This window comes from Dermacentor albipictus, unplaced genomic scaffold (genome assembly GCF_038994185.2).
Source record: "Dermacentor albipictus isolate Rhodes 1998 colony unplaced genomic scaffold, USDA_Dalb.pri_finalv2 scaffold_28, whole genome shotgun sequence".
NCBI lineage: Eukaryota > Metazoa > Arthropoda > Arachnida > Ixodida > Ixodidae > Dermacentor > Dermacentor albipictus.
In genome coordinates, this window is record NW_027225582.1 from 3,526,425 (window position 1) to 3,670,603 (window position 144,179).

General features: G+C 46.9%; 1 protein-coding gene across 1 annotated transcript; it reads right to left on the bottom strand.

The window, feature by feature from the left end:
• Window positions 1-28,016: 28,016 nt before the first annotated feature.
• LOC139052626 (Na(+)/citrate cotransporter-like) lies at window positions 28,017-97,938 on the bottom strand. The gene is made up of 8 exons (XM_070529699.1): window positions 97,828-97,938; window positions 91,389-91,538; window positions 66,475-66,590; window positions 37,996-38,162; window positions 36,142-36,220; window positions 35,189-35,377; window positions 34,827-34,949; window positions 28,017-28,059 (listed from the first exon to the last, which is right to left on the bottom strand). Exons 1-8 carry the CDS (start codon window positions 97,936-97,938, stop codon window positions 28,017-28,019), a joined length of 978 nt encoding a protein of 325 aa, XP_070385800.1.
• Window positions 97,939-144,179: the final 46,241 nt, after the last annotated feature.

Sequence of the window (144,179 nt, forward strand, 5' to 3'; positions counted from 1 at the left end):
GACAGTGCTTCGCCGCCCCGTCCGCGCCGTGCTGACCAAGAAAAGTGCGACAGCAGCGCCACGAGATGCGAGCATCGGTGGTGGTTTCACGCAGTCACAGGAGTTTGAAAACTGAAACTGGTCTAGTAACGTTGGAGAAGGGTGACCGCAGCTCGGCTCCAAGGCCTGATATTCATTGGTGATCACAACGCCGCGCTTGATGGTTCAACAAGTAGAGTGGCTTCGCGTAATACCGCGAACGCATTTGTCTTCCCGCCGGAACGTTGGACTCTATTGACAGAGGTGTTTTCCATCCTCATTTATTAGTAATGACAATCTGCTGAGTGAGTGGAAACGTTTAGTAGGGCAAGTTTAGCAGAATCCAAACGGCAACACTCCACCGGTGTGACTAGTGGACGAGTGTGGGATGTATTTGTTGGATTGGACGCATCCTAACTTTCTTTTTTCTCTCGACTATAATTCACTGCTCATGATGTTGTTCATTTCTCCTGGTAGTGCCAGCGATACGCGCTCACGCCAGATTTACCACTGTGGCATGCTTAGCTACTACCCATGTTGTTACGATCGGCCTGCAGGGGTACTGCTCTTCAGACCTATCTCAGTCGGCTGCAGTTGTTTCGATTGATCCTCGGGAGTGGCGACATTCAGAGAACCGGCGACGCCGGCAACGCTAACCGACCATGCACTTCATTCGGAGAACTGGGGACCACAGCTAAGTTAATCAACCATGCACCTCCTTCGTCGAGTTGACGGCGCCTGCGAGTCAAGCTACGTCTGGCGGACCGTGTATTGCTGCCAGGTTCGCTGTCGCCTTCATGGTCTATTTGCTGCAAGAGAGCTTCTCGGAAAAGAGCATTTTGCGGTGCTTTTCATCACAGTCTGCTGACAGTCGTGGCGTCTACCAGAGAAGTCAGCCCTGGAATTAAGACACGCCTGCTGGGGAGAAGCGTGACAACTTGGCTACGAGGACCCGCTCAACTCGGTGGGTTCTGGGAATCCAAAGTGTGTACGTGAGTGTATGATCCCTCCCCCTCAAAGGCAGGTCGACTACGCTTCCAACGACTGTGGACGGTCTGAGTGGACGAAGGTTGGACAGCAGTTTTTCCTCCCCTAGGGAACTAGGGAGGACAAAGTGTTTTTAAGCACAAAGTGTTTTTAAGACCACACGAGTGGTCATGCGCTGTGTGCTTCGGGCTTGGTGCTTCGTCTTTCGGGCTCCATTTGGGAGTCATGCTACACTATTGAAATGTACCGCCTGTTTTAATGTAAATATTGTAATTAAATACTGTACTACTTGTTCCCGACGAAGAGATTGGTCCTCCCTACAACCCGAACCACAAACCTGACAACGGTAATAGATTCGGATGGAAGTATTTCTCCGTTGCCTTTGCAACGAAAAATGCACTTGCTGCTTTCAGCCGCCTCCTCCACTTTGGGGACCGCTAACCCGAACACGTGAGCCTTACACACGGGAAAAGAAATATAAACGTAAAATTTGATCGACGGCGTCCCCGTCGCGTTCCAAATAAAAGGTTGGTCTCTCAGACATAGGTGCTCTAGCGATTCGCACTGCACGGCAGAGAGAGGGGGGGTTCTAAGCCCGTGAAGATATGATACAATACACAAAGGCATGCAGAAGTACACGGCAACCCAAAACGAAAACATTAAGTGCCACCTAAAGCCTTAGCTGACCATGGTGGCAAGACGGTCAACGACTGCAAAACTATGGCGGCTAGAGGCCCCAAGGCATTCTGGTGGAAAAGCGCGGATTGCACCCTCCGACTCTTTCAGTGATGTCTACAACGCTGACGCGGTGTTCAGAATGGAGAAACTGATTTCTGTCAGGATGTCGAATTCTTGCACCTCAGCAAAGATGGGTGACCTCACTAACACACTGGAAACAAGAGAGAGAGAGAGAGAGAGAGAGAGAGAGAGAGAAACAACTTTATTGAGCCGAGCTCGACATCTTCTTAGACGCCGTCGATGGAAGTGGTTCCCTCTTCACGGGACCCATATGCTTCCCTAGCCGCCTGGCCCCTGGAGATCAGGACGAGCTGGTCTTCCAGGGCGGTGCTGGTTAGCAAGGTCTCCCATCGCTCGGTAAGGGTGGATGAGGCATGGGGTAGGGTAGTGGGGCAGTTAAGAGGTGGGGGGATCGCCTTGATGAAATTGCATACTCCAATGACGTGTTGGAGCGTGCCTAAATGAGTTTTGCAGAAGGTACAATCCTTCTCGTACCTTTCCGGGTACATCTTGTTTTGAAGGTAAGGGTGCGGGAAGGATCCTGCCTGTAATTGCCTGTAGATCACTTGCTGTTCTCTGCTAAGCGATTTGTGAGGATCGGGGTAACGGCGCCTCTCCGTCTTATAATGGTTCGTAATGTCTCTGTAAGTAAATATGGACTGTGGCTCATCTTCCTCAACCCGGTGTTCCATCTCTCGGGCGAACTGGTGGGCAAGTTCGTTGCCCTCCAGCCCAGAGTGAGCCGGTGTCCATATTAACTCAACTTTCCTTTCAGGTACGTCGCGTTTACTTTGGAGAATATCTAGTGCCGCAAGAGACACCCACCCCTTCCTGTAGTTGTTATACGCCTTTTGCGAGTCGGTGACAATTCTTCCCACCTTGGGCTGCGCGAGTGCTAGCGCTATAGCGGCCTCTTCTGCCACCTCTGGAAAAGACGTCTTGATGGAGGCGCAGGTTACGAGCACATCCCGCGTCGTAACTGCCAGCGTTGCTTTCGATGAATACTTGGGTAACGAAGCGTCTGTGAAGAGAGTGACCCCCTCTTCCTCTTCTACTATTTGACCCAAAGTCTCCGTCAAGGCCGCTATACGAGCTGCTCTGCGGCCGTCGTTACGACCCGACCTCATGTTTCTAGGCAGTGGCTTACTGTGGATTTTATGCACCCACAACCTGGGTAACGGCCCCGTTTCCTTCCGCTCTGCCTCTTGCCAGCCCAGCTTGGCAAGAACGCGACGTCCCGCCGACGTCTGACTGAGCCGAACTCTTTGATTAGATAGATGAGCTTCTATTAGCTCTTCGACGACGTTGTGCTTGGCCATGCCGAGAAGCTTGTCGGTCGAAGAATGCTTCGGAATGCCCAGCGCCATCTTGGTTGCCTTTCGTATAATGACGTTCAACTGGTCCCTGTCTTTTTTCAGCAACTTGAGGTACGGCGCCGCGTAAACGATGCGCGACGTCAAGAAGGCCTGGACGAGCGTCAGTAAATCGTCCTCCTTCAATCCCCTTTGTCTGTTTGTGACTCTTCTGATCATGTTCGAAATTTGTTCCGTTGAAACTTTGATTTTGTCGATCGACGCTCCCGCCTTGCCATTGTTCTGGAAGATGACACCCAGGATACGTGCTTGCGTGGTTGGTGTTATGGTCGTCCCGTCGATGGTGATGCGTACGTTCTCTTGGTCTCCTTTCTTTCTTCTTGGCTTGATGACGAGTAACTCGGACTTCTGTGGCGAGCAACTGAGGCCGCACGATTTAGCGAACTCGTGCACGGTCTTTTCCACTCTCTGAAGGGTCTCCTCCATCCAACTCTCCGACCCTGCCCTCGACGTCCACACAGTGATATCGTCTGCATAGAGAGCGTGATCTATGCCCTCTATGTCTTGAAGCAAAGTCGGGAGAGGGAGGAGTGCCAGGTTGAAGAGAAGCGGCGAAAGAACCGATCCTTGCGGAGTGCCTCTGTCTCCCAGGTGGAAACAAGACACGGTGTATTAACCCGTACAAAAGTGAGTGTTGATTAACCATTGATATATTGTTGGGGAATTGTTGAAACAACGGACGTCAACAAATTTTCAAAAGCAATTGAGTTCACTCAATTTTTGCACAACAATATTACCATTGAGTGTTCTCAATAAACAATTTATTGGGTAATTTGTGTTGATTTTTCTAGTTGTTCTTTTGTTGTGTAGCAGTTGAGTACGGTATACAATAATTAGAAATCGCATATGAAGACATTCCAAACATGTTTTGCGATGCGTTCCAACCTCATTCCTGTCACTTTGCGGCAGGTAGGTTTTTCTTTCGCCTCGATTTCATTAATAGAAAATTATGTGTGACCGATGGGGTGGAATCGAACGTCGGCCGTCGAGCCCGGTACTCTAACCAATAGGCCACGAGCGCGCGCATACTCCTCTCATTCGAAATCCAGCAAGCTCTGAAATGCTTGGCGTGTGCGCCGCGTGCCACTTCCTGGTGCTGTCGCTACAGCTGGCGCTTTGAAGCGCCTATCTCCGGGACCGCCCCACTTTGTAGCCATTTTCGCTACGTAAAAACTGCAACATTAGACTAGATTCATGACCGCCCAAGTTCATAACGATTTATTTCTTCGCCGGTGTACAAATGCCATCGTCGTTTTAACATACAATAGATGACATAACCATTGGTACGATCCGAAATGAGCACCTTTCGGGGAGCAGAAGAATGCGAAATTCACTTGCAAGCACGGTGACTACGCGCATGTGGAGTTCCCCAAAAGTAGACACGGCGGCAGCGCGACCGGTGATAAGACAGGTGCCGACAGGCGACGATGCTACCTTCGAGCATCGGACGCACTGTGGGAACCGTAGGATGCAAGCGCGCACACGCTACAAACATACACGGGTGAGGTCTTCGAGTTTCCTGCGACGTACCCTCTGTCCGTAAAGCAAATATAGTTTTTTGTCCAATGTCCGTGGTACTAGAGATCAAAGAATGAACGCGCTTTGAGATTGAAGCGCGCAGCCGCTATAGCCATTGACTTCAAAGAGCTTCAGATTCAGCAACAGCCGCAACAGTATCACACCTAATCGCTGTATCTGCGGCTGCTCCCGTTTCGCGCCTTGCAAGAAGCACGCGATTTATTTGAGCCTCGCCGAACTGTCGTCCAGTCATGTTCCAAGCCTGCAGGTCTCGTATGTTCAGTTAAGCACACAAAGGGAAATGAAAGAAATACAGGTAACGGATTCTTAGTGCAGCTTACTTGTCACCTCGTTATCTGCAAAGGTGCTGCAAACTATTTTAGAAGCTTTATTTTTGTAAAAATAGAAAAACTAGTAGTAATTTTTTTTTCTAGGTGGCGCGACAAACGTTAAGGTAGCGTTCGGGTGTGTATGTGTGCGCGCAAACGGGCGCAACCGAGCTTCGTTTTGCGCACACTTTTGCAACAGTACCCAAGGTTACCGCTCGTTTCGTAGTCGCATTTTTTGGTCGTAGTATTTATTGTTTACGCTATAAATTAGGTAGTTCTTAAAAATTTATGAAGTTTAGGTGATGAAAAATTATTGATAATCAATTAGTGGTTCTTAAGTGCCGTTATTTTGTGTTTGAAAGGTTTTTATAACTGAATACGATAGTGAAGCCATGTGAAGCTGTGAACGGCATTCGGACTCAGTTATTCGGTTGCAGTTGTGCGGTGGTTCACGCCTCGTGCTTCTTGATGAAAGTATTTTCTTTTCGGACATCATGACGCACATTTTAGTGAAATGCTTTAAAGACGATAAGTGGGACGTTTATCCGGTGAAGTGGTTGGCTCACCCAACAACAAGTCTTCTACTGATGTGCGAGCCTGACGGTTTTGATGAGTTGCGCGGCAGTGGCCATGATGCCTCTTGGAGAGAAGGCACCCCGAAACAGTCGCAGCCGCACTTCTGAGGATAGGTAAGTAATCTAGTTTTCTTGGGCACGTAGCCTTCTTTTCTATTTTGACATTGACGAGCGTGACATGTTAAGCACACCATTCACTTTCTTGAAGCAAACCGCATGCCCCGGAGCAAATGCGCGCCATATTGTAGCCATTTAACTTCTGTAGCCAGAAGAATATGCGCGCCATATTAACTCTCGCTGCCGCCGTCACTTCGTTTGAAACAATGGTAGGCGAAGAGGCAGCGGCGCCCCATGTGCGTAAAATTGCATTGCTTCATTTGTTCCTGTCTAATAACGTTTCCTTCATTTGTATGAGAGAACACAATTGGAACATAAGGATCGGCTTCTCTGCGCAGTGATAATTTTCTACAGTGGCCACGTCATCTTTCATGGGGGCTCACGTATGCCGTCTAAGCGCTTGTTATCGCGTTCCAATACGTGAAAAGCGCGCTGCCTTTCAAGGTATTTAGGCAGGCACTACGATTTAAAAGAGAACCGCGACAAATAGTCGTGCAGCAGGTGTGCAGCTGTGCTACGCTTGTACCACACTCGTACCGGAAGTATAAACTTTTTTAAACAGGGTTGAAGTACCTCAGACAGGCTGGCCAACGTTTCGATAGGTGGACCTATCTTCGTCAAAGGCGGCCTCGTCATGCTCGGCGTGTTAGTTTTAAAGGGTTAGTGCAGTGACGTCACGTGCGGGTGTTGTCGCTGGCGGCTGGTTTTAAAGAGAGAGATTACAAGAGGGAACAGGCGCTGCAGTCCGACGTCTGTGAGCCTCATTCTCAAGACGAAGGGACAAGAGCGTGAGAGTGGGCACGCGGGGAGGAAAGAAAAGAAATAGAAGCAGAAAAAAGGGGAAAAGAAGGGAAAAAAAAAGCAGCGTGGTGCCAGGGCCGTACCAAGACACAACAAAGGGGGGGGGGTGAAAGAAAAAGAAAGAGAAAAATGAAATCTTTAACAAATACGGGGGCTTGGGAGCGTGTTAAGATGCGAAAGGTTAGGAGGTAATCCGGGGGAGTCGTTGGCGGCATGTTTTTGAGGCATTAGAACGGCCGGTCAAGCAATAGGTCGAGTAATTTTGAAATAGTTAAGGTGGCGACGGGGAGTCTGCGGTGCAATGGTGGGGTGACTGAAAGGCAGCGGCATGGTCTTTCAAGGGGCACTGCCCCACGCGCTTAACGTAGGTGTCGTTACGGCGGCATCCGGAAGGCGATGGTTGAGGCGCCGAAAAAGGCATATTGACTTCGGAATGTGTTGTCGAGGGGGTTTCAAAAAAAAAGACTAAAAAAGGGGTAAGGGGGAAGGGGGGGCGAAATCGGTATAGCAAACAGGAGGGCGACGCGTGCAGAAGCGGGCGCGGGCAAGTGTACATGGAAGAAGGGGATCGTAGTACACTTGGTATAGACGTAAAATCCTGAAAGAGTACATTAAATTGAGTAGTAGGCAGGAAATTTTTTTTTCCTTTTTCCCTTCCTCCTCTCTCCCCCTCTCCCCCTTTTTTCCTCCGAAATGAAAGAGTAGGTGAGGTTAAGAATTAAAGTTGGCTGGTGGCCTAATGTGTTTTGTGTATTGGTTGATGATATGAGAGTTTCAGATTTAAGTTACAGCTTTTAAAGATTGTAAGTTGCCGCGTGCCAAATTAATTCCTGTCGGGTGTAGGCAATTAAACTTGTGTATGAGGTATGATTCCGTGTACTTCCTTTCGCGAGGGGAACGGAAATTTGTTTGTAGTATATAGAGCCTTGCTTTGTCAAGCATATGTCCCTGTTCATTAAAGTGGCTGGCTACTGCTTTGGGTAAATTGTGTTTTGTGTCCGCGCGGTGACCATTGAGTCTTGTATTGATTTGTTGTCCGGTCTCACCTATGTATTGTTTGCTACAAGCGGCGCATTCTAGACAGTAGACTACATTGCTTGATGTGCAGGTGAAAGCCGAAGTTACTTTGTGTGTGTAATTCGACGCTGTACTTTTTACTGTAGTAGTGGATTGAATGTGTTTGCATGTAGAGCACCTGGGGCGACCACAGGGATTGGTTCCCAACTTCTTCTTTTTCTGTAGTTTGGCGTGCACAAGAACATCTTTAAAATTAGTGTTGCGTCTGTAGGCTACTCTGGGAGGGTCGGGAAAAATCTTCTTAAGTTTCTGGTTGCTGGTGAGAATCGGGTAGTATTTACTTAGGATGTTATTCACGTTTGGGAGTGCGTTTGAGAATTTAGTAGTAAGAAGAGGCGTTGTTGTTCTTGTGATCTTCGGGCGGGGCTTGAGGACCTCGGCTCGATCAAGTTTGGTTGCAGCGATGTAAGCTGTTTGAAGGTCACTGTTTGGGTGGTTCCTGTTTGATAGCGTTTCTTTAAGGTGATCGAGTCTATCTATGTAGTCTTGGTTTTCAACGCAAATGCGACGTAGTCGTGTGGCTTGGCCTTTAAAGATGCCTTGTTTGCAATGTCTGGGATGGTGGCTGGTATATTCTAGGTACTGTTGTTTGTCGAAAGGTTTCCTATACAGCGTTGTCTTTAGTTCACCATTGTCAATGTATATTGTTGTGTCCAGAAAGTTTATGCGCTCAGTTGAGGATTCTGATGTGAATTTTATTGTTGGGTGAACAGAATTTAGAAAGGATACATATTTATCTAGACTGTCTTGGCCCTGTCCCCAGATTATGAGTATGTCGTCCATGTATCGTAGGTATGTGTGGGGCTTGGTAGTGCAGCGCGATAGGAAATCTGTTTCTAGAATCCCCATAAATATGTTCGCGTAGGTTGGTGCAAAAGGCGTACCCATGCTTGTACCATGTATCTGTAGGTAGTAACTCTCTTCAAATTCGAAGTAGTTATGTGTGAGAACTAATTCAAGGAGAGACAGGTAAACTTCAGTAGAGTGTTGTGCACTGTGTTTAGACAGCGTTTGTTTTATCGAAGATAAACCATCAGGGATTGGAATGTTGGTGTACAGCGCCGTGACGTCTAGTGTTGCGAGAATTGTGTTGTGGGGTAGTGTGCCTTTAGTATTAATGTCTTCTATAATTCTCAGCAGGTGGGGCGTATCTTGTACAAATGACGGAAGTGTTTTCGGCAAGTTACCAAGGTAGTGGTTAAGGAATGTGGAGATGTTCTCTGTCGGGGTGTTGTTGTTTGATACTATCGGACGGCCTGGGATAATAGCAGTGTATAGTTCAGCGGATGGAATTTTATGAATTTTCGGAAGGAGGTAAAAACGTCCGGCAGTTTTGTTGCTTGGTTTAAGAAATTTGTATTCTGATGGTGTTATCAATTCATCAGCCAAAAGTGATTTCAGCCTGTTGGTAATTGTCACTGTATAGGACAATGTCGGATCGTTATCTAGTTTGCGGTAATGTTCTGGGTTGTTTAGTTGTCTGTAAGCCTCGTGCTTGTATTTTTCTATTGGCCAAATAACTATACTTCCACCCTTATCTGCTTCCTTAATAACAATGTCATTCCGGCAGCTCAGATTTGAAATGATATGACTCTCCGACGCAGTTATGTTTTTAGGTCGCTTAGATGTCTTGGATTGGCTTATGATTTCTTTAGTGATAGTTTTAAGGTATATGTCAAGTTCTATGGCTTGTTCTGGTTCGGGAGTCCAAGTGGATTGGGCTCTAAGTGGTGTCGTCCCGGTGTCTGGTGTGTCTGCAAAAAAGTGTCGGATACGCATTCGTCGGGAGAATTCTGAGAGGTCCTTGTGAAGCTCGAATTCATTTATTGTGTTGTTCGTGGGGCAAAAGTTTAAGCCCTTGCTGAGTACGGCTATTTCTTTTTGACTTAATGTTTTAGAAATGTCTATAACATTGGAGCGGTTTAGTTCTGTGGAAATTTCCTTTCTGTCTGGTCCTTCTAAGCTCGAGGTCCCTCTTGTCTGGGTGTGGTGGCTGTTTGGCTGGAAGGTTGTTTTTTGATTAAAATTTGCTTTTTTCCTTTGTTTTTGAACCAATTTTCTAGATTGTTTTTCGCCGTAATGCTCTAAATCTCTCTTCTCATCTGGTGTCAGGGTTATGTTCCTAAGTCTGTGGTTAAAAGTTTCGATTTGCTCTTCGCAGTGTTCTTTGAGGATATTCAAAAGTGAAAGTGAGGCATTATGTAATGTTGTTTGCCAGTTTGCGCGATGGTGTGGTGGGAGTGTTCCTAGAGCTGGTACAGCCTTGAGTGTTAGGCCTTTAGGAATTATATTTTTCTCGGTGCAGCTTGTGTAGGTTTTCAGATGGGAGGTGTAGCTCACATGTTTTTTGGTAAGTTTTCTAGCCTGTAGGAATTCGGTGCTTCGTGGCATTGAGGAATTATTGATTTGCGATGTCTGTCATTTACTTGTCTTCTTGCGGGCAGATTTGCGTGGGGTGTTTTTCCGTTCGGCCGGTTTATTATCGTATGCCTGGCTTAATTCGATCTCGGTCTCTGTTTGAGTTTGTGTGTGTGCAGGCAGGCGTGTGGGGGTCTGTGTGTAGACTTCGGTGGTGGGTTTTCTGTTGTCTGTTGCCATTGTGTCTGTTTGCATGGTGGTTGATGTCATTTTTGGTGGTGTGTGTGCCTTCTGGTTCTTTTCACATTCCACTGTCTGTGTTCCAACTGTTCTTGTGTTGACTGTTTCACTTGTGCAGTGGCTTGCTTCACATTCCACTGTCTGTATTCCCTGTGTCCTCGAAGTGACTGTCACAGTCGTGTTGTTCGCGGTTGCACGTTCCGCAGAGTTGGTGGAGGTGGTATTTGAGGTGGAATTTAAAAGAGTTTTTCTGTACTTGTCCTTAATAAAGGACTTGATGTATTGGGAAACTAGCTCTATTCCACTGCGGTTCAAGTGGAAGCCATCCCAAGCTAGGTGTTCGTGTGGTGCTTCGTGTATTTCCGCGTGGTGCATGGTGTCAACATTGTTATGGACGTTTTCTAAGTTGAAAATTAGTGAGTTTAGCTTGTTAATCTCCTCATTGTGTTTCATGAGTGCATTAGTTTGGTAGAATAGTGGGCGGTGTTTGTTTTGTAGGCGGGGAGCGACAGTCGTTATGGTTATGTGTGCGTTCGGGCGAGCGGCTTGAATGGTTCTTATTACGTCGCTCATGGACTCTATCGTGTCCGCGGCGCTTTGTGTTCTCAGGTTGTTTGTGCCTACATTGATAATAAAGTGTGTGGTGTCAATTGGCGCATCACATACTAGCGGTAGAATATCTGATGTTTGTGCCCCACTAAGGTGTTTTATGTATGGCGCGTGTGGGCCTGGTGGAAAATGTTCCTTCAGGTATCTGTACTGGCTATCTCCAAGGATTGCTACATGGGCAAAGGATAACAAGGGGCACTTACCCTGTTCCGTCATCGTCAGCTGTCATGGAAGTCCAAAAACAAGAAAGGGGCTGGCAGATGGAATGGCACACTGTGGTATAAACTTTTTTAAACAGGGTTGAAGTACTTCAGACAGGCTGGCCAACGTTTCGATAGGTGGACCTATCTTCGTCAAAGGCGTCCTCGTCATCCTCGGCGTGTTAGTTTTAAAGGGTTAGTGCAGTGACGTCACGTGCGGGTGTTGTCGCTGGCGGCTGGTTTTAAAGAGAGAGATTACAAGAGGGAACAGGCGCTGCCGTCCGACGTCTGTGAGCCTCATTCTCAAGACGAAGGGACAAGAGCGTGAGAGTGGGCACGCGGGGAGGAAAGAAAAGAAATAGAAGCAGAAAAAAGGGGAAAAGAAGGGGAAAAAAAAGCAGGGGGGTGCCAGGGCCGTACCAAGACACAACAAAGGGGGGGGGTGAAAGAAAAAGAAAGAGAAAAATGAAATCTTTAACAAATACGGGGGCTTGGGAGCGTGTTAAGATGCGAAAGGTTAGGAGGTAATCCGGGGGAGTCGTTGGCGGCATGTTTTTGAGGCATTAGAACGGCCGGTCAAGCAATAGGTCGAGTAATTTTGAAATAGTTAAGGTGGCGACGGGGAGTCTGCGGTGCAATGGTGGGGTGACTGAAAAGTTTATACCACAGTGTGCCATTCCATCTGCCAGCGCCTTTCTTGTTTTTGGACTTCCATGACAGCTGACGATGACGGAACAGGGTAAGTGCCCCTTGTTATCCTTTGCCCATGTAGCAATCCTTGGAGATAGCCAGTACAGATACCTGAAGGAACATTTTCCACCAGGCCCACACGCGCCATACATAAAACACCTTAGTGGGGCACAAACATCAGATATTCTACCGCTAGTATGTGATGCGCCAATTGACACCACACACTTTATTATCAATGTAGGCACAAACAACCTGAGAACACAAAGCGCCGCGGACACGATAGAGTCCATGAGCGACGTAATAAGAACCATTCAAGCCGCTCGCCCGAACGCACACATAACCATAACGACTGTCGCTCCCCGCCTACAAAACAAACACCGCCCACTATTCTACCAAACTAATGCACTCATGAAACACAATGAGGAGATTAACAAGCTAAACTCACTAATTTTCAACTTAGAAAACGTCCATAACAATGTTGACACCATGCACCACGCGGAAATACACGAAGCACCACACGAACACCTAGCTTGGGATGGCTTCCACTTGAACCGCAGTGGAATAGAGCTAGTTTCCCAATACATCAAGTCCTTTATTAAGGACAAGTACAGAAAAACTCTTTTAAATTCCACCTCAAATACCACCTCCACCAACTCTGCGGAACGTGCAACCGCGAACAACACGACTGTGACAGTCACTTCGAGGACACAGGGAATACAGACAGTGGAATGTGAAGCAAGCCACTGCACAAGTGAAACAGTCAACACAAGAACAGTTGGAACACAGACAGTGGAATGTGAAAAGAACCAGAAGGCACACACACCACCAAAAATGACATCAACCACCATGCAAACAGACACAATGGCAACAGACAACAGAAAACCCACCACCGAAGTCTACACACAGACCCCCACACGCCTGCCTGCACACACACAAACTCAAACAGAGACCGAGATCGAATTAAGCCAGGCATACGATAATAAACCGGCCGAACGGAAAAACACCCCACGCAAATCTGCCCGCAAGAAGACAAGTAAATGACAGACATCGCAAATCAATAATTCCTCAATGCCACGAAGCACCGAATTCCTACAGGCTAGAAAACTTACCAAAAAACATGTGAGCTACACCTCCCATCTGAAAACCTACACAAGCTGCACCGAGAAAAATATAATTCCTAAAGGCCTAACACTCAAGGCTGTACCAGCTCTAGGAACACTCCCACCACACCATCGCGCAAACTGGCAAACAACATTACATAATGCCTCACTTTCACTTTTGAATATCCTCAAAGAACACTGCGAAGAGCAAATCGAAACTTTTAACCACAGACTTAGGAACATAACCCTGACACCAGATGAGAAGAGAGATTTAGAACATTACGGCGAAAAACAATCTAGAAAATTGGTTCAAAAACAAAGGAAAAAAGCAAATTTTAATCAAAAAACAACCTTCCAGCCAAACAGCCACCACACCCAGACAAGAGGGACCTCGAGCTTAGAAGGACCAGACAGAAAGGAAATTTCCACAGAACTAAACCGCTCCAATGTTATAGACATTTCTAAAACATTAAGTCAAAAAGAAATAGCCGTACTCAGCAAGGGCTTAAACTTTTGCCCCACGAACAACACAATAAATGAATTCGAGCTTCACAAGGACCTCTCAGAATTCTCCCGACGAATGCGTATCCGACACTTTTTTGCAGACACACCAGACACCGGGACGACACCACTTAGAGCCCAATCCACTTGGACTCCCGAACCAGAACAAGCCATAGAACTTGACATATACCTTAAAACTATCACTAAAGAAATCATAAGCCAATCCAAGACATCTAAGCGACCTAAAAACATAACTGCGTCGGAGAGTCATATCATTTCAAATCTGAGCTGCCGGAATGACATTGTTATTAAGGAAGCAGATAAGGGTGGAAGTATAGTTATTTGGCCAATAGAAAAATACAAGCACGAGGCTTACAGACAACTAAACAACCCAGAACATTACCGCAAACTAGATAACGATCCGACATTGTCCTATACAGTGACAATTACCAACAGGCTGAAATCACTTTTGGCTGATGAATTGATAACACCATCAGAATACAAATTTCTTAAACCAAGCAACAAAACTGCCGGACGTTTTTACCTCCTTCCGAAAATTCATAAAATTCCATCCGCTGAACTATACACTGCTATTATCCCAGGCCGTCCGATAGTATCAAACAACAACACCCCGACAGAGAACATCTCCACATTCCTTAACCACTACCTTGGTAACTTGCCGAAAACACTTCCGTCATTTGTACAAGATACGCCCCACCTGCTGAGAATTATAGAAGACATTAATACTAAAGGCACACTACCCCACAACACAATTCTCGCAACACTAGACGTCACGGCGCTGTACACCAACATTCCAATCCCTGATGGTTTATCTTCGATAAAACAAACGCTGTCTAAACACAGTGCACAACACTCTACTGAAGCTTACCTGTCTCTCCTTGAATTAGTTCTCACACATAACTACTTCGAATTTGAAGAGAGTTACTACCTACAGATACATGGTACAAGCATGGGTACGCCTTTTGCACCAACCTACGCGAACATATTTATGGGGATTCTAGAAACAGATTTCCTATCGCGCTGCACTACCAAGCCCCACACATACCTACGATACATAGACGACATACTCATAATCTGGGGACAGGGCCAAGACAGTCTAGATAAATATGTATCCTTTCTAAATTCTGTTCACCCAACAATAAAATTCACATCAGAATCCTCAACTGAGCGCATAAACTTTCTGGACACAACAATATACATTGACAATGGTGAACTAAAGACAACGCTGTATAGGAAACTTTTCGACAAACAACAGTACCTAGAATATACCAGCCACCATCCCAGACATTGCAAACAAGGCATCTTTAAAGGCCAAGCCACACGACTACGTCGCATTTGCGTTGAAAACCAAGACTACATAGATAGACTCGATCACCTTAAAGAAACGCTATCAAACAGGAACCACCCAAACAGTGACCTTCAAACAGCTTACATCGCTGCAACCAAACTTGATCGAGCCGAGGTCCTCAAGCCCCGCCCGAAGATCACAAGAACAACAACGCCTCTTCTTACTACTAAATTCTCAAACGCACTCCCAAACGTGAATAACATCCTAAGTAAATACTACCCGATTCTCACCAGCAACCAGAAACTTAAGAAGATTTTTCCTGACCCTCCCAGAGTAGCCTACAGACGCAACACTAATTTTAAAGATGTTCTTGTGCACGCCAAACTACAGAAAAAGAAGAAGTTGGGAACCAATCCCTGTGGTCGCCCCAGGTGCTCTACATGCAAACACATTCAATCCACTACTACAGTAAAAAGTACAGCGTCGAATTACACACACAAAGTAACTTCGGCTTTCACCTGCACATCAAGCAATGTAGTCTACTGTCTAGAATGCGCCGCTTGTAGCAAACAATACATAGGTGAGACCGGACAACAAATCAATACAAGACTCAATGGTCACCGCGCGGACACAAAACACAATTTACCCAAAGCAGTAGCCAGCCACTTTAATGAACAGGGACATATGTTTGACAAAGCAAGGCTCTATATACTACAAACAAATTTCCGTTCCCCTCGCGAAAGGAAGTTCACGGAATCATACCTCATACACAAGTTTAATTGCCTACACCCGACAGGAATTAATTTGGCACGCGGCAACTTAGAATCTTTAAAAGCTGTAACTTAAATCTGAAACTCTCATATCATCAACCAATACACAAAACACATTAGGCCACCAGCCAACTTTAATTCTTAACCTCACCTACTCTTTCATTTCGGAGGAAAAAAGGGGGAGAGGGGGAGAGAGGAGGAAGGGAAAAAGGAAAAAAAAATTTCCTGCCTACTACTCAATTTAATGTACTCTTTCAGGATTTTACGTCTATACCAAGTGTACTACGATCCCCTTCTTCCATGTACACTTGCCCGCGCCCGCTTCTGCACGCGTCGCCCTCCTGTTTGCTATACCGATTTCGCCCCCCCCCCTTCCCCCTTACCCCTTTTTTAGTCTTTTTTTTTTTGAAACCCCCTCGACAACACATTCCGAAGTCAATATGCCTTTTTCGGCGCCTCAACCATCGCCTTCCGGATGCCGCCGTAACGACACCTACGTTAAGCGCGTGGGGCAGTGCCCCTTGAAAGACCATGCCGCTGCCTTTCAGTCACCCCACCATTGCACCGCAGACTCCCCGTCGCCACCTTAACTATTTCAAAATTACTCGACCTATTGCTTGACCGGCCGTTCTAATGCCTCAAAAACATGCCGCCAACGACTCCCCCGGATTACCTCCTAACCTTTCGCATCTTAACACGCTCCCAAGCCCCCGTATTCGTTAAAGATTTCATTTTTCTCTTTCTTTTTCTTTCACCCCCCCCCTTTGTTGTGTCTTGGTACGGCCCTGGCACCCCCCTGCTTTTTTTTTCCCTTCTTTTCCCCTTTTTTCTGCTTCTATTTCTTTTCTTTCCTCCCCGCGTGCCCACTCTCACGCTCTTGTCCCTTCGTCTTGAGAATGAGGCTCACAGACGTCGGACGGCAGCGCCTGTTCCCTCTTGTAATCTCTCTCTTTAAAACCAGCCGCCAGCGACAACACCCGCACGTGACGTCACTGCACTAACCCTTTAAAACTAACACGCCGAGGATGACGAGGCCGCCTTTGACGAAGATAGGTCCACCTATCGAAACGTTGGCCAGCCTGTCTGAGGTACTTCAACCCTGTTTAAAAAAGTTTATACCACAGTGTGCCATTCCATCTGCCAGCCCCTTTCTTGTTTTTGGACTCGTACCGGAAGGCAGTGTTGCACTTCACGCTTACGCATTTCGTAACTATGGCGGCCTCCGTGGCAATTTGGGGCTCGAGGTAGTGGATACGATCCCTGCAGTGGCCGCATTCCAACGGAGCGGAATGCAAAAACGCTCGTGCATTGTGCATTGTATGCACGTAAATATTTCCAGGAAGTCAAAATTAATACGGAGTCCCCAACTACGACGTGCCTCATAATCAGATCGTTGGTTTGGCACGTGGAACATCAGAATTATTATTTTTCCGTAGTGGCTCATCGTATACCATACGGTTAGTGTGATCACCTTTTGTGCCGTAGCAGTTAAGCGCGCCTCGATTTAGGTTGCGGCTAATGATGCGGCGCACCGCGTTCGCCTCTCTGGGATTTGCGAAGAACGGCCAACCGATTAGTCACAGCCTCCGTGCGGTGACTGTACACGGATACACAGCGCAAATGAACAGAGGTGTGGTGACGTGGTCAAAGAACACAGCCGCCGACGGGCTCACCTTATCGTCTATCACCGCCCAAACTACCGCAGTAAGCATCTTTATCTAGAGCGGCGGGTTGCCGTTGAAGGCGTACTGTACAATTTTAATAAGCGATAACCGAAACATGTCACCGTTCTCTGCTGCCTCTTTGAGTTGGACCGATCCAAATGTGCGTTGTTTCCAGAAGCGAAAGGAGCGCCAATCGGCGCGTTGTCGCCTCGAGCTAAGCGTCGCACTCGAGCACCGTATGCGCCGTGAAGAATGACGCGTGCATGAAGTTAGCTCACTGCGCGGACGCTACCGCGCAAAACGCGCAAGGGCGTGTACGCGACGTTCTGCACACAAATCGCGCGGGATGATCGGAGCCGCGCCGGAGCGGCTAGCTTCAAAGAAGCGGTACATGTTCTCACTCGTACAGGCACGCTCACGCTCGCATCGCTCTCGGCGTATGTTTAGGTCATTCCTTCTACTGGACTTCTGCCCAAAGATTCGATATCTGTTTGGTATGGGCTATGCACTGTCGCGTGGTCTTTGGTTCTGTGAGAGAGCTGGGAATATTTTCCCCACTGTGAAACATCGCTGTGCGTGTTTTAGCTAACATTTACCGTAGCAACCCATTCCTTCCTTTTCTCGACGGCACTGGTAAAGAGTCGCAAATTTTTACTTGCCTGTATAGTGTGTACTTCTATTTCGTGCGTAGTTATGGGCAGTGTGTGGCAGATTCTTAATCCACGCAATCTCATTTTCTGTCCACATTCCCTTCTCACAGGTTACGTATGCAGTAAATTCCCAGATGCTAAAGTGTAAGTGTTCTACGCCAAAAGCACCTTGGCGTCGTGCAAGAGACACCCGTTCATATGTGGCTGATTCACTAGCAAGCTCGCATCTCTTTTGCCACTCTCCATCAAGTGGGATTTTCAACTATTTTTTGTGTTGCTCTGTGGTGTATACTAGCTGCCGCATGGACGCTGTGAACGCTTACTTTCGATTTGCTCTGGCGTTTAGTAGTAAAGGCTGGGCTACCTATTGAGGGGAGGTATTTACTTTTGTCTGTGAGAATGTTTGCCAGCCTAACCAAGCGATACGTGGGTACTGTAAACAGCAGCACGAACAGAGGCGGGCGACGAAATAGGTAGGAGCACACACGAGCGCAAGCTCTACTAAAAGTTTGCTTTTGATGACAAAGGTATTAAACACACTGGTCAACTTGGCAAAGGTAAAAATCCGTGCATGCGTGGCAGAAACAGCCACGTGCGACAAGAAAAAAATATGAAGCCATGTCATGTAGAATAAACGTGCATGAAAAACGAGAACTATCGGTCAAATCTATTGAAAAAGCGAGATTTGTCCGATAAGTGATACTACCAAACGAGAAATACTCTTTTGAGAACAACTTTTTCCCACTAAGGGCAACAGATAACTTGGTTATGCAATTGTTTCGTTTGTGATCAATAAATATTGCTTCTGGAACTCCTCTGGTGTTGCGGTATAGAGCAGAAAGACCGATTGTTTTCATCACAAAGACCAGAACACAAGAGGACTTATGGAAGCATTATTTATTGATCACGAAGAAATATTCATAAGCAAGATTTCTGTGACCCTTAGTGGGAAAGAGTTGCTGCAGTACTTCTCGTTAATATCACTTACAGGAGGAAACCTTTCAGTTTGCATGTTTTTGTTAGTTTTTGACGCACATGTTTATTCTACAGGACGTATTTCGGTCCTTTTTTGTTGTGCCGGGCTGCGTATGCTGCGCATCCATGGCTTTTTCTTTGTGAAGTTGGCCAGTGTGTTTAAAATCTTCGTCTTCACGAATAAACTTCTACTTGAGTCAGCGTTCATGTGTGTTCCTACCTTAATTCATCCTTCTCGTCTCTGTTTGGGTGGCTGTGAAATATAAATGTACGCCGAATTGGCGAAGTGTCCATAGAATTGATACATGAAGGTATTTGCGCTGTTTATTTCAGGAAGAACGCTATAGGGTCTTATCTTCTCTTTGTTTTTGACACTGAGTACATTTTTCTAGTTCAATTTCAAAGAGTCCCCTGAGAAAGCCAGTAAGAGTGATGGTAACTTCCTTTGTGTGTAAGATTAATGAATTTCATCCATTCAAAGCATGACATGGCACATGTCTGATTGTAGGTTGCAAGCATTCGTAGTAAGATCTACTTTTCGGTTCTCATGACGCTTCTTTGTACTGCGCTGCATTCTCCAGGTACATGAACCTTTTTATGCTCTAAGTGCATGCGTTCTTTTTCTATATGTTGGAGCGAAAATTGTAAACCTAAATATGCATATATATCATTTTCCTTGTAATCTTTTTAAACATGGGTGCTGTAGCTCCCTCTGTCTTTCAGTTACTGCTTTGTCCCAATTTTTATGCAACCTTTATGTGTTTTATGCAGCAAAATTCTGGTGCTATTTTAATAACATTTTATCTGCGAAATTGAGGTAATTGGTGTTTCGTATATGCATTTATTGGCGTTTTTCACTGTCTCAGCAATCTGGCTGTCGTGTCATTGGAACCTTTTCTCATACTTTATGACTATTTCTGGGATGCTTGATACTGAAAGTGCAGGTGACCATTTATTTGGCTGTTTGGAATTGTGTTAGCCATGTGTTACTACCAATTTTCGGTGCTAAATAATTATTTTTTCTCTTCTCGTTCAAGGTATTAGCCTTTCCTTATCTCTTTATTGACTGAGGCAGCACTTAGTTGCTGGGTATAGGAAAAAAGGCCCCAAAAAGTGCTTTAATTAGCTTTGTGCAAGTCCAGAAAGATTACCTGAAAATGAGCTCACCAAATTAAGGAAATGCCACTAACGAACTCTTCTGTACCCCAAATTAACATAATCAAATGGCGTACTGTTTGTTCTTAACTTGTGCCAGGGAGATAAGCTGCTTTCATTACACAAAAGCTCTACAAGTTTATTTCTGAAGAAAGCAATCCTGGCTTGTCAGAAACACGATTCAGGTGTTCATCATGCCCGACAACTTTCTAAATGATGTCTCGTCAAATAATAGCTAAGTTGAGTGATGTTATTTTATAAAATAATTGGGCAACATGAAAATATATATATCTCGAAGACAAAGCTCAGGCACGTCTACTTTGGTATTTCATTAAATTTTAATCGTGGTGAAAGACGTGTGCTAAAGGTTGTATATATTTACGTGAAGTCATTTGTTTCAAGTTGGTTATTTTGCCTTGTCACAGTCAGCCATAGCTCTTCCTGTGTTCATTTGCGCAACATTTTAATGTAACATATTCAGATGCCGTTTGTGTATTAACATGCAAGCAGCTCCAAGTGTTCATGTGTTCAAAGTTGGTTGTTACAAGGGCATGCTTAAGCCCTGCCTTTTGAGTCGCTTTGCCTTCTAGTCATAAACATAAGTCGAAAGTGAAGAGCACAATGATCGTTTTGATTAGATTCATATGTATAGGTTTTTTCAGATGTTTTTACACTGCTAGAGTGCTGTAGGTACTAGCCTATGTCTCCAGGTTCGATGTAGTGGTGCCTTATGTACTGTAATAATGTTTCACGTGCACGCATCTTTAGTGTAAATAAAGGTACTTCAAGTTGATCAGTCTCACCTTTGATTTTGTTTGTGTTTGGGAAAGTTACGAGGAGGCACCCGGGCATGCAAGTGTGAACAGCGAAGCAATTTCAATATATGAATAAAAATACACTAGCCCAACTAAACGTCAATCATATTTCAATGGCGACTTCTAAAATCTCAATGGCATCTCAACTGTGCCACAATATGCTTTTCAATGCTGTGGCGATAATAACTCAACAACAGGTCAACAGAACTACCACAACGGTAGTTTAACGCAGAATCAATGGTAACTCAACAACCATTCAACAAAACAAACACAACAGGCCGTCTAAGCACAATGGACTTTCAATGGTAACTTAACAATTATTCAACATTGAGGTACCCAATGGTGTTTCAATTTGATTTCAGTAGCCAATATTCAAGAGTGCTCAACACTCAACCGAACAATTCTCCAACATACTCTCAATAATTCCTCAATAAAAACTCAACATTGACCAAAAATATTTCAATGCCTTCTCAATATTTTTTTCTGTACGGGTTGAATGGTATGAAACCCAGTAATTCAATTTTATAATGTAGATAGATCCAATGTAAAAGCAAAATTAGCCCATTCAGTGCTCAAAAACACTAATACAGAGATCAAGGGCCCAACACTAGCGATGTCCGTCCTGTCCATCTCCTCAGTTTACCAGTAATTGCCGGTATATTCATGCGGCTGACGGCACTTTCGTTTAAACGCATGGGCAGAAATCATGAGCTTCAAGGAAGAAAGCTTGTGCTTAAAAAAAAGCGAGGGCCTCCTCCATGCTTTCTTTTCGGTGAACGCTGTGGCGTAACACGACAGTCCACATTTCCACGTGACCGCCTGCTGTGCTTCGGCTGCACGCGGACTGCCGCACATGCTCTCTGATTGGAACGCTTCTCTCGCAGAAGTTGCTCACTATAACACAGCAGGCCACGGGCGCCTATAGTCGTCTGGGTCAAAGCGAAGTGCTCGACCGCGGTTGGTATATTCATGGGCGGCAACGAGAATTGCCGGCACTCTGCCTTTACAGTTTTGAGTTGTTCACTTCCAGCGCCAAGCGCAAATTTCTGACACTGTCGCAGCTTACCAAGCGGTCAGATCAACATTGTAACCTGCTAAAAAGCACCGACAGCGAACGTGTTCGCCACTTGTCTGTTTGGTTGCCACTTTTACGGAAGTTTTGATGCGAGAGCATCAAATCGCCCATTTTGAGGGAAAGATGGGTCTGGACAAGCGAAAAACGGCATTGAAGTTCCCATTGGCTGTGACGCCACGTCTCGAGCGCACCTTGACGGAGCAGAGCGGGCGAAAGCGTACACCTGCTGCGCAATAGAGCGCCAGGTGTTAAGTGAGTGGAGAGGGCATCACCGCGACGCCTCGTCACCCTCGCTCTTCCTCTCGGAAGCCTGTGTTATCCATGCGTTCCTTTTCAGCGCAAGATCTCGCCTACGCCCTCGTTGGGCCTCGATTAGGCCTAATGAAAACCCGCCAAGTCAGCGTCTCCTAGATACCTGGCCTGTGCACTCTGCTTTATAACGTCATGCCACTTTGACCAATGTTTCCGTAATCAAGCCCGGCGTGTCGAAAGCGGTGATGTCAAAATCACCATGGCTTACACGAGAGTGTCCCCTTTACATTCTATGGCCGTCGGGCAAGGTAGCATGGCCGTCACGGATCGAAGTGTACCGACCTTGTGCCACCTTGGAGGCATTGTTCAAGTATCCCAACGCACCCGCGTGCCCGCAAGACGATCAATAAACCAAGGATGATTCAGCGCCGTTCACTTGCATGTTAATGTTTTTGCATTCGTAACTCATAAGAAGTTCTTAGATGTCCTCGTTTTCTTTTCTTTTCTTTTTCTTTTTTTTGCTCTCTTGTCTTCTGTGCTCACGAGGAGCCGGTAGGCATTCTGAGCTCTCCACGTGTCTCATCCTTATCCTTGGAAACCAACTCAGGAAAATACTAAGGTTACAAAAAAAACGCAATAAAAAAATAAATAAATAAAAAGCGAAATCACTCGGTCGTTCAACATGACACGGACGTTAAGTCATTCGATCAAATTCTTTTAGAACTCCTACCCATGCGGAAAACGAAGGACAGTCTCTTTGTATTAAATATTTATAGCAGTTCAAAGTGCAGACACCATAAATTTCGATCGCTCTTTAAAAAAACCCTAGCCATAGCGGACAACCGAGCGATAGTGATTGGAGGCGATTTTAACGCCCAACACGCGGCATGGGGTTACAAAACCGAAACTCAAGAAGGCACGAAACTATGGCTAGACGCGCAACAGGAAGGCCTGACCCTCGTGACCGACCCATCGGTTCCCACGAGAATAGTACCAGCGTTTGCACGGATACTACGCCAGATTTAACATTCCCCAAGAACATACGGGACACGCAGTGGACAAATACGCAACACGACATTGGGAGCGATCACAATATACTAGAAATAACGGTAAGGGCAGGACCACGCAAGACAAAGGGTAGACCACTTAAGATTGTCGACTGGGACCAATTCAGGAAAATAAGGGAGGAGGCCGACGACACGACACAAGGTATTGAGGAATGGACCGAAAAACTAAAGGGAGATGTGGCGGCAGCTACGAAAATGGTCCCGCCGGAGGGGCATTTAAAGAACGCAGACAGTAAGCTTCTACACATGTGGGAAGCTAAGGCAGGGTTGCAACGGCGATGGAAAAAACAAAAACACAAGCGGACGCTTCGTAGAAAGATAGCCAAATTGAACAGGGACATAGAACAGTAGGCCCAGCAGCTATGCAAACAACAGTGCGAGGAAAAATGCAGCAACATGGACAGTCAGATAGGAATGCCAAAAACGTGGAACATTCTTCGATATATGTAAGACCCGGACGGGACAAAGTCGGCACATAGGCAAAATATAAATCGGGTAATACAAACGTACTGAGGGACAGAGCAGGACTTCCTCAAGGAAATAGAGAAAAGATGCATCTCGCAAGCGCTGCCCGTCATACACCCTGACTACGCAGGGAAGGTAAATGACGAATCAGACAGCAAAATCGGCGAGCCAGAGGTCAGGGAAGCCCTACAGAAACTCAATACCAAGTCGGCACCCGGACTAGACGGTGTAACGAATAAAACGCTAAGGAACTTGGACGATGAGTCTATAGCTAAGTTAACCGAATATATTAACGAATGCTGGGAAGCAGGGCAGATTCCGCAGCAATGGAAGACGGCACAAATCGTGTTAATACCTAAACCGGGCAAGTGACTGAAAATTGAGAACTAGAGGCCCATATCTCTCATTTCTTGCGTGGGAAACTCATGGAGCATGTGGTCCTAACGAGGATAACAACCTACCTCCAAGACTGCGACACGCCCCCGCCCACGATGATAGGATTCAGGAGAAACCTCACAGCGCCGGACGCTCTGTCACAACTAAAACATCTGATCATAGACGATTCGGGCAGATCCACAAAGGCAATTCTTGGGTTTGACCTAAAAAAGGCCTTCGATAACGTAACACATCCAACGATACTACATAGAGTAGGCGAACTAGGACTGGGAAAATGCACGTACGATTATGTACGCAATTTTCTAACGGGCAGAAAGGCAAAGATCACGATAGCGGATCTAGTTTCGGAGGGGATCGAGATAGGCAGTGCAGGTATGCCACAGGGCGGGTCTTATCACCAATGCCATTCAGTCTGGCGCTAATCGGGCTGCCAGCAAAGCTACAAGAAATCGAGGGTCTAAATCATACCTTATACGCTGACGATATCACCCTATGGGCGAGAAACGGAAGTGATGGGCAGATAGAACAAACGCTTCAAACAGCGGTTGAAACAGCCGGAAAATAGCTAGAGGGGACAGGGTTAACATGCTGGGCAGAGACATCGGAGGTGTTGTTGTACAGACCGACTCGTAGAGGTCGCAAACCAGGCAACCACAGGGAAGATCTCACCCTTAGAGAGAAGGTAGTTAAAGACGGCCGATGGAAAACCCATACCCAAGGTCGATAGGATCAAGGTATTGGGGCTCCTCGTTGAAGCCAAAGGCAACAACGGAGAAACCCTCAGAAGACTGGAGGGAACTGTAGCGCAAATCATGAGGTTAATCAGAAGTATAACAAATAAACATAGAGGGATGAAAGAGGAAAACACGATCAGGTTATTATAAGCCTTCGTAATAAGTAGAATAGTGTACGTAGCGCCGTACTTTAAATGGCAGGTCGCGGAAAAGATCAAACTAGAATGCCTCATTCGGAAAATATCCAAACTAGCCATAGGACTACCGATCAGCACCAGCATGGACAAGTTGCTGCAATTAGGCCTACACAACACGATAGACGAGCTCATTGAAGCGTAATATACGGCACAATGTGAACGTCTCTCTAAGACTAGAGCAGGCAGACACATCCTAGAGAGATTCCACATAGGTTGCCACACACAGCACGGTGTCAAGGTGGACATCCCGAGAGAGACGAAGGAAAGATTGGTAATACCTGCCATACCAAAAAACATGCACCCAGAACACAATAAGGACAGAAGAGAGAAGAGAGCGAAGCAAATATAGAAGAAATTCGGCAGTGACGAGGACGCAGGGTTCGTAGACGCGGCTCGATACAGTCGCAGACGGGGGTTTACGGCAGCCGTAATCGATAGGTAGAAACGGTGCAAGACGTGCGCGACGGTACGCACCACAAGTAACGATACAGCGGAAGAAGTAGCCATAGCGCTCGCAGTAGCTCAGACAAACGCAGCCGTGATAGTCAGTGACTCTGGGACGGCAATAAGAAACTTTGCCAACGGCCGCATCTCCCCGGAGGCACTACGCATTCTTCTTGCATTCTTCGTACCAAAACCGCTGCAGTGTTGGAAGTGCATGAAGTTTGGGCATGTGAGTAGTGTGTGCAAGAACACTACCGTCTGTTCTCGCTGCACTGGGCCCCACACCACTAACACGTGCGAAGCCAGTGTGCATAAGTGCACAAACTGCAGCGGCCCTCATGATGCCTCCTCGAAGGAATGCCCTTTGATTCGTAAGGAATGGGCAATATTGAGGAAAATGGCTAGAAACCACTCGTCTCACCAAGAAGCAGCAACATCTATTAGGCGGTGACGATCACGTCGCCGACGTCGATCACGAACCTCCAAAGCCTCTGCAGAGCGCCAGCCACGTACACTGCCACCCACTCTTCCGCCCAGGCCAAACGCAGTCAGCTCAAAGGACAAAGATGCAACGAACAGCCCTGCTGCTGACGCGTGGCCTGCACTCCCGAGGCTACATGCTCCTACTGAGCGAAATCAAACCTCTACAGCAAGGGACACTTCGACTGTTCCTGATAAACTGACGGACCAAGATCAACAAATTGTTGCCATGATCAGCTCTCTGGTGAGTGCTATTTGTGTTCTTCTGGACGAGATACAGACACCAACAGCTCGAAGGGCGTTGCAAGTGCTGGATGCCATCAATCCGGTTCTAGCGAGCCTTCAGAAGTCCAGTGCTTGAGAACTTCTACAGCAGAACCATGCCTCATCGACAGCAACAGGGATCGTTCCGGGATGATGTCAGAAGGGCCTCCATATTCCAATGGAATGCGAGAGGCCTAAGGTCACGTATTTCGGATTTTCGACAGTTCGTGTTTGACTACCATTTTCCTATACTGGTGATCTGTGAACCGAACTTATCAGCCTCCATAAGACTATGAGGATATGAACCTTTTGTTTCAACAACGTGTGTCCGTAGTAGTAAGGTTCTGGTTTACATTCGCAAGGACCTAACGTATTTTTCGCAACCCGCAGTGCTACACGACGGTAACCAATACGTCTGTGTTAGTGTGAAAAAGAAGAGGCTGTCTTTTACTACTATTGGCGTGTACCTATCCCCAACAAGTCAGTTTGATAGAAAAAGACTGGAATATATTATGGCTGCTACTCCCGGTCCTTGGATAATAACAGGGGACTTCAACGCTCACCACCATATATGGGGAAGCTCCAGGATAGATTCGAGGGGCAGGTCACTAGTATCCTTTGCGTCAGGCCACAACCTGTGTCTTCTAAATGACGGAAGCCCGACATTTCTGCGAGGAACTGCGTACAGTAGCTGCCTTGACTTGACTTTGGTGTCGCGTTGCCTGACTTTGAGCGTGCAGTGGTTCACTGATATTGAAACCCATGGAAGTGATCATATTCCGACCTATGTGAGAATCGATGGTCTAGACGCCGCACTATACCGGATGTATCTCGTCAAATCGATTGGTAAGTCTTTCAAGATCGAGTAGAACACACCTGCAAGAAACATATCGCACTCAGATTAGAAGACATCATTGCAGACGCAATGCAAGATTGCACGCGTTGCTTCACACATTCAAAAAAGCGCACAGAAAATGACATTGAATTGGAAAGGCTTCGTACAATACGTCGCCGTGCTGAAAGGAGATACAGGCGCACAAAGTCAATTCTTTACCTCAGAGAAGCTCGGCGCATGCAAAAGAGGATAAGACGCCGAATGGACAAGCTAGCGGATCAAAGATGGAAATGCTTTTGCGAGTCACTAGACCCCCGCAAGCCATTGTCCCGTGTGTGGCGTACCCTACGGGGTCTTTGCTCAAGACCCCAGCAACGACACCCTTTCAACGCACTCGCTCTCTATCCAAACCGCCGTGAGATAGACGTTGCGGAAGACTTTTGTGTGAAAGTCGTCGGCGGCACAGTTTTCGCCCATGACATGGCTTTAGGCAACATTCCCGGTCCACGAGATACCAGTATGGAGGCTCCATTCTCTATGCAAGAGTTAGAAGCTGCTATGGCGCTCTGTAGGTGCTCGTCTTCACCAGGGCCCGATGGCATAACATATACTGCTTTGCGCCACCTAGGCCGAGAAGCACGAAGAGAACTCCTCAGACTTTTTAATAGTTCGTGGCAAGATGGTGTCGTCCCACAGGAGTGGAAACGCAGACGCCCGGTACCGCTACTAAAAGCAGGAATGTCGCCGCTCGAACTGGCATCGTATCGGCCTATAGCACTTGCCAGCTGCGTCGGGAAACTCATGGAACGCATGATCCTCATGCGTCTCGAATGGTACCTTGAGCACCACAAAATTTACGCTGATTCTATGGCGGGATTTCAACGAGGCCGTTCATCGATTGACAGTGTCATCGATTTAGTGTCATCTGTAGAACAGCAAAAATCTTGGAAACGATTATCAGTAGCGCTCTTTCTGGACGTGAAAGGCGCTTACGATAATGTTTCCCATCAACCCATTCTAGACGCACTTTTGACAATTGAACTAGGAGGGCGAGTATATCGATGGATCAGAAACTACTTGACACAAAGGTCCTTGTTCGTACGTACGGAAGATGCTCCGACTACCGGCCACTACATATGCCGAGGAGTTCCCCAAGGTGGGGTTCTAAGCCCTATTCTTTTCAACCTCGCGCTTCTTGGGCTGGCCGAATCTCTACCGGAAACTGTAAGTGTCTCAATCTACGCCGACGACATCTGCATCTGGTCATCAGTGGTCACTCGTCTGCAGGTTCGCGCAAGGCTGCAGAAAGCAGCAACACAGGCATCTCACTATCTTCCCACACAAGGCCTTACCATCTCACCAGAAAAGTGTGCGTTAGTCGCTTTTACACGAAAACCAATGTCTCGTTATCCAGTATGCAATAATGGCCAGCCTATCTCCTACAAGAGAAATCATCGGTTTATGGGTGTCATTGTGGACCGGGACCTCTCTTGGAGCCCTCATGTTGGCCACATGAAGAAGAAGCTCACATCTATTTTTCATGTCTTCAAGTTTATCGCCGGGAAAACATGGGGATCGTCAGTGGGCTCCATGCTACAGTTATATCGAGCACTTTTTATCGGATTGCTGCGTTATAGTTCTCCCGTGCTTGCTAAAACATGCAAGTCAAATCTTCAAGAACTACAGAGCGTGCAAGCACAGGCACTACGTGTTTGCCTAGGACTTCCGCGGAGCGCCTCAACAGCAGGAACCATTATAATGGCTCATGATAATTCGATCACGACTTCCATTAGCATCGACACGCTTAGGACCCATGTTCGTCATGTTTCACGCATGCAATCAAGATCTCTTGCCTGCCTGCCTGAACGACGACCACAGGCGTCCTTCTCCAACGAGGTCAGCCTCCATCGTGCCTGTCAACCATCGGGCTTCACACCCTCAGCATGTTCAACCTCAGTTTTGTGGTAATTAGAACAACCTCATGTGCGTCTCATGGTTCCAGAGATAAGAAAGAAGACCGACCTGCCTACCTTGTCCCTGAAGCAAGCAGCTCTGGATTGTTTAAACACTTTCTACTTTGATCGAATACACATATATACGGATGGCTCTTCCACTCAGACCAGCTCCACCGACGCAGTTGTTATACCATCACGATCGATTAGCGTCCAATACAAGATTTCTCACATGACAACATCGACCGGATCGGAGCTCGTTGCCCTCCGAGGTGCCGTTGATTACATTAACAACCAACCCGCTAATTGGTGGGCAATATTCTGCGATTCGAAGGCGGCCTCACAATGTCTTCTGTCATCTCTTCGTCGCGGGTCGTGTGAACAACTAGTGTCGGAGATACGAGAAATGCACCATCGTATGATAGCGAAAGTACACGACGCCGTGTTTCAGTGGCTTCCTGGCCATTGCGGTATCTCTGGCAACGACCTCGCTGACAAAGCTACTAAGAAAGCACACGAAGGAGCAACCGTTGTTTCTGTACCTTTATCGCGGACCGACGCAGCCCAACACCTAAGCAAGGTAGCCCGCCGTATGACATTAGAGAAGTGGCACACACCTGATTTCACCCAAGAACGATTGCATTCCCTCGACCCCTCTATGCAACTGCGGCTGTTACCAGGACTTCTGCGAAATGAGGAAACAATGCTGTGCCGAATACGCTTGGGCCTCGCATTCACCAATGCACATACGTTTTTGATTGGAATGACTGATAGCGCCGACTGTAATGCCTGCGGTGCCGAGGAAACTATAGAACATCTGCTATGCTAATGCCTATCTTTTCAAAACGAAAGACATTACCGCTCCACAGCTCTCAATCAGCTAGATAGAACACCGTTAACCTTGAAGAAGATCTTGGGACCATGGCTTCGCATATCGCAGCTACAAAATGCCACAAAAGCTCTGCTGAGATACTTGAAGGCTACTGGATTGAGTCAGCGTCTGTGATCCGGACTGAGTGACCGAACGATATACCCAGTAGACTTTCTCTTCTTCTTTTACTCTTTCCGTCCCCTTTTCCTTTTCCCCAGTGTAGGGTAGCCAACCGGGCGCAGTCCTGGTTAACTTCCCTACCTTTCCTTTATCATTTGCTCTCTCTCTCTTGCAGGAGGCCAAAATTACAAAAAAAAGGTATACATCACCTGGAGATCCGCTCACACCCTCGCGGAGGATGGCAACAACGAAGCGGCACACGACGGGGCTCGAGGACTTACGGACCAAGCCGCAGTCGTAAGTGACGCCCCGACACCCTCCGGACGTGACGGTGCGGTAAATGAGTGGGAGTGGGAGGAGAAAATGAGAACATAGAATGACACTACGAAACATTATAGGTTACAGAGGCGCATATTCCCGCGACCTCACGCAAAATTGACAAAAAAGTAGTCTGTCCCATGGCGGCGGTTACAAACTAGGACGTATCCGAATCCTGGGCTCTCGCACATCATATATCCGGATGTATATCCTACGGACAAATGCAAAACATGTGAATCCGGAGCCACTCTGGAGCATATATTATGGGAATGTCGAGGGATAAATACCAATAAGGAAAACGTGGCCTCTAGCAGCAGCCTTCGCACGCGCTGGGAAGCCGCGCTGCTCAGCCGCACCCTCAAGGATCAACTATGGGCCGTCCAGCGGGCCGAGGATGCCACCAGGACCCACGAACTCCTGGCCGTCACTTAGGCGGGGCCTTTGGCCCTCCCCACCAACTCGCAGGGCACACAATAAAGTTCTTTCCTCCTCCTCCTCCTCCTCCTCCGCTTCTTTACGTGCTTTGCATATGTAGAGTGCGCTAACCCTAAGGGTTGGCTAATTGGCGCGAGCAACGGAATGATTTGTCAAAATCAAATTTCCCGCCATGTGAACAACGCTGTCACATTTTAATCTCAAGGGACTAGAGGTACGCATTCTACGTTTGTGTAAGGTTCCCCGCATTACTTATGTGCATAGGCGCACACGGAGATTAACGATGTACACTTGTGCGCACAGAGGTATACACCCGGTTATAGAGCGGCATTAAATGAGTACTGGCACAAAATTTCGAAGTCTAGTTAACGTGTGAGATTGATTTATGTGGGCACACACACATCGTCTGCAAAAAAATTAGCGGTGAATATAGCTTAAAACAAAAGTAAAATCACGTTCGTGCAGCCAACCGCAATACGCAGTATCTCACGACATCGAAATCAAAAAAGGATTGTAAATAACCGGGAAAACGCTACGTCACGAGTTTGCACTGTCGTCGGGGCGGGTCCTGCGAACAAGTTGTTCGCCACTCCGATCGCCCTTCTATTTTTTTTTACCGCTGATGGCAGCCCAAAAAATTAGCTAAAATTTGTTTCTGACACGAAATAACTCGTGCAGTCAAGTAAGCTCAACTGTGTGCATGTCATAAAACGTTGCGCGAAATAGTAAATCGTTGGCGTGATTCTTGACTCCCAAGCGGTCGTCACAGCCACCGCTGCAATCGTCTCTGCGAAGCGGTAAGCCTGGCTAACGTGTTTTCTCATCGCTACCAACGGCGCCGGGAAAACTAATTGTATGGTCACTTACGAGTGACATAAGTGTGCGTATAATGTAATTATGTTGACCAAAATACGTGCGTTATTACGAGCTGCGGACGGATCGCAAGGGCCATCGGCCTCGCATCCGACGTTCAGCAAGTTAGGCCTATACAGTTTGCCAGCGATCGCCAGCACACCTGCCTTGCTCGTTCGCTACCGTCGGCGTCGATGAGCGGCAGACGTGGTCCAAGTTCGTGCGCGCCGCTGGACGCTTAGAATGGATCCCGCTGAAGAGCAGTTAGATTTGCTCGTTTCTCTTCGAGCATGCCTGGTATACAGAAAACCCGTCGAGCTTAGAGCAGTCCGATGGTCTTCCACGAAGACTACGTACCCCCAATCCTAATACTGTTCCGACTTTTGCCCCGCCTCGTGTCCTGTTCCGGTATATGCTTCATTTCCAAAGCGCCATCGACGATAGGTTGATACGACGTGTATCAGTGCGTAAGCATATTGATAGCTGTGACTGGCCGCATTTTCCGAGTCGCTGCTGTGTAGTGGATCCGATCAAAAGTGGTTGGACACGTCTATATATACGGCGGCGACTCCCGCCTGCAGAAAACAGTCGCCGCTGGAGGACGAAAACGAGGACGACGATGATGGCGAGGACCTCGCAAAGCACGTGCAGACGTAGCAGACGAGCTAGCAACACGAAAATCGCGCGCTGGCTTGCGCACGTCACAGTTTTGTGCGATCACGTGCCCAGCTGTGTTTACATTCCTTCTTTGGCCAATCTGTTTGCTCTCTGAAACGGAAACCTGGACTGGTCGCTACAAACAAGATTCCAAATAATTGGCAGTGGCGCTCTGGAGCAAATGACGTTTCGTGCCGTGATCACTGGGCCATTAGCTACTTAATGCAGCAGAAAAAACAAGATCAACAATTTTTGGGTCAGTACTCCTTCGAATTTGTTTGGAGTGGTGAGGTATTCCTCCAAGATGCTATACTCGTTTATTTGGTCGAATCAAGTTGTTTTGCTAGCGGCGAAAATTACCCTGATGTACAAAGTCACCTTCTTTTCGTTTCTGCACCTGTGACACGGCTCCTTACATCAGTGTAATGTCACGTACTTCAAGCAGCAATGTTTCCACCAAAAAATTACTTTTGGCATCTTTCAGCTACTATAAGAACGATAGCTTAGTACATAAATTTGTCTAATCTTCGTGCTTGTGTCTTCAAGCGTTCTTTAGAAGTTATTATTTTACGCTTCCTCTTTTAAAAGTGCCAAGCACTTATAGTTTTCTACGCACAACATGGTTATGAGTGTCCATACACATACGTATTCATTGCAAGTTGTTGCGTATAGAAATCAGTATTTTGTTGAAAATGGTCAAGTTGCGAAGTCACAAAGCCTATTGAAGCCTTAAAGACCAAGTCCATGCCAATCTATGTACTCTGCATCATTCAAAAGCTCACTCAACCGTCATACTCCTGCTCCCTTCGACATCAGCAAGAGTTCTTTATAACATTTTTTGTGGTGAGCTTTTTCCCGTTTATTGGGGTAGGGACTGACTTTGGCGCGAAACCAGTTTTCAAAAACATGCGTGGTTGTTTCCTCGGCTGGGTTACAAATTACAAGGGCAAACCAGAAGGCCTTTGCTTCTATTTTTGTTAGCCAAACTACGGCTGTAAATACGATGTCAATGTGTCCATTTCTAGCGATGAACCTTTTTTGGATCGCCCCGACCTTATCTGCCGGTAGCTCCGCTCACGGTGCTGGTGTCAGTTGCTGAAGATGGCGATCATGCTTCACACGTCGACGGCGTACGAGCAACGAAGTGTGATTCGTTTTCGGTGGATCAAAGGGACGAACGGCCATCGAAAGCTACAGGGAAGTGCAGCACACCTATGGGGAATGGTGTCTCGCTTTGAGGAGTGTGAGGTGTTGGTGTTGGGAGTTCACAAAAGGCCGTGAAGGCTTGCATGACAATGCGTGTTTGGTTCCACAGTCAGCCGGATGAATTCTACCTCAGGGCCATCTCAACTTTAGTGCTGCGATGGGACGAATGCCTGAACCGATGTGGGGGCTACGTGGAAATATAGTGTAAGGTGCGTGAATAGTGCGTATAATTGTAATTACCTGTATGTACGTTATTTTGGCTAAAAGAGATAGGGGCAAATACTTTCTGATTCACCCTCGTATAATGCCATGAAATTTTCTTTTGTTTATCGACTAGTCCCGATTTATTCGCTCTCAAAATTCATGACGCCATGGGAGCTAGTGCGTTAAATTAAGTGCAATAACTTAACCGGTCTTTTGTTCTTGAAATTTTTTCTAGCTTTCCAAGCATTCACTGCAATTGAGATTGACCTTTTTGTCATGTTGTAAGCATAATTAACATGTAGTACCTAACTTAACAGTTGACTTTTTACTTTTTACTGTTTTACTCGCAAGAAAATTTCTTGTATCGTGTAGTCTACACAGCTGTCTACCATCTGTTCGAAATCGTAAAGAGCTAAAATTTTCTATTTAACCAAACAAAGCCCGATGTATCATTTTTCATACTGTGGTATTGACATCAAGGCTTGATTTCGACACGAGAAACTTAATATCAAGCCCATAGTAGCGTATTTGATAGGCTGGACCAAAGTTTTCCCACTTCTGCGTAGCCCAGCAAACCAGTTAACCCTCCACAGTGGAGCGTTGGCTATGGCGTTTTCCTGCTGAACATCAGGTCAAGTTCGATTCCCAGCAGCGGCTTCGGCATATATCGACGGCGGCGAAATGCAAAAATTACTGCGGCAATTCCCCAGTGGGACTTGTCAGACAGTGCGCAAGCATCATTTCGAGTCTCTCATTTTACATTCTCGATGGAAGTAGCCCCAGAATGCTTGCGCATTAAAACGCTTATATACTTAGAAGCACGTTCAAGAACCCCATAGACAGTGCCAATATTTACTGAGAGCCCTCCCCTACGTCGACTCGTGGCTTCATTGGTACTTTAGAACGTGAATCCCTGTGTAAAAACCAATGAAAAAAATAATCACAAGATATTTCTAACTCTAATACCATTTTCTTTTCAGGAATGGACTCTCTATGGCCAGAATCAAAGCTGAACAAACTGCTCTAATATCCCTTGATGTGGAATGGTGTATGGGCTTTCTGGGGTTAAAGCACGTTGTATATTTGTCAGCAGCAAACTGGTGAAGGGATTTCAGGAGAACATAAATGCAATGGTCAGAAATTACGTAAACGATACAGTATTCCTAAGGTTGAATATGGCGAAAAGAACCTGTAATGGTACAGCGTTGCATAATATCCTCGATTTGCCTGATTCAGTTGTAAATAAAAGAAATCAGTCTATTAACCAATGTACTAGCCTTAGAAACTAGACTATAGATATTCAGATTGCCCAACACAATCACAATTCCCCAAATTGCTCTCCCGTAGAACATTGGCTATCGCTTTCGTTTCGCGTTTGTTCTACGGGGATAAGACATTCATGTATAGTTATTACAAACAAGAAAGAAGCTTGCCTCTTGCATCGAAAGAATGCGGGTACCACTGCGAGAAAAATGAGGCCAGTTCCGATGAGTGCGGTTGGCAGGGCAAAAAACATCCACAGCGCATAGTCCACAGGCGCCCGGTTTCCGTACAAGCTGAAGAAAGAAAGAAGAAAAAATAATACAGCAGTGGGCGCGTACCCTGTCTTCGTGTGCGTCCATACTAGGGATATACTAAAACCACGTAATTCTTTTCCCAACAGGCAAACACTTTTGTCATTACGTGCTACCCAACTACTTCATTATTCGGAAAGCCGGCAGCAGAGTGTAACCTTCAATACCTCATTATCCGGCGTATCAACATCTAACTTTGGGAATTCACTATTGCCACTCACTCCTCGATAACAAATTTGAAGACAATGTTCGAAGCACCGCTCGTTATGGTCGCTATGGTGCCAGTGTTGGCGCCGTACAAAACGCTGAGGTAGAGTAGCGCACGGATGCGGTGCTCGGCAGTCCTGTCCAGCGCAGCATGCCGGTTGCGCGCCTTCATCGGCACAACCACACCGGGCTCCTCTTTATCCCTGTCGAAGAGCGAAAGAATTCGCCCTCATGAGTTCATCCATTCCTCTAATGGTTCGTCACACTACATATATATTGTGAAAGGGGACCAAGCAGCAATGCCATCAACATAACAACAATACAAGCGAAAGTGTTTTCTGTAAGCATTAAAGTGAACTAAAACGAAGAAAACACCGAACATGCATTGAACTTCGTATAAGTAACATACAATGGTGAATATTGAATCGCATTAAAAACCTCACAAGATGAGCCCGGGACGAAGCGAATACGTGATAGATTGGTATTTTATAAAAGGTAAATATTGACTCGTTGAGCAACGTCAAGAGGGAGGTGGTTCGAGGAATAAATATATGCATGCTCTATTACATTACTTAGCAACGCTGTTCTTAATTATTGTTCGATCGAACACAGTGGTACTAATTAGCAACACTGTGTCCAATCCAGCTTCTTTCTTTTTATTTTACATTACTTAACTTTCCATTTAGCTGTCCGTTTTAGGTAGAAACCTAAAATGGACAGTAATAGCATAAAGCAGATGAATTCAGTTATAGTGTATAAGGTTCGGGATACGACTAGTCTACGCAGGCTCGGGATGCGAAAGCACAAGCAATGGCGGGACGTCCTGCAGCTCACACCTATTTTCCATCATCTCTTGGCCTCACTGAATGCGACAAAGTTAATTCACGGAGACAGTGTTATTACGTTAACAATAGACTTATTGCTTAGACTTCAACAATTATTATTATAGTAATTGATGCTTACGCACCCATCCTGGCGTGACAGGAGCTTGGTGCTCCCATTACTGGCAGCAGCAGCAGCAGCTTTCGCGACACGTTCTCTCAATTCTTCTTGCAGGCCACGGTAGCCGGAACAGCAGGGAAAGGGAAGGGGTGGGCAGAAACAGGCAAACCAGGATTGAACATTTCACACGCGTCCTTAGGTACCGTGAATGAAGTCCAAACTAAACGTTCAACCAGCATCCAAAAAACATTTTAGCATCTTGGTCATCGTGGCCGGTAGCAAATTTTCTGTACGCAATGAGGGGGCGTGCACAGTTACATTGGACTTTTTTAATTAACCTTAAAGAATTCGCAGTGCTTAACATTACCTACCTCCTCATGCGGCGAAAATTTGTGCGCCACAAGATGTTTCAACATGCAGAGTGTTCAGAAATGCCTTCAAAATTTTTCAAATATAAAGAAGACGCTATAATTCGGCAAGTTCTTCGGGTCTGCTTATACCACAGAAGCGTATATTTTGAAATGACTTGTGTAATCAATTTAAAAAATAACTGTGAAAATTAAAGTTTTATGCACTGAACATGACGATTGCGCATAATGCAAGACATGAAGCGCGTCATCCGAGGAGTTCTTGACAAGTTCCAAACAATATAAAAGGTGACATTGGTAACTACTGCTGCATATTAGATTTGGAAATCTTGGCCTGATAAGGACGCTCACTTCCTGCTTGAGAACAAAAGCTAAACCGGCACATGGTCCTCATGTGTGCACTATTTGAGGCAGGTGGCGGCCACGATGAAATGAGTAATTGCTTAAAATTAACTGACAGAGCATGAAATGGTATTACCACTTTTAAAGTGCAATCGTTTAAGTGTTAAAGTGTAGTCAAATATTTGTGACAAATATTCAACAGCGCCATCTGGGTGTCAAGCTCAAATTGCGCTCAAAGCCAAAGTACGAAGATCAAACAAATCCATGTTCTATTGTGAGCAATATGAGCGGGAACAGAGGAGTGTGTGTCAGCCTCGAACCCTGCTATGGGCGATAGCGGCGGCCGCCGTCGGAAATAAAGTGGAAAGGAGGGCGCTCTTCTAATAACTGTTGACGCTCCCGCCATGCGTCTCTTTATGCAAAGTACGGAACTTAGCATCGCTAGCGCAGATTGGTGAAACTGTTTGATATTGCAATTACTGATAACATTTTGCACCGAAGCGTGGCCAATAGCAGCGCTGTTTTGCAGCGTAAAGCTTCGAGAGCTACTTCTCCGGGAAAAATCTCTGTCTGTCTCGAATACGGGACACGATTCGCTCCAAAAGATATGCATGAGGTCCTATCCGGGTATATATGAAAATACATTAGGCTAAACGCAGGCACGGGCGGCTAAGAGCTGCGCTCTTAAAAGAAAAAGACATGACTGAAAAATTGACAAAGTTACTGCGCACGTTTGCACGTAACCGTGATTTCGAAAAATCTGATTACGTGGTCTCCAAGACAGGCAAGTGCAGGAAGACAGCGTGCATGAAGCCACCAGCAATCCCGGTTGCCCTTAGCTTTGCACCCGCCGCACAATAGCTTTATGATACGCCGCCCTGGCAGTGAAAGCACTCAGCCGCGCGGACAGCCATGCGTAGCCATGGCCCAGCTAGATAAAGATACGTCCCTCGTAGCGCCCGCTTAATATAGGGAAGACGATGCGCAATAAGCCATCCTTCTCGGCTCACGTTCGCACGCACTCCATCGCGCCCAAAGTGTACGGCGCATGGGGAGCAATCGGATCTTATAACACTTGTACTTTATACACAACATCAGGGCGACTATGACGGTGAAACTTCGCCTGGAGCACCATTATAATTACTACTGCAATGAAACCATCGTCTTACCCGCGATTCCTTCGACGTCAGTATCTCCTCTCGAAAGGCTCCTACGCCGTTCTTGAAGCAGCTCGTGCGCAAGTGAGTTTACGACGGGCATCATCATGGCGGTGATGGCCACGTTGTTGATCCAGATGGAGAGGAACATGGAGATGAACATCAAGCCGAAAGCTAGCCTGCACCACCCACAGACAGAGAACGCAATATCAGACGTCCATATTCAACGAGGCTACAATTTATACTATACGCGTATACTTGCGCCTAATCGCAGTGTGCTATGAGCCTCCGCGACACTGTCGAGCCTTCGCATCTCTTCATTCTGAATACTTGTTCTAACACATAATTATCATTAATGCAAAGTAACATAAAACAAGTAGGGGAATAAAATTTCTTTTGTGCTGCTCACAAAGACGGAGCCATCATATCCCAGGGATGTCTGTTCCTGTTGGAAAAAGTAGCGGTTTCTCCCGAATAGTGAAGCACTGATTGCGATGGAAAATTATTAGACACTTGCGCTAATTATCAATAATATTAGTTTTATCAGACGTATAAGCTGCTGCTAACACTCGCTAACTGACTAAATTGAGAAGCGTGGTGTGACCTTTGCAAAGGCAAAGATCAACACATCTCACTTGATGACCGCAGACACTTGCCATCGGGACGCTGACGTGAGGAAGCGCGGCAGCAGCGCCGAGCAAATTGCCCTTCCTGCTGCCTCTCGCTTCGGCACGAGAACACAGAGCACACGAAGCCATCTGCTACCTCGGGTTACCCCCTCTTTGCCCCCTCTGCAGATTACCTCCAATTTAGTGCGCGCTCGACCACCCTCAGCCGCGCCATGCGTTGCTGCGGCCGGAGTAAAAAAGTAGGAGTGCACTAACCTGGCCCCTCCTCCCTCCCCTGCCGGCAAGAAAGCGAGATCGACAGGCGACCATTCTCCTCGGCTTACCCTCTCACGCTTTCACTCGCACCCACTGGATGTACGGAACGCGGCCGCGATCTTATTGCACTTAGACTTCATACAGGACACCACGCCGGCGGCGTAAATTCGCCTTGAGTGTCCGTTTAATTTCTATGGTAATAATAAAGTCCTAGTCACGAGTGTCACTATATTTTAACATTGCCGTGATTCGTTTATATTCTATCTAGTGTTCAAAATTCTTGATTGTAAGGGTTAACGAACCGAAAACCAAAGGTCGAATTTTTTTTTCGGAATTCGGCTTTAACCGAAAAATACAGGACTATACTAGCCGAAAAATACAGGACTATCACTCGACTGAGGGTGGGAGACAAGGAGTTCCAAGCCAACGCGGACAACTCGGCTCCGGAGGATACATCTAAGGGAGTGAGAAGAGGAGTCACGGACGAGGTGTCTCCTAGAGAAATAGTGGAGATGCTTGTAACACCAAGGAATCCGACGGTCCTCATGGCCAAAAGGATGGGAAACACCGCGAACGTCATCATCCTTTTCGACGGGCATCACGTCCCAAACTACGGAGTGGGCTCGGTCGCACCGTGAAGGACGCCATGAAAAACAACATTCTTCTTCTTGTACAGACGCTGCTCGGACTGACCGGGACCACTCGGAACTGCGACCGGTCTTCGATTGTTCGACACCATGATTCCGGAACGCTGGCTATCCTGCATCATCATGAGCAGCACCCCACTGGGCTATCAACACGGCTGACAACGCCAATCTTGCCGCACGTGGATCAAGCATCCAGCACGATTGCAACGCCGCACCTGCGCCGTCCCTTCGGCCAATCAGTGACAACAGCGACATCGGACGAAGCGTACAAAAAGCCGCAGCAAGCGCAGGCCCTCTTCAGTGGGCTTGGTGGCACCGTGAAGGACGCCATGAAAAACCGCTTTCTTCTTCTTGTACAGGTTAGAAAGAAATGTGCTTTTTCTATGTGTTACAAAAGTGATGCTATTTGTTTTGTGGTGCTACCAGGCCCTGAGTGTATATTGTGTTGTGTTTGCGAGTGCTTCCACATTGTTCGTTCGCTGTTGCTGCTTAGTGGTGACATCGAGGAAAATCCAGGCCCAAATACGCTCGATGAGATCTTAACAAGGGTTACTGAAATTCAAACCTCGCAGCACACTTTAGAAGAAGGATTGCAAGGCGTTCAATCTAGATTGACAGAAATTGAATTTACTCTTACATCGCTCAAACAATATCGTGAAGAGCTGGAGCAGTGCGAACAACACGTCACCGCACGAGCAAATATATCCAGAGCCTGAGCAAAAAAATACACGTCATGGAAAACAGAAGCTATGGGAATAACATTATTATTTATGGGTTGGAAGAAAAAAGCGATGAAACTAGTAAAGATCTGGAACAAGCGGTAGTCAACGGTGTATTCAAAGGCGAACTCGGTGTAGAAACGAGATCAGTCGAGCGTGTACACCGTATCAGGAAAAAGCAGGAGAAGAGCACAAGGCCTGTAATTATAAGGTTTTACAATTTCACACAAAAAATGACTGTTCTTCGTAACTGCGAAAAGCTGAAAAATTGCTCGATATCCATACCGGAAGACTTCTCGGCCTCAGTACGTGACCATACGCAGGAAACTTTGGCAGTCCTCCAAAGCAGAACGTGACGCTGGTGATAAGGTAACACTTCTTTTCGATAAACTTAAAGTGAACGATCAACTATATATATGGAATGAACTACAGAAATGCAGGCTACCTTTGAACAGCCTACGTCGCGACGACGCCGGGAAGTCCAGTGCTGACAACGCATGACGAGCAGGAGTTGTAAGTTCACTTTCTTTAGTATGTTTTAACACAAGCAGCTTTTGTTAATAAAACTGAAAAATTAAAAGACATTTTGGTAATTTACTCTCCTGACATTGTCGTCATAACGGAAACATGGCTGCACGCTGATATTCATAATTCAGGAATAGTTCCTCGCTCTTATTTTCTTCGCTCCGGCCGCGACAGTCGCGGGGGCGGAGTCGCTATAGCAGTACGGCAGGGCTTATCTTTTCGCAAAGAGCAAGGTATTCCAGATCATGGAAGTGTGTGGTGCACTGTATATGTCCACGATTCACCTGTGCTCATAGGCGGTATTTATAGGAAACCAAACGCGTCCGATGACTACATAATGAAAATTTACGACTTCCTTTGTGGCAGGTTGAAAGATCGTACTAAGTTAATTCTTGCTGGTGATTTTACTCTAGCCACTATTGGTTGGAGTATGTTGACAGCCGGCAGCAGAGATGTTAGTTGTTCTGAACTGCTTTTGAACATGGCATTTAGTTTTTCGTTATCTCAGCTTGTCACAGAGCCAACGCGCATTCAAGGGCAAACATTTTCAATACTAGACCTTGCATTTGTCTCTAATCATCTAACAGACAACATCACACTCGAAGAGGGCATATCAGATCATAAACTGCTGCTGCTAACAGTTACTATCGGCGCTAGCGGACCAGTTCCAGAATCACGTGTAGCTGTAGAGCTGACGACGTCAGCATCATCGACTACCTTGAAGTAGCGTTGGAAACCTTTTCCATTGAAAATTATGTTACAGTGAATAATCCATGGCTTAATAAAGGGAAGCTGAAAGGTTTTCCAGAAAAAATGAGTGAACATCTGTACATAATGGTTTTTGACCCTCCAAATTCGAATATCGTATCGAAATTGAGCGAAAGAAAGCGCAAATATATTTTATTTCGACGAAAACTGCAGCAGCGGACACGCCCAGCTCGCGCGTCTCGTTTCCGCCTGTGATTGGTCGGGCGCCTCGTGACGTCAACTCTAGTAACCGACCGCTGCCGCTACACATGAAGCACGGTGCCAGGTAGTTTGGTGCGGTTTTTCTGAAACGGTAATGGAAAATTTAGAGAGACTGCGTTTTTCTGAGGAGTTCGGCGTTACTCCCTACATGTACGAGCCGATTGCGAAGCGCCGGCCTCTCGAAGAAGCAAACGATGCTGGTGCGAGCAGTGCTTTCGACGCGAACGAAAGCAAAGTCTTGGGATCTCCTCGTGTTGGAAATGCTCTTTGGTGAGTATGTTTTTTGCAAAGCGATCTAGTGATCTCGCCGATCTTTCGCCGATCTAGTGAGCTCGTTTCCGGTCAAACAACTGTAGTGTTGTGTTCCTGCATGCCTCCTCGTGGAACGTAAGCGGGGAACGTTGGCATTTGTGCGCTGTCCAAAGCGGTCGGCAATCTACAAAGACGGTTTAAACGCGTGAAGAGCTTCCCGGTTCATGCAGTACGTGTAGTGACCTTCATCTATTGACTACCACTCACGTTGACTACCACTCACGTTGATTACCACTCACGTTGACTGCCACGCACGTTGACTGCCACTCTACATACACGCAGACGCACCAACAAAGGAATGCAGGGTCGATCGAAGCAGATTAAGATGGCACGCACGCAGCAACAAGCGCGGCCAGGCACGGTCGCGGACGCTGCGAAGGGACGAAACACTAGAGTTGACGTCAAAACACCGCGGTTTCCGGTCTCCGCTCCGCTCGCTCACTCAACGGGGGGCGGAGCTACAGCGCAATTTCAACCGACAATTACGTCGCTCCTAATTGAAAAAAGCCCCGCAAATTTTACCTACATGCTTTATAAGGTTCCCGCATCCGTATATGAGCGTCTTATTGAATTCCACAGACTCTTCAGCTTAAGACGTAATAACACATTGTGAGGAAACGTTCGTTCCCACGCGACTGAAACGTACAAAACGCAGAAACCCATGGATTACGCGTAGTGTGATCCACCTAAAAAGAAAACTGCAAAGGATGCGGAAAAAAAAAACGTAATCCTGAAGATATTCGACGACTTTTTGGTGAGCTAAAAACTGCTTTACGGAAGGCAAGGGATGTCTTTTTTTTCAACAACGCTAATAAATTTTATGACACAGCATCCACAAAAGTTTTGGCGCTACTTATCCAGGCCCGAGAACCAAGTGACTCAAATCGATGTAAATGGAATCATAACTGATGAAGCTCACACTGTCGCCAACACATTCAACAGATACTTTCAGTCCGTTTTTACCCGCACCCCTGCACTTATAGAAAGCGAAACTTTGACGGTTATCAATGTCTGAAGTAGTCATAACCGAAGAAGAAATAATTTATTGCTTCAGATTGATGTTAAAAAAATTTCAGGTCCTGATAATCTCTCCAATGCTTTTCTGCGGCGTTACGCAGGACAGATAACTCCTTTCTTGCATGCAATTTTCGTAGCATCACTTCAAAAAGCCACCCTGCCGATGGATTGGCTCCGTGCCAAGGTCCTTCCGATTCACAAAGGAGGCAATAAGTTACTGGTAAACACTTACAGGCCGATTTCACTCACTAGTTCTTGTTGTAAAATGATGGAGCATATTAATAGCAAAGCAATTACCACCTACTTAGAAGATAACAATCTACTGTACCCCAAACAACACGGATTTCGCAAAGGTCTTTCTACCGTCTCTCAACACCTCGAAATAACGCATGACTTTGCTACAGTAATTAACTAGAGACTTCAAGTTGATGCAATGTTCATAGACTTTTCCAAAGCATTTGACAGGGTACCCCATCCAAAATTAATTGACAGACTTAAGAATATTGGGAATGACACTAACATAGTACACTGGATGACCGCCTGTCTCTCTAACCGCAGCCAGTACGTTAAAATAAATGGCACTGAATCTGAAGAGTTAGATGTCTACTCCGGTGTTCCACAGGGGTCTGTGCTGGGTCCGATTCTTTTTCTAATTTTTGTTACTGACATTTATTCTCAAGTTGAACCTGACGTAACAGTAAGGCTATTTGCACATGACTGCGTCATCTACACCACAGTACGGACGATTAATGACCAGATTCCGCTTAATTCCTCCTTAACTAACATTGCCAGATGGTGTCAAGAATGGGGAATGGAAATTAACGTAGCAAAAACTTCATCCATGTATATAACTCGAAAAAAGGTACCCTTAAAATTTGCATAGCATCTAATGGGATTACATGTAACCGAAGCCGACACAGTTAAATACGTGGGTGTTACCATCACAAACACATTAAAATGGGACGTTCACATTAAACAGACGCGCACAAAAGCATATAGACAGCTGGGATACCTTCGCAGGATACTTGAACTGGCACCTTCCAAAGTTAGGGCTAGCAAGTTAAAAGGCCCTTGTAAGGCCAATCCTTGAATACGGCAGTATTATCTGGAATCCGCACCAAATCTACCGTCTTAATCAACTGGAGGGATTTCAAAATAAAGCTCTCCGGTTTTTGTATTCGCAGTATTCACGTGACGTCAGCATAACCGCACTACGCAACCGGGCAAACATTCAAACATTGGCAATTCGCAGACGCGTTGCTGCCTTAAAGTTTCTCTACCTTCTTTACCATGACAGCATTAATATAAGCAAACACGAGTACCTAAAACAACCTTACCAGTGCTCAGCCAGAACAAACCATGACTAGAGTATCAGGCCACATATCTCCCGCTGTAATACATTCAAGTATTCCTTCTTTCCGTCAGTAATAGAATTATGGAATAAACTGCCACACGACATTGTGTCCTCGGAATCTGTTATCACATTTTCTGTGAAGATTAAATTTTTTTCATCAGCAGGTTGTGCCGTTGTATAAAAAATAAGGGGCTGCGCACGGAGTGTATATTTCATGTTGATGCTGACCGCAGCTCTTGTAGTGTATGCTTTTACTGTGTGCGCCGCTAGCAGTTATTCCGAAATTAGTGTATAACGCGCACCCTTTCCTGTGCTGTTTAGTACAGGAACAGTCTGTACTGTTTTAGGACTTTCGTTTCTTTCATTTCTTATTTACGGATCTTTTTTTTTTCTATTGCTGGCAATCTGTACTTTTCGTTGTTGTTTTTCTTTGTTGTTCCCCACTCCTGTGAGAGCCTGTCAAGGCTCTTACAGGAGTGGGAACAATAAAGGAGGCTCTTAAAGGAGTGGGAATTAATAAAATAAATAATAAAATAAATACGGAAGGGCACTGGTCAAGTGCACACTATACCAGAAGCAAATAGACATATGCTTCCAGTGCGGACGTCTCAGACACAAATCCGATGTCTGCCCGAACCAGAACAGCAGGATATGCAAAGGCTGCGGGATGGACAACCCGCCACAGGACCCCGAGTGCGAAGCGAAGTGCCAGCTCTGCGGCAAAGACCACCCTATGGCGGATCGCCGATGTAATGCCAGATACAAGTTACCGTACTTGGTAAAGAGGCACCGCTGGGAGCGAGTCAGACGAGAGGAAGAAGAAGCGATGTACCACGAAAGGGAAGCTGAAAGACTGTACAGGCCAGGACGGGAAGACAGGAGACAGCGGTCGGAAGATCGGACAAGGGACGGATCTGGACTAGAAGATTTCCCCAAGCTCCAGGCAAGGGAAAGGGGCCGCTCGACGTCGAACAGAACCAGGTCGAGATCGCGGTCCAGATCGAGATCCAGGCCCAAGACCAGTAATACCGAATCTCCCAGAGCACAGGGTGCAGGAGGATCCCAGAGCCCAAAAGGAAAGAGCAACATCAACGGCACCGGGGCACCCTTACAGGTGAGCTGGGTGGACGCGCTTCCGGGGCGCGTGCGGAGGCAGAGGCTGCTTTTCAAAATAGAGTAAAGACGCCAGAGAAAGAATAGGCGCAGATCAGGCAGAGCAATGTTGCGTTTATGGATGAAATTAAAAAACTCAGGGAAGAGAACGACCATTTGAGGAGCGGGAAAGTGCCACGAAATGAGGAAACCTCGCGAGTTATTAGGGAGGAAAAAGAGACAGCAGTGGAAGACGACGTAGCCCTCCCCGCCATTTAAGGTAAAACCTAGAACGCTCCGATTGAAACCAGAGTAAGGAAACCCAAGCCAGCCACGACGCTCCAAGGAAGACAGGATGAATTTGAACAGAAAATTGAAACCAGCATCAAACAGAACGAAACCAAATTTGAAACTCAACTAGAACAACTGGAAGTGAAGCTTGAGGCAAAGATAGAGGCAAAGATAGAGGCGCTAGGAAAGGCGATACTACAGCAAGTACAACAAATGATGGCTGACTTCGAAGCGAAACTAGCAACATGGGGACCGCAAACAAGTAGGGTGGGATCGGTTAAGACGGCCATTAAGCCGTACATTAGGCTCCCGGTACCGGCCGAGGGATTGGAGCACCTGTAACGCCGCCATGGACAGACGAAACAGATACACGATTTGGCAATGGAATTGTAGAAGATACGATCGAAAACGATAGATTTTCCAACAACACCTTAAAGACAAAGAAAACCCGGATATTATAATGATGCAGGAAACAAATGGGCTGGCAAAATTGTCGAGTTACAAGTCCTTTGGTACTGCCGAAGGGGAGACGAAGGCGCTAACGACGTTGGCAAAGCTATATCACTCGGTCGTTCAACATGAGACGGAAGTTAAGTCAACCGATCACATTCTTTTAGAACTCATACCCATGCGGAAAACGAAGGACAGTCTCTTTGTATTAAATATTTACAGCAGTCCAAAGTGCAGGCACCATATATTTCGATCGCTCTTTGAAAAAACCCTAGCCATAGCGGACAACCGAGCGATAGTGATCGCAGGCGATTTTAACGCCCAACACGCGGCATGGGGTTACAAAATCTAAACTCAAAAAGGCAGGAACCTATGGCTAGACGCTCAACAGGAAGGCCTGACCCTCGTGACAAACCCATCGGTTCCCACGAGAATAGTACCAGCGTTTGCGCGGATACTACGCCAGATTTAACATTCACCAAGAGCATACGGGACACGCAGTGGACAAATACGCAACACGACTTTGGGAGCGATCACAATATACTAGAAATAACGGTAAGGGCAGGACCACGCAAGACAAAGGGTAGACCACTTAAGGTTGTCGACTGGGACAAATTCAGGAAAATAAGGGAGGAGGCCGACGACACGACACAAGGTATTGAGGAATGGACCAAAAAACTAAAGGGAGATGTGGCGGCAGCTACGAAAACGGTCCCGCAGGAGGGGCATTTAGAGAACGCAGACAGTAAGCTTCTACACATGTGGGAAGCTAAGGCAGGGTTGCAACGGTGATGGAAAAAACAAAAACACAACCATACGCTTCGTAGAAAGATAGCCAAATTGAACAGGGACATAGAACAGTAGGCCCAGCAGCTATGCAAACAACAGTGCGAGGAAAAATGCAGCAACATGGACAGTCAGATAGGAATGCCAAAAACGTGGAACATTCTTCGATATATGTTAGACCCGGACGGGACAAAGTCGGCACATAGGCAAAATATAAATCGGGTAATACAAACGTACTGAGGGACAGAGCAGGACTTCCTCAAGGAAATAGAGAAAAGATGCATCTCGCAAGCGCTGCCCGTCATACACCCTGACTACGCAGGGCAGGTAAATGACGAATCAGACAGCAAAATCGGCGAGTCAGAGGTGAGGGCAGCCCTACAGAAACTCAATACCAAGTCGGCACCCGGACTAGACGGTGTAACGAATAAAACGCTAAGGAACTTGGACGATGAGTCTATAGCTAAGTTAACCGAATATATTAACGAATGCTGGGAGGCAGGGCAGATTCCGCAGCAATGGAAGACGGCACAAATAGTGTTAATACCTAAACCGGGCAAGCGACTGCAAATTGAGAACTTGAGGCCCATATCTCTCATTTCTTGCGTGGGAAACTCATGGAGCATGTGGTCCTAACGAGGATAACAACCTACCTCCAAGACTGCGACACGCCCCCGCCCACGATGATAGGATTCAGGAGAAACCTCACAGCGCCGGACGCTCTGTCACAACTAAAACATCTGATCATAGACGATTCGGGCAGATCCACAAAGGCAATTCTCGGGTTTGACCTAAAAAAGGCCTTCGATAACGTAACACATCCAACGATACTACATAGAGTAGGCGAACTAGGACTCGGAAAACGCACGTACGATTATGTCCGCAATTTTCTAACGGGCAGAAAGACAAAGATCACGATAGCGGATCTAGTTTCGGAGGGGATAGAGATAGGCAGTGCAGGTATGCCACAGGGCGGGTCTTATCACCGATGCTATTCAATCTGGCGCTAATCGGGCTGCCAGCAAAGCTACAAGAAATCGAGGGTCTAAATCATACCTTATACGCTGACGATATCACCCTATGGGCGAGAAACGGAAGTGACGGGCAGATAGAACAAACGCTTCAAACAGCGGTTGAAACAACCGTAAAATATCTAGAGGGGACAGGGTTAACATGCTCGGCAGAGAAATCAGAGCTGTTGTTGTAGAGACCGACTCGTAGAGGTCGCAAACCAGGCAACTACAGGGGAGATCTCACCCATAGAGAGAAGATACAGTTAAAGACGGCCGATGGAAAACCCATACCCAAGGTCGATAGAATCAATGTATTGGGGCTCCTCATTGAAGCCAAGGGCAACAACGGAGAAACCCTCAGAAGACTGGAGAGAACTGTAGCGGAAATCATGAGGTTAATCAGAAGTATAACAAATAAGCATAGCGGGATGAAAGAGGAAAACACGATCAGGTTATTGCAGACCTTCGTAATAAGTAGAATAGTATACGTAGCGCCGTACTTAAAATGGCAGGTCGCGGAAAAGATCAAACTTTAATGCCTCATTCCGAAAATATCCAAATTAGCCATAGGACTACCGATCAGCACCAGCACGGACAAGTTGCTGCAATTAGGCCTACACAACACGATAGACGAGCTCATTGAAGCGCAATGTACGGCACAATGTGAACGCCTCTGTAAGACTAGAGCAGGCAGACACATCCTAGAGAGATTCCGCATAGGTTGCCACACACAGCCCGGTGTCAAGGTGGACATCCCGAGAGAGACGAAGGAAAGATTGGTAATACCTCTCATACCAAAGAACTTGCACCCAGAACACAATAAGGACAGAAGAGAGAACAGAACGAAGCAAATACAGAAGAAATTCGGCAGCGACAAGGACGCAGTGTTCGTAGACGCGGCTCGATTCAGTCACAGACGGGGGTTTACGGCAGCCGTAATCGATAGGGAGAAACGGTGCAAGACGTGCGCGACGATACGCGCCACAAGTAACGAGACAGCGGAAGAAGTAGCCATAGCGCTCGCAGTAGCTCAGAGAAACGCAGCCGTGATAGTCAGCGACTCTCAGACGGCAATAAGAAACATTGCCAATGGCCGAATCTCCCCGGAGGCACTACGCATTCTTCTTGCAGGAGGCCAAAATTACAAAAGAAAGATATACATCACCTGGACACCCACTCACACCCTCGCGGAGGACGGCAACAATGAGGCGGCACACGACGCGGCTCGAGGGCTTACAGACGGAGCCGCAGTCGCAAGTGACGCCCTGACACCCTCCGGACGTGACGGTGCGGCAAATGAGTGGGAGAGGGAGGACCGAATGAGAACATAGAATGACATTACGAAACATTATAGGTTACAGAGGCGCATATTCCCGCGACCTCACGCAAAATTGACAAGAAAGAAGTCTGTCCCATGGCGGCAGTCACAAACTAGGACGTATCCGAATCGTGCGCTCTCGCACAGCATATATCCCGATGTATATCCTACGGACAAATGCAAAGCATTTGAATCCAGAGCCACTCTAGAGCATATATTATGGGAATGCCGAGGGACAAATAACAATAAAGAAAACACGGCCTCTTGCAGCAGCCTTCGCACGGGCTGGAAAGCCGCGCTGCTCAGTCCCGCCCTCGAGGATCCACTATGGGCCGTCCACCGGGCCGAGGATGACGCCAGGACCCACGAACTCCTGGCCGTCACATAGGCGGGACCTTTGGCCCTCCCCAACAACTCGCAGGGCAGACAATAAAGTTCTTTCCTCCTCCTCGGCTTTAACCGAAAAGGGTCAGTGAAACCCAAATTACCGAAGAGCTAAAACGGCGAGTGGGTGGCAGCGGCGTGTATATATTCACTTAGACGCAATAGGCTAACTTAGCTGGCAAGGTCCAGACCATGCGTCAGCCGGACGACGAAGCAATCTTCATTTAATACAGCGAAGATGTCTGTGGCTAGGATCCCGGGATTTGTTCGTGACGTAACGTTGACAGAAAGCTATCGTCATCGACTGCTCGTCTAGGTTCCGTAGCATTTTATTGGTTACCGAAATCACCAATCTTTTCAATATCCACTGGAAAGAGGGAACTATATCCACCTGCTGGAAACCTGCAAACGTGATTTTCATACCCAAACCAGGCAAGAGGCTGGAGCTGTAGAATTTCCGCCCTATCTCCTTAACCTCTTGCTTGGGGAAGGTTATGGAACATGTCATTCTTAACAGGCTAAATGAGTACACTGAATACAATAGACTGCTGCCCCGTACGGTGATAGGCTTCAGATCAAATCTGTCCACTCAAGACATTATGAGGCAAATTCAACAAGATATCCTACACCCGGGCCCTAAAAGAGCCGCCCGTACAATTGTAGGGCTGGACGTGAGTAAAGCGCTTGACAATGTGTCCCATGCTTTAATACTCACAAATATAGCCCAAATGAATGTCGGGAAACGCACTTATAGCTATATTACAAGCTTTCTCAAGAGTCGCACTTCAGAAGTAGATTTTGGGGACATTAAAAGCGGACAATTTCAATTAGGTACAAGGGGCACCCCTCAGGGTGCGGTCCTTTCCCCCTTCCTTTTCAATGTGACCATGTGAAGCCTGCCTTCATTACTGGAAATGATCCCGCATATCAATCACTCCATCTATGCCGATGATATCACCACCTGGACCAATAGCGGTTCCGATGGAGAAATCACGGACGCATTACAAGCGGCCGCGGATACCGTACAAAATTTTGTGCGTCAGAATGGTCTAGCGTGCTCGCCGACAAAACCGGTGCTTCTCGTCACCGTAGATAAATCGACCAAACACGCCACCGAAAGGGATGCCACCTCACCTGTAGGAGTGGGTTTGGAAGACGGCCCAGTTGCACCCATACTGATTATACGAGTCCTGGGCGTGATAATTCAACATAACACCCATAATTCTGAGGCGATTGTCCGATTACAGACGACAGCCCGCCAAATATGTGGCCTGATCAGACGAGCAGCCACACGACACCGCGGTATGAAGGAGGCCGATATCTGCCATCTGACGCAGGCTTTTCTGATCAGTCGCATCGTGTATTCCTTCCCTTACTACCACCTACGCCTGCCTGACAAGGAAAAGGTTAACAGCGTCATTCGCACAGCCCATAAAGCAGCCCTTGATCTCCCGAGGTATGCGAACACTGAAAGATTACTTGAGCTAGGTATATACAGTACCCTAGACGAACTTGTGGAGGCCTATGAAACAGCCCAACGTGATCGACTCTCCAGCACCGCGACTAGCAGGGTCGTTCTAAGTAAACTCGGGCTGAATCCCGTTATGAATTCAGCAGGAAGAACAACATTACTCGGTGCGGTCAAACGCCATTTGGTTATAAAACCGTTACCCAAGAACATGCTCCCTGGGAGACACGACAAGAGGCGGTCTGCCAGAAGCAAGGCCCTTCGAGAAAAGTACCAAAGCAACCAGCACACCGCTTATGACGATGCAGCAAAGCGAAATCACGAAACTTACGTAGTGAGCGTCATGGCCGGAGAGGCAAGTATCCTCAATGCCACGACCACAAAAACAGCGTCCACCGTGGAAGCGGAAGAGACTGCCATTGCTTTGGCCATCATGAATCCCTCCGTGCAAACTATCATAAGCGAATCCAAAAGTCAATCATAAACTTTTCGAAAGGCAGCATACGCGTCTGTACAGCGCGAGTACAACGGGACTTTACAAATTAGAAACTGTTGAACTCGTATGGGTCCCTGCCTATTTGGGGAATCAAGGCAATGAGGAAGCGCACTGGGTAGCCCGATGTCTAATGAACCGGAATGTGTGCCCCTCAGACTCGGATGCCATGGCAGAGGCACCGACGACATACCGCGAGATAACAAACTACTACAAGCAAAAAGGGCGAATCTACCCAGCCTCCAAACGGAAGCGTCACGCGAGCACAAGCCTCGATCCTGCGTTGAAACCAAACTAAGTCATTCCCGAGCCTACATTGGCTGGCCATAATTACCTACGGGCGATGGGACCCAATATGTCAAAACTGTACAAATTAAACATTGGCTACCCAAACTCACATTCTTTGGGAGTGCGAGGGCTTACGAGGGCTTTGGGAGTGTCAGGTTGCTCCTGCCAGCTCCCTCACAACAGACGTGGGAGGACCTCCTCAGAAAACCAGATCAAAAACTACAAAAAGCTCTCGTTGCCTGGGCCGAAATGGTCGCTCCTCTGAGCGGCCATCCTAGGACTCGGGCCTGCCAAATCACAACTGAGCACAATCTCAATAAAGTTGTTAACACCGCCACCTATCGTCATCGATGACTCATACCCCCCGATACCCACGTAGGGCAGCGGCTACAAGCACTCAGCAAACGGAAACCAACCGGGCATACATTCTTTGTTATCACGCATACGACATACAGAACAGCACACGTTTCAATAAAAAAGAAGCTCAAAACAATATCCGAACCACATAATTGAATTGAATCCCAATTCAGTTTTTACTATCAATACGTATGTTCAAGTCGACGCTTTAAGGATGAGCATCAGGCACTCCGCCCGACTTCCATCGCATCGCTCGACCTCGTTCAGCCTTTAGCAGGATTATTGCCGCCAACTATGGAACTTTACCGTCAAACTTCATACCTGCAGCATGACCATCTCTACGCTGTGATGCCTTCATCCATTCCAGGCCGTTCTTGTCATTCCTGGCATCAAAAAGAAAGCGGAGATGTCATCTTTCGCACTCAAACAAACCGTGCTTTCATTCCTACATGACAAGCACAAATAACGGACCCACATTTACGCGGACGGTTCTGTCTCCTTTAAAAGTTTAGCTGGAGCAACGGTAATTCCCGCCAAATCTGTCGCCATCAAATTTAAGACGCCTCACGTTACATCATCGACGGCTGCAGAACTCGCAACTATCCGTGCTGCTCTGAAGTTTATTAGTCACAAATAACTACATTCATGGTCCATCTTTTGTGACTCGAAGGCACCTCTCCAGTGTTTGCTGTCCCCTATCAACCAGGGACCTAATGTGCAATTAGTTGCAGACATCCGACTACTCCACCATCACGCAATTAACAAGGAACACAACATCATTTACCAGTGGTTACCGCATCACTTCGTAATTTCGGTAAAGCAGAGTGCAGATGACGCTGCCCGATTGGCCCATGATGATGCCCATATTATACCGATACCAGTCAAGAGCAGATGCAGCCACAAGTCTTCGCTCCTTCGCATGTGAGCTTGCGCAGACTCTGTGGAACACCAGTGAATTCACGAGCTCACGTCTTCACAGATTGGTCTGCAACTCCGTCTTGCTACCAGGGTTACCATGAGCTGAAGCAACACATCTGTGCCGCCAATAGCTCGGCGTGGCATTCAACAACTCATATTCTTTCTGCATTGGAATGGCCAACATCCCTACTTGCGACACCTGCGGCTGCGACGAGATGATCGGACACCTCCTATGTAACTGTCCCCATTACAATGTGCCAAGAAAAGTGCTCGTGACCGCACTCGAAAAATTGGACAATTTCCCCTTCACAGAAGAAAAAGTTCCAGGACACTGGTCCAGATGGGATTAGGCACTAAAGACCTCAAGGACTTTGCTGAAGTATTTAAGGACATGCCAATTGTGCGACCGCCTTTGGCGGTTGTAGCGCATAACATAGCGTTACAGTGTGAATTTTTCGGTTCATTTTTTTTCTTTGTCCTTTTATTCCATTCACCCTTTTCCCCACCACAGGGTAGCCAGCCGGTACTTACACTGGCTAACCACCCTCTCCCTGCTCCTATTTTGTATCTCTTTTGTGAAGCAAAAACATTGATTGGTTGATTGATTGACTGACTGACTGACTGACTGACTGACTGACTGATTGATTGATTGATTGATTGATGTTCTCCTGCGCTTACACGTATAGTGCTTTCCGCATACGTTTCCTGGTAAGCATTACTGTTGCGTAAGCTGCCGCGGCAACGGCAGCTTGACTGTAACACACGAATCAGGGAGTGACGCAACTACACTTTCGTACGTAAAAGAAAAACCCGCCTCGCTACTGACCTGTGACAATGCTACGGGAATGCCATGTTTAGTGTGGACTCTTGAAGGTCAGCGTGCATACGAGGTGCGACGAATTTCTTATATCTCTGGTCAAATCTTTCTGGTGCACGAAGTAGCGGTGCAAGTCGAGTTGCAGGCCGTCAAACGTCTTAAGCTAATAATTAGGTAAAGTGCACGCGAACGTCGCCAGGTGAATAATTTCACCCTATACATCGCGATGGGTAATCGTTTTCGATGTCGTTTAAGGCTTTGCTGTCCAACCACCTTGCATGTATACGACGCAAATGAGAAGTGGCAAGGGGAGGGAGTACGCAGATGGGGGGGGGGCACTGAGTAGCCCCGGCCTGCGTCCCTGCAGTCTTCGCGCTGCGGCCACTTGCGAACTGTGATATGGGTGAGTTCACTGACGGTAGTGGGGGACTGTATATATCTAGGCATTTCTTTCCGTATTATTTTGGCCGCTCGGGATTGAAATACCGTAAGGCTAACACATTCTGTTTCTATTGAATTTCGGCCGCTGGCCGTCCACGATTGGTAAAAAAAGTTTTACGCCACCCCAATTTGCCTTGCCGTCAAGCGACGTAACGAAAACCGCGAAAACTCCCCTTATGATGTGACGTGTGCACACTGATCATGCAGAATGAGGCCGATCGAAAGCACAATCTTTCATTCCGATTGTACGCCAATTTTGCCATTGGCCCTCTGGTATTGGGTCAAATTTTTCCCGGTGCGCCCACTTCGCCCACTTCGCCTGTCCGTCACGTGACGCAAAAAAAAACTGACATGCACTAAAGGTGCAGTGCACTAAACATGCATTATTTGTGAAACAATTACAATTTTTCTTTCATTTGCCGGACACTGCCCCGTTCCAAGAGGAATGAAACGTGCCTGCCCGTCGAGCGCTCTGGCACTGGCTAATCGGGGCGGCCGGGGAGAATTAATTTCGCTGCGCGTAACAGGAATTTTCACGTGAAACTATTACTTTGTCGAGCTTTTTCGGCACATATACGACGTCGCTCTGTCAATTCTTCTTAATTGAGGATCCCTTTTTGCAGCATTCTCAACCATCCGTTACACGCCGCTGCGATTTTCGACCAGCTACCGCAAAGTCATCGAGGAAAAGTGGTTCCATCGCACATGCTGGTACTACCCTCCTGATCAGGTTATCCACTTTCAGTGCAGTAGCTCGGGGCCCACCGAAACCCTCGCCACTTCTGCGCGCTCCTCACTTCTTGTCAGTCACTCAGATAAAGCCACCTTCACGTATTACCTCTAGGACCAACTATGAACGAGGCGAGTGTTTGATTGTGTAGTTCAAAGAACCCTTCGGGTCACCGCCCGATGCGTGCGTCGGAGGTTACGTAAGTTTGACGCCAGGAGATCGGAATGAAATCATAGGCGCTATAGCGTGAAACTACTCCAATATGTTTTTATTCCAATCTCCTGACGTCAAATTTACGTAAGCACCCACGCAAGCATTGGGCGGTTACCCGCGACGTTAACTGAACAGCCCAGTCAAATCCTCTCCTCGTTTATAGGAGGTAAGTTTTGTTTCCTTTCAAAACGAATAACATTGCCTACATTGAGCGGTTTTTCTTATGTAATTGGCTAACAAGTGGCGAGGAGTACACACAAGTGGAGATGGCTTCGATGGGGCCGTAGCAGCCCATTGAAAAGAGATAACCGGATGAAGAGGGTGATGCCGGCGTCGGCGATTGGTCCGCTTTCCCTTACTTACTTTGTAATGGCTTGTCTAAAATTACGGTGGCGTGCAACGGAGAGTTTAAAATGCCGCTGAAACGGATCCTCAGCAAAGAAGAGAAGAGCACTGTCTTATGCGCGCCGAAAGGCCTCGAAAGGCCTCGATAACGTTACACTGCCGCGTTAATGGTTTATAATGCGAAAATAAAGCCATGCTCTCCGGCAGGTGCGAGTAGGCAGTGCCTGAGCGAATGGTGGCAGCCATCTTCTATTCCTTTCGGAACGGGGCAGTCTCCGGCTACTCAGGAAAAGTTCAGTTTTGTTCGGCATATTAATGCATCTTTAACGCGTACGCGTCACTTTGACGCGATGAGTTTTCACAGTTTTGTGACGTCGAGTGACGTTGAGTGACAGGCAGGTGAGGTGGGTTTGACCAATAGCAGAAGGTTAAAGGCCAAAAAGGCGTTGAATCTGAAATAATTATATCTCTTTTGCTTGCTCGAATCATGCATAATCAGTGTGTACACGTAATGCCAGATTGGAAGCTATCATGGTTTCGTAACGTGGCATGACAGACAGGCGACGTGGAGGTGGTCCAAAAATGTTTTTGACCCGTCGCCGAGGGCGGATTGCAGAATCGAAACAGCTTTACGTTATAGTACCCTACAATGAAATAGGTTTATGTTACATGGCCCCAGCATAAAGTTAAGAATAATGTCGTCTTCTATTGGCGTTTGCATATAAATGCACTCACTTCTAATTCCTGCACGGTGACACCACCGTATGGCGTTTTGCCCTCGCTACACTGCTTCTTGAAAACTGTTATACTGTGTATTGGTTACAACTGGCAGCGCTGGAGCGCATATTCGACCGAGATATAGCTCGTTTCACCGTGAGTAATTTTTTTGCGCCAGATATTCACACACAAAAAAGAAATAACAGCTCGAAGTGAAAAATTACGCAGCCAATAAAAGACAGTGACAGTTCATTCAGAAATACGTATTCACTTATGAAATATGTATATGTATTCATTTAGAAATATGAATACAACAATCAAACCCTGGCCATCAGTCCCCAACAGCTGCTACGCTACTTACCACGGCGGCGGTCAGACCAGTGACGCAGCAGAGGGGGCTAAGAATCTCTGGCTCCGGAAAGGCCGCCATTGGAATTCGAACCTGGCAACGTTTAACGCTAGAGCGTTACCTAGTGAGGCGAGTCTAGCACTTCTATTGGAAGAATTAGCGGGCAGTAAATGGGAGAAGATAGGGCTCAGTGAGGTTAGGAATACAAAAGAAGCATATGCAGTGCTGCAAAGCGGGCACGTCCTGTGCTACCGCGGCATAGCGGAGAGATGAGAACTAGGAGTCGGATTCCTGATTAATAAGGATGTAGCTGGTAACATATCGGAATTCAATAGCATTAACGAGAGGGTGGCAGGTCTTGTTGTGAAACTTAATAACAGGTACGAATTGAACGTCGTACAGGCCCACGCCCCTACATCAAGTCATGATGACCAGGAAGCCGAAAGCTTCTACGAGCACGTAGAATCGGCGATGGGTAAAGTCAAAACAAAATAGAGTATACTGATGGGCTACTTCAACGCCAGGGAAGGCACGAAGTAGGCTGAAGACAAGTCAGTAGGGGAATATGGCAAAGCTTTTAGGAATAGCAGGGGAGAGTTATTACTAGAGTTTGCAGAACGGAATTATACACGGATAATGAATACATTCTTCCGCAATCGGGATAACCGAAAGTGCAAGTGGAGGAGCCCGAATGGCGAGACTAGAAATGAAATAAACTTTATACTCCACGCTAACCCTGGCATCATACAAGATGTGGATGTGCTCGGCAAGGTGCGCTGTAGTGACCATAGGATCATAGGATGGTAAGAACTCCAATTAGCCTAGACTTGAGGAGGGAACGGAAGAAACTGCTACATAAGACGCCGATCAATGAGTTAGCGGTAAGAGGGAAAATAGAAGAATTCCGGATCAAGCTACAGAACAGGTATTCGACTTTAACTCAGGAAGAGGACCTTAGTGTTGAAGCAATTAAGGGGTGTGCAATAGAAGTCGCTGGTAACTTCGTTAAACAGGATACCAATAAGCTATCGCAGGAGATGAAATACCTCATCAAGAAACGCCAATGTATGAAAGCCTTTAACTCTACAGCTAGAACAGAACTGGCAGAGCTTTCGAAGTTAATCAACAAGTGTAAGACAGTTGACATAAGGAAGTATAATATGGATAGAACTGAACATGCTCTCAGGAACGGAGGAAGCCTAAAAGCAGTGAAGAAGAAACTATGAATAGGCAAGAATCAGATGTATGCGTTAAGAGACAAAGCCGGCAGAATCATTACTAAATTCAAGCGGCTGAGGAGTTCTGTAGAGATTTATGCAGCGCCAGTGACAACCCCAACGATAATGGAAGAGATAATGGTCTAGAGGAATTTGATATCCCACAATTAACGCGGGAAGAAGTAAAGAAAGCCTTCGGAGCTATGCAAAGGGGGAAGACAGCTGGGGACGATCAGGTAACAGCATATTTGTTGAAGGATGGTGGGCAGATTGTTCTAGAAAAACTGGCCATCCTGTATACGCAATGCTTCGTGACCTCGAGCGTACCGGAATCTTGGATGAACGCGAACATAATCTTTATCCATAAGAAAGGGAACGACAGAGACGTGAAGAATTATAGACCGATCAGCTTACTGTCCATTGCCTACAAAGTATTTACTAAGGTAATCGCAAATAGAATCCCGAACACATTAGCCTTCTGTCAACTATAGGACAAGGCAGGATTTTGTAAAGGCTACCGAACAATAGGCCAAATTCACACTATCAATCAGGTGATAGAGAAATGTGCGGAATATAACCAACCCTTATATATAGCCTTCATTGATTACGAGAAAGCATTTGATTCTGTCGAAACCTCAGCAGTCATGGAGGCATTACGGAATCAGAGTGTAGACGAGCCGTATGTATAAATACTGAAAGATATCTATAGCGGTTCCACAGCCACCGTGCTCCTCCATAAAGAAAGCAAAAAAATCTCAATAAGCAAAGGCGTCAGGCAGGGAGATACAATCTCTGTAATGCTATTCACAGCGTGTTTACAGGTGGTATTCAGAGACCTGGATTGCGAAGAATTGGGGATAAGGGGTAATGGAGAATACCTTAGTAACTTGCGATTCGCTGATGATATTGCCTTGCTTAGTAACTTAGGAGATCAACTGCAATGCATGCTCACCGACCTGGGCAGGCAAAGCAGAAGGGTCGGTGTAAACATCATTCTTTAGAATACTAAAATAATGCTTAACAGTATCGGAAGGGAACAGCAGTTTACGATAGGTAGCGAAGCACTGGAAGTGGTAAGGGAATACATCTACTTCGGGCAGGTACTGACCACGGATCTGGATCATGAGACTGAAATAATCAGAAGAATAAGGATGGGCTGGAGTGTGTTTGGCAAGCTTTCTCAGACCATGAACATTATCATGGTTTGAGACTGTTGGTCTGGTTGTCATTATCCCTCAAGAGAAAAGTGTATGATAGCTGTGTCTTACCAGTACTCACCTACGGGGCAGAAACCTGGAGGCTTACGAAAAGGGTTCTACCCAAATTGAGGACGACGCAACGAGCTATGGAAAGAAGAATGATGGGTGTAACGTTAAGGGATAAGAACAGAACAGATTGGGTGAAGCAACAAACGCGAGGTAATGACAACTTAGTTGAAATCAAGAAAAATAAATGGGCACGGTCAGGACATGTAATGAGGAGGGAAGATAACTGATGGTCATTAAGGGTTACGGACTGGATTCCAAGGGAAGGGAAGCGTAGCAGGTGGCGCAGAAAGGTCGGTGGGTGGATGAGCCTAAGACGTTTTTAGGGACAACATGGCAACAATTAGCACATGACCGGGGTAGTTGGAGAAGTATGGGAGAGACATTTGCCCTGCAGTGGGCGTAGCAAGCTGATGATTATGATGATGATGATCATGATGATGATCATTCACTAAAAAACTAACTTTAAAGAAGAAAAAACTTTAATAAAGAATAGTCCGGTAGTTCTTGCTGTGGTGGCCTCTGGTGACGGCTCGAAGTCCTTAGACTCGAGCGGTCACCCGCCGTGGTAGCTCAGTGGCTATGGTGTTGGGCTGCTGAGCACGAGGTCGCGGGATCGAATCCCGGCCACGGCGGCCGCATTTCGATGGGGGCGAAATGCGAAAACACCCGTGTGCTTAGATTTAGGTGCACGTTAAAGAACCCCAGGTGGTCAAAATTTCCGGAGTCCTCCACTACGGCGTGCCTCATAATCAGAAAGTGGTTTTGGCACGTAAAACCCCAAATATTATTATTAGACTCGAGCGGCATCTTCGGCTTGCCGGACGGCCCAGAGCTGGTCTGCCAGCTCTGAACTTCTGATAGCCACCTCCCAGCGGAGGTGACGCCTACGGAGAAGGTCCCCGGCGGCTCCCGCATCCGGGGCGGCATCGGGAAGAAGCAAGCTCGAGCCTTCTCCTACTGTGGCAACGGCCGCGAATATGGACGCGTCCCGAACGGAGCTGGTTTGATTACCGTTGTTGCCGGCACACTCCCAGAGCATGTGTCGCAGCGTTGCTCTCTGTCCGCATGCTGTATAAGCGTCTGTTGGATATAAACGTGGATAGCAGTCATGTAAGATAGCGGGGCTAGGGTAGGTGTGTGTCTGGAGCAAGCGTAAAGTTACGGCATCGTTCCTGTTCAATTTATCGTGCGGTGGCGGGAATGTGCGTCTTTCGAGTCTGTAGTGTTTGGTGAGGTCTCTGAACGTGGTTTGGCGATCGTCCCACGCCCAGTGTGTTTCTTGTTCCTGTGTTTCTGTTGTATTGTCCTGATCCGGCAGATCCGATGCCCCGCTCTCGGGGGCGGAAGCGGCCACATAATCAGCGGCGGCTCACCTCGAGCCGTGGCGTGGGCCGCCTCGTTGCCCGCGAGCGGAACATCGGTGTGTGCCGGGGTCCATAGGAGGAAGACCGTAGAGTTTGGGGCTTGCGAGGGCGATGACGAGTCACCGTCGTCAGAAATTTAGAGTATGCGGGCCGCTTCCCGCGAGACACGACCACGCGCGAAGCAACTAACTTTAAGGTGGAAATAGAAGCAGAATAAGGTTGCGCCAAATCCCCCCCCCCCCCCCCCCCGCCCAAGAAAGCTCGAAAGCACCCAACCATAGTTATCCAGAAGTGTGGCATTTTACGCCACACTTTACCAAAAAGAAATTGAAAGTGCGATTCACGTCAAATGTTATCCGTCTGGTAATCAGTACTGCGAGTTTAATAGCATTTGAAGTTTCCTGAACACGCAAAGCAGCCGCCGGGATTGTTCACCGAATACGGATATCGGCAACGAACACTGTGTCAGAAGTGCTCAATGAATTTTGCTGGCTGGCTGGCTGGCTGGATGGATGGATGGATGGATGGATGGATGTTGTAAGTGTCCTCTTTGTTTTGGAACGGGGCGGTGGATTGCGCCATCAAGCTCTTGTTATTTTATAGCCTAATCTCCTACGTATGGTAAAAAAGAAAAAAAAAAGAAAAGGAAAGAAAAAAATACGACCAACTCCCATAACTAAAGTTTCTATTTATTATTGCATTTATTACAGCGTTTTACATGACAAAACACCTTTCTTATTATGAGGCACGCTGTAGTGGGCGACTCCCAAAATTTGGACCACCTGGGGTGCGTTAACGTGTGCCTAAATTTAAGTACACGGGTGTTTCAGCATCTCGCCCCCATTGAAATTCTGCCTCGGTGTCTGGGATCCAATCAACCAAAGTTTCTGAAGACCTATTGTGAATTTCGTCTTTGGACGCCTCCGTTGTTTGTCGTTTCCCTACTTTTCTTCACCAATCTTCCCAACGCCGCGCACTAATCTCTACAGCTTACATGTTTACTTTGCTTCTACTGTCGCTGAACACAAGGGCTTCAAGGAGGCCAGTGGTGCCTAACTCGACAGCTGGGCAGATATCTTCACATTCTAATAAAACATCCTCCATCGATTCCCTAGCTTTACCACAGCAACCGAATGCTGCTTCCTTCTTATATCTCGTTTTATAAGTGCGTGTTCTAAGACAGCCTGACCTCACTTCGAAAAGTAGTCAGCTTCCCTTTGAGTAATGAAACATTTTTTCTTTCTTGATTTCGTTTTTTCCTCTTTCGTTGTTACTCATAGCAGCTTTTTTTTTCATTGCCGCAACCCATGAGATTCTCTCAGCCTCTCTGACTTTCCGCTTGACGTTTATTGCTGCTGTGTGCTCACCATAGAGGCCACATACTTTCTGGTAAGCTTTCCAGTTCTTTTCCTATACTGTGACTCAATGGTTTTCTTGTACAAATACCTGAAAACGCTCCCAGCCCATTTACTTTCTTCCAAATTCCTCAGTAGCTCTTCATAATTAATTTTGCTCTAAGCTTCCCTCACTTAAAAATTTGTCCAGCCCATATCAACCTGCATAGCTTCATTTGTATTCTTTCCGTAATCCCGAATGAGAGGCGTCCCACTGACCTTTGGTTCCCATGGAGTCCGGATTGTACCCCTGATTTAAAGCAAACAACCGCATATCCAAAAGTAAGTGCTGGAATCATTACACCTTTCTACACACCCCGGAGTACCTCGTACCTATTATATTCCCGTAACACTGTGTGCTTTATTATGGCTGCATTTCTCTTCCCCTTTATTGGTACTGTTTTTTCCTGTGTTTCCGTATCTCTATTGACTTCATTTATTAATTTACCAAGGTATTTATGTTCTTTTACCCGAGGTATTTCCTGGCTCTGTATTGTTACTGTCTGTTCACTGTTTTCATTGACGCGTACTTTGACGCGTGAATACCATAACACCTGATTTTATAGCACAAAATTTCTAACTTAAATTCTCCCCTTCCTGTCCACAGATATTAGCCAGACGTTGCAAATCACTTTGCTTGTTAGCTAGCAACACAATGTCGTCCACATAAAATAAACCTGGAGGCTGCAGCCCCACTACTGAACTCATCTATTTGTATTCAAGATTAAACCCGATATTACTTCTTTGTAGCACCCTCTCCATCCTGACCATGTACATTATAAACAACAGTGGGGATAAAGAGCACCCCTGCTGAGTCCTTTGTTGGTATCAACTTTCTCCTCGCTCCTCATTCCTTCTCATTCGACGCAAACGATATTTTCTTGGTAAATATATCTGAAAAGCTGTAGAAAATCGTCGTCTAAGCGTTCCCTTTCCAGAATGTCGCACAAAGTGCTACGGTCTGTGTTTTCATACGATCCTGTACTAACTAAAAAGGCCACCTATAGCGGTGTCTTTCCAACTCTTGATATTTTAATATACTGAGTACGGACAAATGAGTTATTATCCAAACATCTACCTTTTGTGGAGTCATTCTGAAGTACTCCCAAAATGCCATTATTCCCTGTCCATGCTTGCAGCTTTAACTTGATTGCTAACCTGTATATTACCGAGGAAATGGTAAACTGTCTATACGAGTGAATTTTATCTTTCTCCCCCTTACCTTTATTAATTAATTCATTCTACTTTGTCACCAACTGTCTGGTATTGGTCTATCTTTCAAAGTTTTTTCCACTGCTTTCACAAGAGCTTCCTTACTTTTTGGTCCTAGTTCATTAATCAGCCTAACGGGAACCTCGTGTAGCCCTGTGGCTGTGTGCTTAGGAATTTTCTCTTCTGCTTTCTTCCAGTTGAAATTTGTCAGCAGCAGCTCCTTTTTCATTTGATTGTCTTTCATGCGCTTTTTTTCCCTCAACTACAACCTCATCATTGCCTTGGAAAGGTTCAGCTGCTAATTTCCGGATGTAATTTAATGCCGCGTTCCCTTCTAGTTTGTTTCCATCATGGTCTAGGATATGAAGTTGTCTTGTTCTTGACTTCCTGCCTAACAATTTTATGTGGTTCCAAAATATTCTAGGTGAGGCCTTTTTTTTTTCTCACGTATTTCTGACAACCGGCGTCCACTTTCACTTTTTATCTTTGCTTGCGCCGGTAATTGAACAATGGAATTTTCCTCGCGGTATATTTCCCATTTACTGGCTACTTCATCCTGTGGCAACTGCGCCTTCATTGCCATTTGTTGGGCGTGTTGGTTGTCGTTGTCGTCTCCCTTCCGTCCTTGTTTGCTGGCGCTAAATGTGCGCCTTCATTGCCTGCCTGTGCTCTCGAGATGATTTCAGTCGTTCGGCAATCGCTTCTCGTATCTCCCTGTTCCACCAGCTTTTCAGTTTCTTTTTTCCGTTCCAATGAACATGCTGTTTCTCTTTCCGTATTTCTGTCGTTATAACACTTAGAAGCTAACTATATTTCCGCTCTTTACTTGGCCTTTTGCAAAGTTATTCCTCAACTCTTGTGACTATATTTGTTATTTGTTCAGCGTCCAAATTTGGACTGTGTTTTTTGCGCTCCTTGCTCTCTTTCCCAAGTACATATCCCATTTTCAAAATGATGCGTTTATGGTCACTTCCTATATTGCTATGCCCTTCCTTATCAATGACAATTTCTTTCAACTTATCATGAAATGCTTCTGTCATCAGACAGTAATCAATGGTCCATTGCCGGTTTCCCACTTCCCACATGATCTGCCCTTCACACTTAGGCCCTGCGTTCACGATAACGAGGTTATGTTGCTCACAAAGGTCTAGCATTGACGTCCCGTTGTTGTCGGTATAGCTATCTAAATCCTGTATGTGGACATTTATGTCACCGTACAGGATAATTTTGGCATCATTTCCGAAACCATTAATATCAGCACTTAGACATTCCACTAACTCTTGATTCTTCTCTACGCAATTATTTCCAGTTAACAAATACGTTACGCCCACCCAAGTTTTTTTTTTCACTCATTGTAACCGATACCAAATATTCTCTTGACATTTTGAAGGTACTCTTTTTCATTCGGTCCCCCGATGGATGAGCATTCCGACTCCCTCTCCCTTTCTTTCCGAGTTAGTTCTGTTGCCCCTTCCCAAACATAATGCTCAATCACTGGCGGCTCTTCCGAGTCTCTTAGGTGCGTTTCTGTAACTGCATACACCTCTATTTGTTCTCTGTTTAACAGATCCTCAATTTCCACCCACTTTTTTTTTCTTCTGTCGTCCTGCATGTTTATGTAGCATATTATATGGTGAGCTATCCAGCTATCCTTCAGACGGGCGAAACAAGAATCACACAGACAAGGGTTAAAAAATTGTGTTTCTGGGGCTTAACTTGCCAAAACCACGATATGATTATGAGGCATGCCGTAGTGAGGGACCTCGGATTAATTTAGACCACCTGGGGTTCCTTAACGTGCACCCAATGCACGCTACACGGACGTTTTCGCCACCATTGAAATCCGGCCGCCACGGACGGAAATTTGACCACTGCACTTTTAAATTGACTTCTGGGGTTTTACGTGCAAAAAACTCATGATTTCTTTATGAGGTAAACGATAGTAGGGGATTTCAATAACACTTCATTTGGGCCTAGTTGGTACATAACTCTGAACTAAACGTAACAGCGCTAACACCTAAGACGACCCACACAAAGAAAGCAGCGCCAGTGTGTGTCGTGTCTTTCTTTTTGTGGCCCGTCTTAGGTGTTTGCGCTGTTACGTTTATTTCAAGATAGTAGGGGACTCCGAATTAATTTTGACCACAAGGGGAACCTTAACATAACCCCCAATGCACGAGACTAAGGCATTATTGCATTTCGCCCTCATCCAAATGCGGCCGGCGCAGCCGGAACTTGATCCCGCGACCTCGTTCTTAGCAGAGCTATACCATAGCAGCTAAGGCGCTTTTGTGCTTACCAGCGCAACCCCCTGGCCACTACGCCACTGTGACGGGTACCAAAGCGTGTCATTGTGCTCAATCTCGCGTTATGCCGTCTGATAGAACTGTCTTTTTACAGCGAAGCTGCAATGGCTAGCTGATTCGTCCATCCGTCCGTCTGTCAGTCTCCTGTACGCCGAAAACTCTTCCGGCACAACCCCATGCGCATGCGCAGAAGAAAGATAGGAGAAAGAAAGGCGCGCGATTAGCCAACATCGCCCATGGCACAAGGCCTCTTTAGATCCATGACATCACGCCACCTGGCCTGAAATTTCCTTTGACAAGGCTGGCGTGATGAAAACGGCAATGTCGAGATCACTGTCGCCTACTTGGGAGCATCCCCATTAGATTATGTGGCAGTGAGGCCAGGTAACATGATCTCATGGATCGGAGTGAAAAGGCATTGCGCGATCTAGGTGGTGTTGGATTAGCTGCGGTAGTATTGATGTGGTTGCTCCTCGTCATAGCCGAGCACGCGCGCAGCAGTTTCTTTCCGTTTCCGAAATGAGTAGGTGATGCGTCATACATATTGCTCAGGATCAGGTAGCTTTCGATCAGCAATGCCGCGAGCAAAACTGGGAACGAGCTCGCCTAAGCCATGCTTTATGCTGCAGCCCGGGCACAAGAACAATTATGAACCAACTAGGCCGTCAGTCAATTCCTCGCGTATTGTGCTTCCTGTCGACTTTTATCTTTGCCCTCCGGGTCCCACTTCTAATGCTTTCAGTTCCAACCAGGTTTTTCTTTTTTTTTCTAGGCCGTTTCTCTCTCTTTTTTCTCGGGTATAGTGTATCTGATCAGTAAGTAAGCCTACTGACATCTTGATGCCGGTGCCCAGCAGACACAACATCTTGAGGGCAATCCTTTGATGCAAGTGCGAATGTTCAATGGCGACGGCCATAACCAGGGTGCCCAGGAACATGAGGTTAATGTCCTGAAACAGAAATGAGAGTCTGTAAGCTTCTAGATAATGGCAGTGGCGTTTTGTGAGCTGTAGAAAACCGCCAATTCAATACTGAACGAAGCCCATGCATGTTATGCATGGGCCTCGTCATAACATGATCACGCATGTACGCTCGTAGATGGTCTAACTATAAAAATCTTTGAAGCTAGATGCGCGAAAATACGAAGTTTTTAAAATCCCTTAATTCCTCATTTAGAAACACTGTGCGAGTTTAACGTCCCCGTATATGTAACACTGTATAAAGTGTTGCAATAACTTAGTTATTACACCTTTATAAATAGTAGTGCCGCCATTGAATATTGTGCAGTCCTATGTTAATTAATAGGTCTGTGGGCTTTAGAGGTGCCTAAAATCAAACAATATGCAGGTATTGTGAAAGGGAAAATGGTCGTTCATCCGAGTGTCGCGCGAAGCTAAAAAAAAAGAAACCCATACGGGTTTCTAAAAATAATGCTTCGCAGTTGAAGAAAAATTCTTCCTGATCGAGGGATCGAACCCGAGGCCAAGGCGTTTCGGAGTCGACCGCACTACAGCATCTGAGCTAACCAAGAAGCTAGCAGACTTCTGTGCGGGGGTGAATCAATCGACAAGTCGAAGCGCGGGGACACTAAATATGGTAAGTTAATGGTACGGAAGTCTCTAACGTGAACGCAAGTTCATTAAAGGCAAAAATGCCATTCACCCGGCTATATCATGAAGCTACAAAGGACTAGAATCAATTTGTCTTGAACTGCGAAGCTTTTTTTTCTCATAAGCCTCTATGGGTTTCCTTTGTAGCATCTTCTTACTGTCGGGCCGATTTAAATAAATAAATAAATTCTGATGTTTTCCGAAACCACAATCTGATGATGAGGCACGCCGTAGTGGGAGACCCTGGATTAATTTTGCCCACCCATGGCGTTTTTTCACCGTGCACTTAAATCTAAGTACACGTGTACACGTACACGTGTACCGTGCACTTAAATCTAAGTACACACCTAAATGCCGCCGCCTCGGTCCAGGATCAAACCCTCGACCTTGTACTTCTCAGCACAACTCCCCAGCCACCTCATCCCTTCGGAGGATAGCCGAGTGGATGACAATTTTCTGTTTAGAGAACCTTCCTGCACCTTCCGGGATTCCGCAGGACTGGTCTGCTATACATGTATTCTTTCTTGCTTTCTTGCCTCGTTGCGAAGAGACGTGCGCACGCTCCCCACTGACACTGATTTGTGGGTTACAATGACGTGCTATATAAGCGCGTTCGCTAGAGTTAGCAGTGCACCACGAGAAATGTTTGTACGCTGACGTTTTTGACTGTCTGTTGTACAGTGTATACCGTGGATACGAAGCAGACGATGCAAGTGCTCGCCTCACGTGGAAAAAGAAGCCGCCCAAAGGCTGGGCGTGCTTTCGAACTGGTGAAAGGCAATGCACACGTTGTTGAACATGCGTGGCAGAATATCCATTGTTTTCTGTCAGCCTCTTGCACCACCGTTCTTTAGGTGAGCCACCAAGATGATCGCATCTCACTGGACTACATGAATACGAATATAAAAATTCGCCCATGCCGTTCTTGTGAGTTCTAGCGGCATCGTTGTTTTCCACCAAAAGAAGCTTTCATGAAAGAGGCTGAATAATATAATTTGTTAATCTATCCTGCCTAAGCGGCTGCAGATGCGTAATTTCAAGAGTTGTAGTAAACTTTCGTGAGGGATGATTACTTCTTTCTTGAACTGGCGATGTTCAGTACATCTAACATAGCGATGCCTTTAGCAGGTTTTGCAGGAAGACAAGGCCAATACAGAAATCACAATGATTCTTACGACTGTACATTATAATCGCTCTATAGTTTCACGCTGCGCGCACCGACAGTCTCAATCCAGACAGACACTGTGCTCGGCATTAAAGTGGAGGCGCGGAACTAGGTCGAGCGTAGATCACGTTGGAAATTCAAACTCGCATATCTCCCTTAAAACAAAAACAGACACGATATTGCCACGACCTCGACACAGCTGACAGCCACTCGGTACAATTCGGTGCCACGTGCTAGGCATGTTGGGTGGCTCCCAGAAGACGACAACGACGAAGCTGCCAGGACAGCGATATATAGAAGTTCTAAAGCGTTGACCGAAGTCTTTTGTGGCTTTGTCTGGGACAAACTGGTGGAGGTGTGGGGTACGCGTCTATGTACTCTGACCCCCAGAAACTGTAAGCGGACAACCTACACAAAAGCCGACGGCTTCAAAGACTGCCTCCGGAATACGGCCTGCAAGATCTGCCGAGGATGTCTACCACAACCGCAAGCCAGGCACAGGAGACATATGGTACGGGACAGCCTCCTGCGTCGCTGGTTCTCCACACCCCGCCGTGGCCGCGGCCGTTCCATGGTGAACCTTTTGAGGACGTGGAAGACTGGCTCGATGACTTCTATCGTGTGGCTGACGTCAATTATTGGGACGAGCAGCAAAAGTTAAGGAACGTGTACTTCGCCCTAGAGGACTCTGCCCGAATATGGTTCACTAACCACGAGCCATCCATCACCACCTGTCAAGAATTTCAATGGCAGATACGCGATACATACAGCAGACCTGCAAGAAAAGAGTGCGCAGAGGAAGCCCTTAAGAATTGGGTTCAAAGGCCGAACAAAAGCGTAGCCATGCTCGTAGAGGAGATGTCGCGGCTTTTCAAGCGGGCTGACGCTGGCATGACAGAAGCGAAGAAAGTACGCCTGCTGATGCGCGCAGTCAAAGAGCAGCTGTTTGCTGGACTGATGGGAAGGCCTCCAGCTACAGTGGCTGAGTTCGTCAATGAGGCGACAACAATGGAGCGAGCCCTTCAGCAACGCTCCTCGGTCTGCGCTCGCCAAATAAGCCTGGGGTCAGCATCTTCTCTCCCATTGCCCTATGACACCGATGCGCTTCGAGAGCTTGTGCGTAGCGTCGTGCGTGAGGAGCTCGATCGACTACAGGGAGTGCGATTTCAACCGACCGCAACATCCCTCCCAGATATCGTCCGCGAAGAAGTCCGCCAGGCGGCACAGCCATTCGTGCAAACCAGACCTGAAGCCGCCCCCGTACTGACTTAGGCGCAAGCAGTGAGGCTATCTGCGCAACCCGGGATCCACCGTAGCCCGCCTTCTTCTGAAGAACCACTGTGCCACTTGCAGGGCCAAGCTTCACGTACAAATATGTACGGGTCCATGAGCCCCCGAATCAATACGCGAAAGTCAGACGTGTGGCGCCCACCTGGCTATCAGCCACCCTGCTTCCACTGTGGCGAAGCGGGCCACTTGTACCGTGCCTGCTACCACCGAAGAATAGGACTCCAGGGCTATCACCCCGGCGCTCGTCGCCCACGTGAGGGAGAGCACCCGAGAGAAATCCAGCAATATCTGGCCAGTCAACCTTCGTCGCCGTACGCTCAGTTCCCAACGGTTGAACAGTCCCTGCCAATGACCCGATCTCCGTCTCCGCAGAGGCGCCAGTCACGATCAGGACCTCCTCGACGATTGGCGTCACCTAGCTGCTACACTACGTTCTCCGCTTCCGTGGGCAACCAGCCCACGAGCCCAAGTCGGAGAAACTAATAACAGCGACCTCCGGAGGTGGGGCCGCTGTCCAACGCACTTCGAAAGATCCTCCGCTCCGACACTCCGGCGACGGCGTCGACAACGACGACGACAACGACGACTGCGTACCTTCGACACCTTCCTTCCAAAACCGTGAACCTGTTTCAGCCGACATACTCGTTTCCGTAGATAAACACCCGGTAACCGCTCCTGTCGATACGGGTGCCGATTATTCTGTCATGAGCGGATAACTGGTTACTGCACTTCGGAAGGTAATGACACCGTGGCAAGGGCTTAAGCTCCCTACAGCGGCGGTCATCTTCTCACGCCGATCGGCAAATGCACTGCGAGGGTACAAATTCGTGAGGTCACATTTGTCGGTTCATTTATTATACTGGCATAGTGCTCTAGACAAGTCATACTCGGCATGGACTTTCTTCGGGAGTACGGCGCAATCAAACCTTCGCGATTCACTTTCTTTAGCGAACGCGCAACTCATTCGGACGGCTACCACCCTCAGCCCACGGCGATACGCGTTTCGGGTGACTGTGCTACTTTACCACCCCAGAGCTTTGCGTTGATCACCGTAGAAACAGACGATGATCGTCCCAACTCGGAATCGCTGAAGGCAATCTGTCAGTCTTGTTGGCTCGACAGGTTTGCGTAGCCCGCGGCATCTTGCAGCTGTTGTCACGGACTGATCAGATTTTAGTGACGAATTTCAGTCGTGAATACCAGCACTTCGCCCCACGAACTGCCATTGCCTATTTGGAGCCAGTCAGTGACTTTCCCGCTTGTTTAAGTGTAGGACACAATGATGGATATTCTAACTGTGAGGTACCAGCCAACAGCAATATTGATGTGAATTCTAAATTATCAGGTGAACAACAAGCTAGCATTCGAAGCCTTTTGCAGTCTTTTGCGGACTGTTTCGCTTCAACGTCGAAGATCAACCAAATGCCTTTTGCGAAACAGAATTGCTACAAATCCCAATGGAAGACCCGTGCGCCAACGTGCCTACCGTGTTTCTCGTTAATAGAAAGACGCCATCTGAAATCAAGTCCAAAAAATGCTTACCGACGATATCATACAGCCCTCCACCAGTCCATGTGCGTCATCTGTGGTTCTGGTGAAAAAGAAAGACGGCACACTGCGTTCATGCGTTGACTATCGCAAGCTTAACAACGTTACGAAGAAGGACGTTTATCACCTTCCCTACATCGACGACTCTTTGGACCGCCTTCGACATGCTCGATACTTCTCATCGATGGACCTTCGCAGTGGCTGCTGGCAAATAGAGGTTGATGAGCATGACTATGAGAAAACCGCATTTATTACGCCTGACGGACTCTACGAATTCAAGGTCCTTCCTTTCGGATTGTGCTCGGCGCCTGCTACTTTTCAGCGCATGATGGACACGGTTCTATCAGGTCTCAAGGGGCAGTCATTCCTTGTCTATGTAGATGATATCGTTGTGTTTTCAGAAACCTTTGAGCAGCACCTCTAGCGCTTACAAGCAGTTCATGACGCAATTCGTACTGCTGGCCTGTCTTTAAAGCCTGAAAAATGCCCTTTCGGGTATGACGAACTCAAATTTTTAGGCGATGCCGTCAGCTACGAGGGCACTTGCCAAGACCCTGACAAAACCATTGCTGTTGCTTCGTTTCCAACACCGTCGAACAAACACGAACTCCACCGTTTTCTAGGGCTTTGCGCATATTATCGACGCTTCGTGGCTAACTTTTCACGGATAGCCGAATCTTTGCAACGGTTGACTAAGGATAATGTTCCGTTTGTCTGAGGCCAACAAGAGGCCTTCCGTGAACTCCAGAAACGTCTGCACACACCTCCTGTTCTAGGACACTTTGTCGAAGACAGTGACACCGAGTTGCACACGGATGCCAGCAACGTTGGCTTTGGTGCCGTCCTCGTACAGTGGCAAGATGGAGCCGAGCGCGTCATTGCGTACGCAAGCCGCACTTTGTCTCCAGCTGAAAGGAATTATTCCACTACGGAGAAGGAATGCTTGGCCGTTGTGTGGACAATTGCTAAGTTCCGACCCTATTTGTACGGCCGATCGCTTCGAGTTGTGACAGATTAACATTCAGTGTGCCGGCTCGCCAATGTGAAGGATCCATCTGGCCGTCTTGCACGCTGGAGTCTTCGCTTGCAAGAATACGAATAATATAGTCCGGGCGTAAACACGCCGACGCCGACTGCCTGTCACGTGCTCCCCTTCAACCGTCGCCATACGACTTTGATGAACAGGACGCATTTCTGTCCATTATTACAGTGTCAGACACCAGCAAGCAAAGCGCGATGATTCAGAACTCCAGCCTCTCATCGACTACCTTGAGAACCGTCTACCAGAGCCGCCTCGTATGTTCATCCGCAAGTTATCCTCGTTTTTTCTCCGCAATGGCTTTCCCTACAAATTGGGTTTTCACTCGACCGCAACCGCCTGCCTCCTTGTAGTGACGTCTTCACTACGTGACGACATCCTGCGGGCCTCTCACGACGAGCCATCTTCAGGCATACGCATACGCCAAAAGTACTCCTGTCCTAACCTTCGCCGTGACGTAAAGCAATACTTGAAGACATGCAGCGACTGCCAGAGACGCAAGACACCACCCGTGCGTCCCACTGGACTTCTCCATCCCGTGGATCCTCCGCCGATACCTTTTCAGCAGGGTGGCATAGATTTTCTTGGACTATTCCCCACGTTGAGGACAGGTAGCCGTTGGATTGCTGTTGCCACCGACTACCTTACACGTTACATTGAAACCCGAGCTTTCCTACGAGGCACTGCTAATGATATTGCGACCTTCTTTATACATGGTGTCATACTCCGCCACGGTGCTCCAACAGTGGTTATAACCGACCGGCGCACAGCATTCACAGCGCAGCTCACAGAAGATATCATGCTTCTCAGTGGTAAAGTTCACCGCAAAGCCACTGCTTACCATCCCCAGACGAATGGGCTCACAGAAAGGCTGAACAAAACCATCGCTGATATGATTTCCTTGTACGCCGACGTCGACCACAAAAACTGGGACGACATTCTCCCATATGTTACGTTTGCATATGGTACTGCCGTTCAAGAAACTACCAGCTTCACCCCTTTTCGCTTGGTGCACGGCCGGGAAGCTGTCACAACGTTGGATGCAATGCTTTTACTCACCTACTGTTCCAACGTTGTCACTGATGCTGCCGAATTCGCTCGATGCGCCGAAGAGGCGCGCCAGCTCGCACGAATGCGTATCCGCTACCAACAACACAATGACGCCGACCGATACAAGCTTCGACACCGCGACGTCACTTATCAACCCGGTGACAAACTATGGGTGTGGACATCGATCAGCGAGCGTGGTCGGTCGGAGAAACTTCTGCGCCGCTACTTTGGACCTTATATCATTGTTCAATGACTCGGCGACGTCACATACGAAGTGATTTCTGAAGAAGAAGGCACCACTCGCCGTCCCCGACGCCCTCGTCTGTCCGATGTCGTTCACGTCTCTAGATTGAAGTTATACCACTCCCGCTAAACACGAAACTCCACACCTCTCTCACCATCTACGTCTCTTTTAACAGTATCACCATGGCAATCTCCAGTGCATCAATGTTCCACATCGAGACCATGCTTCTAGGGATGGGGGTAATGCCACGACCTCGACACAGCTGACAGCCACTCGGTGCAATTCGGTGCCACATGCTAGGCATGTTGGGTGGCTCCCAGAAGAAGACAATGACGAAGGTGCCAGGACAGTGATATATAAAAGATATATAGCGTCGACCGAAGTCTTTTGTGACTTTGTCTGTGACAATATAATGAAGAAAATACAATGCCAACAAACAAACTTATCTCATTTACTTTGTGCTTCATCTTTACCTGTACCACCTCATTGCGAAAATCAGGGTTGAAAGTGGATCATAACCAACATTTTGATAGGTTTGTCTCTTTTCTTCTTCAGAAAACTCTTACAATGTATTGGCGCAAGAGAATTATAACTGCAGATTACAACTCTAGCACAGTCAGGTGAGATAATTACAGCAAAAAAATGTATAGTAGATTTGCCAGAAAAAATTGGTCAACTTGGCAGATAAGGAACTTTTTCCCATGCACGCCACATTAGCACCAGTACATAGTTGGGGCAAATATTTTTTTGTTCAGCAGAAATAAGTTGTGCAGCGTTACACGCTAAAGTACATTTAATATTATTTTTTCGCTGAACCATGCGCCACGTACTTGCGCAAACGTTGAACGCGCCTCGAAATATACTAGTGAGTGGGAATCTGGTAGTAAATAGCCATGATTTTCCACAAACCATCTCTAATTGTAGAGCGAGACGCTGGGGCAGTTGAAGTGGAAGACTCCAACTTTGACGTGAAACTGTTGACTCATGCTTGCATAAATTTTGCAATGATGATTTGAACTGTATATTGTCACGTGGTAGTGACATATACAGAACACAGCAGCAATACTGTGAAAGAAACTAACCTTTATTGGGCGAACCTGTGCCCACGAAAACAGGCTACACTTAAAGAACGGCGACAACGGCGAATACAGTCGGCGATCGTCAAAATCTGATCAGTTGGTCAGGCGCGTGGGCTTTTATACAGCAGTCGTCGAATGTTCCAGACTAATCGCGGGGAACCGCGTGTCTTCCACGAAGTTCTACACCATTCGCATCATGCGATGAAGTCTAATAGCACAAGGTTCGGCGACAGCAGACAGCGGATAGAAGCATCGATAACATTCCAGAAACTTCCGATACATGCAGGCGTGTCCCGCACTGTGCGATAACATTTGTTAGGCGGCGAAACGTGGTCGCCCAATAAAGACTAGTACACGTGTCAATATTTTCGAAGTCGCTTATGTGATGTCATCTTTGTCTGGTTTGGACACTTTAAGAAATTCATGGCAGGATTTTCATACATATCATTTGTAATGGTGATGGAGTTGTGCTCATAAGGGAGAATTCCTTAGAGCCAAGCTGTTAAGTTTGTTTGTTAGTTGGGGTTTAATGGCACAAAGGCAACTAAGGCCATGCTGCGCCAGTCACAAGACAAAAGGAAACGCAAGGTTAGAGCAGGCAAACCTGCATCGCATTATAGTTCGTGTAAATAACCAGTTGTCTCTAAAAAGTTGAACAGGTTTGTAAGTGGCACTAGTGGGTCATCTGCCAGTAATAAATAGGGCAGGGTGTAAAGGTGTGCTTAAATTATATAGGTTGTGTAAAAGCTTCCGCCGCTGGGCTTCAAACTGTGGACATGTTATAAGGATATGTATTACTGTAAGGGGTTGATTGCATTTTTCGCAAGTCGGCGGGTTTTCTTTTCGGAGGAGAAAGTTGTGTGTTAAATGTGTGTGTCTAATCCGAAGTCGGCACAGGATCACCTCATAGAACCGTTGCTGGTGAGTGCACGACTTCCACTGACCAATTACGGGCTTAGTAAGGTGTAGCTTGTTGCTTAAGCAATGGTCCCATGCCTGTTGCCATTTGGCCGTCAAGGCCTTCCCAATCGACGTGATACTATCCCACTATGGAAGCGCCGTGTTTGTTACGTATTTGCGCGCTGCCATTGATGGACACCTATCCGCTGCTTCCGTCTAGCAGTGCTATTGGAGGAATTAGAGGGCAGTAAATGGGATATCATAGGGCTCAGTGAAGTTAGGAGGCCAAAAGAAGCATATGCATATACAGTGCTAAAAAGCGGGCACGTCCTATGCTACCGGGGCTTAGCAGAGAGAAGAGAACTAGGCGTCGGATTTCTGATTAATAAGAATATAGCTGGTAACATACAGGAATTCTATAGCATTAACGAAAGGGTGGCAGGTCTTGATGTGAAACTTAATAAGAGGTACAAAATGAAGATTGTACAGGCCTACGCTCCTACATCCAGTCATGATGACCAGGAAGTCGAAAGCTTCTATGAAGACGTGGAATCGGCGATGGGTAGAGTGAAAACTAAATACACTATACTAATGGGCGACTTTAATGCCAAGGTAGGCAAGAAGCAGGCTGGAGACAAGGCCGTGGGGGAATATGGCATAGGCACTAGGAATATCAGGGGAGCGTTATTAGTAGAGTTTGCGGAACAGAATAATATGAGGATAATGAATACCTTCTTCCGCAAGCGGGATAGCCGAAAGTGGACGTGGAGGAGCCCGAACGGCGAGACTAGAAGTGAAATAGACTTCATACTCTGCGCTAACCCTGGCATCATACATGATGTGGACGTGCTCGGCAAGGTGCGCTGCAGTGACCACAGGATGGTAAGAACTCGAATTAGCCTAGACCTGAGAAGGGAACGGAATAAACTAGTACATAAGAAGCCGATCAATGAGTTAGCGGTAAGAGGGAAAATAGAGGAATTCCAGATCAAGCTACAGAACAGGTATTCGGCTTTAACTCAAGAAGAGGACCGTAGTGTTGAAGCAATGAACGACAATCCTGTGGGCATCATTAAGGAGTGTGCAATGGAAATCGGTGGTAACTCCGTTAGGCAGGATACCAGTAAACTGTCGCAGGAGACGAAAGATCTGATCAAGAAACGCCAATGTATGAAAGCCTCTAACCCAACAGCTAGAATAGAACTGGCAGAACTTTCGAAGTTAATCAACAAGCGTAAGACAGCTGACATAAGGAAGTATAATATGGATAGAATTGAACATGCTCTCAGGAACGGAGGAAGCCTAAAAACAGTGAAGAAGAAACTGGGAATCGGCAAGAATCAGATGTATGCGTTAAGAGACAAAGCCGGCAGTAGCATTACTAATATGGATGAGATAGTTCAAGTGGCTGAGGAGTTCTATAGAGATTTATACAGTACCAGTGCCACCCACGACGATAATGGAAGAGAAAATAGTCTAGACGAATTCGAAATCCCACAGGTAACGCCGGAAGAAGTAAAGAAAGCATTGGGAGATATACAAAGGGGGAAGGCAGCTGGGGAGGATCAGGCAACAGCAGATTTGTTGAAGGATGGTGGGCAGATTGTTCGAGAAAAACTGGCCACCCTGTATACGCAATGCCTCATAACGTCGAGCGTACCGGAATCTTGGAAAAACGCTAACATAATCCTAAGCCATAAAAAAGGGGACGCCAAAGACTTGAAAAATTATAGACCGATAAGCTTGCTGTCTGTTGCCTACAAAGTATTTACTAAGGTAATCGCAAATAGAATCAGGAACACATTAGACTTCTGTCAACCAAAGGACCAGGCAGGATTCCGTAAAGGCTACTCAACAATAGACCATATTCACACTATCATTCAGGTTATAGAGAAATGTGCGGAATATAACCAACCCTTATATATAGCTTTCATTGATTACGAGAAAGCATTTGATTCTGTCGAAACCTCTGCAGTCATGCAGGCATTACGGAATCAGGGTGTAGACGAGCCGTATGTAAAAATACTGAAAGGTATCTATAGCGGCTCCACAGCCACTGTAGTCCTCCATAAAGAAAGCAACCAAATCCCAATAAAGAAAGGCGTCAGGCAGGGAGATACGATCTCTCCAATGCTATTCACAGCGTGTTTACAGGAGGTATTCAGAGACCTGGATTGGGAAGAAATGGGGATAAAAGTTAATGGAGAATACCTTAGTAACTTGCGATTCGCTGATGATATTGCCTTGCTTAGTAACTCAGGGGACCAACTGCAATGCATGCTCACTGACCTCGAGAGGCAAAGCAGAAGAGTGGGTCTAAAAATTAATCTGCAGAAAACTAAAGTAATGTTTAACAGTCTCGGAAGAGAACAGCAATTTACAATAGGCAGCGAGGCACTGGAAGTCGTAAGGGAATACACCTACTTAGGGCAGATAGTGACTACGGATCCGGATCATGAGACGGAAATAATCAGAAGAATAAGAATGGGCTGGGGTGCGTTTGGCAGGCATTCTCAGATCATGAACAGCAGGTTGCCATTATCCCTCAAGAGAAAAGTGTATGATAGCTGTGTCTTACCAGTACTCACCTACGGGGCAGAAACCTGGAGGCTTACGAAAAGGGTTCTACTCAAATTGAGGACGACGCAACGAGCTATGGAAAGAAGAATGATAGGTGTAACGTTAAGGGATAAGAAAAGAGCAGATTGGGTGAGGGAACAAACGCGAATTAATGACATCTTAGTTGAAATCAAGAAAAAGAAATGGGCATGGACAGGACATGTAATGAGGAGGGAAGATAACCGATGGTCATTAAGGGTTACGGACTGGATTCCAAGGGAAGGGAAGCGTAGCAGGTGGCGCAGAAAGTTAGGTGGGCGGATGAGATTAAGAAGTTTGCAGGGACGGCATGGCCACAATTAGTACATGACCGGGGTTGTTGGAGAAATATGGGAGAGGCCTTTGCCCTGCAGTGGGCGTGACCAGGCTGATGATGATGATGATGATGATGATCCGCTGCTTCATTTCCCGGTATACCGACATGGCTTGGTACCCAGCAAAACCTAATTGACCAGCCGTATTTGTTTTATGTTACCATGTTTAAAATATCGCCTATCAGGGGTTCACATTTGGATTTCGCGTTTAGAGCCTTCAGTGTGCCTAATGAATCAGTGTATATTACTGTGTTTTCCTGTTTGTCAGCTATGCAATTTTTAACTACTGTCTATATTGCGTATACTTCGGCTCTGTAGACAGAGGCTTGCTGTGGTAATCGAATACTTGTTTCCCAATTTTCGGTTACGGCCCCCACACCCACGTGATCTTTTCTTTTAGAGCCATCAGTGTAATATTGCATAATATTTTTATATTTGTCCTGAAGTGCACGGAATTCTTGTATAATGTGTTTGTGTGGGATGTCTCTTTTCTTTAGATGTGTTAGCGTCCAATCACATAAGTGTGTGAAATTGTGCCACGGGGCCAACCATTGTGGTTTCTTGGCAACCAGGAGAACTTCGTAGAGAATGTCATAATCTCGACAGTATTGCTCATACCGCAGGACAAGTGGCCTAATCATGTTCGGTTTATTTGTGCAGTGTAAGCGTGTGTTGCGTTGTGTGAGGATGTTGTAGCATATGTGTTTGGGTGATGACTGAATTCTGAGTACGTAGGAAAACGTGAGGAATGCTCTGCGCTGCTGTAAGGAGGGTTCATTACACTTGACGTATAAACTTGGAATAGGTGAAGTTCGGTAGGCACCACTTGCCAGTCGCAGTCCAAGGTTATGTACCGGATCAAGTCGTTGGATGTAGGACTGTCTGGCTGAGCCGTAAACCACGGAGCCGTAGTCTGAAAGGCTACGCACAAGAGACCGGTAAACACGTAAAACGCACGTTCGGTCGGAACCCCAGTGCTTATGAGACAAAATTTTAAGGATATTTAGAGCTTCATTTGCTTTAACCTTTGGTGCTTTTATGTTAGTTAGGAAGTTAAGTTTGGTATCAAAGGTTACTCCTAAAAACTTATGGTCTTGTTTCACCGGCAGTATGGTGTCATTCAATTTTAGGACTGGATCGCTGTATAGCCCTCGTTTCTGAGAGAACAAAACAATAACTGTTTTCTGTGTGGAGAAACGGAAACGATTTTTGTTAGCCCATTGTGTAAGTTTATTTATTGTGAGTTGAAGCTGCCTTTCACAGGTTAGTAAATTTGAGGCACGGCAAGCCACTTGGATATCATCTACGTATAAAGAGTGCATAAGAGACGACGGTATGATCTTATTAACAGAGTTCATTTTTACTATAAAGAGTGTCGTGCTGAGAACACAGCCTTGTGGAACACCATTTTCCTGTTTAAATGTAGGTGATAGTATTGAGCCCAGACGTACCTGAAATATCCTATTAGACATAAAATCAGCTAAGCAGTTCAGCATTTTACCCCGGATGCCGAGGTCAGCCAGGTCTCTTAAAATTTCATATCTCCATGCGGTATCATAGGCTTTTTTTAAATCGAAGAAAACTGCAACGCAGTGTTATTTGTGTAAAAATGCGTATCGAATTTCATGTTTTAGACGGACAAGATGGTCAGTGGCTGAACAACCCTTTTTATATCCACAATGATGGGGGTCAATGAGGTTTCTTGATTCTAAAATAAATGAAAGTCTTATATTGATGATGCTGTCATATGATTTTGCCAAACAGCTTGTGAGGGCAATGGGTCTGTAGCTGCTAGCGGATGTTGGGGATTTACCGGTTTTTAGAAATGGAACTACTATTGCCTTTTTCCATTCTTCCGGCATTATGCCAGATTCCCAGATTAAGTTACAAAATTTAAGGAGAGCGTTTACAGATGCTTGAGCCAGATGAGCCAGTATGGCGTAGTGAATACGGTCGTGACCTTGCGCTGTGTTTTTTCCTGCAGACAGAACTCTGTTTATTTCTTGTTGTGTGAGGGGGAATTGTATGGTTCATTTGATGCACCAGTAGTGGGCAGCTTCTGTTTTTCCGCAGACTGTTTGTATTGTAAAATTCCTTTGTATATTTCCCTGAACTGGATACATCACGGAAATGTTCTCCAAGTATATCTGCCTGTTCTTGTATTGTTGTTTGTGTGCCTGGACTTGTAAGTAACGGTATTGTGTAAGATGAGTACTGTCCTCTAAATTTCCTCACCTGGTCCCACATTCGTTTCGATGTTACCGTACTATTAATTGAACAGATGTATTTTTGCCATGATGATTTTTCAGCATGTCTTCGAATGAAACGTGCTTTGGCTTTGGCTCGTTTGAAGTTTAACAGGTTGCTATAGGTGGGGTACCTCCATAGGACTCCCCAGGCCTTATTCTGGTCTTTTGTAGCGTCGGTACGCTCCTTCGTCCACCAGGGGTTTAGCTTTTCGTGCACTATACCCGATGACAGGGGTATGGCCTTTTCTTCCGCACAGATTATAACCTCAGTGATTTTTTGATTAAGTTCATCAATACTAAGCCCTGGCGAAAAGACATTTTCCACTTTCGAATTTTCGATAAAAACCTGCCAGTCAGCGAGCTGTATTTTCCATCGACGTGGTCTAGTTACTAAGGTTTGTGGTGATCGTAGGAGTTTGAAGAGTGCGGGTAAGTGATCGCTACCATATGAGGTGCCGAGAGCTTCCCATTTAAAATCAGTAAAAAGAGAGTGCGAACAAAAAGCTAAATCTAAACAGCTAAAACTGCGGGCAGTTGGTGAAAAGTACGTTGGGGCACTTGAATTTAAAAGGCAGATATCATTGGATAAGATAAAATCGTCAACCAGCTGTCCTCTTTGGTCAGTTTGACGCTGCCCCAAAGCTTACAATGAGCATTAAAATCCCCTACTAAAACAAATGGTTCCGTTAATTGATCTCTTAAATTTTCTAATGGTTTAGTAGCGAAGTGGATGTGGGGTGGAATATACAGTGAGCAAATGGTGATGGTTTAGTAAGATAGAATGGTGACAGCTACGGCTTCTAAAGATGTATTTAATTCGACATTTCGGTTTGGAGTGCCGCCCTGTACGACTATAGTTACTCCTCCTGAAAAACGGCTGGAACATTCGCGGTTCCTTCGGACAACGGTGAAGCCTCTAAGGAATTGACTGTGTTTAGGGCCCAAGTTTGCTTCCTGTAGGCAAAATGCGATTGGCGAAAAGTTATTTGTTATGTCTTTAATGTCACCTAGATTGCGAATCAGTTCTCTACAGCTCCAATGTACGATAAAAGCCATAGTGGCAGAATGAGAATGGTAATTTACGTATATGTACTAAGTAATGGTAGGTGACATTTGTTAGTGGGAATGTACTATTGGAAGAACGGTAACCGTTCAGGTTACCGGTCCCTTTGTTCACGTAGTTATTGTGATCTTGTCTTTATTAGTGGGCTCCAGAGAGCGCTGATCTTTTGGCGTTGATGACGCCAGAGTTTTTGTGTCGACCTCCATAGCCTTGTCCGAGGCGCTGGATGGTCGAGAACCAGGCGCTGAGACGCGCGTCTCAGGCCTGGGAGTTCGATTTAGCCTGGGGCCCTGTGGGACCGGGGTCTGCAGGCCCGTCTGTGATGATGATGATGGAGCAGCACTGCCTGGTGCCACAAAGGGGACGGATGGAGTTACTACTGGGCGACTGACTGCGGTCCCTGTAGACTCCTGAGACCACTGCGGTGCTGTCCCCTGCCGCACCGCACTGGCGCAGGTTGTTTGAGGTAAGTGTGCTAGTTTCTTTCTAGCTTCATAAAAGGAAATCTTCTCTTTCACTGTAAGTGGAATTATCTCTTTCTCTTTCTTGCAGCAGGGGCAAGATCGTGAATATGCTGGATGATCTCCTTTGCAGTTTGTACAGTGTGGAGCAGCATTGCAGTTTTCCGGCTGATGGTCATTGGCACTACACTTTGCACATGTTGATTTACCTCTGCATGATTGCGATGCATCTCCGAACCTCTGGCACATGAAACACCGCCTCGGGTTTGGGATATATGGTCTTACGTTAATCTTCAGATAGCCTGCTTCAAGTGTAGTAGGTACAGTACTGGTACCAAAGGTAAGTATAACGTGTTTGGTCGGGATTTGCTCGTTATTTCTTCGGAGAGTTATTCTTTGAACCTTGATTACATTCTGTTCTTGGAAACCTTCCAGGAGTTCTTCATCGCTCTGGTTTAAGAAATCTTCTTCTGATATTACGCCCCTGCTTGTGTTAAGCGAACGGTGTGCTGAGACTGTGACTTTGATGTCACCGACACTGGCGAGATCAGCGAGCTTTTCTACTTGGTCTTTCGTTCTGAGTTCAAGGAGGAGGTCTCCACTTGACATCTTTGAAGCTTTGTATTGCTTTCCGATTTTTTCTACTAGGCATTTTGCTATTAGGAATGGCGGTAGTTTTCTCATTGGCAGAGATCTTCACTGTGGATCACATGGTAGCGTGGGAACGTTTCTGCATTGGTTTTCAAAGTGAAATCGAAAATTGCTTCGGTGCGCCCTCTTTTGTTAGGACGATCTGCAAGGGGGGGAATGCATTTGCCATGTATTCTTAGAATATTCAGCGGCGATGGTAGCCACCCACCACCGAGCCCAACAAGGGGACGCTACGAGGTTAGGAACATACCTGTATACGTCAGTTATACAACGCCGCTATAACCTAATATATGTACCCAAGGTTGGGTATATACGCACGGTTAAACCTTGCTGCCTGGAAAATGAGAAGTAAACTGAAGTGAGTAGAAGACAGGAAAGATTCAAAGTGAGAGAGAAAGACGAAGAGTGGAGAGGGGGACAGGAAAAGGCAACTACCGATTTCCCCCCCGCGTGGGTCAGTCCGGGGGTGCTGTCAACGTGAAGCAGAGGCCAAAGAGGTGTGTTGCCTCCGCCGGGGGGCCTTAAAGGTCCAAACACCCACCATCGGCTCAACCAAGGACGCGGCTTAGCCGTGTCCCCTTTTCCCCGGACACGGCTAAGCCGCGCACGGCTGCACGCGGGAGGTTCGAAACCTCGTGTGCTCGGGTACGTAGTGTCGCAACACACCAAACGCCTGCTGACGCAGACGCGCCTGCGGGGCAAGCTGTTAAGGGCTACTTTCTCCAGGATAGTGTCAGTCTGTTAACACACAAAAAAAAAACATTATCAGGATTGCCTCCAGCACCGTCGTCTTCTTCCCCAGCCGGCTGATTGGCGCCCATCGGCGCTACCGCGCGAACTCGCTCGTGCCAGTGCTCCCGCGTTCTTCGTATTTAATTAACCGATTAAATCAATAATTAATATTTATTTGACTAAGCAACATAAAGACGTAACCAATTTTAAAGCGAACCTGCTAAAGGCTAGTTCTCCAGTATCTTGTCCGTGTGTTAACACAAAATAATATAATCAGGATTGGCTCCAGCACCGTCGGCTTCTTCCACAGCTGGCTCGTTGGCGCCCCTCGGCGCTACCGCGAGACCGCGCTCGTGCCAATGCTCCCGTCTTCATTATCAATAATTAATTGATGAAATAATTTATTAATACTTCATTGATTAAGCAACAGCCGCCTTGGTTGCTTAGTGGCTATGGTGTTGGGCTGCTAAGCACGAGGTAGCGAGATGAAATCCCGGCCACGGCGGTCGCATTTCTATAGGGGCCAAATGCGAAAACACTCGTGTATTTAGATTTGTATGTACGATAAAGAACCCCAGGTGGTCCAAATTTCCGGAGTCCCCATGATTGGAAAGTGGTTTTGGGACGTAAAACCCCATAATTTTTTTTAAGCAGCACAATGACGTAATCAATTTTACAGTGAAACTGTTAAGGGCTAATTCCCCCAGGATCGTGTCCGCGTGCTAAAAAAATCATCATCAGGATTGGCTCCAGGACCGTCTTCTTCTACCGCTGGCTCGGTGGCGCCACTCGGCGCTACCGCGTGAACTTGCTCGTTATAGTGCTCTGGCGTTCGTCGTCATTAATTATTTGAATAAATAATTAATTAATACTTCTTTGACTAAGCAACACAAAGACGTAACCAATTTTACAGTGAAGCTGTTAAGAGCTAGTTCCCCTAGGATCCATGGGGGTAGAAACATTTATTGCCACTGATATGAATGGTGGGGGCTAGCCCCCTATATGGCACTTGGGTGCTCTCTTACTGTGAGGTGGCACCCTTACCAAGCGAAGGAGAGCCCTTGGAGCGCAATTGTTCTCATGGCACTGGAGATGATCCGGCACTGGTCTCGAACGTAAATGCAGGTCAGAATAGCCTTCCAGTAAGATTCCGTCACGGCAGGTGATGGGAGATGAGGAAAGGTGGGGAATGTGAGGAGGGTGTGTAGGAAGTCTCCTGGTTTGCCGCAAAGTTTGTTTGTTGAGGGGAATTGGTCTGGGTATCGGGTATGTAGCAGTATGGGGTATGAAGCAGTCAGAGTTTCTAGTCGTCGCCAGTGTGCGGCCTGCTCTATGGTGAGGGATGGGGCTGGGGGGTGTATTCCCTTCGTCTGTCCCGGTAGCACGAGAGAATATCACGGAAGTATAGCAGGCACTGCCCGGCCCGTAGAAGGGCCTCGGTTCCTACTGCCTGGAATGTGAGACTTCGGGCCAAGGAGTGAACCTCCTCGTTGCCAGGGTGGCCGGCATGTGCTGGTGCCCAGATTAGGGTTACGCGGTGCCTGGGCTGCCAGAAGCGTAGTAAGTGCGCCGCGTTGCGGGATATGTTGTCATTGGCATAGTTGAGAATGGTGGATTTGGAGTCAGTGACAATTGTGGTGGCAGATGTAGAGATGAGAGCAAGCGCGATGGCTGCCTCTTCTGCCTCTGTGGTGGAACTGGTGATGGTTCAGCTGAAGGTTAGAAGCTTTGCTTGATTGTCGGCTACCACCAGGGGCCAAACGGGAGCCTGATGTATATTACGCTGCGTCCACGTAGACCACCTCATGGTCCTCGTCACACTTTTTGTGGAGGGCCCCAGCCTTTGCTATTCTGCGGTTTTCGTCGCTCTCAGGGTGCATCTTCTTGGGGATAGGGGGTATGTTGAGGTTAGAGCGGAGGATATGAGAAAAGAGACTCCCTCGGTAGGGTGTGTAATTGGGGTTAGGCTTAATTGGTACAACAGAGTGCGGCCACCCTCTGAGCTAGACAGACGGGATATTTGTGTCGTAAAGGTGGCTTTTATGAGTTCCTCAACGGTGTTGTGGGCACCGAGTTAGAGCAGTCGGTCATTGGATGTGCTGGGAGGAAGTCGTAGAGCTGCTTTCGTGCAACGTCGCAAGAGCGCGTTTACCCGGTCTCTCTCCTTCTGTCGGAGGGTAGGTATGGAAGAGCATATGTGGTGCGGCTTATGATGTAAACCTGGGTGAGGCGAAGCGTGTTTCCCTCGCGTAAGCCAGCACGGTGGTTCGCTGTGCGGCGAATCAGTTGGGTGGTCTGTTGAGCGTGTGCTTGGATGGTGTTTATGACTTCTCCGTGCGCGCCATGGGAGTGGAGAACTAGCCCTAGCACGCGGATTTTGGATACTAGTGGGATGGGATGGGTACATAGCATAAGGATGATGGGAGGAACGACTGAATCGTGTTGCTTGTGCCGGTGAAGAATAAGCTCCGATTTTAAGGGAGAGCAGGGCCTGGCTACGCTGCCGCACATATGTGTCAATGGTGGTTAGTGCCAATTGTAGGTATTGTACTATTTGGGCGTCACTTCCTCGGTTTGTCCAGACAGTATTGTCGTCGGTGTAGAGGCTGAAATGGATGTCGGGGATGTGAGCTAGTTGTTGGGGTAGGTGAAGGAGTGATATATTGAATAATATAGGGGAAAGCACGGCTCCCTGGGGCGTACCTCGTGCCCCCGGTGTGATACCTGGGAGGTGGTGGTCGCAGAAAGTAAGTGTGGCTGTGCGGTCGCTGAGGAAGTCTCGGATGTAGTTGTACATCCTGGCGCCGACTCCCAAGGCTGTAAGTTTTCGTAGTATAGCATAGTGTGTAACGTTATCAAATGAACATCCACACCTAGGATAGCTTTGGTGTTGTTGGTTTGGGAATCTAGAATGTGATGTTTTAGCTGTAGGAAGACGTCCTATGTGGAAAGCCCAGGACGAAATTCAAACATGCAGCTATGCATTAGATCATTGATTTCTATGTACCGGCAGAGCCTGGTCTGGAGTACGTGTTCCATCAGGTTGCCGACAGAAGATGTCAAAGAGATGGGTTAGAGGTGAACAGAGGTTTCCCAGGTTTAGATATGAAAACAACTTTGGCCTCTTTCCATTGCGGTGGGAGGGTACCCTTTTTCCAGCACCCGTTAAAGCATTCGGTAAGGGCTGCAATGGATTGGCGTCGAGATTCCAGAGCTCCTTGTTATGTACCCCGTATTGGCTGGGGGCTGAGGACGTATTAAGTCTCTGGAGTTCAGCCTGAACTTCTGCTTCCGTAATGGGTTGGTCGACGAGGTCGTTAGGGGGGCCTGCATAGTCGGGGTGTGCTAAAGGAGGGTGTGGGAGAAGTACGCATTTTGAAGTTCTTGGAGGAGTTCCAGTGGAGGTGCATCGAAAGTATGTACGAGTTTGGTGAGGTTGTGTCTTTGTGTAGTCAGCGACTGTGTGGAGTCTATCAACCGTCTAAAGAGGTTCCAGGTCTGAGGTAAACTCATATTGCCATCTAGCTTGTTGCACAGCGACTCCAAGTTTTGTCGTGAAAGAGTCGCCGCCTACGTCTCTCTCTGTATTGAGACGGACGAGGCGGTGTCTAAGTGTCCGGTTCCAACGCTGTCTTTGCCAGCATTGTTCTAGGCCTGCCTTAGCTTCCCATAAATCTAGGAGGCGGGAGTCAACTGTGTCGTTGGGGTAGTCTCCCCATAGGTTACGAGTTACGAATCGAACATCACTTTGTTGTTATTTGGACCATTCGGTGATGTCCTTGATGGGGGCGGAGATGTGACGCCTGCTCTACATAATCGGATAGAATCCCACTTTGTGAAAGTGGAGTCTCTGAAAGGTTAGCCGGGTAGTTGAATGTTTAAGATAATTTAGATGATGCAATGATCACTACCCAAATTCTCTTGTGTGTTGCACCATGTGGCGTGATGGAGGCGATGTACGAACGTAAGGTCTGGTGTAGTGTCCTTACAGACGCTGGTTCCCGTGCGTGTAGGAGAGGTAGGGTCATTAAGTAGGGAGAGACCAGCTTGTTGCGCTGCCAACCACACCCGATGGCCTTTCGGTGCGTCATGTGTGCCCCAGGCCGTATGCGGGGCATTAAAGTGGCCTATAACGAGTAAGGGGCCTTTGTTTGCTATGTGCTTCGCAAGTGTAAAGAGGCGTTCGAAGTTGCTTTTAAGCACTATGGGTGGCTATATACAATTAGCATGAAGAGACTGTTCGCTCAAGCGTGTTGCAGCACAAGCTCAATTAGAAGGTGATCAATGTCTTGAATTGCTAGGGGATAGGAGATGGTAGTGATTGAGTGAGTAACTAGAAACGCAGCCCGGGAGAATGTGGGGATGCGGCCAGAATAGGAGTATAGGCGGGAAGGATAAGTGGGATAGAGGGTTCTTGCAGGGCAAGGATGTCGGGCCATGTTGCTCAGGACAGCAGTTGGTGGACCACATGACGCTTCTAGCCAAAGGCCCGGCAGTTCCACTGCCAGAGTGTAAGATTACGGTTTCTAGCTGCCATCATGAGTGTTGAATAACGGGGGAGGGGAGGGGGAGTCGTGAGCTGTGGCAGGGATAGGGTTGTCGTTTCCTTCCGTTGGTTTAGCCTTCTTACGTCTCTTTGGGGGGCAGTCCCGCTTCGGGAGGGCGGTTGAGTAAGAATTGAGCCGGGAGTTAAGATCGCTACAACGGCAACAGAATCCTTGGGTTAGGACGTCTAACCATGGGTTAAGAGCAGCATTGTCTTGTGTTTTGTGGATTGCCGCGTTTTTGAGGGTTGCACATTCCTGGTTGGTGTGGGTAATAGCGTCCTCCGATTTTGCCTCAAAGCGAGCAGCGAAGGACTCAAGCTGGGTTGGAATGTCTTCTAGTGATGTGGCGGTGGAGGGAGGGGGTGTTGTGCACGGAGTTGAAGTTGTAGAGGGTTCCGTGTCAGTCAACCTCCATTGTTAGAAAATCAGGAGAGGAAGTAGAGTTGGAGTGACTGGGCAAGGTATGGGCAGTGGGTGTGTTGGTGGTGGGAGCCTTGGATGGGGAAGGAGTGGGGGAAGATGGAATAGGAGATCCAGAGGCAAGAGCACTAATCTGGGCTTCCAGTTTGGCGATATGTTGACGAAGGGTGGCGGTTTCTTTTCGGGCTGCTGTAGCTTCTGCTTTGGCCACCTCTGCTTCCTCCTGGGACTTCGCAAGGGCGTGTTGTAGATTGCGAGTCGCTGTCGTGAATGCCGTGCGCTTGTGAGATGAGAGGGGAGTGTCCCAGGCTTTCTTCAACGGCGCTGTCCAGGCTTGTTTGTGTTGGTTGGGCGACAACTGGGGAAAATTGTCCCCGGGTGCGACCAATTGTTGATGCTGCGTTTGTGGGTGGCTCGGCTGTTTGCGTGTCTGACGAAAGTTTCGTCTCTTGCACGATCCCGTGCCGATAAGGTAAGGGCCCACGCACAGAATGCACATAGGCCTGCAAGGAGGTACTTGTCGCAGATGTTGTGTACCACAGTGGGGGTAAGATTGGTCTTGGGGTTTGGGCATACGTCATGACGGTGACGCGGTTGTCTGCAATTGGTACGAGCATCGGGACTGCCGCGGTATGGGGTACAGCGGTTGATGGCTCCCATTTATTTAATGGAGTGTTGGACTGCGTTTGCGTCGAAGGTGATTAGGACGGAGTGCGTCTTTCCCATGCATCAGTCTGCTAGTATGGTGTACTCTAGATTTTCTTTGACCAGCTCTTGGTACAGTTGCGTTTGGGTTTCGTCGTCATAGGCGTTTGTGATGACGCCTCTGGTTGCCCCCGGTGGGGGGGGGGAGGGTTTCGCGTAAGCTGCGCACGGGTAGGTTCGGTCTTCAATGGTGAGGGAGGTCAGAGTTTTCAGAGTCTCGGCTGTTGGCAAGTGTGTCGTTGCCATGATGAAAGTATTGTTGGTCGGGTGGATGCGCAGGCAGAAGTCATCCTAGAGTCATTTGGAGCTGGGTCTACACTGCCTTCCTGAGTCGAGGTGTTGGGACGTCGCGGAGTCGCGGAGTCGCACTTCAACTCGCGGGCGAACGACCACTCTAATAGCATTGGGTGGGAGCGGCGGCAGTTGCTTGCTGCACTGCACTGCGAGGCGAGCCTCCTTGGTCGCAGGGAGCAGGCGGGCCGGCGCCTTGCCGCTGCTAGTTGCGGCTGCTGCATCGCGCGCCGCGTTCCTGGCGTTCGGGTTTGCTGCCTCGGAGTTAGCGTTGTCGCAGCGTTGAGCTGGTTTCGGCAAACTGGCTGGTCGGGAGGCGTACGCTTTATATACAACTGGCGTCCAATAGCCTGACTGGAGCTCTTGTGCGGTTACGGTGTGGCCTTCGACCCTTACTTCCATGTTAACGGCTGGTCTCGCCGGTGGTGCCGGCGGAGTGGCGGAGTCCGAGGGAGGCTTAATTAGCTCGGCGGCTGAGCGTCTTTGGTCGGTAATCGCTGTTAGCAAAAACGAGGTCGGATTTCGCCCGAAATGGGTGTCTTCTCTGTCTTCCTTAGGAACTGATGTCGCTTTTCGAGCAGATTAGTGGCTGCAGAAGAGATTGGTTAGGAGAAGCGCGTACCGTTTGACGGAACTGATGTTGCAGGCATCCGCTCGGGGTGGCCGCCTAGCGGCATGTCCCTCCCCCTCCCCCCCCCCCTCCCCCCCCCTAGGATCGTGTCCGTGTGACAAAAAAATCATCAAGATTGGCTCCAGCTCCGTCGTCTACTTCCACAGCTGGCTCGTTGGCGCCCCTCGGCTCTACCGTGTGAATGCGCTTGTGCCAGTGCTCCCGCTTTCGTCGGCATTAATTAATTAATTCAGTAATTAATTAGTTAATAATATTTCACTGATTAAGTAACACAAAGACGTAAGCAATTTTACAGCGAAGTTGTTAAGGGCGAGTGCGCCAAGGATCGTCTTCGTATGCGGACACAAAACTCCCTATACGTGCGCCGATACCGAAGATAGTGCAATGCCGGGCCAACCCACGGCGGAAGTGCAGTTCGCGCGCCCGGGAGACAGCAAAAGCCGCAGGAGCCCTGGACTGAGGGTGCCTCCCCGCACAAGCAGAAAGACACCTGCTTGTCCTTTTCTTTTCTCAATAAATGTTTTTCTTCCTCCTCCCCCTCCCCATTAAGGGGCCCACATACAGATATTCACTGGTCATATCCTTTTTCACAGAGTGGAAGGGCACAGAGTGTATTTAGGATCCTTTATATTTGTGAATAATTCAGCAAATAGTTGTATTCCAACTAGAAATCCGGCTCTTATCGGCTAGTAGAATTCAACAATTCACCCTTATTTTAAAAGAATACGCAACATCCATTCAGTTCGCTTCAGCTGGTTCGTGCTGCATTTCAGATCCATTTTAGTTGAGCAGACTGAGTTCATGCTTGCCCTAGAATCCTTTTGCTCACTTTCCAGAAAAAAATGTTCGTAAGGACACCAGAAATATGTTAAGTGCGTCCATTGTCTTTGCAAGAGCCAAAAGCTGACGACTGAGTGATTTCAGTAAGGGACATCTGGAGTTCAAACTCCTCACGGCTCACTTTCCGCTAAAAACAATACATTCCACAAATTGCACCGAGTGACTCTTTTACTTCGTATACACATATTACGAATGATTCTTGTACAGAGTGCAGAAGCCGGGGCATACCGGCGTGGTCGCGTTTCCCTGGCTCGTTACGCACCGCTTACGGTATTTTGCGAGAGTGTTTTCCGAACTTACATTCATGTAAAGTTGGCACGTTCTTTCTGTGGTGAGAACACCGAGCATCGGGTACAGCACAATGGGGATGAGCGACGTCGCTCCCAAAGGTATGGGCTCCACAATCCAATAGAGGCCCACGATGCTGACGACATAAGCACAGCGAGCTTTCTGCAAAACAAACGGCGATTCATCAGCCGAGTATGTGTACCGGAAGATTACAGTGTGTAGCTCGAAACGCACGAATCATTCGCGTCACGACTAGCATTACGCTATGACCAAACATGACAACTTAGGATTCTATTTTATTCGATTTCATTCTAACTCTATTTTATTCGGGTGATAATATATGAAGACGTTAACAAGAAGATGTTTGGGAAACAGGAACGGGCCACTCGGGAATACACCTGTTTATTTTTAGTCAGCCAGTTGTTAGACTGTCTCTCAGTTATAAACGCCGCCGCCTTCGTCTCAAGGGTGTGCAGCCTCCTGTGCGTTGGTTGCCGACCTCCGTTGGTAGCAAGATGAAATCCCAATCGCGATGCAGGCGATCGCTGGGCAGCGCGCAGGGCATGACACGCTGCTGCGACCAGAGCTACGGCCTTTATTGTTTGGAGGCAGTAGTACACAGTATACGATGAACGATGCGCCTAATAAGTTCATCCTCACTGGCGCACTGGGACCGGAGAAGAGCGTCTTCCGTAGCCACCTGTCCGCAGTTGTGACGAACCTCTCCCAAGCTCTTTCACTGACGTGTCATTACAATGCAACGCCCGCAACACGCAGCACAGGCAGAGACAAACGACTTTATAAGACCTTCTGAAAGCGCAGTCTCCTGCGGCGACTTGGCTGCTCTCCGTTAGTGTATGGCTTGACTGTGGCGACGCGGGGAAACCGACCGACTCAGTTACTCGCCGTATAGACGAGCGATTGCTACAGAGCCTTCAATGACGCAGTTCTTCAATGCCCAGCTCTGCAATCGGGCTCTAAGCGTTTTCTAAAATCATCTGTTAACTGAAAGCGGATCTCGTTTGTACATTATAATTTTCCTAACGAAGCTGCCGCATTTTCTGGCAATGAAGTTGCCGCGAAACCGCGGAAATAACCGACATGCTGTAAGACCTCTTGTCAAATTTCCGCGCACGAAGACAGTCATAGCCACACTCTACCTGCACTCAAAGTCACGCGAATAAACTGTCCCCCGTCCCCCGCGTAATTAAAATTTTAAACCAGGTAAATAATCTTTCTTTTGAGCACCAACTTTTTAGGCAATGAAATTGTGCGTGTTATTTGAGTTATATCTTAACGTGCCTTGATTGATTGTGTGTTGTTCTAAACTTTTTTACCTCAGTCACATTCCTTGAGTGAAATGATCCCGAACAATCGAACTTTTTAGAGAGCATTGACACTTGCAAAGCATGCCACCTAGATCAGAAAGGCATGCTCAATATGAACTATTCTTCGGTGTGTGTAGACGGAGCACGAGAACAACTTTCCCAACAATCGGGGAGACAAGACCGCCGACACCATATTTGCGGAGAACGTTGAACATTGCTGACTTCGTCCCATTTCAGAATTATGTTGAAAATGTTCAAAAACAATGACGCTCAGATCCGTCCATCTAGCACCTACGGGCTTGAGTATTTTTAAGGATTACAAAATTTTTAGAAATCGTCTGCTGCAAATACCAGAATTCTAGTCCCGCAGCTGGATTATTCAGAGGCAGACATTACTTGCATGAAAATATCAAACACACATTCAACAACTTAACAAAGATTCACTAATTAACCTCTTGATTATTTACTTGACGGCACATATTGCGATTTACCAATTTTAGCTGGTGAGTTTGCAGGGCTTATACACTCGGAATGAATTTTCCTAATAACACCAGTTTGAAAAATTAGCGCCATTAAACTAGCCTTAAAAATTCCCCTGTTGTTTCACTTCGTTTGTTAACAAAACGCTCTTTTAGCATTCAAGCGCTAAAGTAAGTGGAACGCCCATGTATTCTGTCGCATACTTTGGAAAATATATCGAAACAGGTGTCGTCCTGGAAATTCACTTCAAGTGACGTTTTGCAAGCTCACCGGCTACAATCTTTAAATCGTAATATGTGCCATAAAGTAAATAATTAAGAAGTTAATCTGCAAATTTCTGTTAATTCGTTGAATATATGTTTTTATTTAAGGACAAGAATTATGCTATCCTCCACAGACGACATTAAAAAATTCTGTAAAATAATAAATTGATCACCGCGTATATGATCTGGTATCCAATATTACAGGTATAAAGGAGGTGCTCGCGAGACGCTGCCGCTTCACTTTTTTTGAACAGTTCTTGTTTTTTCGACTCCATGGTGATTAGGTGAACTCTTTGGGGCATGCAATGTCAGGATCAAGGGCTCCACGTGCGTTAGCCGGCCTCCTATGCTTTCCAAGAATAAAAAAAAATTATTTGCCACACACCGCGACTGTGGCTGAACGCGGTGTTTTCAGCTTTATTTTTATTATTTTTCGTGTATCACACATCTGTGTCTCCTTCGCAATACTTATAAATTAGGTTTGAAGTCCAGCGCTTGTTGATTCCGATTCTGCCCGTATTAGAACTATTTCATCACTTCAGCCGAGACCTCGCGTCAGGCCTATATCCACCCTCAGTCTTAGTTTCTACATCCTTTGAAAGGCAAAGAAATAGAACTTCAATTAAAGTCATCCATTACTATACTATAATGAAACCGGACCGAGCGTCTTTTAGGGAGAACACACCCTTCAACTCGACGTTAGGCACTCGCAGAGTGTAGGAAGAACCTCGAGATTTGCCAAACAATCGTTTCTTTCTAAGCACAAGTAGCAATTGGAAAGTGCTTCTAAAGTTACTAACAAACTGATTGACTATTGGCTAATACTTCACTGTCTAATATTTTTCTCAAATTTATTCGCATTTCGTAATTTGGGGAAATACATGCGGATTCTTTGTTGAAAATCAGCACCTCCAGTAGTCATACTACGGATAGCCAGCAATATTTAGACTGCAACAGTCATCACGCGCGACACTGCAAGCAAAGAATTTTTGTCGGACAAGCAAAACGAATAGGAAGAATCTGGAGCGAAGACCACGATTATATCCACTACCTGAAGGAACTTAAAACCACGCTAGCAGAAAGAAGCTATCCACAAGTTGCTCTCAATGGAGCTTATGATGTCGCGTCAAGATTGAAGAGACAGCCGGAATTAGCGAAGATATAGCCTACACCAGAATCTGACAGACCGCCAACGTTTATAAAAAAATATTATAATGCACTCCCGAAGATAAACAACACCCTACAAAAATACCTCCCAATATTATTAAGAAACGAGCGCCTGAGAATACCGTTCCCGTATGTACCAAGGGTTACCTATCGCCACAACAACCCCCCGTGGTTGCTCAGTTGCTATGGTGTTGGGCTGCTGAGGACGAGGTCGCGCGATCGAATCCCGGCCACGGCGGCCGCATTTCGATGGGGGCGAAATGCGAAAACACCCGTGTACTTAGATTTAGGTGCACGTCAAAGAACCCCAGGTGGACGAAATTTCCGGAGTCCTCCACTACGGCGTGCCTCATAATCAGAAAGTGGTTTTGGCACGTAAAACCCCATAACTTTTTTTATCGCCACAACAGGAACGTTAAAGACATGTCAGTGCACGCGAAAGTCAGCCAACATCATTCACCCGTAATAAGAGCATGTTGCCGCCTCAGGTGCAGAACCTGCAGGCACCTTCAAATTGACATAAAATTAAAATTACCGAAAATAGTTATACAAAAAAACAGTCAGATCTAGCTTTCCATGTACAAGTTCGGATGTGATTTATATGCTTGAATGTTCCTTTTGTAAGAAACAATGTATCGGGGAAACGGGACAATCAATGAACGTCCGATTAAACGGACATCGCGTGGACACAGCTAAAAAGCTTCCCAAAGTCGTCGCCGAGCATTTCAACCAACCAGGTTATAACTTTGATGAACTGAAGGTCCACATTTTACAGTCGAATTTCCGTTCTGAACGAGACGGGAAACAGAGAGAATCATACCGTATCCATAAGTTCAAGACAGTGCAACCAATAGAAATAAAAGTTTCAAAGGGAACTTTAGAATCTATTCGCTATGCGAAATTGCAAGGTATAGGCAACAACACTTAGTTTGGTTTCTTAAAGTTTCTTTTTTCTTCTCCTTCTTGTTTCTGTTTTTTCCCCTTTTATTTATTTATTTATTTATTTATTCCATGTCAGTATTCCCTTGTCTTTTTCTTTTTTTTTCACAAGCGCCTGTTTCTACCCCTCATTCTATTATCTCTGTCAGAGACGCGATAGCCCACGACCACCAGCGAAACAGGTAATAGAGGGCTGCTGTGCACGTCGTTGACACGCCGGCTGACACACGGGCGTTGACACGTGATTGACAGACGGCCGTGTCCCTCGCCTTGTGCACAGCACTCCTTTATTCTGAATTTGACATCCTCACCGCTAACACACCTTCACTCGTTGCCGCACGCACCCGACTTACGCCCTCTCCCCTTTAGAAGAACCCCAGCTATATATACTGGTGCGAGGAAAGCATATGTCGCCTTGAAGAAGACAAGCCCCCTTGTCGAAATGTTGGCTCCTGCGTTCACCTTGTTCCCGTTTTGCTCATCCCGCTGCAGTAGTGCCACTGTGGCGATTCATATGCGCTGTAAAGAGATGAGCAAACGTTCGTGCACTTGGTGTCGTTGTTATCTGCATGGTATTTCACTATTCGAGGAATGGTGGCTTTTTTGTTTCTGTACCGCTGCAAATGCATTTTCGGGGTGAGCTTGATGCACGCCATCCGAAAGGAGACGCAAGAGCGAGTACTGAAGCGCCGCTGATGTGCCCGTTTGCGCTGCAGCCCGCAAAGTACTTCTTTCTTTCTGGAGTGCGTCATTCGCAACAGTGAAATGGTGTGTAAGGCCAGCGAAGTTGTTACGTATATTTCCGTAGATTCAACCCACGCTGAAATGAAACGACTATTGCGTAATTTCCGGCAGAAAACATGCGCAAAAGACCAATCGACAGAGGAGAGTACGCCAGCTTCCCTGTGCAGTTTCAATCAAAAGTCAAGGATAGCAATGACGGAGAATGCCTTTAATAAGGATGATGTTTACTGTTCAGCGCAGTAATGCTGACCAGAGCGTTGCGACGCTGAGCAGACCGTTTATTCGAAGATTAAAGCGTTAAAAGAGAAACTGTGAGCAAATAAAATATGAGTGTCGTATGACAACACGGCGTGTAAAAAATATGAGCCCCCAGCAATGTAAATATTTCGTTTTAGCCGCCACTTCATCGTGAATGAAGAATTCTTTAGGATTTTGAAAAGCGCTTATTGCGTGAATTTGAATTCTTGTTTTGCATCGAGTGGCAATGAGCGTGAAAATGTTTAAACTACCATTTCACAGCGTACCGCACCTCTTTATGAATGTGCCTAGAACGGCTGATTAATATGTACACAATATCCGACATTTTTTTCTCCTAATCTTTGCCAAAGTCCTCTTCTGGCCTCCAGAGTAAGTGTGCTCTTTTCACGACAAAGTGTAATGTTTAGACGTGGGCCATTTGATATTACATGAAAAAGAGAGCCACGGCAAATAAAAACTTGATACCATATGCACAGAGCGTAGAAATGTTTGTATATTGGTATGTGCAATTGTATGTATAATTGTATAAATAATTTGTATGTGCCATGGCAGTTGGTTCAGGTACGCTTCAATTTTCGATTAGGCGAAACTACGATGATGTTAAGCACTAGACTATTCTATTCGTGTGGTAGAATGCTAAAACAAATAATAGAAAAGCGTCCGTAAAACAGGTAGAAACCACTCAGGAGTGCCCATTCTTATTTGCAGTCAGCTAGCTTTAAGGCTTTTTCGCCATAGCAATATTTTCACATGATTAGATCAGATGCTCCTCTTTTTATTGAATCGGCTGAACTACAACGAAATTACGGAAACTATTAGAGTGAAAAGATCTTCACGGTGGTTACTGAATAGAAAACACTTGTCTAAACTTTTTTTTAGTGGTCCACTAATTTTTTTTCCTACCGATGTATTTAAAACCCGAATGCATCATTACTGGGCACGAAATGATGTCTGGACCGATATTATTTGGAAGCAATGAGCCATCTGACCCATCATCCTACTTCATAAACGAAAAACCCAAACGTAGACAGCGTGAGATAAATTTCTGTTTACCGTCGATGAAAAAAAGAAGCAATAACGCTTGTAACCAAAGAGCGAAAAACGCTCCATAGTACCTCAATACCTAAAGAGAAACAATAGGTTGGATGATACTATTAATTTGCAAACTGCACACGGCAAACCTCTTTTAAAATCAAGAGGACATACTCTAGCCCTCCAACTGTTCGGCACAATAGCTATCCCTCCGACGTACGAATAGCAATGGCAACACACCTGAGCATCTTCGAAGAAGAGCAATGGAAGTAGAACGATAGGAATGAGGACCATCAAGACTTGTCTCCAAAGCGCCAGTGCCTGGAGCGCGATCTTCTTTACATTCCTCATGGTCGCCTCGGTGGTCGTGGGATTGATGTGCGAATGGCAACGCGCGTGCCACCGTGCAGTTTGTGACAATCGACGGCACGAGACGGGCTGACCCCGACGACGGAGCGCGAGGATTTCCTTCGTGTCCTGGTTGCCCAACTCGTCGACGCAAGCCAAAGTCATAAAGTGAGCAGCAGTGGGACACGTGCAGCCGGCGGTCTTGTAATCGGCTACCTGCCAGCCCAGCGACCGTTACCGCGACGCCAACCGGAACGCTGCCAAGAACCTCGTGACGCACGAAGAGGTGCCGCTGACTTCGTTTTTTCCGACTGCGTCAATCTCGCGTCACTCCGGTACTTCTAAACTTGGCTTCAACCTCGCATTTCGCTTGTCTCCACCGTAGCAGCGATCTGAAAATGACACCTAGCTCCATCTTTCAAACGAAAAAAAAAACCTCACTATAGAGATCTCTGCAAAGTTAGCAGACACATATAAAGAACATACGTCAGCTGGAAGCTATACGCCAAAGGCTCGTAAGCATTTAAAAATACTATATTTAGGAGTCTTTACAGATGTCAGCGAAGTCACCAGATGTTTACATGGAGACCATTAGCAATTAAATGTTGAGAAGGCTCTGCGCCCGTTGCCGCACCGCCCACCCCTTCAAGCGGTGTTGAGGCTCTCCCCGCCGGTATTTACGCAAGGTCCCATACTTTGTTCCTGCTCTCTTTCACCTGGATATGTATTCTTGTCTGCATGTGGCGATCGCTTGAATATCACCCGCAGGTTGCTACTCCATTCGCAAAGCGAAAACGCCCGTGCACCAGGCGTTGGGTGCACGTTAAAGGACCCCAGGGGGTCAAAATTAGGCCAGAGTCCCCCCCCCCCCCCCCCCCCCCTACGGTGTGCCTCCTAATCAGTTCGTGGCTTTTGCACGTAAAGTCCTGTAATACAACTTTTTTGCCCCTCTACAATGCTCTCAGCTGCTCAGGCAGCGACGCGCGCGCCCGCCGTGTGCAAGTGGCGTACCCGCACAGCAGAGGACAAGACGAAACGGGACGGGTTATATCAGCGATTAAATTCTCTGAACAGCTTATGTGTGCGAAAAACATTACACTAGCTGCATAGTACAACTTAAAGGAGCCGTATTTTCTTTTTGTGACCACAATTTCCTGTTCTTTCGTCGTATACGTTAATAGCTCCGAGGCCACCACGCTGCCATTCGCTGAAATCGGGATCTCAGTGCGACGGATGATGAGGAATAAACGGCAGAAGACGAAATAGATAGCTACAATACGCAGCCTCTGGACGCCATATTTTGTGGCGATCGAGTTCATTTTTCATTATTCATTTCTTACCGCATGTCTTGCCTAAATTCCTATATCCTGCGACAAGGGTGGCGCAGAGACGTCCGTCGGAACAACGAAAAGAATAAAGGAAATGGATTGTGACACATTGCTGCTCTCAGCTCACATTTCCAGCGTTTGTGTTATAGCTGGGGGACACCGTTCCTTCGCTGAAATGCGTAACTGCATACGCCCGTATTTTTGGACGATCAGTTGCGGGCATACTTTCTTTTCTGTACGGCTTCCACCATGCACTGCGAATCGATGGAGGGACAGGCATTGTAGCGATGGTGTATCCAATGAACGTGCACTGAAAGTTATATTACTCCATATGCATTTCTGCAAATACCCCGTATTAAGTAAAACAAAAATAAAACAAAAAAGTCCCCGAAACTGATAGGTCGAGAATACGTCTCCAATGCTGTTCCGCAGTGGGTGGGTGCCAGAAAGTCTTCATGCGTTGCCTCACGGAAAAAAGCGCCAACGCATTACAAAAGTAACTCACTTTTACATTTGTTTCTCTAGCGTTTCTCACTAACGTGCAAATAAATACAGTAATGGTAGTGTTCAAACAAAGATCGACTTCGCAAGAAAACTACTAGCGTATACCGAAGCGCTTTATCCATCGCACAGTTTCTTATATACGATACAATGAGGGATTCACCACGTGATTATACGACTCACCCAAACATGCCACCGTAATGTCTCACCATTTGCAACCAAAAATGACTAGAGCGAAAAGGTCGCAGCATTGCTAGAAGGCGCGCATTCCTTCATATATAGCAGTCATCTCGAAGAAACAAAGTAATAGAGTGTCCACAAGTTTTTGCACAAATGCAAAATTTTGTAAAAAACAAAATCAGTTCTGTCAAGCCAGCCTTTCTTTTTTTCACACTGATACCTCAATAGAGGAAGAATCGACAGAAGGGAGCGCACGTGCCCAGTGGCGTAGCAACAGGGGGGGCCGGGGGGCCGTGGGCCCCGGGTGCAAGGGGCCAGTGGGGGGGGGGGGGGTGGTGTCATATACGTCTGAAGACACCCCTCTTTCTTGCCGGCTGCACCCGGGGTGGGGGGTGGGGGGGGGTGACAGAAGACCTACGGGTCCCGGGTGCCAGACGACCTAGCTACGCCACTGTAGTGCCCCATATCGGCTCCGTCTTTTTGAATGATTCTGCAAGCAATTTTGGCAGGACCATGCATTCAAAGCACATCATCGGATTCGCGAGGTTAACGCGGATTGGTGGATACCTTCTGACAAGGTGGGCCATCATTTTTTGGACTTTATTCACCTCTATTTTGTGCATCGCACGTTGGCGCCATGCTGGGCCTAACACAACGTAAGTCTAGCGAGCCCGTCAAGCCAGCATGACTGATAAACGTATGGGCGACGAACTCTCCTCGGGGATGGAAGACATCAAGGAAGTAATGGGTAGGCAGGTGGTCGCCAACCGAAGATCGCGATCTGCGAAAAAGACCTGGGGAGCTGTTGGAGCTGGCAATTTGACCCAAGAATCACAAGTAAAGGAAATCGTCAACAAAGGTGCTGCAGGGGCCGGCAAGCTCAAGCTCCGAATTGTGAAGGCGTCAAGGGTGCCGTGACTGCCGGAGGAGAACAGGAAAATCATCGTTAGGCCTCGGGGAGGCCTCAAACTGAACAAGGTCAGCACAGCTATTGGAGAAGTGATCGTCGAGGCGGCCGGTCTTACAGCAGACCAAGCGAAAAAAGACATCATCTGCTCCAACATCACACAGAAGATCGCGGTGGTTAGTACACTGGACTCCGATCATGCCGAAAGGTATGCGAAAATCAAGTCCATTACGGTCATGGAGGTGGAATAGGAAGTGAGCGCTTATGAAACGGCCTCCCACTGTACGTGCAGGGGGGTTATTAGAAGAGTGAACCTCAGTGACGGTCAAAGTGTGATCACGAAAAAGATTGTGAATGAATACAACGCAACGGCGTTGGCTGCACAACGTTTCAAAGCTACGGGCTCGGTTAGTGTGCTTTTCGACGCATTCAGTTTGCCCAACTTCATCAAATATGCGTCAACCCTCGTGAAGCGCTTTGTGTACAGGAAGTAATTTGGCGTATGTTACGCATGTGGAAGAACTGGACACAGATCAGACGTTCTCCCCACACCTGATTTTGTGCAGTGCAGGGGATGTGGTATGCAAGACTCAGGGGAGGATCATATCTGCTCTCTGAAATGCAAGTTCTATGATGAAGATCACCCCAGAGGTGAAAAGGCTTACAAGCAGTGGTAGCAAGTACCATATGTAGTAAGAGTAAGAAGAAGACAACGTTCCAAAGTGGAGACTGAGATCGAATAGGCCCAACCAACAAAGGGCACCCCTCCAAGCGTCAGCATGCCCTCACGCTCAAGAAGCACATCAAGATCAGGACAGCGTTCCGCATCGAGGGGAAGAAACCGTTCCAGGTCTCGGGAGGCGCAGGTGAGCTCGATGAGCAGTAGCTAAAGACAAACACGAGAAATGTGCCTGGAGCGACCTGGGCCGAGAAAGTCAAAAGGCACTGTGAAAACCACAGGCACTTTAGCCTCGCAGGGACAAAGTAATGATGTCATAATAGAACAGCGGATCAAATAGGTTATATCCCTAAAGAAAGCAAATGAAGAACCTAATAAGCAGATGCCGGAAATGAAGAAAGCGGTGAGGGCAGAAAGCGGCAGTGTGGCAATAGCAAAGCCACTCAGTAGAAGTAACATCCAGGAGGAAGAAGGCACACCGCCCAAAAAGAGAGCTGTAGTTCCGGAGGTGGAATCCATTTACTCGGTTTTGGAGGAGATTAGGAATGCGATTAGGGACCTAAAGGACACAATAGACATCGATAACCTTAAGGTGGGCAAACCATGGAAGTTGAAGTTAATAGCCGAGAAAAGGCTGGAAAAGCTCGAGGCCCAAGGAGAGGATAAGTAATACATGCCCGCGGAAGCCGAAAGCTCTAGAACACTCCCAGTAGCCGTAAGTAGTACAGTCAAGGGAACAGTGACAGGGGGTAGCAAGTCAAGGGGTAACGGCAATAATAATCGATAGCCGAAAGAGATTTAGTGTGTGGCAGTGAAAGTGCAGACGAGCATGAAAGAGCGTCACTAGCACAGATTATCAAAACAGTTAAAAATAGGCCGAAATTAGTAATTCTGCAGGAAATACTAGCGGAGGAGATCGGCCTGTCCGGCTTTAACTCGATCTGCAAAGGCAAGGAATCGGACAAACGATTTGCCACCCTAATTGACAAGAAAATTCCATACATGGAGCATGATTTAAAGAGGTAAAGTACAAAGCTGCTTCTGCCTCAACTTATATAGCCGTCCCAGAGAAATAAGACAGAGCTTCAGAGCAATTATTAATAAGGCCATGGGGGTAGTCAAAACTGCACCTCTCATAATCGGATGGGACTTCAACGCCCCGCACCAATCATGGTGTTACCGCTGGAGTAGCAAGGGGAAGGAATCTGGCGAATCGCCTCGGATTTAGGCCTCTCTCTTATTACGAACCCAGCCTATCCTACTTGGTGTGGCATTTTCACATGTAGGGACACTACCCCGGACTTATCCTTCACTTATAACATACCCAGAGCATACTAGATCAACTCTGGCGCGGTTCTAGAGAGCGGCCGTTATATACTACTCATAATGGTGGAAACAATGGGGCTGAAGTAAAGCATTTCACTTACATAGACTAGGATCAATTTATAAAAAATCAGAAAAGACAGATCAGACGCAGATAGAAAGGGGCGCATCAGACTACCAGAGTGGGTGGCTCAGCTTAAGAATGCCTTGAATGATGCAACTAAGGCTATAGCGAGAGAGGAAGAGGTCGAACAAATTGGCAATAGATTGGCGCATTTGATCGAAGCCAAGCAATCTATTTTACAAAGAGGGAAATCACAACGCTTAAACAGAAGACAGCAAACGAATTGCTCAGCTCAATAGCAACATTGAGGAGCACGCAGGATATGTTGCAGAAACAAAAATGGAATGGGGTGTGTAAACGTGTAGATGGAAGGGCAAAACGTGGGATCAATTGGAGTCTGCTCAGACATCTGCTCATTGAAAAATGCACTAAATCGGATAGACGTACGGCAGTGGCAAATCTGGTACACCAGGAAAGTCAGTGATAGAGTGTATAAGCGTGATTGAACAAGGACGTAGAAAGAAACAGCTAAACAGAGACAGCGTTGTCTCCATGTATCTGTTTCCTTCTACGTCCGCGTTCAGTCCCGCTTATACACTCTATCATGGATTCCAACCAACTAACCCGCCAACGTGTTTTCACCAGGAAAGTCAGACTGCTAAGGGGAATTTTATAAACCACACCCATACGACAGTCAGTAAAATTGTTGTTCTTATTGTGCTTCACTGCACAAATATCTGTTCATTTTTTGCCTTTTACCTGCTCCTTTTTCCTCTGTACGGCAGCGCATATCTTACCTAGCTTATTGGGAGCGGTGAAAGGAATAGTAACATCATACCTACTTGCAACCTTTTTAAAGCCTGTGCGACACTGAATGAATGTATACACTACTCTTTTTTACTATTACTGCTTTCTGTAATCGCGTCCGTGCCCCTCAAAACCGACTTTAGGTGCTCAGCCACTGTGGCCACTGTTGCACTAGGCTTACCTGTTTCTAATAGGCGCCGGACCTGCGCATTAAAACTGGCGCTCATTTTGTGCATGTAGAATCTGGTGGGATGAGAATTAAGGCACGACATGGCAATTCCGTTTTTTACTACTTTGGAATGCTTGGATTGAAAGTTTAGCAACGGCTTCGAAGATCTTGGGGAGCACTGCCAACAAACATGACTTGGTTCGAAGATGAAGGAAATGTCAAGAAACTGAATTATGCGTCGCTGAGGAAATTCCTTGGTAAACTTTAATCCTCCCCCACAAAGTTCAAATTGCCCACTCACTAAGGAAGCAGCGGAATCGAATTCTTCCCTATTGCCGAAAATCATGGAATCATCAACGTAACGAAATATCTTGATAATGCTATCACCTCAGGCGTTCTCAAAGCAGCTGTCAACCTTACAAAGGTATATATTGCTATGAATAGGGGCAACCTTTGAGCCAATACAAATGCCTGATTTCTGCAGAAAAATACCATCTCTCCACCCAATCAGCGTCGACTTCAAGTACATTGAAAGAATTTCTAGAAAAACTCCCGTGGAAACGCCGCATCCGCCAATAAAAGCCGACTCTTGCATTGGTTCTTTAATGCGCTCATTTACGGCATTTAGCAACCTGTCATGTGGCAAGGAATAATACAGGTCTTCGACATTCATACTAAAAGTTGTACAGTCACCAGAATTTTCTCTCTCAAATACTGAACGAGTGCCTGAGAATTACGCAAGCAAAATGAGTCTGAAAAAACTAGTGAAGCTAAGCAGTTTTGTAGGTAACTAGCAACACAGACCTGCCACGTCCCTTTCTCTGACGCTATAGCACGAAAAGGAATTTCTTGGTTATGGGTGTTCGCCGAGAAAAGCAGTTCTAAGGCGAGGGATTTTGCTTTCTTGACATTAGAGACAACCTTATCAAGATTATGTCTTGACAGAAGGTCAACTGTGAAGGCTGTCTGTCATTGTCTCCTGTAGATTCCCTTGTCTCAGTCCCATCTTCACGTAGCCTTTTCCTTCCTCATCTTCTCTAGGGTCTACGGAAAGAACATGCTGACCTCACGGCTGATTGCTTGCGATGAATGCCATAAGAACATCACCAAGGGCGGGCGACGGCGGAGGCTCGCCACGATGCTGCTTCGGTCCACTGCGCTTCGAGAGCCGCGTGATGTGCCTCTCTCGCAGGAAGGTGACCACCAGACCGGCGTTTCGTGACACCGAGGCACAAAAAGCAAAAATGAATTTTACACTTGCTCAAAAAAAAGAATTAAAATTACAGACGGGTGTTTTGAAGCGAGCGTGTCATTTCTTTATGATTGTGCACCGTGACCGGTGCGTCAGTCCCTGAGAGAGTGCGCCCGCAGACTGTTCCAGTTTACCGGATGTAGATCATACCTTGTGTACCTCGTTTGAACCAATCCCAGCGAGCTGCAATATATCCAGTGCTCCTCAGGCGCCCGTATACATGCGTGTTCTCCACAGCAACGCTATTTGGCTGTGACCAACGTCGAGCGGCAGATATGGCTTCCTCCAATGAGCAAAGGGCGAATATGGTTTTGCTTCTAGGTGCGTCAAGTGGACATAGAAGGCGCTCAGTTGAGCAGTTTGAACGCTGAGACATACTGCGACTTCTACGAAGAAACGACATAAATCTTCAGTCCTGGGTGAGGACGTGGAGACAGATATTCTGTCAAAGTTTTCTTCAGACCCACATGCAAGTGTTCGTTGTGTGGGTGCTGAAGCTAGAGTGGCAATGTCTTCAGTGTGGAGAGTACTTAAGAAGAAGCAACTTCATCCGTACCACGTGCTGCTACACTAGATGTTGGAGCCCCGCGATTTCGAAAATCGAAAGTACTTTGCCAACTGGGTTATAATCAAGATGGAAGAGGACCCAGGCTTTGTCAACAAAATACTGTGGACCGATGAACTTACGTTTTCATGTGATGCGTATGTGGACATTCACAACGCTCCCTATTGGAGCGACGAAAACCTTCACTGGGTTTTGAAGCCACATCACCAATATCAGTGGTCAGGTTATGTGTGGTGTGGAATTTACGGTGGAACTACCCCTGGCCCCGTGTTTTTGATAACACGCTTACAGGGTAAAGATACGTCATCGACATCCTTGATGGGGTGCTTGAGGATTTTCTTTGCGAAGCTACATTGGCTAGGATCAAAGATATTTGGTATCAGCAGCTCCTGCACACGACAGCAAGAAAGCTTGCAAATGGCTGCATGAAGTATTCCCGCAGCAGGGGAGTGGACGGCATGGGCCCATTGCTTGGCCGGCACGATCACCAGATGTAACTCCCCTTGATTTCTTTCTATGGGGCTACGTCAATGATCAAATATAACTGACACCCACCACAACACCACAGAACCTAAAGAAATAAGACAAGTCTGCAACTCCAACTCTCATTCCATGGTCAAGAATGCCACGGAAAATGTGCCTTTGAGATGCCAATTGTGCACTCTAGCAGATGGTGAAGTCTTCGAACACGCATGATAATCAAAGGACATTTTTTGGATTGAAGGCCACTGGAAAATTATTTTGCCCCCCCCCCCCCCCCCTTCTTAACGCCGCCTCCCCACTCAACCCCATTACACTCCGTTGGCAGGCTAGCAGCTCTTTCCCATTTCAAGCATAAAAAATAAAGCTATGTTCTTTGTCGCTTTCGTCTCCTTCGACGCTTTATCATTTCGGCACCGCTCAGCCAGCAGCACGCATTTGCGCCATCATGCGATAAAAGCCCCATGCCGAGATACCTGCCCCGGCTATAACGCCCTGTCGTGGGCCCATCTCGCTGCACCTGAGGCCGTATAACGCAAAACTATTCCAAAATGTTTTTATTCCAATCTTCTGATGCGAAATCTGCGTAACTACCGACGCAAGCATCGGGCGGCCGCCTGCATGGTTGTCTTAACAGACCAATCAAACGCTCTCCTCGTTCATAGGAGGTCACTTTTGTTTGCTTGAAAAACTGATAACATTGCCTACACTGAAGGACTTGTCTTATCTAATTTGCTCACAAAAGGCGAGGAGCATGCTCAAGTGGAGAGAGATTCGACGTGACCGAGCCACTGCAGTGAATATGGGTAAGGGGATGGAGAGGGCAGTGCTGACGTCTGCGATTGGTCCGTTTTCTCTTAGCTTGTGGTGGCTCGTCGACAGTCGCGGTGGCATGCAACGGAAGCTTAAGAATGACGTTAAAACGGATCCTCAGCAAAGAATAGTTGGCATAACGAGGTCGTAAGCGTGCCGAAAGTTCTCGAAAACGTTACACAGCCCCGCGAAATGTTTTATTACACGCAAATAAACCCATGCTCTGCGGCAGATGCGAGTAGCCAGTGCCGGAGCGATCGGCGGCAGCCATCTTTTATTCCTTTCGGAATGGGGCAGCCTGCGGCTACTCAGAAGAAAATTGACTTTTGTTCGGCATATTATTGCATCTTTAACGCGTACAGACGTCACTTTGACGCGGTAAGTTTTTAACGTTTTGTTGACGTCGCGTGAGAGGCAGGTGAAGTGCGTGCAGCCCGAAAGCGTTTGACCAATAGCCGAAGGCTATTGGTGAAAAGGCGTCGAATCAGAAATAACTGTTTTTGTTGTGTTCGGTGAAACTATGCATAATCAGCGTGTACGCGTCATATCAGATGGGGAGCTATCGCGGTTTTCGTGACGCCGCGTGACAGACAGGTGAAGTGGGGGGGAGGGGGTCCAAAGCGTTTTTGACCAATCGCGGTGGTCTGATTGCAGAATTGTAATTATGTTAGAGGCCCCTGATCTTGTTCATCCATCGCGCGCTTGAGAGCAGCACAATAACAGTGCGCCATCCCGCTGTCACGTGGTAAATCTTTCATATTTCGCGGGCTTCCTTTGGAACGCGGAAGACAGAACCAAGTGAGACATATCGTGTTGAAAACAATTTATTGAGAGGTTTCTCAAGGTACTCTACAACTTTGCGTATCACACCTGGGGTCTGCAGCCGATACTTAAGAAGTTGATTAATTAAACGTAACTAATCCTTAGTTAAGGGGAAAATAAATAGCCTGAGTAACTCTAGGCGAGTGCCAACATTGCGCATTCGGTTTAACTTGCGTTCTGAGTGCCTTTAATTTTTTAAACTTTGGCTCAAGTTATGGAGGACACTGTATACGAGCGAAACGCACCATTTCAACTGTCGGAGCGAAGTTCCTTGCTCTAGACCACTTGAGCGTTGCCGGTGCATCACAAATATTTGATAGCGCCTGGCGCTCAGATGTTTTGGGGTTGCCTTAAGTTGGCCGTACACGAGCATGCGCTCTTATGTTTTAGCCCCTACACGCAGCGATCAGATATTTAGCAGATCTTCCATTTCCTGGCAATACACAGACGCCGGGTCTTTCCGTTGAATTAAAAACAATACAGCCAATATACTTTACAACACGTATTTACACACACCGCGGCTAATGATTCGCGTCACATGCTCGCACCCCCAGGAGATATTTCCGCATATTGTCGTTACCGATGCACCGAAAGGCTGCACAGATGGTTCCCGGACGACCTTTTTCGAGTGGACGTTGCGTTAATTTCACAGAGTACGAGCTAAAACAGTGACTCCTAAATAGCAGGCCTGTGCACTCCGATTTGTGACATCATGCTACTTGGGCCGAAATTTCCATTGCCAAGCCCAGCGTGACGAAGGCGATGACGCCAAAACCACCGCGGCTCGATCGGGAGCGTCCCCATTAGATTCTATGGCAGTCGGGCAAGGTAGCATGACGTCAAGGATCGAAGTGCACCGGCCTTGTGCTATCTAGGAGGCGTTTGCTAAACCGGCCAAAACTGCTAAAACATCTCCAAACCGTTCCGGAGCACGCGACAATACTTTCATGCAGCGCCGCGCCGGATCGCACAAGCTAAAGAGGAGGAAAGACTCGTCGCTCAACCTTTTACTCCTCGCCCGATGAAAAAGCGCATAGTCAACACCTCCTGAAAACTTCAGGCCTGCGGGCTACGCGAGTGACGCCACATCCGGTAGGCGGATGGCAGCGTCACTCGCTTTCACCGCCGCGCTTGGGGTCGCTTTTTTAGGATGGTTTAGTCCCTCTCTATCGACCACTGTATTCAGCGCCAGTGGGACAGCTATACATGCGCGCAAAAAGAGATGGGCATGCGCTCATTGATAAAGAAAGGCGCAGAACCTGCTGTGAAAGAGCTAGGGGCCTGGTCAGCTGCAGTGAACTTTTAAATAAAAAAATGTCGACGAAGTACTCTAGGTGAGTGAATAACTGCGATACAAAACGCGGGACGACTTCGGCAGTGCAGTTGTTTGGTCGGCTTCTGCTTCATTGGCGCATGCCACGCGAATTCGCAATGATGGAGGCAACACCACCCTTCTTGCAAAATGTATAATTCTACCCGCTGCAGCTTTCTCAGATTGTTGCTCCCGCGGGCTGTTTATTACGTGCTAGAAATTCCAGAATGAAGCTAAATTTAAAGTCGTCAACGAAAAGAAAAATTTCGGTTTATTGGTCATGGGCATTGAAAGGCACCATAAATAAATAAAAACACAATATTAAAACACCGACAGTGCAAAACCTAATAAAGCATCAACGTAACAAAATTGAACTGTCAGGTAGCAACCACTGTCAGGATTGGCGGCTCAATACCATCGCTCGTGATCCGTTGTCAAGATTGGAGTCCGGCATAAATTCGAAGGTAGCTAGCCCATGCCGTCGTCAAACTTATCCACGCTGAGGACGTTAATGAAGGGAAGGAGTGCTTCCCATCGAGAACGAGGAATAAAGGTTTATTTACAGTATTTACATGCAGTTCATCAGTCTAGCATGACTGCGAGAGAAAGTACGTCAGTCTAACACGACTGCTTGAGAGATTGTCTCAGTCTAACATGACTGCTTAAGAATGTGGGTCGAGCATCCGCACAACAGCGGCTTATAAACACTCGGTCCCCCCTTGATTACAAGGGCACGGAAAACGTTCGTGCAATCATTGTAAACAGGTCGCCTCTCCCCGGGACGGGTTACACACACACGCGCACACACACACACACACGCACACAGGTGCAATGGTCCGGAACCGACGTCAGAGGGGCTTCCTAGAAATCGGAGCCGTCCCGGTTAGCGCGCCCGGGTGGCACATTGTCTTGCCTCTTGGTCGGCGCGTGGGGAGGAGCCTTCGTCGGCGTTCTCGCGGCAACTCCCCCACTCATAGCAGAACAGGGCGGCGTTGTCGTGTTGCACACAAAGCCTGCTTCGTCGAACTCCTTCAGTCATAACGGCGACAAGGCTAGAGCGTAACGTTGGCGGTTTCAGCACAAAGCCTGCATCGTCGAACGCATCCTAGCTGAAGCGACGGATAGTGGAGGATGCGCGTATTGTTCCCGACACAAAGTCGACTTAGTCACGCCATGGCTAGAGGTTGGCAGTGGAATTCCAAGATGAGGTTGCCACCGATGGCGTAAATGGCTGGCAAACTTGCAATGCATCTGGCCGTTCTTAACACCACACACTTATAGAACAAACATACGCTTTAAATATCAAGACATAAAGAAACTCTGCTCATGAAGACACTTAAGATTTCGAGCATGTCACATAGGGGAAGAAAAGGTCACCGCAACTAATATCTTAGAGGTAATGAAGCAACGCACAGCGGTCAGCAATGCAAGCCATCCTCTGTGTTTACGTGATTCGTCAAGTAGCAGCGCAATAATGGTTCACAGTAAAAAAATACACAAAACGTCGAGCAATATACAGAATAAGCACAAAACACATTTGTTGAAAATAGTTGGAAGCGACTAGAATAAAAAACTTCGTTCCTAATTCTAGTCTTTCGCAGTCTCATGGCACTGCGAAAGCAAATCAAGAGAGGGAAATTCATTTACAGAAAGGCAGAGAGGTCGGCCTGAACTATTTCTTGCTCTGGCCTGCTACTCTACACTGGGTAAAAGGGACGGGGAGGGAAATGGCTGTTGAATAATTATGATGGTACAAGGAAGAGATGCGTATACAAAAATTCACAGAGTTGTAGCATCCCTAAAGCCATGCGTCGAGCCCAGTGGCTTGGAGAATAGTTATAGCGACACTTGTTACCAGGGCTTCGCTGTTTGCATTAGGCCAAGGACGTAAAAGACCAATAAAAGACTCGTCTGATAGCGGCCTCTTATGGATGTTTGCAATGGAAGAGACAAGTTGCTGTCATTCTTGCGCGTATGCGGGACACACGCAAAATATATGATCAAGTGTTTCTGGTACCTCACAGTATTCCGCTTGGGCTAGTATCACTGCCACCTATCATATGTCTGTAACGGTTGGTGAATGCGACACCAAGGCGAATCCGGTGCACCATGCTCGTTTGGCTTCTTTTGAGCTTCTGATGCATGGGAAATTTCATTTCTTGGTCCCAGTTGTGTGCTCGCTTGTGTCGTTGATTTGGTTGGGTTCAGTGTTCCAACGTACGGTTGCGTATTACGCGACGAAGTAGGACGTTTGTGTTTGTTCGTGAGAACGGAATGCATACTACAGAAGCATTTTCTAAAGCAGTTTTTGCTTCAGCATCTGCCTGTTTTTTCCCTATCACGCCACAGTGTGAAGGTATCCACTGAAAGGTGACATTGTGGCCATTTCTAGTTGCGTAGTCGAGAGGCTCTGTAATTTTTATAACCATGGAATATTATGAGCCCCGTCTGAGGACACAGTCAATCGTTTGAAGAGCGGCCTTGCAATCGCAGACTATCATCGATGCGTTAGGAGGCTCGTCGGAGAGGAATCGAAGTGCCTGCCGGATAGCAACGAGTTCGGCGGCAGTTGATGTTGACCCATGGCCTACTTAAACCGCCAAGCAATGATCATATGTGGAATGACGAAGGCTGCAGTGGAGGCATATGGTGTGACGGAGCCATCGGTATGCACGTGTACACTATCTCCGTACTCTGCAGAAATGTGCAACAGGATAAGTTGTTTGAGGCCCATAGATGCAACGGATGACTTTTGAGTAATACCAGGGATCTGCAATGTAACGAAAGGTTTAGACAGGACCCACGGGGGCAATCTCGGAATACAGGTGGGAGAAAATCTTGAAGGCAGAACACTTTGATGGCGTGATATACTCCTTCACAAGCTGGAAACTGGGTGGATGGCAGGGAGCGATGACTAGAGGATGGCGCCTGTGTCGGGTCAACACGCGAAGGTACATTCGAAGAGGCTTACAGAGCAAGTATACTCCAAAACGACAAGCAAGAGCTTCCGTTATTGTTCCATTGGTTGATGTGCATCGCGGGAGCCCCAAACATGTGCGCAATTATTGAGCTTGAATGCTCTCCAGCGCGCGCACACAGCTAAGTCCCATGCTTGAGAGTCCGCCAGCATACTGTATACGAATAGTGCTTGGTAGAATTGGAGTAATGACGACTCTGAGGGGTCCTATCTTGTTTCTGCAACGACGCGAAGTACGTGAACAAAACTCTTCAGCTTTGACTTCAATGAGGCGACGTGTCTTGACCAAGATAATCCCCGGTCTATGACTAAGCCAAGAATCTGTGGTGTGTAACTCTAGGTATCGCTACTTCGTTAACGATTATAGCTGGTCATTCGTTTTCGCGTGAATGTAATCACAGAACATTTTTCTGTTGAGAGCTGGAGGCCTTGACGCCGCAGGTACTTCGCTGTGATTGTCACTGCACGTATTTGGGGACGGGTGGCTCCAGATACCTATATGCATATGTCGTCCGCATATTGCTAATCTTCACCGCGTTAGCAAGTTCAGATGGAAGGCCAATCAATGCGAAATTGAAAAGAGTTGGACTGAGAACTCCCCCTTGTGGAACACCTCGATGGATATTGTGCTGTCCGGTGTCGTGATCACATGTCGACATATACACCGTGTGGCTGCTCAGGGAGCTAAAAATTCATGCGTATAGCCGGCCACCAACGTCTAAATATTCCAGTGCATCAAGGATTGCACAATGGAGTACATTGTCGTACGCACCCTTAATGTCCAGAAAAACAGCTCGAACTAACTGACGGCGACTTCTTTCCTGTTCAACAGTGGAGACCAAGTCGATAACGCCGTCAATGGAGGAACGGCGTTATGCATAAATCCATGCATAAAATGAGGAAAGCAAATATTTTTTTTCTATAAGCCATTCCAACCTTGACAAGACCATTCTTTCCATTACTTTGCCGACGCAACTGGCTAAGGCGATTGGTCTGTAGGAAGAAAGCTCGTTAGGGCACTTCCCCAGTTTAAGCAGCGCTACAACGCGACTGCATTTCCAACTATCTAGAACATTTCCTGTCTCCCACGTCGTATTGTAAAAAGATAGAAGAGGACGTCGTCATTCTGTGCCAAGATGGCAAAGTGCAGCGTACATGATTCCATATGTTCTTGGTACCGATGATCGTCGAGAAACCAAAATTGCAGCGTGAAGCTCTTACATGGTAAAAGGTACATCGAGTCGCCCATCAGTTGACGGGGTGCCATGATGACAAACGATGAAGTCACTGCATTAGATGCATCTACAATGAGTATACAGTAGTCCTCTGCTAGCTTCAATTCGGTCCGGCGTTGATGTAGAGCCACCGCACGGAATGGGTGTCTTTGTTGTGGAGTTTCCTGGAGACTTCGTATCACTCGTCAGATCTTACATAAATGCTGTCTTGGATCTAGGGATCCACAGAATGTCCTCCAACGCTGTCTGTCAAGCTTGTCCAGACGTCGAAGAACATGTCGTTGAGCTCGGCGACTGTTCGAAAAATCTGATGGTGACTTTGCTCTTCGGTATCGTCGTTCCGCGCGGTGACGGATTGCACGAAGGGCCTCATATTGTATGTCAATGGATGATCTGTGCCTCGGTACGCAAACCTCTCTGGTTTTGTCCTGCAAGGTAGAGGTAATGATGTCCTTTATTTCGGATGGAGGTGTCATACCCTGACAGGCGGTGTCGACAGAGGTCTTAAATAAAATCCAGTCTGTTTGACGAATGCAACGTGAGGCTGAACGATGAAATCAGCTAAAGTGAACGTAAGTTGGGAGGTGGTCACTACCATGAGTTTCTAGATCCGTCGTCCGGCATGCTGAAGACAGAAGGCTCCTTGATAAAAACGTTAGGTCTAGACAACTGCTGTAGGACGTGCCGCGCATAAATTGAGGAGACCCGTCATAGCACACATTGAGCCCCTGACTACACATGAAGTCGACCAAATGTTTGCCACGAGAGTCCATCAGTGTGCTATGCCACAGGGCATGGTGTGCGTTAAAGTCACCAATCACAATATGAGGACTTTGCAATGCTTGCAGCAGAGACATCAGGTGCGAGCAATCGATCCTCGCTCTTGTGTGGATGTATCCTCCAATCACTGTAAACGTGCGCCATCTGTGTTTTATGGTAAGGCATGCGTAATCATTAGTGGTATGCAATGGGACGTCATGTCTCAAATACACCAGATCGTGACGTATACATAGTAACACTTTGCTTACGAGACCATATCTGGACAGATCCAGAAATACAAAAAGAAAAATCCTTATAAGGTTCACAGATAACAATAACTGAGAATTGGTACTTGAATACCCGCTGTCGGAAATCCGACAAGCGACCACGTAGACCTCGAGGATTTTATTGCATAACAAGCGATTAACACATCCGTTCTTCAAACATCATCGCCATACTTACTCAGTGAACAACCACTAGAAGTGGTTCCAACACTTCAAGTAGTTCCACAGCAGCTTTGGCAGCCGGGGTATTTAGGCCAGAAAGAATCCTGCGCATGGAGCTCATCAAATTTTTCAACATACTCGTGACGTCAATATCATCTATATTTTCTTCTCTTCAGTGCGTGTAGGAGCAGTGCATACGGGCGTTCCCAAAGGCCTTGATGGTAAGGAGGGCCACTGAGTCTCCGATGTGTTTAGGGTCGATGATGAGTCGCCTTGTACTTTCATAGACTCCAAAGACTCTGAGGCACGTGTTTCTTCATTCCTCAGACGAGCAGGGGATGGAAGCTGCACTTGAGCTTTAGATCCTTCTACGCGAGGAGGGCTGCGGTCCCGTTGATGTCAGTGTCGTGAATGGCGTCTGCGGTGGCGGATAGCCCTTGCCGCTTCCCTGTGTGTGGAATTATCTCTAACCATGTACTCCAAAATACCTATTTCATTTCTGATCTTTGGGCGCTCTTTTGACGTTGCGTCGTGGGTACCAGAACAATTTGGACACCTCGCAGAAACGTTTGCAATTGCTGTCTCCGTGATGTCCACCACATCGTTGGCATGTTACTGCACCCTTGCAAACTGCACTAACATGCCCAAGCTTCAAACACTTGTGACATTGTAAAAGCCTCGGCACTTAAGGACGTACCGAATGCCTCACATATCTAACTTTCACGTGTGTTGGCAAAGCTTCCGAGTGGAACACTAATTTCACACATCGGGATCGTCCAAAACGGTGAAAGCTGGGCACAAGAGCCAACGATGATGGTAGTTTCGCCAGGCCAGTGTCTGTAATATCAATGCCCACCTCGTAGATGATGCCTGTCGTCGCTTATCGTATGTGGGGAATGCGTGAACAGGGATGCTTCCCAACTGAGTGACATCCACCAAGAGGATGTACTTTCTAGTGTTTATAGGTATTTCTTCTACTTGACCATGGGCAGTTCTTGCGAAATATTTCGACAGGCTCTGCCTATTCAGTGAGTTGAGGTTGTCCGTTGTCATTGTTAGTACATATGCAATAGTGTATGACTGCTTGCCACTTGTCTTTTTCGTTGACTGATGACTGGTTGGTATTGTTCGTCGTATCTTTCTCTTCAGACGTCGGCTTGACACTGTTTTTCCTTTTGCACACATTATTTAGAAGAATGTTTGCTGCTGAATGAAGCAATTGGTCCATGACTTGTTCAGGTCTATGACCATTCAGGCATATGTCAAAGTCTTCAAATTCTGGTAAGTCCTGTGTTCTTAAGCATATCAGAGCCGTGTGTTCTTAAGCATATCAGAGCAGTTTGCTGGTCTTCTAACTTCAAGAACCTAAGGCAGTGTTCCTTAGATAGAAGTTGTTCTATTACTACATGCGCATACATCGCGGCATTTACAACAACTGCTGCTGCAAAACAAAGACCACCCCTATTAAGGGCGTTGATGAGGCCATTTTCGTCACGGGATTCCTCCACTTTCCTAGCCACTACAAGGCTTCTTTTACATTCTTCACATTTCACAAGCAGCATGAGCACAACACGCAGCTACACATGTGATCACCGGGATTTTTGAAGACAAAGCCTCCAGGTCAGAATCTGTGACTTCAATGCTGCAGGATTTATCAAAGATCTGCTTTAGTCGCCTGCTCGGTTGAGGAAGCCTGAGTTCTTCAGTTAGCAGAGCTGGCAGCGAATTTCGCAAATGAAGTTTTGCCCCACACTCGTCGAACAGAAACATGGTACTGGCCGCCCGCAAGTTGTCTGTATTGACCGAACTTCGCCTCGAGTGGATCGGTCTGAACTTTTCCCAGAAGAACGTAGCGGATCTCAAGTTTCTCAAGGCAGTAGCGAGAGAATTCCATTAGCCCACAAAACGTAAGACGTAGGGCACTGACCGCTTCACGAGTGAAAATGCCATTCTGAAAACGTTGTGCAATCAATGTGTCTAGCCAGTCCGCAAACTTCTCAAGAAATTGGATTCTTTTGTCATTTTCCGTTGCTTTCACTGGCTCTTGAAAAGGGTCCCGTTTTTGAAAGCCGTTCGAAGGATTTTTGACATGTACCACTGACCACCAGCGAACGTTAATGTTGATAAAGTTCGCAGTTTCTGCTGCTGTGGCAATGTCGTTGGCATGCACCAGAAGCCCTTCCGGAGTAAATTGATTGAATACTTGTAATGCAATCTTCACATTTTGCCGCTCTAACTTTGCCGGATTCAAAGCTTTTAAGGTTAGCTGGTGGCCGCACTTTAGCAAACACCCTTCTTCCAGTTTGTGTAGTCTACGCAGTGCTTCAAACGATGCCCACATGATATGACTACTGTCAATTGTGTAACTAGCCATCTCAGACTTCGGATAATAGAAATTGGTGCATAATTTTTTTGGCTTATTCAATTATTCCGCACACGTTTCAAGAAGTGGACTCTGTCAAAAATGTAAAAGAGGGGTCTCGTCGAGTTGCAGGGATGTGGGTGCACAAACTGCAGCTTTGGTGGACTGCAAAAGCTTGGCACTGTCTTTCTATTAATAGCATTGTTGTCAGTAACAATACATACTACTTTGTACCCGTGCAACTCCAAATCAGTCACCACTTTTAGGGTGACGTTATGCAACATAGCAGCGTCAATGGTTTTGACAGGAAGAATGTGAGAGACCTCTTTAAAAGATGAAACCAAACTTTCTAACATAAAAAAATTCCTGCCGATAGCAGGAACAGTTGGGCCACTGAAAAGCGCTGGTATCACTAGCTGGTTCATGCCCGTGCGGATCATCGCACAGAACGTAGTATTTAGTGGTCAGCCTTTTTACTACGGCAAATTGACAGCGTACTTTTATGACAGAATATATCGGAGATGGCACCATCTACCGGCGATATCCGACTGAAAAATAACTTCCCTACAGCTCGAGCCGCAGTGCTATTTCCTCCCAACTGCAGAAGAACGAGAGCAGACTAAGCACTACGTCGAGAGCTGTTGTCTGCACTCAACGGCAAGAGATGGCGTTACTTGGAGACCTAAATATTTGAGTATTAATCTCAAACAATTTGGCAAGTATACGACATAAAACTAGCAGAAACTAACTCCGCCTGCATTACGCCGCCTAACAACGCCTAACAAATGTTATCGCACAGCGCAGGACGCGCCTGCATGTAAAAGAAGTTTCTGGAATGCTATCGATGGTTCCATCCGCTGTCTGTCACCGCAACTTGTGTAATCTGATTGCATGTATGCGCGACGCGAATAGTGTCGAACTTTGTGGAAGACACGCGGGTCCCAGCGGTTATTCTGGAACATTCGTCGACTGATCTATAAAAGCCGACGCGCTTGACCCGCTGATCAGATTTTCGATGATCGCCGAGTGTGTTCGCCGCTATCGTTCTTTGAGTGTAGCCCCCTTTTGAGGGCATAAGTTCGCCCAATAAACGCCAGTTTCTGTAATCACAACTTTGCTGCCTTCTTCGGCGTCCCTACTACGTGACAATATGAATGCCACAATTTTCGTCGGTCAGCCGTACGAAGCATTCTAATGGTATCTTCGACTGGTCGCTTCCATCCCCCGAAGCAGAGTCGGGCAGATCCGGCGTTCCCCGAGCTCAGAGGTAGAGGACGAGCGCGCAAGCCGAACGTGCGACTCGCTCTCGCAGGAGGCAATGACAGATGCTAAACCACGTGACTACTACCAACTTCCGATTTTTTGCCCTTTTCGCTTATGGAAAGCTCCCGGCGCTGCCGGGAAAACCGGCGGACGCGCCGGCGGGACGAGCGTTCGTCGCAGTGGCCTAGGTTGCCTAGGTTATGGTGGGCCGTCGCCAACAGCAGCGACGCGGCTCTGCGATGACGTTTCAATTTCGACGACTGCTCCGACGACAGGGCTCGGAGCGCCTCAGAGCGTTCGAAGATGGAGGAGAGGAGAGGAGGAGAGAAGAACCAGCCGAACGCAGGGCGGGCACCCTCTTTCAACCAGCCGAAGACAACGCCGCTCGCGAGAGCGCTCCAGAGCGCTCAGAAACTACCAGTCGAAGATGGCATTAGAGTTCATCCAACACCTCGTCCCTCTCAGCGTTGCGAGGGATTGTGGGCCTAACGCTCAATGTGATCACACTGACAATGAACTTTGCACACCGTAAAAGCCCGCATGAAGGTACGCAACAAGCTAAATAAAGCAATCGTTATCATTGAAGCAGCTGTAACTTGGTAGTCTTTGCGTGGTATGGCACGCAGCCATTTGTTTCCCTGGGCGTCATCCTTAGTAAAAGAGAAGACTTGAATTTTCGGGTCTTCATCGTAGATTCCCCGGCCTTTCTGCATGCAGCCCTTGTACGGCATGCTGATAGCCGCAATTCACGGCTTCAGCACCACCACGCGCGTTGATCACGAGCAGGAACGCGCACTCAGTACAGAAACACAAAACCACGCCAGAATGATACATGCAATATAGGGCTGGTTGCTGCTGGTCCAGCGTGGGCACTACTGCACCGACTACGAGGTTCGCCTGGTTCGTTTTATGACGCGTGCCTACCGAATGTGACGTTGCTCACGCGACATCTGGCAGCGGGCCGGCCATAAATTTTTAGGAGGTGTTGGTACCGTACAGCACGGCACACTAGTACACTTCGGCAATAGTCGCTATGCTGTACACGCTGTAATCTGACACCTGGCGCCGCAGTTACATATTCATGGATCCTGTAAATTTCACTCACACTCATGCAAAGTTTAGGCCTCACATTATGTCACATATGAGCATTATTTGGGACGAGTCGTTATCTTGGCGGAATAACGATTGTTTAGGGCACAGAGCGCCGGTTTTCTACAGAAATTCATAAATGTGCACCTTTATAAAATTTGTAACTTTTATAGAAGTGCATAATTATGAAGGTGCAAAGACTGTATACCATTTTCACAGTTTTTAGCAGTGGGATGACAACGCAAGCAAATTAGACAACGTGGTTAAAGAGACAGCAACGATATTTTTTTAAAAGAGAGTAATGCAATGCAGTCCACATTACTGCTTGCTATATGGTCGTAGTCCGTGAAGCGGACGTTCGTCGCCGACAAATTCTTACGGGTACGGTTCTTCGCACCTAAGTTTGCGACAAAACGGCGATTTCAGAGAGCACGTAAAAGATTAGAAGCGTTGTCGGTCAAGAGGCGTGCGCTTACGAGGTTTTGTTTTCCAAGAAACTTGCGCCATACTCGAGCGCAGACTGCGGTATCGTTTTGACTGCTAGAAAAGTGAGGCTGATACCAGTGCGGAATTTTATTGCGACTATAGAAGTGCTCGAAAACGTGACGCCAGTTTTCACGATGCCCTGAAAGAATTAAATTGTTCACCCCGCTTATATTTATGTGGCATGTGCGGGGGGGGGGGGTATGCTAGAAATAATATGCTCGACGATTTTGAAGCGTGTCGGTTGATTAGGGGCTAAATAAACATTGATAAACCACCACTTCCTGCCTTTTTCAAGACGTTATATAGAGGTTGTCCCATATAACTTGAGCCACAGTTTTAAATATGAAAGGCACGCCGGACGCCAGTTGAACCGAAAACATAATGGCAATGGCCTAGAGTTACTCAGGCTATTGCTATTTTCCCCTTAACAAACGGTATAATTATGTTAACTTAATCTACTTATTAAGTATTGGCTGCAGACTCCAAGTGTTATACGCAAAGTTGTGGGGCACCTTGAGAAACCTATCAATAAATTGTTTCCAACACAATATATCTCACGTAGTCCTTTTTCCGGTGTTCGAAAGAAAACCCGCGAAATATGAAAAAAAGTACCAAGTGACGGGGCGCTTGCGCACTGTTATTGTGCTGTTCTCAAGCGGTCGATGGATGAACAGGGTTGGCTGCAGCGAGACTGGCCGCGACAGGGCGTTATGGTATGCCGACGCCCCGAGAAACTACGGCGCCCTGAACGGCGCCCCGGCCGGCAGCGCCGTCACGTGGCAGGAACGCGTTTTGGGGCCAGCTTCCGGAGGCCGGTCTTGACACCTCCCCATTCTAGCCACCCTACCTCGATCTGTGTTTACAAATTGCAGTGGATGTGCATGATGCCCGGTGCAGCTCAGCAAACCTCTGTTTCGGCAGAAATATGTGTATTTATATATTACATGTATTGCGATAGCAGTATATGGACACTCCTCGCACATTTTTTGCCGTCGCCGTGATGTGTCCTATAAAGTTCAAGGGTGATAACACCGTCGCCGCGCACTCTATGCTGTATGTGCGAGGGGAGCCGACAATCGCGGCTCAATCTGGCGCATACGAGGGAGGAAGGCAGAGAGCAAACGTGCAGTCTTCCGTCGCGCGAAAGGCCGTAGGGATATGTAAGGGAGAGGGCGGCTTATGGGGCTCTTGCATTGCCCAGGGGGCGCTGCGAAAAAGGTGCTAAAAAGCGCCCTCTGTCCTAAAATGGGTCGCACCAAGCTCGGTCGTCTGCTTCGGAAAGCACGTTTACAATATGGACCCGCCGCTTTCGGTTGTGTTGTATCACGGCCTGCAGCGAATATCCGGTGCCGAAGATTTTTTCAGGGGTGGCACGCTGCGTAAAGGCAAGAAATCATGCAGTGCCGAATACCTGTATGCCGTTCAAGAATTAAGCGGCGAAGTTTTACCGCGGTGTCAATCGCAAGTGAAGCGTGTCGTGTACGAAGTGGAACTTCAGGGTAGGTTTGCATGCTGCTAGATTCAGGCGCACAAACGCGAGGAAATGTTTGATACAAATGAATCCACAGCAGCGATAAGCAGACATCATGTGTACGGAACTGCTCGAGCACACGATCGTACGCGCTGCGAAGGCAGCGGTCTTTCGACATGCCGCGAAACGGCGGGCCTCCTGCAATTTTTGTTGACTGCATGCCGCTAAACAAGTAGTTATGCCTGCGTTGTCGTAGCGGCCATCTGTCCCTTTTAGTAACTGCTAATAACTGATGCATTGCATATGAGCTCGCACGTACGTGCGAATCGCGCTGCAGTGCGAGCTCGTGCGCTGCTCGCTTGACGTAGCTTTTAATGACAGCGATCGAACATCGATCTGCTGTAATCAATACTACCTTGCTGCGCTGCCTCAACAGGCTGACTTGAGGTCAAGTATGAGCAGATTTAACTCTCTAACCTGTGCTGCTCGTAGTGGGGTAGTGAATTGTCACCGAATCAGCCCGGTCATTTGTGGTCATTTGCACACACCTGGTCACTTAACCACTTCGCATCGGTCGAATTGTTAATTGTCGCTGTGGCCGGGTCTCGAATCGTGAATTACCAGCCATGCCTGCTGCTATGTCGGTGTGCTGTCGGGAATGTAGGTGCAAAAGACCGAAATTTAAACGCAGATAATCAAGCAAGCTTCAAGACAGGCGAAGCAGTCAGCATGGCGCGAAGTTTCGCTTACTCAGCGCGACGAACTGCAGGTATGCAGCGCGCCCGACGCTCCACTTCGTGAGGCCTTGAAGGAAAACGGTAGAATCTGATGTTGGGATTCAGGCCTTCTTGTTCATGGCAGCCCACGACGCAGAATTAATGACGGTGACGCCTTCTCGAAGCTGGGCTAGGTCTCTCCGGATTGGCGTCACCGATTCCGTCTGCTCCCAGCATTACGTCCCACGGCACACGGAGAGCCCGTTTTCGTTAAACTATAGGCTAAGGCGAGCTCGCAGCGTGGTCGGCATGTGTGCGAGAAGTGACGAGCCTTTTCGCACTCGCAACAGGGCAGAAAAAAGTGCGAATCGACGCAAAACTCGGCCTAGAAACGTGCTTCGCCACAGCCAGGGCTCAATACGACCTAAGCTGGTACAACCCAGATGTCGTTTCCCACGCCGCCACCAGGCGCCGCTACTATACCTCAAACTCCAGCGCAAGACGCCCATAGGCAGGTCATGGGCAGGTTGCGAACGTAGTTCCCGCGCCTACTAGGGCGCCCCTCGCGGCGGCGAGCGCGGAACCGGCAGGATACGACCGGCGCGCTTGCGTTCGGAAAGCCTGTCTGCGCACTGTTTCGCGCTTAGCTGTTGCCTTTTCTGAGCAATGCCGAAGTGCAACCCGAGCTGTTGAGTAGTCGGCTGCAACAGCACGTACACCAAGTCACGAGGAACAAAGTTTTACAGGTTTCCAAGCCGACCGTATTAAGCAGAACGGCGTCAACACTGGATAACGCTCGTCCGACGGCATAAGCTGTTTTATGTTCCGGCGTTATGCCAAGTGCGTTAGAACGCTGAATTCTTTGCTTTTACAGCAATGATGGCAGCAACGGGACACCTGCAGTCAGTCGCGTAGCTAGGTCGTCTGGCACCCGGGGGCCCATAGGTCTTCTGCCCCCCCCCCCCTCCCGGTTTATTCGAGGAAGGCGAGGATATCAACAATTTCCGTGTGTCTCCAGACGTATGTGACCCCCCCCCCCCCACTAGCCCTTTGCACCCGGGGCCCACGCCCCCCCCCCCCCCCCCCCCTGTTTCTACGCCGCTGCCTGCAGTACGTACCAGGATATGTAGCAAACAAAGTAGTTTGTTCCCACACTGTACCGCAGTAAAGCTGTGGAACTCTTTCTCAATCCTCTCCCATTCAAACAGCGCTAGGGCTTGCTGAGAGGTTTGAGGAGGGGTTGCAGCCGGCTGAGCTGGCATACACCCTTCTGCGCCCAGCATATCAACGAAGGGGCAGTTGAAATCAACAACATTTTTGACAACGTGATTTATTGGAACCTCCTGTGCGCGCACTGAAAAATCGCAACATAAAAGTATCGCACTTCCAGTAACTTGGGCGAAAATATTTTCCCAGCGTAGTCTAACACATATGGTAAGTTCATCCTCTTTTTTGTGTTTGGGGAGAGCAACGTTAGAATACCTCTGGTAGGTCTTACGAATCGTTCGTATGCCCCACGTTCTTGGATGAGCTGTTTTGGATTCGTATTCGCCGTCGTGTATGTACAGGGAAACTACCGCGGCGTCCTTGCACTTCCCTGCGATGCTAGCATGGCAATCGCAGCTCCCCGCTAGGATTTGTCTGCTGTCGCCGGTCTTCAAGAATCAATGTCGCCTATAATTTCATGCGTCCACACCGTAGATAACGAAGTAACTTACGCTGAGTTTCACGCATCTCGCTGGTGCATTATTTTTCGTTTGCGGAATAAACCTAGCAGTCACTTCCGATCAGTGTGAGTTCCACACTTCTCTCACGGCGTAGACGTGCCCCACTTCAAATAAACGACTTCCTTTGTCTAAATTCTTTTCACGAAAAAAGCTATGAAGATCTTGTAATTCCCGAAACCCGGTTAAAATTAATATCGGCACGCTGTTTCGCGCCATCGCTACCGTTTGACAGGACGCCAAACACGCAGCGCGGGCTGCTGACGCCGTGAGTAATCCTACCACATTCGCGCAACTATTCGTCAGATGGCGCTAGGGGTCGGAAAGACAGGGCGCCGCCTAGCACTTGCAACGTGCCCATACTCCGCCAGCAACTGCGTACATTGAGTGGCAGTATGCGGACACGCGCGCCATATCTTGAAAGCGATCTGCAGATGGCTCACACCTTTGTGTGTGCTGTTTTCTTGCCACTGTGTTGAAGTGACATACAGCACGAAGGACACTTCGCTCGCTGCTGCAGCTGCACTTGCTCATGCCAGCGTTTTGACAGCGAATGTCTGCAGTCATTGAGTGTGATGTGTTCATGTTTGCCTGTGTGCGCTGACACCATGGTTGCTAATTCAGTAAGCGAATGTTTCCAAGCTTATACGTGCCGATAAAGCTACTCTCCTTACTTCTAGACCCACGGAGGAAGGAAACTGAGGAGAGGCCCTGATGTCACTCTTTGTGAAGCGAAAGTGAAGCCGGAAGTTGGCGTTGCTCATCGCGATGCTCCGCCTTTTGTGCCACCCTCCTCTCTTGTTTACATCTTTCGCGAAACCGCGCCGCGCTACGCGTGGTTTCGCGCGCGGAGCGCGCGCTCTCGCGCAACATCCGGCAGAGCACGATGCAGGTAACACAGCGCAACAAGACACGGTGACTAACGCAAACCCGCCCACACAGCGCCTTTGCCACGGCACGAAACCTACCAGAGCAACACGTGTGAGCGCTCAAAAAATCAAAACAACGCCACCATTGTGTCCCAAAAGGCGTGGCCATGCAGCAAAAAAATTAAAAAAAAATAAAAATAAAAAGCAGCAAAATAATGAGAACCTATACGTCATTTCCGCCACACTTTTCTCCTAGCGCGCGGAGGGGGTAGGGCCTCTTTCCTTCCTCCGTGTCTAGACCGTTTTTTCGTAGGCGCCGCCATATTGTGAACGCAGTGGCGCCGCCTATGAGCAGCGCCATACTGGCTTGGGTGAAAGCGGTCTTTTGCGTGGCACGTATACGCTCGGCGGTAGGTTCTGGTGTTTGTTTTCGCGGTCGTGCGGTCTGTTTAGGACGACGCGCGTATTCTACGTGGTAAACGGTTCTGTGAGACGTGCTGAAGTGGTTTAAGGCCTCATGGCCGGAATTTCTGCTGAACGTTGAGGTGGACGGAACACGCAGCGCGATGTGTGCGCGCATATTTGAGCCTACAATCAGCCTCGGAGATCAATTGTGTATTTCCGAATGTTCCAATCACTAATCTGACCTTATTGCAGTATTATCCCCTATTTCTAAGCTGCGGTTTAGGAGCCATGAAACATACGCTACGATCGTAACAGCGTGGGTACCGTTCTGCTACGATAGGAGCTGTGCTGTTATACTTTGACAAACGTCCAAACTGTTCGCTGCAGGTTACATTGTGTGGCTACTTGGTTGGATGGATGAGATTTCCACCCATGAATAAAATAGTTTTGGCTAGTAATAGCAGCATACCTTACAGTCTGAATTAAGCTTGTCCAGCAAAGCAACCGTTTACGAACTGCGCGAGCGTCCTAAGCAGTAGTAGGTGCTGGATTACAGATACCTTTGTTCTATATAGCGCATGGTCCAAGCATACGGCATCAGCGGTTATATATTTATAAACGTTGTGCGGTGTTAGCCCGTTTTTTCTAGCTTTTTAGAGAAAGACGATGATAACCGATTTTTTTTTTGGTTGTATTCGTTCAGTTCTCTACGACGCACTCACACGTATTACAGAAATTTTGTGCTCAAAAATAGCCATCGCATTGTTTTTATGCGAACCCTCTCATATATTATGGCTGTATACAGGCCAAAAAGGCAATGCCGAAGCACACAGCTTATATATGTATCGTGCTACCTCCCCAACCGCAGTGATCGCTGTGTTGAGCAGCGCCATGGGCCTCATGCAGCAAGGCTAGCGTAGATATATGTGGTAACTTCAAGCATACTAGACTTGAAATGCGTGAGAACGAGGCCAGTGTATCACAAATATTTGATAGCGCTTGCCGCTCAGATGTTTCGTGATTGCCTTAGGTTGGCAGTGCACGAGCGTGCGCTCTTATGTTTTGTTTTACTCCCTACGCCAATCGATCAGACAGTGAGCTGATTTACCATTTAATGCTGGTAATACAGAGACGCCGGTTTTCTGTGTTGAATTAAAATCGATATAAGCAAAATAGTAAACACATACAGGCACCGCGACTGATAATGCGCGTACACCGCGGCTGATTGTGCGCGTCACATTTTTGCGCCCCCAAGGCATATTTCTGCCTACAGTAGTTACCGATGCACCGAAAGGCTTCCCTGACGACCTTATATGAACGGACGTGGCGTAAATTTCACAAAGTAAGACCTAAAACATCTCGAAATCGTTCCGCAGCACGCGACAGCAATACTTTCAAGCAGCGCCGCGCCGGATCGCCCAAGCCAGAGAGGAGGAAAGGCCCTCCGCGCGCCCTATCCTCCTCGCCCGATGAAACGGTACTAATTTGCTGTCGCAATCGATGCTTCGTCTTTTGAGCGAAACTGCGACTTTCTTATTTATTCAAAGTACCACAAAAGCTCTCATTTTGAGGGTATTACAGGGGGGCATGGGCCCACAGACGCGGCTCGGTCAGTGGGGGCTTTTGTTGTTCCCCGTTCGACTTGTCTGCGCTTGCTTGGGGAGCTGGCCCGTTCTGCGAATGCTCGGCAACCGCTGCCACGTGGAGGGCTAGGGAAGGTGACGCCGGGTGGCTGTCATGGCGCCGGCGGGGGTCGTTCCCTTGTTGTTCGCCATGTTGCGGAGCTTCGAGAGATGGCGGTGGGCTGCTTTCCGTCGCGGCCAGTGTCAGTGCCAATACCAGTGTCATATGGCCACTCTTGAGCGCGTCGGAGATTCTCGAGTGCAAGTGGCAAATTCGTAATCAGTCGCGCTGGGAAGTGCCCGTGTGCAGTGCGCCTGTGCTGCAAGTTCATCCGCGCCACGCATGATATTTATTCCGCTTTAGCATGCCACATACGTGGCACGTTTAGGGCCGATTTACGCTCAAACCGCCCATGGCCGCACGCCGCACCGCAAGCGAGCGGTTCGCCAGTAATGGCCGACGTGACGTCACGAGAGGCGGTCGTGAACTTTCGCCTCCGTGCGGCGGCCGCATAAACATGGCGCTGGTTCGAAGCGAAGCGGAGCGCGAGGCCTAGACCGCTAGGCTGCCGCGGCAGTTTGTTTTTTGTGTGATTTATTGTGATCACTGCAAGAGCTATTCAGCACCTGCCAAGCTATTTGTCTAACACAACAAGCAGCTGTACTCTTCCTGACCTCTTCAGTCCGTGCGATCGCCAAAGGAAACAGACGGATGTGTGTTGTGTTTACGGGAGGGTCGGAAGTTATGGAGCCGCCGATTTCGTGTGTTTTGCCGTTTTTTGCATGTGCATTACAAACGCGAAGCCCATCGTATACACCTACATTCTAAGCATGACACTAGTTCGGTACGCGGCAAAATGAAAAGATTGCGATCGCCCTCCTCAGCATATGGTGTTCGTAGGTGTGTGTGCGCGCTTCATCGATACGAAGATTGCAAGTTTGTGCAGTACTGACTTGTGTTTCAGAAGCGATGGCACGATGTGTAGCGATGAGCTTCATTATTGCCTCATCACAGTCATTCGTAATGTGCTGTTTGTGTCAACCTTCGTTTGAGCTGTTTTGCGGGCTGCGATGCGCATTGGTGACCGCGAACACGTACAGAACGTTCGAGCGCTAGGGTTCTTACTTTTACGAAGCGTAAGTGTACTGTGATATGTACGTGCAATGTGTCGCAGTGGTGCTAGGTGTATAAGTGTTCGTATTATGCAATATGCATATGTTCTCAAGTGAACAGTGCATAAGCTTTGCGGGCGAGTTTTGGTTCCGGCCCTTTCTGCCTCGTTCACGTATCTTGTGTGTTTTTCAGAAGTTATTTCTGTGCTACGAAGGTGTTTATAATCGGTGAGGGCAATATAAGGAACAGCTTAAAAGTTACATGAGTACATGCGCGCTGTCGTGCAATGTGGACGCGCGTGTGCACTGTTCTCATGAACGCAAATTTCGGGCACTCTTCATTTTTGTCATGTGGACATTAGTGTAAACAGCGGAAATCCTGAGGCGTATTTCTAGATTAAGCAAAGTATACATTCTTATACTGAGAGATATGAGCGCCTTGCATGTGCAAGAAATTCAGCTGCTTGTTTCTTGTTAGTGTCTGAGTACACACTGTTAGTGCCAACACCAGTGACACAGCATGATAAGCATATAATGTGTGAAAACTAGATACTTCATTTTGATTCTTGACAATTTGCATTTTTTGATAGCAAGCCATATGCATGTAACAAAGCATGAAGATTACAACACAACTGGTATGGTCAATATATAATTCGAGGAGTGTAGCAGAAGAACTTAAAGAATGCGGACACAGAAGGAACGACTATAGTCGGATACAACTTTAGAAAAAATGGGAGGCCCCGCCCAGATGACCAAAGCGCGATGTCCGATTGCCTCCGTGACTAAAATAATTCCACTAAAAAAATTGTGCTCCTGAAACGCGCAGTTTTAGGTATAAATAAAGACTTCTGTATTTGATAACTGGTTTAGTAGAGCTCTCATGTACTACAGCACATGCCGGATCGCGACCGAAAAATAACCCCTTGCCATCCACAACGCTGCCCGTCGTCTCCTCTTTAGCTGCATTGCAAGTGACAAAAGTAGAAAGAGCAGCTTTGGCTTTTGCGCTTCTTTACATGTACACGGCACATTTACTACTCCTGTTCCGAGCTTGAAATGAATCAGTTGCTATTGAACAAGTACTTATATAAAGCAATGCATTTATCGCAACCATTACAAACTCAAGATGCTCGGTGTCAGCGAAAGCACAGTGTTCAAGGTGAGGAGGGAGGTCAAAGCTTCGCATATTTCGGGTGGCAAACTGTTGACGCCCTCGCGAAAGCACCCACAAAATGCGGAGAAAAGAAGACGCAGCACAAAGTATGACACGTTGTGCGCACCGAGGTCGTGTGCACAATTTCTTTCGCCGCAACGAGATACCGACGGTCGAGAAGATCACTAACGAGTTCTCGAAGCGTATATGGTGTTATGTTTTTGCCCTGGGATTTGTCTGATGGAAGGCCAGTGCTATGGTGTGCAACATTCATCCCCGCATGGTCCCTGCTTCGGGTACACGACTCCGTGCACGGCTCGGGTTTCCCGCAACTGCACGGCGTCCACGACGGAAGCGGCCACCGGATCACGGACTGCTATTCGGCCCCTCCCTGTGCCGGCAGCAATGCAGCCCCCTCCCGCCTTTGTTCGGCAGCGCCCGCACCACGAACAACTCCCACTGTGTTTGGGACGGTTTCCAAAGGAGGGCTGTGTTTCGACCCTGTGCCTTACAGTTGGTTCCCTTTGTCCTATGCGGGCCATAAAACTTCCCTGGCGCACCATTCTGATTGACCGCCAGATCGGCCTGACGCCACAGCGCGGTTTGAGAAAGTGCCGGCCACCGAGAGCGGCGTTAGGACCACGGAGGCTACCCAGACCCTCTCTCTCTCTTGACCTTGTTTCGTCCTTAGGGACTGTCTGGGGAATCTGTGGACTGAGGGGTGTTATTTAAGCAGCTTGCAGCTGCTCTGTTGGTCTCTCTCCTGATTACGACGACAACATGTAAACATTGTATAAAGAATTCTTCACCGAGAAAACTCTCCTCGTCTCTGACTCTGCGTGAAGTGGGGTCCAGACCTCCTGCCAGCCTCACACACCTCGACACACGCAACAATGGATCTCCCATCACTGAAGCAGTGCACTGTGCGTCGCCTGCTTGTCGAGATCTAATTCAAGCACGAGAAGAGGAGCCGCAATTCGCTGCTGATCGACCGGGTTGACATTGCTGAATGGCGGAATCTCTACCTTCGTGACGTGGAGCGCTATGGGCAGAAGGCCGAAAGATCTTTTTCCTGGATGAGACATGGGTGACGGCGGTACACACTGGGTCGATCGTGTGGACAGACATCGTGGTGCAGAAGCGTGGACACCTATACGCTCGAGCAAATGGCCTGTCGATGGGTCTACAAGAACCTTCTGGAAAAGGCCTGTGTCTGATTGTGACGCACATTGGCAGCGAGGATGGCTTCGTCGACGGCAGCTTAGATATATTCCAAGGCCATAAAAACAAGCGACTACCACGAAGAAATGGACAGCAATCACTTCGAGGGATGGTTTAATGACGTTTTGCAGAAGTTGCCTGCTGGTAGCGTCATTGTTTTGGGCAATGCACCTTACCATTCCCGGCGAGAAGAGAAATAGCCGACAACAGCTTGGAAGAAAGAAAAAATACAGGAGTGACTCAAAAGCAAGAACATAACCCACAGCGAAAGGGTGGTTAAAAAGCAGCTGCTTGAGTTGGTAGCATCTGTAAGGCCACGCTTCCTGAGCTACATCGTAGACAATGCAGCTGAAAGAGCCGGCTGCATTGTACTCAGGCTCCCACTGTACCACTGCGAATTAAATCCTATCGAGCTCGTGTGGGCAAAGGTAAAAAATGGCATAGCTGCGGACAACAGAGACGTCAAGCTATACACGGTCTAATACGTCTTGAGGGAAAAAATTAAGCACATAATGGCGGAAGACTGGAGGAAGAAACTTCACCATGTCGTGGACCTGGAGGCAAATGCAGGCTTGATACGTCTGGAAGTGACCACATCCAACCCATCATCATCCAACTGGGTGAAGATGACAGTGAAGAAAGCGACTCCGACTGCGAGCTGTCCGGCATTGAGCCACTGGATGAAGCATAACAGCTTCTTATTAACGAAAGAACAGCCCTTATTAAGGCTACCAAAATATTGCCGGTGGGTTCGCAGCAGCTAAGCATTCTCTTGTGACCTCTCAAATAAATAAGCAGTTCATTTGATGACATATTCCTTTTAATGGAAGCCCAATTCTGAAAAAGCAACGGCCTGCACAGATCGTGCTCAATATAAGTATTGGCACGGAAACGTGCTGAAATGCTGGAAAATCAGAATGCAAATACACTTGTTAACCCTGAATAACTGTGCGGCCCAAAATGCTCATTCGGGCAGCCACTGTCCAGCTTCACACGAAAAAGCAGTAGTCAACGTGAAAGTGACAGCCACACCAATGCGCACACCAAAGTACATTTGCTTTGCGTGCAGTTTCGCTGGCCCTACTCTTATTTCCAGCCTGTTGAGATGAATAATGCCAATGTCAGAAGGCCCAAAATACTCTATTGGGCAGCCACCTACGAGCATTATGGGCCCTGTGATGAGATAAAAGTCGTCAGGGCATGCTTGAAAGGCACCTTTAGCATCTGCACTTCAAAGCGCTGCCATGTCGTAGCCATTGTAGGTGAAACAGTAGCAATCAACGCGAAATTGTCCGCCACTTTTAGCCGTTTGCATGCAAAAGCACACTCATGTGGTCGCATTCTTTATCTTGGTTATATGACTCGGACAAGTAATGTGGACAAGAGAACAATTATCAAACATCATTAGCTTAGTTAGGCCCCTAATACTCATTATGGTAACTATTAATATTAGTAGTCGAGGGCACGCTTGAAAGGCAGCATTAGCAGTTTGCACGTCAAAGCACAGTCAAGCTGTCACCACTATTAGTGAAACGGCAGCAATCAACGCGAAAATGACAGCCACTGTTGGCAGCTTGCATGCAAACACGCATTAATGTGGTGGTATTGTTTATTTTGGCTACCTGGCCCAGGCAAGTAATGCGAATAAGAGAACAATTATCAAACATTATTATCTTAGTCAGGCCCCTAATACTCATTATGGTAACTATTAATATTAGTAGTCGAGGGCACGCTTGAAAGGCACCATTAGCAGTTTGCACGTCAAAGCACAGTCAAGCTGTCGCCACTGTTGGTGCAACGGCAGCAATCAACGCGAAAATGACAGCCACTGTTGGCAGCTTGCATGCAAACACACGTTAATGTGGTGGCATTCCTTATTTTGGTTATCTGGCCCAGGCAAGTAATGCGAATAAGAGAACAATTATCAAACATCATTAGCTTAGTTAGGCCCAAAATACTCAGTCGTGTAGCTATTAATAGCAGTAGTTGAGGGCACGTTTGAAAGGCGCCATTTGCAGTCTGCACATCAAATCGCAGTCATGCCGCAGCCATTGTTGTACTTGTTTATCTGACCGGGCAAGTAACACCAATGTTAGCACAATTATTCACCCTAAATAGCTCCGCTAGCATTGTTTGTACTAAAAAATGCCGAGTGAAGTTGAATGTGTTTTATTGAGGTAATTATTTAATTCACAAGCCATCGGCACAGCGATGGACGGCCAGATTCAGACAATGACATATATGAAGTAATAAATGGTGAAAGTTGCAAAAGCTCTCAGTGCACTGCTTTGCCGGGCTCCATTCACTGGAAGATGTCTTTGCAACGATGAAAGCATCAGACAGGAAATGATACCCCACTGCACAATGTTATTCATGTCGAATATTTTTACCATCATATGTGATGGGCAGCGAAACCGTCTGTTTACTAAGACTGAATGCATGAAAAATGCAACAGCATAGCAAGGTGTTGTTTTGCAATATGCAGCCTTTCATGTGCACTTCTGGCGAGCTGCCACATGCACTGATGCATAAACATGAACAGAAGTAAGAGGCAAAGTTACTGTGCAACCCACATGACGCTTTTAAGAAAATGTATCTCTAAACCTTTCTGTTTTCATAGGCGATCAAAATTTGTTTTGAGCAAGTTGGTTAATCACATTGCAGCAACAACACAAGAAGCAAGGACAGAAAACACAGCGAGTAGGCAGATTGAGAAGACGAGGTAGACCAGTGAGACAGGTTTTAATGAGATGGAAGAGGCCAGCCCTACAGTGTACAGGAGTTAGTGCTTTGAATGAGATTGGTTAATGAAAATGTGTAAAGACTTTGCGAAAAAAAAACTAGCAAAAACAAATGCTAATATAAAATAAAAGGACAGAAATAAGATTAAGCGCAAACACGCATGGTAGCAGGCACCTATTCACGCACAAACGCGAAAGCTAAGAAAAACTCAAATTTAAAGAAATGTGGGAAATTTAAAAAAATTGACAAACGCAAGAAAACATGCACACATTTACGAACAGATGCGGGTAGAGGTATTATAGGAGTGGGTTCACAAGCTGCTGTGCCTACCTTCTCGTACCTTTTTTTTTACCGCTCTCTTAACACTGTCTTGGGAATTTTTAATCGCAACATATCAGGAGAATCGAAAAGCAGCGCGAAGCTATTTTGTGGGAAACCATATCGAGCGCTGGCAACGCAACTTGTGCATGACTGTGCCACAGCATGCATTCTACAGCTTGCGTGCACGGTGAGCACTGGTGGAAAGCAATCAATCGACGGTGCTACACAATGCTCGAACACCACCGTTAGACGCTCGGCTATCTCACTGCTGACAGTGATCGTTCATGCTAAGTTGATGGCGAGAAATCTTTGCGTTGAAGGCTTCTTTTGCAAATATTTTCTGTTGAGACGCTCGTAAGTTTGTTTCATGCGTGCACATTTTTCTCATTTCTCCTGAGAATGGTTTTGCTCCATCGCTTCACCCCGTCAGACGAGAAACACAGACACTACATGAACACGCACGCTGCTGACAGTAGGCACCAGACTTTGGCAAACTTTTCTCGTCGTAACTCATAATTTCATGAAGTACAAGTCCTTAAAAGGAACGACGATAGGTTAACTCAGGAGATCCTTGAGGCATTCGAGATAAGTAAAACAGGAGCGTAATGTGTAAGCACACTGTCATTGGCCTTGACAAGAAAGGAAGTCACCTTTTTGAGACAGCCTCAGATGTATAAGAGAAGAGATATGGCGATGAAATCAATAATAGTGGGAATTTCAATCAAGAAATCAGTTGACAGTGCAGCTGCGTACTCGTCTAGTCGTTCCTTCTGTGTCCATGTTCCTTAAGTTCTACTGCTACAATCCTCGAAGAATAACCAAGTAGCCCAGTTAAACACCCTTTTGTCAATATATGATATTCTGTTGGCAGCTGGAACATCTAGTGTGTATGTAAGTGTTGAAACCATTATTTTAAGCTGTTGATATTGCATAAGGATGTGGGAATATTTGCAACTTTGTAATTATGCATCAAATAGTGTCCTGTTCGATTTGGTGGTCACTTTTTGTAACAGTGAATATATTTTTCATACGTATCAGGCATTTCAAAATGCCAACTGCACCCACATAAATACTAAATTGCAGAAAAGTACGGTAAATTTTCACCATGACAGGCGTGCTATAGCCATAAAACATGAGAACTTGCGTAGAGGAGCAGGCTAGGTCACTCAGGCAGCCGCACTTTACAGGCTCTACAGTGATCATTTGCATCCTCTGAAGAGCCCTGTGCATGCGAATAAAGTACTTGTTTGCTCGTAGGCTCAGTTTGTGTTTTTCAAATACAATACTTTGTAAGGTACTATACTATTACAGAAACTTGCTAGCTTCAAAAATACAGGGATATAAACATCAGTTTATGTTAATTGTGATAATGGCTATTCATTTTTAGAAAAGTATTCGATCCAATTTGCTTCTTGCACTGTACTATTCGGTCCTGAAAATCCTTATTTGCTCACCTCTAATATTGCATTATTTTTGTGCTGTCTTTCACATGTGCATTGCAAACAAGACTCACATAGATGTGCACTCAGAGCATATTACATATAATTAAAGAAAATTTCCCAGTGGGCTAGTTGGTTCGACATAACGCTGTTGCGCAAAGTGACGAAGGGACAGGACTTAAGAGAGAAAAACAATGCACGACACCCGAGTGCAAACTAACAACTGTTTTATTTTTCGGAAAATGAGACCTTCATATAGCCTACTCGCATGTTCAGGGATGTTCTTCCCAGTCTAACCACGCCATCTATTATCATTCATTAAGCTAATCTCTTTGCTGAGTGATATAGATGGCACATGGGGTCGTCTTGATGTTGTAGGCTTCCATGACTTCTTTTTCTTTGGTTACTACATTTCAGCAAGATCCCCATCCTGTGGGAGATACGGCATGAAGCGCAATGTATGGCCAGGTCTCTGGGTGCTTGTGTCAGACTGCAGTTGTATAGATGGTCGCACAGTCAATCATTTACGCATCTGCCTGTTTGGTGCATGTAATCAGCCCCACTTGTCAAAGATATCTTGTAGACCATGTCTATCGTGCATTCAGTCAATCCTTTAACGTGGTTTATAGTGCATGCATTCAGGGTATTCCTTTCGCTGGTCATTCCATTTACTTTTGAGCACATTTCCTTTAGCTTTTGTCGTGCTGTGAGGACCACTCGTTCGCTCGGTTAAACTGAGCGAACGACTTCAGCAAAAGATGCAAGTGAGAAGAGGAATGAGGAGGAAAGTGGATAAGAAGGTACAGCATAACCATGAGGCAGATAAAGGAGGAGTGTATGGCAAAAGTGTGCGAATAAAAGCGAAGTGCAGTGACGGTAGCTACGAGATGGTGCCAGAGTAGCACGCAATGTCTGGGAGGTTTGTTGGCGATGGCTTCTGTGAACCACGCCCACGCATCACCCATGCGCTGGCTCACGCGATCTCCAGATTGGCAAGGCAGTGGCGCCACACTTCGCTCCGTTTGCAACATTCCACACGAGACCGATTGTCATTGCCAGTGAAATGACAACACATGTAGAGCTGCACTAAAATTTCGTATTAGGGAGTATCGTAATTGTCTGTGATTTTTTTCTGTCAATTGCGTATGCTCTGCAGTAATAAACATTGCAGAAACATCGCCGGTTGCTTATGCTCTTATGCCTCTCAATATAGGTATTGTATCAAAGCAGATTCCTTGCTTTGTACACGTTTGTTTCCAGAGCTGTCTCTGCACATTTTACACTTTATGAAGATGGGATACTAGGAAACAGCTTATAAGTTATATCATTGCTCCACGCATTGCAATTATTCATTTTGTGCTAGGTGTCGTGCTGTAATGTAAGCTACGCAAATGCTCCTTATGCAATCTTTTGCACATGTGGCGACACAGCAAAACACCTTCTCTGCCACTGCCCAACTGTTGCATATCTGTACACGTGTACATGTGTGATAGTGTTTCCCTTTCTGTCATGCGGGCCATATTGCGATCACACCACCCTTGCTCACTATGTGTATATAATCGTTGGCCGCCAAGCTGTGGTGTACTTTTTGTCCTATATTCCTTGGCTGTCATTCTGCCACGTTAAGTTGCTGCCATGCAATAAAACATGTTTCAAGTTCAGTCTGCCTCTTCGTTCACGGAAGCCCTGGAACACGACACCAACCTTTCATGCTAACAATTTGTTGTGTGAGCTGTACTCCATCTCAGTAGTTCCTTGCCGCACTGGGGAAGCTGCAGGGCTCCTTAGTTAATAGGAAGGCTGAATGCCCCTCAAGGTGTCTTCATTGCACCGCACCGTCTGCTCGGTGTCTGCTTTCCATCCTGTCAGTACATGCTCCATTGTTGGAGGATTGATGAAAAAAATGTTTTGACGCCATAACCAGAAGCTTTGTTTACATGCATGCGACAGCAGAGCTTTGCTTCACCTGTACACTTTCCCTCCATTTACCTCGCAGCCACCTTAATAAACAGCAAGTATGAACGCTCTCATAAATGTTCACTTGCGGCACAGCATCTGCTCGGCATCTACTTGCTGGAATGAAAGCAGTTTAGGAAATAATCTAAAGCTCTATTTTACTGACTGCAGCATTTATCATGGGTGCGAAGAGGGTGTTGCGACAGAAAGCCTGTGGTGCAAATTCAAGGAAATGTACTAGGATGCTGATCAAAAGTTTTATAGGTGTATAGTGCAAAACCACATTTACATACAGGAATAACATGACACTGGTCATAACTTAAAGCAACGGTTCATGGGGCCCACATATATGGGCACATAAACGTGATTCTCAATGCAAGTTTGACTTGATGTGATAGTCACTTTTCAGATAGAAGTGACATGATGACATACTGGTAATCAATGCCTGTTATTTCTTTGTTCCCACAATGATCAGTTGTATAATACTTGTTCTCAGATACAATAACGCATCTCTGAATCATAGATATCACATCCCATCTGCCCTATGCAACTTTGCCTCATGAAATAGGAAACTCGTTGATATAATCAGTTACGGATTATGCCAAAGTGTTATGCTGTTTCTTGCAGCTTTGTCTTTCATGAGTATTTGTGTAATGTGAAAAATAGTAGCCTGATGTTCTAAATGTTACGTATGCTATATGACAATACTATTCTTTTTCCCTGATCAGAGGAGGCTTTTGTGTCAATATATAAATTGGAAGCTTTTTAACAACGAATATGTGACAAGTACTTGCATGTGAACAAGCGTATGCAGCCTTCCAAAGACAAGCACGGTAACGAATGTATCTTTTAGCCGTATTGGCACAAAACTTTCCCATAGGCTTTTTTTTGCCTAAAGCCAACCACCCATCTCGATCTAGCAGATTTATCTTTTATGAGACAAGTCTGTGCTGTTTTCCTTGCAACAAGTTCTTTTACATGTGTCTGCAAAACATTGGCCCTTCATTATGTTTGTTTTTTCTACAACTTTCATGTTTTTTTGGAAACAATTTATTTTGCATTTTTGGAAGCTCTTCATACAGCAGCCATTATTTCTTGGAAAGCTTCTTTGCAACGAGGCTCTAAAGTTGTTGATACACCATTCAAGTATTTTTTTTATATAACATTAGTAGCCTTGCATTTAAAACTTATCCTTTGTCCCCAATAGTTAGCTCTAGTTCGCATTAGTTGGTTAAGATGTAACTAAATATATGGAAATAAATATTGCTACTACAAGTACTCACGTCGTCGTGTCACTATTCAATATTAGACATTTACTATTTTTGTTCAATTTCTGTTTGAAAAAAATTAACATTCGCCCACCTCACAATGCTCGAAGATGCGCCCAAGCCATATTTGTGATGTAAAAAGGAGGTGAGGCGTGCAGACAGGACACAAGAGTAGAGAAGTGGACTTCTCTACTCTTGTTTCCTGTCTGCACGCCTCACCTCTTTTTTGCATAATGAATCCTTACCGACTAGCTCAGCTTTGTCGTTCTAAGCCATATTTGTGCTTTCTGAAGTCTTACTTTGCTTTAATAATAGTGGCAAAAAGCAGCTTTTCAGAGAGAACTTGATTTTGTTGTTCTGTGTTTTCTGTTCTTCTGCCATAAGTATAGTGAACTGATAACTATATCGCATACACACAGCGTCTCAATGGAACAGACATTTATTTGATACACATGAATTTGCACCCTGTTCATCTAGATTTCCAAATTATGCTGATTGTGGCCAGCCTCTAGTACGTACAGAAGCATCTCTATGATGTGGTCTGAGGGTACATGTGCAGTGCTACTGTGAAGCTAGTCATAGTTTTCACAGCAATGCACCAAGTAAGGTTGTTGCTTAATTGTTATAAAGAAAGACCGCATCAGCTAGGCTGTAAGGGCGATAAAAATGATTTGTGCAATTCACCAAACATAGAAACAGATATTAATACGACTATAATGCCATGTGCTAGTTAGTATATCAAGTGAATAAGAGAGTGATGTAAGGGCTGTTTGGTTAATCTGGTTTATTTGTCGGGTTAAAACACAGGCTGTGAAGGTAACTTCAACATGTCGAGGTTGTCAACATGTCTAATTATTTACGAAATTGGTGAGGTGGCAGTGAGACTCCCTGGGAAAGCAATACCTCAGTTGTACTAATGGTATGGCTTGATTATATAATTTCATCATTGCTTGTTTAGAAATATGACGGTGGGTTAGAACCTATGAAATGCCACAACAGCAAGGCTGAACATCCATCCTAACTTCTCAGAGGCTTAAAGAATGATAAACAGTTATGCTTTAGAGCATATTTTGGTAACAAATATATGCCATCTTTATTTCAGTGGAATGGAAAGAGGTGATTGAGCACAGCCATGCTATTGTAGCATGCATGAAGGAATACAGGAGAGCCTGGGGGCTAGTATATGTTAATAGAGTGAACAAGTAGCTGTGACTGGCAAGATTATTTTACTCCACAGAGGATGCTGCAGTAAGGTTCATGCAACTGTAAGGAATACGAGAATGAGTGAAAGATTACTTGTAATATATAGATTTGTATGGCAGATGAGAATGTGCACCCAATTTGCCACTACGCATTTTTTCTATTTTATGTTCAGCACAGAGTGAGTCACTATGGCTTCTTAACTGGAGATTTCTGCGTTCCATTTCACAGTGTTTATGGGGCTGCCTGCATTCATTTGACTACTTATGAAGTGATTGGATAATAGAACATGCCCACATTACAGATTTACATAGAACATAATATGAATTCATCATAAAGCTCCACCCAAAAAACTGTCTGTCGGTTATGAAAGCAAAACATGGCAACAAACATTCCCTTACTTTCTTGTGCTGCTGCACACATGCTGCTAATTAACTAATGTCTACAATGCAGACATTCTGTTCTTTCATTAGGTGTAGGTGCAAGTTGCCCTGACACAATCAACATGCATTCATTGCCTACAAGCTACTGCATATTATTATTGGTGTTACAGCAGGCATGGCAAATGTTCTCGCCTACTTGTGTCTTGTGCACCATATGAGCCAGCATTTCATTTCATTGTCATGTACCTGTTTAAGCTGTTACTGATTCAGAAAGGCAAATATAAAACGACTTACTACGTCAACCATTTCGCATGCAAGATCACTGCACTCATTGCAAAGCTTATTAGAGAGTTTTAGATCAGGGGGATGCAATCGTTGAGGCGCGAAGTACTAGGGGGCCTCGATGCTTGCGTCCCCTTAATCTAGATCTCTATATTCGCTTGATAATCTTGCTTTGCTTTGAGGTGAAGTACACGTACTGTGCACCTGTTTGTTAGCCTACGCACTTCTCTCTCTTTTTAATGTGGCTGTGCATTAGCTAGCTAGGTTGTCACTACATGAATGAGATTAGGGCCATGCCCAACGCTATCAAATAACATTACTTTGCTATAGCTCACCGACTGTGCAAGCTTCTTTTTTATCTAGGGAAAAGAATAAAAAGAGAATGCATGCAAAAATGATGTTGACAGCAGCAAACGGTCTCAAGGCAATCATCCTTGATTGTCGCCATTGCTGAGAGAGCAAGCATGCTTGTATTCACTTTGACCACAGGCTGTACATTGTTTAAATGCTGATAGAGGTATGGATAAATAGTGAACGGGCAGCAGGTTGGCCACTCAGGCCTTTATGCATGGGAATCGCTGCCTTGTGTGCCCTCTAAACCTCTGTCATATCTTAAGGCATGAATGACATAACACTACTTCTATTGGCAGGGACATTTTTAGCACCAACAAGAAATGTAAACATTAGGTGAATTCACGCCTAAATGGGGTGTCTTTTCAGCAATATGAATTAATATTTGTTTTCATGCAAGCATTCTTCTGTTGAAAACATATCTGACAAGCATCTCTGGCTGAAGAAGTAACTGTGATATGTACATATCACTTTTATGTATGTCATAATTGTAATCAATTGCTCAAGACGTACTGATGGCTTGTTGTTTAGTCATGACTTAACATGGCAGTGCAATTTGAAATAATGACGTAACATAGAATGAACAAATGCTAGCTCTGTGCGCTCCTGTACGTTCATTCGGTGTTACATCATTGTTCAGAAGTGCGATGCCATATTACATCATGTAAGCAATTGTAGGCTCACTATTAACTTGACAGCTACTAAAGAGACCTCAGCAGCAAAGTGAAACTAAATCAACAAGCCACTGTTGATGATTCACATGCGTGCTCGGTGACGAAGTGGCTTGTCAATCAACACAGCTGTATTCCGTGATAATAGAACCATCTGTATAGGAGTATGTTAATAGATAATGCTGCGGCGCTTCAGCAGGCTAAGCTGTTGCTGTGACAGATCCCTTGCTCATTGGCTTAGATACACCTGTATGCTCGTGTATGTGCGTTCTTCCAAGCTGTTATGTACAGGGTCTGGCCCCATCCGTGAAAGGAATGCACATTGGTTGGTGGCAGAAAACAGACCGAGTTTATTTTCTACAAGAGATGCAGATGAGAGCCGCATGTGTTTGACGGGGCAAACTCTCGGTCCCTGTCTAGTGGCCGAGACGCTGGGGGTGATGGAGAATCCTTGGAACTCGACTCGGGGCGGGGTCGCTTCCTGTTTCGTCTGCACTGGTGCCTTGTCCAGCCGAGGAGTGGTGGTGCATCGCTTGTACACATTTTCCTCCCTTCTCAGATGGAGTCGCCGTGGTGATCCTGAGGGTGTCGTTCCCACTGCAGGCATGGCTCTGCAGTTGTGTTTGGCACGGTCTCAGGGGCAGTGCCAATCTCTGGTTTGGTCACCGATGATTGCGAAGGCTTCAGCATTCCTGAGAGAGTGGCCTCTGTTGACGTGGAGTTATGTGCTTTTATCCCAAGCATAAATGGGAGCGGGACACTGCTTGCGGTTAGTGTACAGCCCTTATCCTGTGTCACCAAATCTTCTGTGGGGTATCTCAAAACACCGGGCTTGATGTGGTCGCATTGTCGTCGCATTAACCTGTTGGGGCCTTTAATGAGCCACGATCTGTGGCCTAGCTTTTCCAAAACCGTTCCCTCTGTCCAGATCGGATTCCCTCCAAAGTTTCGAAAGAAAACTGCTTGTCCGACAGTGAGTACTCTCGACTTTGTATCCCTGTTGCAGTTGGTATGGATTTTGTTCGCTTTTGCTTGGGGCTGGATGCAAGTGAGAGCTGTATCCAGCTCACGCCCAAACCCAAGTGCAGCTGGCATTTCACCCTTTGATGTGCAGATGGTGGTGTGTTGCTCTAGAAAAAGTGGGCCAGCCTACACACGAATGTTCCGTCCTTGTTTTTGGCTAATGCTCATTTTGTTTCGAAAGCCATCCTTTCTGCTTGGCCATTTGTTGTAGGATGGTACGGTGTGCTTGTTACATGGGTCACCCCATTCTTCTTTAGGAAGCTCTCAACTTCTACTGAAACGAAGGATGGCCCGTTATCAGTCACAAGCTTTTTTGGGAGCCCAAAAGCTGCAAAAGGTTCCAGAGTTCCTCAATCAATGTGGAAGACTGTGTAATTATGCATGGAGCCCACTTCCAACAATTTACTGTATGTGTCCACAACAATTAGCCAGCATTCTGCCTTCTATGGGACCAACGAAGTCTGCATGAGCTGTGTCCCAAGGCGTTCTGGTGCGTTCCTATTTGGGCACTGGTGCACTGGCTGGTGCCCTTTGGTGTTGACAACAAGTTGCACAGTTTCTAGTGAGCCGTTCGATATCTGCGTCAAATGCATGCCTAACAAAAGTACCTTCGTGCACATGCCTTCATGACCACAATTATAAGGTGGTTTGCAGGTGCGAGTTGAAGAAGGTAGTTTCTCGCCTTTGTTTTGAAGTTACCATCCAGGAGCCTCTAACAAGGCACCCTTCCTGCGCTGAAAGCTCAGTCTCCAGTTTCCGGCACGATGAAAACTGCTCTTTTGGCAGTTTATGAACTTCACCGTTTGAAACAGCCTCCAGCACTTGGGACAGGACTCATTCGAGTCATTCGTGCTTGTTGATGCGGTGAAAGCTCGAAGCTGAGCATGGTAGCCAACATGAGCACGTCTCTTGGGGGATAAGGTTCAACTTGTGCCGGTAGTGGAAGTCTGCTTAGAGTGTCCGCATTTTGGTGCAGTAGGCCAGGCCTGTACAGCAACTTGTAATCGTACTTTGCTAGTTTAAGGCACCATTGCGTAATCCTTGATGAAAAGACCTGGGGCGCTTGCTTTGTTTCACTCACGATTCCAATCAATGCCTGGTGATCTGTTATGGTCACATGCCGGCCAGCTATGTACTTATGAAAATGACTGATGCTGTAGATTACTGCTGCACTTTCTTTGTTGAGCTGGAAGTAGCTCTTTTTGGCACTTCCCAGTGTTCATGAACTGAATGCAATGGGCGCCTCTCGGCAAATAGCATCTTCCCGAGCGAGGACGGCATCAAAGCCGTACGGCGATGCGTCCACAGACAAAAGAAGGGGCTTCGTCCCGTCGTAGTGAGTGAGTACTGTAGATGCACGAATCATCTCCTTAAGTGCCTCGAAATTGACTTGATGCTTGCTCTTCCATTTCCAGGGCGTGTTTTTCTCTAGGAGCCTATACAATTCCACCACGATCATTGCTCTGTTCTCCAAAATGCAGTCGTCAAATGAAATAAGGCCCAGAAAAGCCCTTAAGGATGTCTTAATTGTCAGATGGTTTGAGTGCTTGAAGTATAGCCTCAACCTTTTTCTCGGTGTTGCAAACGCCACTCCCATCAATTCGATGTCCCAGAAACTAAACTGACGTAATTCCGAACCTGCACTTTTCTTTCTTGAGGCGTAAGCCTTTCTCAGTCTCGACAGAACCTGATTCAGATGCTGTGCGTGCTTATTTGCACTATTCCCACTGACAATGATGTCGTCAAGGTGAACACTCACCCCTGAAATTCCACGTATCTTTGTCTCCCTCAGGCACTGGAAGATAGCTGGTGCAGCGGAAATTCAGAACGGGAGGCATTCCACCCCGAATAGTCGTTTGGTGCTCACTGTGAGCTGTGCTGCTGTTTCTTCATCAACTTTCAGTAGTAGATATGCTTGATAAAGATCCAACATTGAGAAGAGGGTTCCACCATGTAGGTTTGCAAACACTTCATCTGTGGTTGGTAACGGGTAAGATGCCTTCTTCACTGCTGCCTTAACAGTAACAGTATTAACAATACGCCTGTAGTCACCACAGACATTGAGTGTACCGTCGGTCTTCTGAACAAGTACCAATGGGGTTGCCCATTTGGTATGCTGCGTTGGTTTTAGGATGCTTTGGTGCTGTAGATGGTCAAGCTTATCTTCCAGAAGCGCCTGCAGCGCCACTGAAATCGGACGAGCCTTGCAAACCATTGATGTCGCACCGTCTTCTAGTTCCAGGTGAACTAAAGGACCTGTATAGCTTCCAATGTCTTCCTTGAAGACATCTGGGTGTCATCCCACAACCTCTGTAATTTCTAGTGCTGGCTCTCCAACGTGGTTGATCCCCTTCACCTGAATTTGAAGTGCCAAAAACCAATCTCTTCCTAGGAGGTTGCACCCAGTGCCCTTCATAACCAACAATGGCAGCAGATAGTCCTTTCATCTCAACATCACATGAACTTGTGCGGAGCCCAGGATGTGTAATTGTTTA

Coding starts and splice junctions, on each gene's coding strand:
- LOC139052626 (XM_070529699.1), bottom strand. CDS start 97,938: ATGAGGAATGTAAAGAAGATCGCGCTCCAGGCACTGGCGCTTTGGAGA. Junction 66,591..91,388: donor CGTGCCAACTTTACATGAAT/GTAAGTTCGGAA, acceptor TTTCTGTTTCAG/GACATTAACCTCATGTTCCT. Junction 28,060..34,826: donor GCATTCTTTCGATGCAAGAG/GCAAGCTTCTTT, acceptor GCGAACCTGCAG/ACGAGTGACCACTGATGACC.